Source organism: Mus musculus, chromosome X, assembly GCF_000001635.26.
Source record: "Mus musculus strain C57BL/6J chromosome X, GRCm38.p6 C57BL/6J".
NCBI lineage: Eukaryota > Metazoa > Chordata > Mammalia > Rodentia > Muridae > Mus > Mus musculus.
Window position 1 is genome coordinate 74,633,265 of NC_000086.7, and position 144,179 is coordinate 74,777,443.

Genomic DNA, 144,179 nt, shown 5'->3' on the forward strand with positions numbered 1-144,179 from the left:
GGCAGCACCCTTGGCGGGCCGCAGACAGCCGGCCACCGTCCGGACCAGAGGACAGGTGTCTGCCTGGCTCGGGAGGCGGCCTCAGCCTCAGGAGCAGCGGTCACCATCTTGGTTCCAGGACTCCCTGGAACTTAGGATTTTAGTCTGCACAGGTGAGAGTCTGCACCACAGAAGCTGACAGCTTCTGGGAACTGCCAAAGCAACACAGCTTCTGAGAGAGGCCCTGTTTTGGGCCTTCTTCTTCGACCAGGAGGAGGTCCAAAAACAAGATATCTGCGCACCTTCCCAGTAAGAGAGCTTGCCAGCAGAGAGTGCTCTGAGCACTGAAACTCAGAGGAGAGAATCTGTCTCCCAGGTCTGCTGAGAGACGGTAACAGAATCACCAGAAGAACAATCTCTAAACAGAGTCAACTATAACTACTAACTCCAGAGATTACCAGATGGCGAAAGGTAAACGTAGGAATCCTACTAACAGGAACCAAGACCACTCACCATCATCAGAACCCAGCACTCCCACTTCGCCCAGTCCAGGGCACCCAAACACACCCGAAAACCTAGACCTAGATTTAAAAGCATATCTCATGATGATGGTAGAGGACATCAAGAAGGACTTTAATAAATCACTTAAAGAAATACAGGAGAACACTGCTAAAGAGTTACAAGTCCTTAAAGAAAAACAGGAAAACACAATCAAACAGGTAGAAGTCCTTACAGAAAAAGAGGAAAAAACATACAAACAGGTGATGGAAATGAACAAAACCATACTAGACCTAAAAAGGGAAGTAGAAACAATAAAGAAAACTCAAAGTGAGGCAACACTGGAGATAGAAACCCTAGGAAAGAAATCTGGAACCATAGATTTGAGCATCAGCAACAGAATACAAGAGATGGAAGAGAGAATCTCAGGTGCAGAAGATTCCATAGAGAACATCGGCACAACAATCAAAGAAAATGGAAAATGCAAAAAGATCCTAACTCAAAATATCCAGGAAATCCAGGACACAATGAGAAGACCAAACCTACGGATAATAGGAGTGGATGAGAATGAAGATTTTCAACTCAAAGGACCAGCAAACATCTTCAACAAAATTATTGAAGAAAACTTCCCAAATATAAAGAAAGAGATACCTATGAACATACAAGAAGCCTACAGAACTCCAAATAGACTGGACCAGAAAAGAAATTCCTCCCGACACATAATAATCAGAACAACAAATGCACTAAATAAAGATAGAATACTAAAAGCGGTAAGGGAAAAAGGTCAAGTAACATACAAAGGCAAGCCTATCAGAATTACACCAGATTTTTCACCAGAGACTATGAAAGCCAGAAGAGCCTGGACAGATGTTATACAGACACTAAGAGAACACAAATTCCAGCCCAGGCTACTATACCCAGCCAAACTCTCAATTACCATAGATGGAGAAACCAAAGTATTCCACGACAAAACCAAATTCACACAGTATCTCTCCACGAATCCAGCCCTTCAAAGGTTAATAACAGAAAAAAACCAATACAAGAACGGGAACAATGCCCTAGAAAAAACAAGAAGGTAATCCCTCAACAAACCTAAAAGAAGACAGCCACAAGAACAGAATGCCAACTTTAACAACAAAAATAACAGGAAGCAACAATTACTTTTCCTTAATATCTCTTAACATCAATGGTCTCACCTCCCCAATAAAAAGACATAGACTAACAAACTGGCTACACAAACAAGACCCAACATTTTGCTGTTTACAGGAGACACATCTCAGAGAAAAAGATAGACACTACCTCAGAATAAAAGGCTGGAAAACAATTTTCCAAGCAAATGGTATGAAGAAACAAGCTGGAGTAGCCATCCTAATATCTGATAAGATTGACTTCCAACCCAAAGTCATCAAAAAAGACAAGGAGGGGCACTTTGTTCTCATCAAAGGTAAAATCCTCCAAGAGGAACTCTCAATTCTGAATATCTATGCTCCAAATACAAGGGCAGCCACATTCATTAAAGAAACTTTAGTAAAGCTCAAAGCACACATTGCACGTCACACAATAATAGTGGGAGACTTCAACACACCACTTTCACCAATGGACAGATCATGGAAACAGAAACTAAACAGGGACACACTGAAACTAACAGAAGTGATGAAACAAATGGATCTGACAGATATCTACAAGGCATTTTATCCTAAAACAAAAGGATATACCTTCTTCTCAGCACCTCATGGTACCTTCTCCAAAATTGACCACATAATAGGTCACAAAACAGGCCTCAACAGATTCAAAAATATTGAAATTGTCCCATGTATCCTATCAGATCACCATGCACGTAGGAAGTAGAGACAGAATCAGGATCTTGAAGTTGGCCTCAGTTACTAGCAAGTTTGAGACCAGCTTAGACTACAAGAGACCCTATCTTAAAAAAAAAAAAAGACAACCGATGCAGATGCATAGTTATTCGTGCTGTCCTGTAGGTGGTGTGTCTGGGATGAACCAACTCTTCTTCCTCTGTATATTTGACTTAAATGATGCCTTTTCCCTTCTACACAGGTGATGATGGTACAGGACTTCTTATGGAAAAGAAGAAGCAGTTTGAAGAGGATGTAAATGCCTCTTTCAGAAGTCTGAATGAAAACCTCCAGAGCATTTTGAGAGAGAGAGAAGAGAGAGAGAGAGAGAAAGAGAGAGAGAGAGAAGAGAGAGAGAAGAGAGAGAAGAGAGAGAGGAGAAAGAAAGAGAGAGAGAGAAAGAGAGAGGAGAGAGAGAGAGAAGAGAGAGGAGAGAGACAGAGGGGAGAGAGAGAGAGAGAGAGAGAGAGAGAGAGAGAGAGAGAGAGAGAGAGAGAGAGAGAAGAGATTCCTGGAGAGTTTGTTTCCCATGGGGTTGTCATGGATGCAGACTCCTCAGACACGTCCAGATACCACAATGAAATACTTGATGGCCCTTTGGTGCTCGTTAGTCCTTTCAATGTATAAAAGAAAAACAGGCAGAAGACTGTTTAATCTTTCACTCCTGTCTCAGGCATAATGAAGAAACAAAATGTTCTGTTCTGGTGGTTTTATGTCAACTTTCAAATTAAGAAATGTAGCTCAGTCTGCAAATAACAAAGGGTTTTAGTAATTCCCATCGCCAAGGTACAGTGTCAGAGCAGCATGTAAAGTCCTTGGCCTGAAAGCCCCAGGACTTGAGTTTAATCCCCAGCACCCATTTGGAAAGCTGGACAGGGTGGCTCTCACTTTGATCTCAGCTTTGAGAAGGCAGAGACAGCTGGGTCCCTGGAGCTCCCTGGTCAACTAGCCTTGTGTTCTCATGGAATCTTAGGGCCATGAGAGATGTTATAGGAGAAAACAATGTAGACAGTTCTTGAGGAATGTTACCTGAACTTGACCTCTGGCCACTACACAACTCTTCACAAGCATGTATTCCCAATGACACATAAGGACAAACCTGGACACATCAGAGCACACATGCATGCGCATGCAAACACACACACAAACACACACATAGAAAACAGAAACACAGACACACACACACACACACAACAAAACACAAAGCCACATAGAAACCTTCTAGTATAAGCTGGTGTATCTGTAAGAAATTCTAGGATTCACGAATGAGACAGGGTCTCTAGGAGATCTTTTCCTGGATGGCAGGTGTTACTTAGGTACCTGCATGGAATTTTTTGTGGGTCTGGTAGCAGAAGCAATTCTGCCTCTGTGCAGTATTTCAGGAATAGGGTTGGACATGATTCAAGGGGGTTCTTTGTAAGGCCTGGACTGATTTGGGTCACACCTCTGGGAACGCTTCGTGGCAGGGCTGTGAATTCTGCTCACACTACTAGTCAAACTTTCTTAAGGATTGAGGGCTCATGCTTGCAGCCTGTGTATGGATTTCACTTCATGCTACTACTCATGACATTTCTACTTCCATTAATACCATGTAATTCCAACACAAATACAGTTCCCACAACCCAATCAAGATGCACTCTGCAGTGTAGGTAACAACATTTAGTACTGTGATGACAGCTGTTGGTCCCTGGGGTGTGTGCTTCAGTATCTTTTTCCTCTGTGCCTCTAAGCCACCACCTAACCAAAAGAGCTATTTTTCAATTAGCTTCCTTGAGATGGAGAGATGGCCCAGGGATCAACAACAACAAACAAACAAACACACACACACACACACACTCACAAACATGGATTTGGCTTAGGGTCATGAGGTCATGAGGCACAGGCTACAGTCCTGGGGAATGCATACTGGTCTGCTTTACTGACATTCTTCTCTGCACCTAGATTTGATAGTATTGCTGTCACTGTGACAACGCAGCTAAACAGCCCACCCCCGTTTATAGCAAATACAGGCATACATAATTTCATGGAAAAATGAAAAGCCACAGTTAAAGACCAGTACGCAGATAGTGAGTGACTTCAATACCAGTCACCACCAATACAGAGGTCATCTGGGTTAAAAATAAGCAGAGGAACACTGAAAATTAATTTACTGGGGAGAGGACTTCAGAGACCCCTGGGACAAGAATGGAGTCCCATGTTCCCAAGGAAATTCAAGGATACAGACCATAAGAGGAGGAAACAGGACCTTCTGGGAGGCATGTCAGGGCTGCTTCTCATCAGTACACCCCAGGAACAGTGACTCCAAAGAAAGGCAGGCCTTTTCCCTTTCCTACAAACACCAGAAGTCTCTGATCTCAGAAATGTGAGAAAAGCTGAGATGCCAATGCCTGGTGCAGGGCTGCAGACAGCCCACAAGGTCAGCAAATCTCTCTCTCCCTCCCTCCCTCCCTCCCTCTGTCTCTGTCTCTGTCTCTGTCTCTGTCTCTGTCTCTGTCTCTCTCTCTCTCTCTCTCTCTCTCTCTAAGAGTATGAAGTCTCTGGCATGTGGAGGATGGCTGAGGATGTAAAGTGCTTCCTGCATGGGGTGAAAACCTGAGTTCATTACCCAGTACTCATACAAAAGGGGGAAAAAGGTATGCAGACAGGCATGTTCAATCTCAGCACTGGGGTAACAGAGACAGGGGGATCAAAAGAGCAGCCTGGCAAGCCACAATTCTAGAAAAATCAGCGAGCAGCAGGTTCAGTCAGAGATCCTGTCTCAAAAACTCAAGAGAATAACTTAAGAAGACATCAGATCTTGACATATGACTCCCGCACACTTGTGCATGCACACACTTGTACATTAATACGGAGAGATACACAGAGAGACAGGGAGAGAGAAAAACAGACACACACACACACACACACACAGTTGGGGAGAGAGAGAGACAGACAGATACACACACACAGGTGAGACACACACACACACACACACACACACACACACACACAGAGTTGGGGGGAGACAGACAGACAGATACACACACACGCAGGAGAGAGAAAGACATTGTAAAGCACAATAGACTGTTTTCTTGTGTGTTTGTTGCCTCTTGTTCTTTGCATTGTTGTTGTTCCAGGGTCACAACATTTCCAACCCCTTCTATGGCTTCAAAGCACAGCCTCAAAACACACATCTGTTCTCTCCCTTGGCATGAGTGAGTGAAGGAGGAAGTAATGGAGAAAAGAGTGGAGCCCAGCCCCATCCATACAGCACCCTAGAGAGAAAGAAGATTGGAGAGGGGAACACATGCCAGAGACACAGTGTCGTCAGGAACCTGCTGTGCTGTCTAGGTGCATGGGGTCCGTGCAGAGGCGGCAGCCTGTGCTCTAGCTCACCAACACTCCACACAGGGCTAATGACTTTCCAGAGAGGCACCCCCACGGGACTTGTACGTGTTGGGGCACCGGCGAAAGAGAGCCAAAAGGCCAGGCCTGGACTGAAGCTTACAGGATCAGTAGAGCGGTCTTAGACATCTACACTGTCAAGCAGGAACGTGAACATTTATTTCGAGGGGGTAAAGAAACACTTAGTGAGGAGCTTTGACAGCAGCCATTGTGTGCCCCCACGGTCTCCCAGATGTTCCAGTTTGGAGGCACTTCCTGTCTCCTGTCTTGGGAGCCTCAGGGGTGACAGCTGAAAGGAGGACGATCCCTTCTAAGGAGTGGGCACAGGAGGGTCCCTGGCAGCCCGAATCCTGGCTGCTGACCTCTTCCTGGCCGCCTTTAAGATGGTCTTGTCGAATAGCTCTTTCTCACGGTAGTGCACGGGTGGGCCACGCAGGTACTTCTCTTCTGCCTCCTTGTAGCTGAGCTCATCCAGGGCAGCGATGGAGTAGATGATGGCTTCTGGAAAAAGAACTTCCATGGTAAACCTCACTTTGTCTCCTCTTGCCAGCGAGAGCAGGGCCTCGTCTGCTTCCTTGGCCACTTCTTGCAAATGTCTGGCCACGAGATGCAGCTGGTCATCGTCCTCCAGGTAGGTCTCAATGCAGAAGACTTCCCTCTTTGATTTCCAAAGATCGTCCAGCCACCTGGAGGGTTTTCTGCCCTTCACGATGTCCAGCAGGTGCTGGTCGGCCCCCTTTCTCTTCACGATGAAGTCCACGAGCTTCTGGTTGGCTCTGTCCCAAGCGGCCCTCATGCGGTCGGGCAGGAGTTTCTTGTAGGGCCCCTTCCCACCCAGGGCGGTCTCCTCCTCCCAATCTTCCAATTCAGCATAGCTCACCTTGGGGAAATCGATGTGCAGGTCACCCTCCTGGACGGCTCTCCTTAGCGGGTAACTGGCTTGGGTGGTGTAGTAGTCCATAAAGGAGCCCAGTAAGGAGCCACGGGAGAGGCCCTCTCTGTAGTGGTCGATCACTGAGAAGCACCAGTTGATGCCCTGGGCGTACAGTCTGCTGGCTCTCCTCACAAGTGATACTTTCTCCCCACAGTCCAGGTGCTTCAACTTGCGGAGAGGGACACGGATACCCCTGCGCTCAAACTGCATGTTGCCCTCGATCAACAGCACCCTCGCCATCTTGTCGATTTTGCTGACACTCTTGACCACTGCTGGCCAGAAAGGAAGGTCCTGAAATTTGAACCAAACCAGCGTTCCTTGCTCAATGGTGCTGGGCTCCTGGGCAGAAACCACATTGGTGGCTTTGGCATCTTTCTGAACTCGGGCCCCTCTCCTCTTGAACCTGGTGTTGGTCACCTTTGAGTGCACTTGGGGTTCCCATTCTGGGAGCCCACACAGGGCACACAGCACATGGGTCTTCTTTTTTCGACTAGCTATGCGGAGTGACCTGCGTAGCCTCAGGACTGGGGGCATGCAGGCTGCAGATGCCCGCTTTGAGTCTGGCTTCGGGGTCCCCAAGCCAGGATGGTCCTTGTTCTCTGCGAGGGCGGTCTTTCTTTGGGCTCCAGCTGCCCGGATCTCTAAGCCAGCACACCGAACTCGTTGTTTGAGGGCTTTGGGTGAGATAGAGATGTGCCTCGGTGGCCCAGAGGCAGCCTGCTGCTCGGTTTTAGATCGGGTACCCTTCCTGGAGGCTGGGGCACTCAAAGACCTGAGCTTTCTCTTCCCTGTGCCTGGCTTTCTCTTCCCTGGATTACCGCCAGCTTTTCCCAAGGGTGTCTTCTTTGAGTAACTTGGCCACACTCTGGTGCCTCTTAACACATCCCCTTCCACTTCAGAGCGCGGGAGGCCTGCAGCAGTGTGGGCCTGGGCTTCCCCCACAGGCACTGCAGGCACATTCTGCGAGCCCATCATCACAGGACCTGGATCCGGGCGGACCCGCTTCCCAGGACTCCTCTGGGAGAGCCCTTGGCCTTTCTGGTTGCGCCCCTGGAGGCACAGGTGCATGTGCAGGTGCAGACGCAGGCGCAGGTGTAGGTGCAGGCGCTGGCACAGGCTCAGGGGCAGAAGCTGGCGCAGGCGCAGGCGCAGGCGCTGGCCTAGGCTGGAGCTGCTGGAGCTGGCCTGCTCTTTTGGAACCTTTGGAGCCAAGGTGCTGGTTCTTCGGCTACCTGCTCTTCCTCCTTGAAAGAAGCTGCTTCCCTCACCCAGACCATCCAGGGCCACCTTGAGGGCTCTCCTGGATGCCCTGGTCTGCCCTGGCGAGCCCCTGCCCCGTGACTCCTTTCCTGCCAAGGAGTTGATGCTTATGATTTCAGACTTGGCTAGGGGCCTCACCTTGGAGCTCCTCACTCTCCTCTTCTCACCCACAGGCAGTATTTGGACCTCCAGGAAGGGCACCCCTCTCCTCTTACTATGGGCTGGGGTCCTGGGTCTGGACAACACCCTTGCAGGACACAGCTGGCTCTTCCAGCCACAGAGTACATATTCTGACGAGTCCATGGTGACTGAACTCTGGGGCTGTGCTGATCAGGACAGGGTGACTCCTTTGGTTGTTCTGGGCACTGTTGTGACTGCCCGCCGGTCCTCTCTGGCTCTGCTCTCCTGCCTGTGGCGCTGCTCTCCCTCCAGAATCTGGTAGAGAAGTTTGAACTGACCGAAGTCGCTCAGGGTGGTACGCGCTTATCCTGTAGGGTGGGAGAGGGAAGCAGAGCTGCATTAGGAAGGAGATCGCCTTTAGTGGACAAGGAAGCAGCACCTCAGTGAGGCAAGGCATGAGAAATCAAGGGAGCTGACAGAGTCTGTTCTACAGAATGGAGGATGTGGGAGAAGGTATGGAAGGTTCCAGAGCATCTGTGGGAGACAGTCACAACAATTTTGTTCCTCGACCTGAGGCTGGGGTGGCGAACATCCTCCCAGAGAGATGGGTGTCTTTACAAGGCTTGTGTGTTTTCTTGCCCACCCAGTCAGTGTCTTGGGGCTCACTGGGATTCCCTGGGGGTGGGGGAGCCATCCTCACTGTTTTCTTTCCTAGGGAGGTAGCCCTGTGCTGCTGACACCAGGAGCCCTTGGACTCCTAGGGAACTTGCCTTCCAGGCCAGTGTGTTAGCAGGTTAAAGAGCAATGGGGCTGGGGAAATGTTCATGGTGATTTGCAAGTAAGGGTGGCTGCTGTCATAGCTGCTGGCCTCCTTCTGTCCCAGTCCCCGACCCTAATCCCCACCCCTGTGACGCCAATCTGTTGGTCAGAGCTCTTGTTCCCTACTCCAGCATGGACCTCACTATGGGATCAAGTGTTCGCAGGGCACACCCGGGGAGAGCCCCAAATGTGGGAAGCCGCCCTCACATTCGCCGTTGCAAGATGGCGCTGACAACCTGTGTTCTAAGTGGTAAACAAATAATCTGCGCATGTGCCAAGGGTAGTTCTCCACCCCATGTGCTCTGCCTTCCCTGTGATGACAACTCGGCCGATGGGCTGCAGCCAATCAGGGAGTGACACGTCCTAGGCGGAGGATAATTCTCCTTAAAAGGGACTGGGTTTCACCATTCTCTCTCTTGCTCTCTTGCTCTCTTGCTCTCTTGCTCTCTGGCTCCTAAAGATGTAAGAATAAAGCTTTTGCTGCAGAAGATTCCGGTTTGTTGCGTCTTTCCTGGCCGGTTGAGAACGCGTGTAAGACCCAAAGAGAAAGCACTTCATTGTGGAGAAATGCTTACTAATTGGCATTCTCAGCAGTATCAGGTGGAGCTCAACAGAATAAGCCAGTGCCTCTGTTGGAATCGTGCACCCGCATGCTGCAACCTCAAGTCTGCAGGAGACCCTGCACATCCCTATCTGCCTGTGATGGGCACTGTTCTAACAATAGACCCCAGACCACAGAGCTCTCTTGCACACGAGCTCTGTGGCCTAATTTTGATCCACATGGTCTTAAACACATAGAAAATTAATGGCCTGGATGGTACCTTGCCCATCCCTAACTCCAGGGGTGTTCACACTCATCTGTAAAATAGCTCTTCTGTTCATGTTCCCCCATACTCTGCCTCTCAACAGAGTTCCTCCTTCACAGCCATCTTAGTGGAATCTCTTTACGTTCTTCTCTCCCTCTCTCTCTCTCTCTCTCCCTCTCTCTCTCTCTCTCCCTCTCCCTCTCTCTCCCTCTCCCTCTCTCTCTCTCTCTCTCTCTCTCTCTCTCTCTCTCTCTCTCTCTCTCTCTCTCTCGTGTGTGTGTGTGTGTGTGTGTGTGTGTGTGTGTGTGTGTGTTGTGTCTGGTTTGTATGGGGGTGTGAAGGGCAGGTTGGCTACTGTGTTACTGACTGCCTCTGCCTTGAACCAGTCTGGTTCCTATCAGCAGTGTGTATGTCATGCATGCCTGTGTGAAACAAATTCCTCACCTGTCTGATCCTCAAAAGAGGCCCACTGTGCTTGCTGATAGGTATGGACTACAACACGGAGGAAGGATCAGGATGGGCTCACATGCCACCGCTGCTCACTGTTTATGCCAGGAAGCAAGCGATCCAGGTCATGACCTGGGCCCCAGCAAGCACAGTGAGGCAGAGCACTGGTGGACTCTGGCCTCCTGAAACAGCTTCCTAAGGACGCTGCTCTTCTTGTGAACTCCTGTTACCCCTTGTCCCTTCTGTGAGCATGGGCCAATGGAGCTCATCATGGCACTCCAGACCTTATCTGTAGGAATTTCCAACCATGCAGAAACATGGGGGGCGGGGAGGACAGATGATATTCTCCTGATCCCCTCGGTCCTTCCCTTCCCTCCCTCTGTATCCACAAACACCTGCTGGTACACTCTAGCTCCCAATTCACTCCACAAACGTGCAGTGTCCCTTCTGTTGTATTCCCACCCATGTCTTACTGACTTCAAATCTAAGTTCATGATGCCTAAAGTGGTTTTCTACATAAAGCAGTCTAGGAATGTCTCAGGGCACACCTTCTGGATGATGCAATAGCACACGTGTACTGTGGAGGTATGGAGTTCAACTTAGGGATCACAGAGACAGTGGCTCTTCATCCTAGGAGGCTGTGTCATCTCCTGGTGTTGGTTTCCTCTGATCCAACCCCCTTGGAGTCCTGGGCCTTGTCACACGGATATCTCCTGAGGAAACGGAGGAAAACATGAACGCTTCAGTTACTTTTATGCTGCCTTCTGCTGGACCTTCCTTGTGCATGCTTTCCAGCAAGGCTAAATGAACCCCCATCAAGTTCAACCATGCCTCTCCACCATCCAGGCATCATGCCTCGAACACGTGAGAGCCCACCCACCCCTCAAAGGATACCCTTGGAAACCACAGATGCCTGAGGCACACCTATCGAGTACACGACGCCTTCTACCCTTCTCAGGCTTGCACATGCTTCTGCTTCCCTCACGTGGGGCATTCTCAGCCCCACATAATTCATTCTCAGCCCCAAATAATTCTAATTTCAGTTAGAAAGCATACCTGAGAATACCAAGTATGTGTTCAAGCCCACAAACCAGAGTATCCGTGTAGCATCTATAACTCAGTCATAAAGAAATGTGTCTGCACTCATATCAGGCCACGCTCCCCCCAGTGTGTATTCCATCTGTGCATGCCTACTGCTCCTGGGTACATAAAAGTCCTTATGCTTCCTACATCCTGGTTAGATGTTAGCAGTATGGCCACCTGCCTCCACTGTTTCCAGGTGCCGCCTCTAGTGCACTACTTTCAAAAGGTTCCCCGAAATTTCTGTGAGTTGCCTTTCTGATGAAAAGGGCACACTATCTTCCCCAGGGGCACACAGAGAAGTTTGGGAGGTGGAATCCTGAAATCTCTGTCTCAACACACACTTTGGCCCTGGGACCAAAGGCCTTCTATCAAGAACTTGCACACATTCCCTCTGTGATGTGTCTTTTCACATTTTCTCCAGATGGGAACAATGGCTTCCCTCCCTGCAGTAAGACAGACAGGCGGGGGACAGTCTGATGAGGGGGTGCAAGAAGAGTACAACGCCTATTGCTCTCACACGGGGGTTGGGGGGGGGCAGAGATACACGGTGATCCAGATGTGCTGGTGGGTCAGAGAGCAGCCCCTGCCGCACACCAGGTAAAACCCAGCTGATGCTCCACCCAACTGTGTGAAGTGAGCAAGGTAAAGACTCAGTCAGACACAGAAGCAAACTAATTACCTGCCTAGGGAACAGACTCTGCCCCTTTCTTGGGTTCATGCCACGCTGATCTTTATCTCCTTCTGTCTAACTGAGACTAGTGGTCAGATAGAGACAGCTGTCTTTGGGAGGCATTTTTTACTTCCTGTGTCAGGCAGGCCTCCGGGCCAAGAGAGTATTGTCACCACTGGGCTTCAACCATTCTCCAAGGGAATTGCAGGTTTCCCCCACCCACACCTTACCCCCAGCCCCATTTACCTCCTCCTCAAATGCCTCCCAGCTTCTCTCTCAGACAACACGAGCGAGCAAGCGGCAACTATCCAGGGTAAGGTGCTGTCACACAAACAGGGTCATCCTGTCAAGAAGAGCACATGTGACAATCATTGCCAAACAGAGAGGAGGTGTCCATTTACAATGGTGAACTATGCTCTCAGGGCCTGAAAAAGATAAAGCTAGCAGCAAAGAAGTGTCACCTGAGGACAAAGAGACAGGGCTGAGTGAGCAGCCAGTCCTTGGGGCTTCTCTTCAATCAGTAGTAGTGAGAGAACCTCCCCTGTCCGGGGTGGGGGTGGGGTAGAGCAAACAAGCTCCCAAGGCACACTTGCAGACTCAGCTCTCACAAGCAGGTTGACTGCAGGCACCTACCTACATGCCTTGCGTGTCTGTCTAGTCATTCTACCTCTCCAGCCTGTGAGTGTCCTTCACAAATGTATCTGTAACCAGGAAAGAATGACTTGTCCCCGTTGTCATGGCAACCACAGTGTCATCAGAAAACATTCTCTCCTACTAGCCAGTTCGCTGAGGAAATCAGGAAGTACTAATCCACCCACCCAGGAGGCTGACTGTTCACTTACATCCCTGTCACCCCAAAGCCCGCTGCCCCCTCCCAGTGAAACATTTTCTCTAGCACTGCAACACCTCCCTAGTCCACCCAAAATAGCACCATCTACTAGGAAACAAGAATTCAAACACCCCAGGCTGCAGAAGATACTTAATTCAAACCACTACCACTACCAACCATGTGCATACACACACATACACACACACACACACACACACACACACAGAGAGAGAGAGGGGGGGGGAAGGGGGAGAATAGGAGAGGGGGACAGAGAGGGGGAGAAGGGAATGGAGGGGGGAGGGAGAGGGGGAGGGAGAGGGGGATGGGGGAGGGAGAGAGGGAGGGAGAGGGGGAGGGGGAGGGAGAGAGGGGGGAAAGGGGGAGGGAGAGGGAGAGAGGGAGAGGGGGAGAGAGGGAGAGGAGAGGGAGAGGGAGGGAAAGGGAGGGGGAGAGGGAGACAGGGGTAGGGGTGGAGAGGGGGAGGGAGGAGACAGGGAGAGGAGAGAGAGAGGGAGGGAGAGGGCTAGAGAGAGGGGAGAAAGAGAGAGAAGGAAAGGGAGAGGGGGAGGGAGAGGGAGGGGAGGAGAGGGGAATACATGCATACACCCACCCTCATTCACAGGCATAGAGGAAACTGTGTTCCACTAAGCTGTCCCAAGGCATGCCTGCCACTCTAGGCAGCCATGCCCTCACCCAGTGAGATGTTTTCTCACCAGATTAGATGACATCAGTTTGGACACACAGTTCTTAGGGATTTTTCTACTCTGCTCATGGCTCATGCATGGATCCTTACACAAAGTGACTTTTGTTGAAGCGATTTCACTGAAAATGCTTCTCATGTCCATAAAGAGACAATGCATTTCCTTCTGAGAGCTTGTATAATATCCTGCTGTGTGGTTGTAGAATGCTTGGCCCATCTCTTCGTCATAGGATTAAATCGGGACTTTCCCACTGTGATTTCAGCTGTCTTGAGCTTTGACACGCCTATATTCACTTGGATGCCTCTATATGGGGAAGCTGCACTTACCTAGAGGTGGCGGGACCCTGTGATGGGCTGATGCAGCATTTCCCATTTTGATGGACACAAAGGTCCTCCCCACAGTAGATAAAACATTGAAAATTCCCACAGCAACAGGGCCTTCACAGTTATTCTTAATTCCCTTCCTAAATAGTCAAGTGGCGGCTGGCTGGATTTAACTCCTGTCCTTCTTTGTTTCCTGCATCCTCAAAGGTCTGACTTCATGGAATGTGCTTTCTGAGCCCCCACACACAGATGCGCATGCACAGATGATGTGGCGGTGAAGTGTGGTCGACATAGATGCACATCCCTTGGAAGAAGACAGTAGGACCATGAAGTGTCAGAGCCGGAGCTGAACAATACTGTGATAGCCAGGTGTCTCACTTGTACAGTAGATAACACAAAGCTCTGGAAGGCGATCAGAGAGGGGGCCCTGAGTACTGCAGTCCTAAAGAGGCTGGTCAGGAGTCTGTACCGTGGGCATGGGACGAGGGGCCTCCTGTTTCTGCCCCTTGTGTACTTTTGCAGTCATCACTGGCCGCCCGAGTCCTCCAGAGAAGCAGCCACAAGGGACACTTAGACAGGAGGGGCTTACTGCGGCCCAGTGTGCAGGCATAGCTATAGACACCAGTCCAGCATGCACATCATCTTCAAGTGTCAAGTTACAGTCGTGTGATTGTTTGGTGGGCATCAGTTCATCCAGTCTTATGCATGACGTGGAGCTTTCAGTTGTGCATGCGTGAACTGGAAAGTAGCCTAGGAAAGGCCGGAAGTACCTTTCTGCCTTTCTGGGGAGGCTAGCATTCCTTAATTTCTGTGTGTGAGGACAGGGTTTCGGATGACTGAGCGAATAATGTTTGTGTGAGCAACTAGTTATTAGGGCCAATGAGGTGGCACCGCGGGCCTCAAGCCCACACTGGAGTGGAAAAAGCCCAGAGGGCCACCCTTGGAAAGCTTTGTCAAGGTGATAGGGACTCTAAGGAATGTGTCTATGTAGGACAATATGTCTGCCTCTACAGAGACAAGGAACCTTCCGCATGACCCTTTCAGTACCCTTTCTGTAACCTCGAAATTCTGCACAGGTCCATGCTTCCTGCTGTCTTGCAGGAACACTTCATGGTCCTACTGTCCCGGTCCTCACCCAAGGGCTGCGGACCCATATTGACCATGCTTCATCATCACATCATGGGATGCGCACACACGAAGCTTGGGGGATCAGAACACAAGTTCCATGAAGTCAGACTTTAAGGGTGACTGAAAACAGGGAGCGGAGATGTTCCTGACACACTAGGCTCTTCCTAGGTGAGTTCCAGGTTTATGCATGCACAACTGAAAGCTCCAAGTCACTCGTGCGCTATTACAGGCCGTGCCGGCTATGGCAGAGGTGCACACTGGCCAGGCTCACACAGGGCAGACATGGTTTTCCACAGGGCAAGAGGAAGTGAGGAATACTTGGGACCACCCTGGAGGAGAAAGAGGGTCTTAGAGATTGTGGTGAGCTATATGTGTCCCTGTAGGTGAAGTAGGTGAAATGATCACATATGGAGAGCCAGGAGAGTCCTGACTGAGGTCAAGTTCTGGAGCCCGAATTCCACAGTGGAGTGGAGGAGTGGAGGAGTGGAGGAGGCGGGAAAGGGTGGTGTGGGAAAGCTTTGATACAAGGAAGCAGGGACTGAGAAGGGTGGGCAGGACAGCCCGTGTGTTTGCAGAAGGACTAGGGATCTGCCACATGGCCCTGTCTGAAGTCCTTGGGCACAGGAGACATTCATCCAGGTCCACACTACCACAGTTGGGCCTACTCAAAACAGGTAGGTGTGTGGGTGTTTCAGGTCCTCCCAGGCCTCAAGGGCACCGTTTGTCCACACAAGCATGCACGGTTGCCGGTGGGCCAATTATTGTCTGATCACCCATGCCCAGAATAGCTGTAGCCATTTTGTTCCATGCCTGGCAGCTATTTCATAGTGTGGCTTTAACATGCCTGCCAGTCATTGACAAGGAGAAGCGACTTGGCTCAGGGCAAGGACAGGCTGGCCACATAGCCAGATTTGTTCTGGATGAGATCCGCTAATCTGAAGAAATTCCACAAAGCTTTACGTAGGCCCCATCAAATCAAAAGTCAATATGAACTGTTATGTGAAAAGTCTTGAGTCAGAGCTGACCACCAGGCAGCACTTCCTGCACCTGCATATGAACTCATTGTGGGTTTTGTGTGCTTTCTTTTCCTTTATGAGCTGACAGAAAAACATATCCGTTGTCATAGTTCAGATAACCCTGAGTTATGTCCCTGGTCTGACCAGCACTGTGGTGTGCTTTCCGTAAACTATTCTTACTTAACTGAGGTCAGTGGTTCACGTGGTTTGTGTGCGGATTCTTGAACTCCAACAAGCCTAACCAAGGACAAGGACTGGACAGGAGCACGCATGTGCCCACGCTTGTCTGCAGAGGGCGAATACTCTCTGAAAATGAGGGCCAACCAGCTGTGACCACCCTCCAGGGGAAGCAGGGCTCTGGGCAACGGTGGCGAGGTGTGTGTCTTCTAGATAATTGAGCAGATATTAAGACCCAGGATAGCCTCTGCGAGGTAATGTCTGGTGACCGAATTCCACAGCGAGGGGCCGAGGCCCCCGGAGGACTGTCTAACAATGTCCTCTGAGGGTCGCAGTGACTGAGAGGAGTGAACCGGGCAGCAGGGGTGCGTGGGGAAAGACTTGGGACCTTCTGCATGGGTCTCTCTGGGGTCTTAGGTTACAGCACAAGTTCTCTGGGTCCGCGTGTCTACAGCTGGGCTATTTGAAAACAGTGTGGGTTCTTCGGGTCCCTTGAAAACCTTAAGACAGCGGATTTTTTGGTGGACATAGGCTTAACCCCAAGCCCCAAGTCACACATGCATGATTGCTGGACAGGCCTCTGCCTGGAACCAAGTTGGCAAGTCTCATGCATGTGCACACATTTTCCATCCTGGCACAGCACTTCTGGAAGTGACTTTGCACTGGGTGTGACCTCCCTCGAGGGTAAGAGAACTTCGGTGGGACTGTGGGGGTGCATTTCCCTAGGTGGGCGACAAGGTATCTCGAGACTTAAGATAAAGCCCTTCCGGAAGCATCATCTCCCCTCCCCGGCATGCCATGGCCGGCCCACCCTGGAGAGTAAGAGGGGTTCGGTGGGACTGTGGGGGGTGCAATTCCCTAGCTGAGGAACAAGGTATTGAGAAACCCAAGGTAAAACCCTTCCGGAAGTGATATCCAATGACCGTGCCCACCCGCGAGGGTGAGTGGGCTTTGTGGGATCTTCAGAGGTTTAGTTCCCTCACTGAGCGGCCAGGTATCTCCAGGAGAGGCCCAAGGGTAGGAGGGTAGGAAAGGAGGAGGGGAGGAGGGGAGGAGGGGAGGATTGTGGGTGGATTGTGGGTGGATTGTAGGAGGTGTAATTACATATCTAAGTGACAAGGTATCACAGCAGTGAAGAGAAACCCCTTCCGGAATTGACTTGGAATGTGTCAGCCTTCTCTCAAGGGTCCAAGGGGCGTGGGGGGAGGGGGTTGGAAGAGATGTATGTCCTTAGCAGAGCGACAAGGTATCTATCATAGGCCCCATGGGAGGTAACCATTCCTTAAGTGGTGGAGGAGCACTGCAAGCAGTTTCCAGGGAAACAGGTTGGCGGCGGGGTGGGGTGGGGGGCGTGGGGGGAGAAGTGTAGGAGGTTTAATTCCCCAGCTGAGTGAGGAGATATCTTGAGACCCAAGGTAGACCCTCCGGGAAGTAACATGCAATGTCCGTACCCACTCTGGAGGGTAACGGGTTTGTTTTGGGGGATTTTAGGAGGTGTACTTCCCTAGGGTGTCGAGATATCTGGGACGCTCTGCAGTCACTTCTGCAAGTGACTTCTCCCTGGCTGGTATCAAGGTTGACACAGACCGCCTTGGGGAGGTTCTTCCCAGCTGAGACACAAGGTATCTTAGAACCCTTCCAGGAAGGATGTCTCCTTAGCTTTTACTACCCTCCAGGGAAGAGGGTCTTCCCGGGCACTGCTTTGAGCCTATTTCCCTTCCTTAGTGCCTCTGCATCCCAAGACACATGGTGATACACTTCCGAAAGTGGCATCTCACCAGCTGTGAGGACCCTCGAGGTCATGAGGGAGTTGGAGGGGGTAGGAGTTGCTGTGAGGATGAGGACAGTGAGAAGGGGTCCCCCAAATCCCAGTCATCAAGTCACCGCTGAGAACATCTTAGAGTCTGGAAAGAGGGAACTGCACAAGCCAGTGATGAGCCCAGGGCCAGGGCCACGGAGTATCCTTGTCCAAAGGTCAGAGGGTCCTTCTGCAGGAGACTTAGAAGGCAAGGACTCTGTATGAAGAAGGCTTCCCCCCACCCACAGCCCTTCCTGATGAGACAATCTCTGCTTGTCCACACTGTTTATTCACTGTTCATTGTGGAAGATGGGTGCATGCAACTCACTCATGGTTGACCAGAGATTAAATACATCTCGCAGGAAGGAATGTTGGTGAAGGGCAGCTTATTGGCTAAACACTCCGGGGCCCGTCCATCTGGATACCTCGTTAGCATGGAGCACTAGGTGTTCTGGGCTATGTGACTAGTGCTCACAATATCCACGTGGGGGTGTTGTGGTCACGTGTTCCAGTACAGGAACATGGTGGATGCCTCCCACTCTCCTACATGAGAATTTACAGGGACTTCTGTATGCGCTCAGCCTTCCCAGTTTTTGTCTGGTGACACAGCTCCACATGTCCCACAGGGCTCTACTGACTGACAAACAAAACTGAGGATGAGGGCCTGGTGGGGGTGAGGGAGTGAGGGGAGAGGCTGAGAGAAATGTAAAAGTCAGGGGGATTTGGGTGTGACCTGACCACACAGGTGGCACAGACCACCAGGTTATTAACAAAATCCATTCCCAGCCTTCTGGGTGGAAAAGAGGCATATACATTCCTTCTGTTGAAGAGACAAGCCTGCCTGCATGTTTCACATCCCTTCACATTCCTTGTCTGTGAGCAGAGAGACTTCATGCCCTCCACAGGCTGTGTGTCATCTTGGGTGACTGCATCGGGGAATCTCTGCATTTTCCTCTGGTGTATTCTTTTGGGTCTCTCCTGGAGGCTTGGGTCCCTGAGTTTCTTCCAAAGCATCTAGACTGAGAGTGGTTCGAAATTCCCCTGACTGCGCAGCAGGGCTCAACCATTGCTTGCCAGGGCACGGCTCCAGTGACCTCTTTGGCCACCAGTGGATTGGTGTTTGTGACTAGACACCAACATTGGATCTAGGGGTCTAGTCCAGCTTGTCCTAACCTGGTGACAAGGAATCAGGGGAAAGAGCTGAGACTGAGGGCTACTCGCTTGTGGCAGATCTGCGTTCAGCCAGAAAAATGGGGCAGGATGTGATTGGACCTGGCGGGATATTGATGTCACACTCCCACCTCCTCTTTGCTCCAGCACACGTGGCCACATCCTGTAGAGTCTTGATCCCTGTTTTCATTTAGGGTCATGAAATTTTCAGGCATATACATGTATCTGTTGTCCCTAGACTGGGGCAAGCCGAGTTTCACCTGTGGGGGTGGGGGGAGGGGTGTGAGTTCCTGGAAGACTGCTTCTAAACCTTTGTGTTGGATCTGGGCTCAACCAACACTTGAGTGGAGCCATTTCCCATGCAGGTCAGTATCTTTACTTTCAGGAGTCCTGTCTGACCCAGGAAGGTTCCAGCCATGTCAAACAAGGAATACTGGGCCATGAAGAAAAGTGGCAAGCACCAGAGGGTACATAAGACCCTCCCATCAAATGACTTCAAGAACTCAGATGAAGTTAACCCCGGTAACAACTGATATGGGGCTTTTGGGGCTGTGCCCCACCGTGGGGACACTCTACTACTTGGCACAGGGAACATGGGGGCAGTCTGATACTCATCAGGCCATTCCATGGTATTGAAGCTGGGCTGGTATGGAGGACAGGGTGGGGCGTGGGGCGATTCAGACTCTGACCTCTGATTCTCATGCATTCTCTGGGTTTTGGTCCCCACATGACATTCTCAGCCCGTGGCAGAGATAGATACAAGGCTCACAGACACCAACATGCCTCTGAAGAAGCCCAGGGGTCACAGGGAATTATCTTGTAAGGCTCGTGCATGTACATGTATCTGCTGTCCCTATACTGGGGCCAAACCTAGTGTCACCTGTGGGGGTGGGGGGTGAAGTGTGAGTTCCTGGAAGACTGCTTCTAAATCATTGTGTTGGATCTGGGCTCAAACAACTCTTGAGTGGAGCTGTTTCCCATGCAGGATGATGAGAGCAGCATGCTTCATTTGCAACTGTTTTTCCTTCCCCCTCCACTCAGTGGACAAACCAGCAGTTGGTACCAGTGGGATGGGCAAACATTCTTCAGGATCAGACATGCAAGAGGCCAGGTGAGGTCTTCAAGGGTTAGCCTTCCCCACGTGAGGTAGTTTCAGTGTGGTTGTATGCAGATACAGAAAGCAAAAAGTTCCCTCTCCCAGGAAGTGGATCTAAGTGGCGGGGGCTGGGGCACGGCGGGGTCTGCTATTAAGTGAAATAGGCCAGCATCAGAGAGAATACTGCCTCCTGTTGTCTCTCCTCTGAGGATCCTGGATTACAAGTAGGTCCCTAAAATGATACAACCTGAACTCAGAGGGGAGAGTGGCAAGAGGCAGGCAATACCCAGTTGAGGGGAAGGTTTGCAGGAGTTGAGGGGAGGTGGTTCGAGGCAGACTCTGGGGGTGGCACACGGTCACCTGGGATAAAAGTTAAGGAGACACTGTCTGGGTGATGTAGGAGGAATAGCTGCAGGAGGGGCTTGAGGAAGAAGGAGAGTGAATGTGGCTGGAGTGCAGGACACATGGGTGAGGATGCCTTTATGAAACCCTGTGCTGCACCGTGAAAGGATCCTGGTGAATGTTTACTATAAAATCCCCTACTTCTGTGCAGCTGCCTGCAGTTGGGAAGGGAACACCTGGGGTGTGATTTCCCATGAGTCACCCAAACCCAGCTGGGGTGGGATTCCTGGGACTACAGTAGGCTCTCAGTCAATTGTGCTACAAGAAGTAACCCTTAGCCATGCACCCATATGTATCTATCTGCAAAGGACGCTTTGGCTCAGTACGAAAAAAGTACAAAGGAATAAAATTATTGACCCAGAGAGGAAAACCCACTTTCCCCCACATGAGCTCTAGCCTCTGCAAAACGGCACGCCTCTCCTTTTCCTTCAAAGCAAAGTTAGGATGCTTGTCCTCAATTAAGAATTCTGAGCTAAAGGGATCTGCAACCCTATAGGTGGAACAACAATATGCACTACCCAGTACCCCCCAGAGCTCATGTCTCTAGCTGCATATGTATCAGAAGATGGCCTAGTCAGCCATCAGTGGAAAGAAAGGCCCATTGGTCATGAAAACTTTATATGCCTCAGTACAGGGGAATGCCAGGGCCAAGATGTGGGAGTGGGTGGGTGGGGCAGCATGGGGGAGTGGGTGGGCAACTTTTGGGATAGCATTGGAAATGTAAATGAAATAAATACCTAATTAAAAAACAGAATTCTGTGTTGTTTTACCCACAGGGAGCCTGTTCAGAAGAAGATGCAGGATTTCAAAGGTAGGTTTGAGCAGACCTTGGTAGTCCCAGAACTTTCTTTCCAACCCTCTGACTTACGCACAGTGAGAACGTGGTCACTGAGAGACAACAGAACTCTGGAACAGTTCTGTGGCTCAGAGGATATTTCTGAAGACTAAGTTGTCCTTTGGCCTTCGGGGGTTTCCTTTACCTTAACTTTTAACATGCTGATGTGAGCAGGGGAAATGTTGGAGCTGTAGCCCAGGCTGCTTCCTGCTTCCTGCAAGGCTGGAGACTGTCACTAGAGATGATGGGTGAGCAGATATATCTCTGCTCTTTAACTTACTGCAGGAGTGGTATGTCAGATTTCAACAGCTATCTTTCAAGTTCTGAAGCAAGTCATTTGTTATGCCTTTCCAAAGTTGCTCTCCTCCAGGAACCCCTGCCAAAGGAGAGCTGGTAAAATAGCCTTTAGTCTGTAGACATTTAGGAACCTGTAAGGGAACTCTGAAGTCAGCACTGGAAAGAAAAGCGAGATAGATTGTATTGTGCCCATTGTGCATGCCACACTAGCATGTTTTCTGTCGTCCACCGTAACAACCCAAGTGTACCACATGCCCCTCCAGCTGAGGCAGGTTTTATTCACTTGTATAGTCGAACCCAGACAGCATTACTAGAGAGCCATCATCAATGCTTAGCCAGAGTGTAGAGCCAGCTCATACAAGCAAGGAAGTCTAACAGTATTGCTCTTTCTGGTTGCAGAGGAGCTGCTTGGGTTTGACATGTCCATATAATTGTTTTTCAGTGGCATTCTTTAGTAACAGGATGCCCCCTCCTGTATTCCTAGCACTTAGGGAGTAGAGACAGAATCAGGATCTTGAGGTTGGCCTCAGTTACATAGCAAGTTTGAGACCAGCTGAGGCTACAGGAGTCCCTGTCTTAAAAAAAAAAAAAAGACAACCTATGCAGATGCATAGTTATTCGTGCTGTCCTGTAGGTGGTGTGTCTTGGATGAACCAACTCTTCTTCTTCCTCTGTATATTTGACTTAAATGATGCCTTTTCCCTTCTCACACAGGTGATGATGGTACAGGACTTCTTATGGAAAAGAAGAAGCAGTTTGAAGAGGATGTAAATGCCTCTTTCAGAAGTCTGAATGAAAACCTCCAGAGCATTTTGAAAGCTCAGCAGAATTCAAGGTAACATTCTGAGCACCCGTAGAGCCTTTCCTCTTCTTCCTGAGTCACTCCTGTCTGCCATCTTGATCGTGCACAGAATGGAATAGCTGATGGGATCTCTGGAGCACTGCCTTTTTCCCTATGACCCGGTCCTATTCATAACCAATGGGAACCCCCGCCCCTTTTATGGAACTCAGATGTGTCAGGTGCAAGACAGGCAAGACAGCTGTTTCTCCCCTCTCAGAAAACAGAAGGCCAGTCCTTTATGGTCTACAAAACTGTACATTTTAGGAGATATCACCAGAGCTCTCTCATGTAAGTCCCACCGTGGAAAGTGTTCTGTGCACACTTTCTGTCTGTAAAACACTGTAGGATATGTTGCCTTCAGGACAAGGACTTGGGCTCTCAGAATTTATAGGTTATTCCATAAGGGGAATGGAGGATGAGTCTAATTTTAAGGCAGAAGTGCGATCTTGGGAGAGGTATGCACAAATGCATCCTCAGTGTTTGAGAGGGAAGACATGTGAAACGATGTCTCTGGTAGCAGCTTAAGACAAACTTCTTCTGGACTGAGTCACATGTAATTCATGCCCCCTTTCTCTTTTGGTCCTAGCTCCTGTTTCAAAATTATGAGTGTTTGTCATTGGCTTACCCTCACCCAGTGTGACCATGCTGTGTAATCGGTACTGTGTTTTACAGGCAGGAGCTTAAGTCTCTGTACTGTGAAAGGTTTGGGTCCGTGTAGCAGAATTGGCTGGGTGAGATGGACAGAACAAGGGACCAAGAAGAATACTTCAGTGTGAGTAGCAGACTCAGCTAGCAACAGATCCTCTGCTGTGTCAGTTTCCCTAGTGGCAGGACTTCCTGCAGCAGGTCTGGAGGGAAGGGGCAGGACATGAGCTCTGGAAGACAAGGAGGGTGGTTGATGTGGAGGGGAGAAACTGGCCATCCTCCATGAGTTGGTATTTTTTTCCACTTCTGTGGGAAGATGACAAGGGTAATGATGGGTTAGGAGTCTGCATGGTACAGGCGTGGGGGGATGAGCAGGTTCTGTCTGCAGAGTTCAGAAGGAGGTATGGGATTGTATTTTGAGAGGGGACCCTGCAGGATCGACCCAGTACAGAGGACAAAGAGTAGGAGGGCCCCACCTAGCCTTCTGACACAGTGATCAGGGATGAGGAGTGAGAGCAGTTCATGGGGCTGTGGAGAAGCAGGTGGAGACTTAGCTGCCAGTGTGGTTGGAATTCAGACAGGCCCTGTCCCAGAGGAGAAGAGGGAAAGGTTCCCATGCAGTGATGGATGGACCTGTGATGGTGACAGGGTCACCTTTAGCCTGGAGATGAGAATGGGCTTTGGGGGACTGGTAACTGGACTCAGTGCTGTCTCTGGTGGCTCTTTCTTCCTGGTGGAGGATGGAGCAGTCTCCTGAGGATTCTGACTGACGGAGATGGAGACAGATTCCAGTCTGGCGGTGAGGAACATGTTCTCCAGAACCCACTGATTAGGATGCAGCCATAGTCCTGAGGCTTGCTCATTTTGAAAACTCAGGAAAATCATTAACTTGTCTGCCTCAGTTTCCTAGAAGTAAAGTCAGACTGGTGGAGAAACCCTGCCTTCTAGACCTGTGTATTGAATGATTTCACCTTTTGAAATTTTTGTTGCTGTGGAATGCTCAACAGCAGGAGCTGATATATGGTTGCTATTGGTCTGCTCTGTCCTCATTTGGTTGATACTGTAGTCATGGGGTGTCACAATGTAGGGAGTCACTGACTGATGAGGGAGGTTTAGGTGAAAAACTCCTTTGGGAAGAGGTGTTGTTCCCTTGGAAGCTAATCTACCTGCCCATTGAGTTGGACAAGAAAACTGAGCCACAAGAGACCTTAATTTTTTACTTTATTTTGTTGAGGTGGGAATCCACCGATTAGATGGATCTTAGATTAATTTCAAAATGAGTAGTTCTTTCATGGGAATTTTGCCCAGATGGCACAGAATGTCTCCCTCTGTGACCGGTCAGACATTGTCATGTTGTTTTTGGTATTGAAGGCCATGTCTTCAACCTTGATCTTGAATGATAGAACCCACAAAACAGCATGGGAAGCAACTGGTGTAAGCAGCTGGGTTGGATGTCCAGTTTTGCTGACATCTTATCATTGATTTCCTCTATTTCAGTTTATAACCCAGCAGCAAATGAAGATTTTACAGACGGCTATAGAGGACCATGAAACCAAGCTCAAAAACGCTAAAGATATGTGTGACACATTTTTGAAGGTCTGGTAGATTGAACTTGAGAACAGAGCACATATTTATGTCACACTATGTGTCTCTAAAAGCAGGAGACAGAATAAATGGCCCTTTCTCAGTTTGTGGGAAAAGTAATTTCACATTCTCATGGGAATATTTTCCCCACACGTAGGAAAAAAGCTAGGTTTTGTTTAGCCTGGGAAAGTGATGATGTTTAGTGCAGAGTGTTGTAGCATGGGAGCTGCTGACTGGGAATTTGCTCTCTCGATCTCCCTCTGCCTCTTCTCTCAAGCTTCTGTACTTCCCTAGACCTCAGTGCTGAGGAGTTGTTGTCCTCAAACAGGGCCTTTCCCTCTCCCATAGTTCCCAGTGGCCTTCCTTCTTAATTCTCCCTCTTTGCTCTGTCCTCTGCAAACACCCCTCCTCCAAAAGCTCCTCTGCCTGCTTCTGTCTTGTCTTCCCTCCTCGCCATGCACCAGCTTCCCCTGAAGCGACTCCTGTCCCCTGTCCATGCTGTGCCTCTGCTCTTGGCCCAGATATAGATCCCCGTGCCTTGTCTTCCCTATGGAAATCCTCTGTTTTCATCGCTGGAAGTTGCCATGGGTGTCGTCTTCAGTCACATAGCCAGCAGGCTCCCCTTGCACACCCATTTTCAGCCAGCATACATGTCGTATGCTCTTAAACTCCTCTGGGCTCTGGCAAAAGGGCAGAGAATGGACAGGCATTTTGTGGTGTATGGACAGGTGACACAGTCTGTTCTCCTCTGTATCCACCACTGCAGCATTCCTTGAGAGATGTGATCAGAGGCGATGTGATCACATTCCTCACTTCAGCTTGTCTTAGCTTAAAAGGGCATGTGATTGCATGCTCTGTCTTCTCTGTGAAAATTGCATTCCATGGACACAGCAAATGAATGGCTCCTTCCCCTGGGAAACCTTGGGGGTCTCCAGCACATGCCTGTGCCTCTTTCTTTCCATGCCTGGTCTATATGGCCTTTACCTGCCCATCTGTCCATATTCTGAGATAAGTGCCTTAGGTGGTGTTCTCTTCTCATAATGATAGTGAGCTCAAATGTGGAACTGCATCTTTTGGTGGAGAGTTCATATAGATGCACAAGAAGTAGCCACTGTTACTTACTTTGATTCCAAACAAGGATCCTTTGGGATACGCAAAGTCCGTAGTTTAAGTTAAATGAGGTGAGGTGTCAAGTTGGGGCTTGGGGCTTCCTGCTCAAGTACCTTCTTTTGTTGTGGTTTGTTCCAGAAAGCCAACGACTTGAGTAAACATCGAAAAACCTTTATTGGTGGTCAGCAGACTATTGTGGAGAAGGAAATCTCCAAGGTGCAGGACAGAGTGATCATGGAAACCGTAAGTCGTGTGTCTGTAACACTACGCCCTGGGCTGCCTTCCTATTAGCAGAGATGTAATGAAGATCCTCTAAATCTCCTTTTTTTTTCCAAACAGCAAGATCAAGACATATCCATGGTTGAAACATACCTTCAGTCCCTGATCCATGAAAGCTCTGAAGAAACCATCTGAAGATCACACATAGGATACACAGGGAAGGAAGCGTTAGCCATGCTAAGAAGATGTTGGTAGTAGCCAGTGCAGCTCCTTTCTCTTTACTTTGTTACAATTGAGACTGAGACACTGTTAATCATTAAGTGAACTCCCAGCAGCTCTGTGAGTAGCGAGGACAGTTAAGTGTGGATCATCCAGGCCCATGACAGCAAGGGAGATTCATTCTGCCCAGTAGTGGCAATTATATTTTGGAAGCAAATGTCATTTGACTTTGTGGTTGATTCTCTGTCACTGTTCCAAAGTGAACATTACCTTACTTATTTTAGGAAGAAGTGAATAAAGATGGGACCCATTTTTCTGTGCATGCTTTCATTTCTCATGAGGTCACAGAGACCGTTCCATTGCAATGGGAAAATCAACCCAACATGCCACCGAGACTTGCTGAACAAACTCATGTTTGTGTGCTCAGAAATGTTAAAAAAATCTTTTTAACATGATTCCCACGACAGAGCCATTCCTAATGTGTTGACTCTGTGCTAGTTGTGGGGCTGTGGCATTTCCCAAAGACACCCAGACTCATTTTCAAAGCTGTCTTCAACACTGGTTACCTTTGGATTGAAAGCATTTTATCAGCCTGTATCTGTGTAAGCGTTTGTGGCTCCAATGTTTTGGAGGGGTCTTTACATGAGTGTTTTCTAGGGTTCTCCTTAGAGAGTCTACTATTCATCAAGTCCTTCTGCCTGTATGTGTGTGTTTGTCTAACGCCTTAGTCATTCATTCTCTTATCCTTGCCCTATGCTGTATTTATTAAAATGAATGCTTAGAGTCTGTGTTCAGCACAATTGAGGTTTTTGGGGTTTTGTTGTAATGTGTGTACTTGTTGAGTCTCTGTGAGCACTTTCCCATGTGTGTGTCAGTACCCATGAAGGCCAGAAGAGGGGCTGAGTTCCCCTGGGCCTTGGGTTAAAAGTGGTCTTGAGCTACCCAAAGTGGGTGATGCTACCTGATCTTGGGTCTTCTGGAACAGCAGCAAGTGAGTTCATTTCTCAGAATGACAACATTATTGTATCCCTAGCAGCAGACATGTGATTGAATATGCAAGAGGATTCCTCCCGTTCTATGAGTTTGAATTGGAAATGTTTGGGGAACTCAAGAACCTTTCACTAGCCTAAGAGCCAACACTTCTTTCATAATGCTCTGTGACTTGTGAGCCAGATGATAGCTGTTGTCGTATAGGTCACTACAGAGAGTGTTGGAATGTAAGGAACTTTCAGCAAGAGGGAAGTGGGGCTGGCAGGGTGGTAGATGATACTTGGTGCCCTTCATGTTGGTGCCTGGACTAGGGAGTTGAAACTGGTGATGGCACCCTTTGAGAGTGGCCATGCCCCACCTGGGATTGAAGGAGCCTTTGACAATTCTTGGGGTTACCCAAGACCACTGGAAAACAGAGATTTACATTACTATTATTACCAGTAGCAAAATTACAGTTATTAAGTGGCAATGGAAATAATTTTATGGATGCTGGGGACACCACAACCTGAGGAACTGTATTTGGAAGGTGGAGAACTGCTGCTTTAAACTCTCATAGCCAAGCCTCAGAATGCCTGCACAAGGCCTAATTCATGGAGCCTGCTGGTCCCTGCTTCATGCATGTAAGCACATGCTAGACAGCCTTCCTTGTGAGCACCTGATGGAGAACCCTCACACATTCATCTGGTCTGCCTCATGTGTCCACACCTGGTAGGCCTCTCTCAGGAATGGCTCACACAAAAGCCTCTGTCATACATGCCTGCGCTCGCAGCCACTCACATGGCCATGTGCTAGGCCCATAACAAGGATAGCCCCACCTGCTAGAGCATCCTCAGATATACCCTGTTCCAGCCAGTCAGAGGAATACACTCTTGGGGTAGAGAGGGATTGGTTACATATCTTCCCTTTCAGAGGACGAAGGTTCTGTGTGAGGCAGTAGAGTGAGAATGGCAAGTGGGAAACTGAATATCAGGGTACCCTGTGCTGAGGTTTCAGAGATGGGTCCAAGTGGCCAAGATGGATCCAAACTTTTCAGGGGTGAGAGTGGGGTCAGAAGTAAGCAGGGCCCACACTGGCCTCCTAGATAATATCTAAGAGCTTCACTTTCACCTGACCTGGAGCTTGCACCATGTTTATTGTGGGTCCTACTTGCTCATTTACACCTGACAGGCCACCTCATGCTAAGGGTTATGCTAGGACCATGTCAGGAATGCAGGCCTGCCACCGGGCCCACCTCACTGGTAAGCTCCTCAGGAGTGCTCATTCAACTCTTTCCAGGCAATCAAAAATGTACACCCAGGGAGGTAGAGTATAACTAGGTATGGATGCTCACCCCAAGGGAGAGAAGGAGGCTCAAAGGGGAATATGGCTATGTAGGATCGCCCAGAAGGGTGACTGGATGCAGGTAGCTCTGTGCATCTGAAGCTTGTTGGGGCCAAGAAAAAGGGACTGTAGAAGAGTCCAGGGACCGAGACTGAGGATGGCATATGATAAGAGTCCAGAGGTGGTTTGTCCTGCTGTTCACCTCAGCTCTCGTGCCAGGTGTGGGGGCTGGGGCCAGTCACATTCTCCTGATCCCAGGGTTAACTACCCAGAGGAGAATTGTGAAAGCCTACCAAGTACCTGCCCAGGCCTCAGGAGGCTGAAACATAGGCCTCAGAAAGATGCCTCAGTAACATAACAGGGGATGTTAGAGATCTCTGGAGAGATCTACCTAATGCAAGAACGAATGCAAGCTCATTGCCACACAGGCACCTTGCAGGTCCAGGTGGGCCAGAACCACACAGTCACAGAAACAGGGGCCCGCTGTTTGTAATAGAATAATCCTGGTATCTCATAAAGGAACAAAGGAGGGAAATGAATGTACCTTAGCAGGCAATTTCTTTCTGTAAAATAAATAAAATAAAATAAAATAGTGATGCCAAGGACTCAAAGTAGGCAGTGACGTGCGGGATGGGCTTGTGAGGTGTGGGGAGACAGTAAGACATGACATGGTCTAGGTGGCTTCTTCTCTTCCTTCACAAGAGGTTCTTGGCTGCTCATTATTAGCTGAGGCACAACTTTCCAGTCTTTTCTTAAGTGAGAATGTGAAACATTTTGAAATGGAGAAACATGGGTGAATGTAGAATTAGAGATGACTGGGTGTGCAAGCATTTCATGAATCCCAGAAAGCTTACCTGCAAGAATGCTTATGGAAAAACAAAAGGAAAAACAAAAGGAACTCCGTGGAAAGGAGGGAACAGGAAAAAGCAGACACAGCAGTCTTAAATTAAATCTGTTTGTTGGAGGAGAAATGACTGAAGCTCTCACACCACTTATGCAGGCCTGTGGACCAGACAGACTTGCACTTGTGCCTTCATGGCCCATCATACACCTACACAAATGACCAGTATGTTGCAGGTGTTGTGCACTGGGCAGAACTGGAAGGAATGTAGCCTACCTAGGTGGGCCAGTTGGATTTCAGCAGAAAAGTACTGGTCGGTCAGCAGCTGTGAGTGTGGGATGGACACACAAACAGCATTCTCTGAGAAGGTTTTCAGTGAAGCAGTTCTCCTTTACTGGGGGCTAACAAGGATTATATAAACCTTGGGGAGTGGGTAGGGGTCTGGGGGTTGAGTGAACAACAAGGATTATATAAACCTTGGGGAGTGGGTAGGGGTCTGGGGTTGAGTGCACAACCTTGTCTGAGGTGCTGGGAATGCTTCATTTGCATGAAGGGTAATTCCGGGTGCATGCTGGACATGGACTTATAAGGAGAGAGGAAGTTAGACCTGTAACTTTGGCCTGCTGGCTGTGTGACTACCTCCAGGGTGGGGGAGGTAGGGGGTCACACAGTCTCCATCGCCTGGGACATGCAGGCCCAGAGCAAGGAGGAAGACAGTCCTGCTCCACGTGGTCTCAGGACCAGGTTTTCGGGGTTTGGACATGTCTCCACCTCACCCTTGCTATGGACTGGCTCCCCTAGTCAAAAGGCTCTCCAGCCCCGCACCTCCCCACTTTGGTTTTATAGAGGAGAAAGTAGCATCTTACACACCAGCCTCTATGCTGGGAATGGCTTGGTACTGAACCAGAAACTGATTGGCAGGATTCTTTTTCAATGCTACTTATCTGCCCTTTTAGAAGTTATAGAATTCAACTGAAGTGAAAACATACCATACCAAATATCATGGAGCACAATTAAAACAGCATTAAGTGAAGAATCCAAAGCACTGAATGCCTTCCTAAAGAAATTTCAAGAGATCCTATACAAGCGAGTTAAAAGCACACCTAAATGCTCTAGAACAGAAAGAAGCAAAGTGCACCAAAGAAGAGTAGATGTCAGGATGTTGGAGGCTCAGGGCTGAAATCAACCAGGGAGAAACCAAGAGAATGATACAAAGAATCAACAAAACCAAGAGCTAGTTTTTAAAGAAAATCAACAAGATATATATGATATACCCTTAGCCAAACTAACTAAAGGGCACAGAGACAGTATGCAAATTAACAAAATCAGAAATGAAAAGGAGACATAACAACAGAATCTGAGGAAATTTTAAAAAATCAGCTGAAGCTACTACAAAAGCCTTTAGCTCTACAAAACTGAAAAATCTAGATGGCTTTCTGTACTAAAGTGAAATCAAGGTCAGGTAAATTATCTAAACAGTCCTATATTTCCTAAGGAAATACATAGAGGTATCAAAAATCTCCCAATCAAAAAGCCTGACAGTTTTAGTGCAGAATTCTACCAGTCCACAAAATAGAAACAAAAGGAACACTACCTATCTTATTCTATGAAGCCACAATTACTCTGATACCTAAAATCACACAAAGACCCAACAAAGAACAAGAACTTCAGACCAATCTTGCCTATGGATATTTTTTGGAGACCATACTGTGAGAAAGGAAGCCTTTCGCAGCTTCCCACCCTAATAAGCCAAATGGCCTTGTGTTAAGGAGCTGGTCGCCTCCTCCTCCCTATCTCATGCTGGCACCAAAGACCCTAAAAAGACTGAAGTATCCTTATCTCTTCCTGACTCCCAAGACTTCTAAGGACATGAGTTATGTGCTGAGCCCAGCCTGAAACCCAGGACAGTTAAGGAGGAATCTACATTCCGGAGATAAGACTCAGAGTGCCTCCCGCCTGCAATCTGAATTCGGCCTTCATGTCCTCAGATGCCCACTTCTTTGTTCTTTGTTAATTACCCCTCAGCCCCTCCCTATTTCCCCTCGATGTGTGCTTATAACCTGGCATTTCAGCCTGATAAACTGAGACCTTGACAGGAATCCTCCTTGGTCTCTGTTCTTCTTTCTTGCTCATTTCTCTTCCAGGTTTGTGGTCCCCCTTGCACCCACGAATAACTGGGTCTGCTGGACAGGACAGATATTGATGCAAAAGTACTCAACAAAATTCTTGCAAACTGAATCTAAGAATACATCAAAACCTTTATTCACCATGATCAAGTGGGTTTCATCCCATACAGGGATTGTTCAGTATATGCAACTCCTTCAACATAATATACTGTATAAACAAACCCAAGGAAAGAAACCACATGATCATCTCATTAGATGCTGAAACAGCCTTCAATAAAGTGTAACACCCATTCATGTTAAAAGTCTTGGAAAGATCAGGAGTTCACGGCTCATTTCTAAACATAATAAAAGCAATATACTGATAATAAACAGGCAACATGAAATTAAATGGAGAGAAACTGAAGCAATTCCACTAAAGCCACGGACAAGACAAGGTTGCCCACTCTTTCCTTATCTATTCAATACAGTACTCAAAATTCTAGCTAGAACAAGTAGACAATATAAGGAAATCAAGGGAATACAAATTGGAAAGGACTAAGGCAAAGTATCACTATTTTCAGATGATATGACAGTATATATAAGTAACCCCCAAAATTCCACCAGAGAACTACTACAGCTGAAAAACAACTTTAGGGAGCTGGAGAGATGGCTCAGCAGTTAAGAGCACCAACTGCTCTTCCAGATGTCCTGAGTTAAATTCCTAGCAACAACATGGTGGATTATAACCATCTGTAATGAGATTTGATGCCCTCTTCTGGTGTGTCTGAATATACATAAAATAAATAAATAAATCTTTACAAAACCAAAACAAAACAACAGCAACATAAAACAAAGTGGTAAAAAATGGTCCTGTTCTACCTGTAGAATGAAAATTGATCCATATTTACTTATTTATTTATTTATTTATTTATTTTTTGGGGGGGGTTTTTGAGACAGGGTTTCTCTGTGTAGCCTTGGATGTCCTGGAACTCACTTTGTATATCAGGCAAACTTGGAACTCAGAAATCTGCCTACCCCTGCCTCCCAAGTGCTGTGATTAAAGATATGTGTCACCACGCCCCAGCTCTGATTGATATTTATAACTCTGCACAAAATTTAAATTCAAGTGGATCAAGGACCTGAACATAAAACAGGATGCACTAAATCTTATAGAACAGAATGTAGAAAGGCCTTTGAATGCCTTTTTTGCAGGAGACAATAGCCTGAACAGCATACCAATGGCTCAGGATCTAAGATCAAATATTGATAAATGGGACCTCATGAAACTGAAAAGCTTTTGTAAGGCAAAAGACAGTGTCAAATGGCAAATCGGCAGCCTATAGATGGGAAAAGGGCCTACACCAACCCTATATCTGACAGACGACTAATATCCATATTCACAAATAACCAAATAATTCAATTAAAATATGGAGTGCAGAACTAAACAGAAAATTCTCAAAAGAGAAATCTCAAATGGCCAAGAAGCACTTAAAGAAATGTTCAAAGTCCTTAGTCATCAGGGAAATGCAAATCACAACAACTCTGAGGTTCCATCTTGTATCCATCAGAAATGGTAAGATCAAAAAGTCAAGAGATAGCACATACTGGCAAGGATATTGAGCAAGGGGAACATTCCTTGATTGCTAGTAGGAGTGCAAACTTGAACAATCTCTAGAAATCAATTTGGCAGCTTCTCAGAAAACTTGCAATAGTTCTATTTCAAGACCAAGCTATACCTCTCCTAGGCATATACCTGAAAGATGCTCCAACATCCCATAAAGACACTTGGTCTGCAATGATTAAAGCAGGTTTATTTGTAGTAGCCAGAATGGATGGAACTTGAGTATATCATCCTGAATGAGGTAAAAAAAAATCCTAAAAGGATATACATACATGACAGGTACATGTTGTCCTCTGAGAGGCTCCACCAGCTGCTTACTAAGACAGATACAGACACCCACAGCCAAACAATGAATGGAGCTTGACGACTCATGGATTTATATGGGAAAGGATTGTGGGCCAAAGGGTATAGACACTCCCCAAGAAGACAAACAAAATCAACTAACTTGCAACCTTGAGGATCTTGGAGTCTGAACCACCAACCAAAGAACATATACCGGCTGAACCTAGGCCTTCCCACATATATCTAGTGGATGTGCTGTTTGACCTTCATGTGGGTCACACACAACTGGATCTGGACCTACCCACAAAGCTGTTGCCTGTCCATGGGTTATCTTTTTTCTACTTGGACTGCCTTGTTTGGCCTTAGTAGGAGAGGATGCACATAGCCTCCCAGAGACTTGAAGTGCCAGGATAGAGGGATATGCAATGGGTCCCCAGTCACTCAGAGGAGAAAGGGAAGTGGGAGAATTGTGGTGGAAGGGAAGGAGGGACAAAGACGGTGAGTAGGGAGAAGGAAGTAAAGTGAATACTTGAAAAATAAATAAAATTAAAATTAAAAACAGTCAAATTGGATGCTAAATACAACAAAACACTAATGACAAAAATACCCAATCTAAGCTAGCAGAAATGGGTCTGTGAAAGAGGAACTGCTGGTGTTGGTTTAGCAAAAACACATGATATAGAAAAGAAGACTACAGCTGCCCTGGTGAGGTGTGCTGGTCTTTTGTCATTTTTGATGCAATGAACTTATTGAGTCAATGCTTGGTAGGCAGTGAACACCAACAAGATTTGACACCTTCTTTCAATGTCTGGAAGACCCTTTCTTCTTCCATGTGTGGCTTTGGGAAGAACTCAGCAGCAGGAACAAGAAACATTCTTCTTTTGTGAGGCAATAACAAAGCTTGCTAAAGGAGGGAAGAGGACACACTCACAGTCCTCAGAGAGGCTTTAGAAGCATGGGAAAGGAAAACAAAGAAAGCATGAGGACAGAGACTCATGCCCTGGACTCTACATGAATATATATATGGCAGAGCACTGAAGCACTTGGCTGGCATTGACAAGTCTTCTTCCCAGGAAGCAAACGTTTCCAATCAGCAGTATACAGTCAAAGAAATTAGTTGGACAAAGCCACGGTTCACAGCCATAGTCCTTTTGTATTTATAGAACCCTTCCCCAAAATAGAGGTATAACTTTAATTTTTTTAAGAGGCTGCTTTTAATGATGGTTAATAAATACTTTAACCTCCCTTTTAGCCCACCACCCAACAGAAGTAGCAGAAAAGAAAGGATACAGGGGAAGTGCACCTGTTTAGGAATAGTTCTTTGGAGCAACTTCCATCAATATTTTCTGGAAATCAGTAGTTCAGTTCACAGGTCAGCAACTGCACCTCAGTCTACTCCCAAACACTTCATGGATAAACCAGCAGTCCAGTTCTATAGAGTTGGGCTAGCAAACCTGAATCAGTATCAGTGACACTAACTAGCAGAGAGAGCCAGGCCTCAGCCTTGGCATGAGTCAGCAAGAGGGACCAGGACCAAGAGAACCCCAAGGAAAGTTCCCCACTGTGTCTCTCTCAAGAAAATACCATCAGCAAAGGCACAAGATCAAGAAGTGTTTAGCTATGTAAGTAAGCCAAGCTCAGCCACCTTTCCTGTCCATCTAGCCCTTCTTATAATTCCTCCAAACATCACATGTCTATGGGCCTTGCCACAGCATGTTTCTTGTCTCAGCATGAGTCTCCCTCAGCTGACATAACTGTGCCATCAGTTGGAGTCCTCAGAAGTGGTAAGAAGCCAAAGGATACCACCAGAAGTTCTCCAGTGAGTTTCTCCCCATAGAGTCCCAACAAACAAAGTCTAACTATCTTGCGCGCGCTCCACTGGCCAGGAAGAAGGACGCTGCAACAGGATCCTTCTGCACACGTTTATTGGGAGAGCTTGATTATAGAGGCGTAAAGACCCCGAGCCCAGAACTGGTGTTGCTTTTATAGGCCTAGGAGAGGCATGTCTCACACCCGGATTGGTTATGCACTACGCCTCATTTGCATGTTCCTCATCTGATTGGCTACTCTCTCTGTACCTCACAGAGCCTCATTATCATACCTCATTTGCATGTCTCACATCTGATTGGTTATACTCTCAAAGCCTCATTATCATGCCCGGCCCAGGCAGTGTCTTTGCAAAAAACTTTACTGCATATGTACACATTGGTTGTTTGTCCAAACTTATGCGTGGTGACCAGCAGTAGTCAGTGCCACTCTGCAACAGCACATGTGGCTTCCCACATCTCCCCCTGTTTCTTTTAATAAAATGAGGCTGGACTAGGCCTGTGCAATTATGCCCATCCGCTGTGGCTCCTGTTTTAGGTCGTTCCTCTAATGTCACAGCCTTACCCATCATAGGGTAACCCTATCACCACCGGGCCCCATGCCTTAGGTTGGACTGTGCAAGAGGAAAGTTGCCTGTCTCTGGATACCGCAGTGCTGTGTGACAATAACTGCTAAATGACCTAGGGCAAACTCTGCAAAAGAGGCCAGCCAAAAAATGAATTAGTGGTGAAATCATGATCACTCTATCGCTTGCAATGAGGAAACCTCAGTGATGTGCAAGGGCTGATCAATGATCGTTGAGTCTCTCTCATCTCAGTGCTGTGGAGTGCAAGAGTAGAGAACTCAGATGCCAACTAATTCTTGAGCATGGATAACCAAATTTCAGGGGAGGAGCCGTTTTCAATAGCTAAAAGTGCCTGAGTTATAATCACCTTGTCACGTTTTTGTTGGGTTCTGAATTTGCATACCAACCAGAGCATGAACACCAGTCCACAGCATATGGCAGCACCAAACAAAATCATTCCCACCCATTCCTTAAAGTAAGAAAAAGCAGAGGTAAGCCAAGAGGTAAAGTCTCCGAGGGTCACTGGTTCCACTCTGGTCCCATTAAGGTTCAGGACCTGTATCTGCAGCCTCGTCTGCAACCTTTCCAGCTCCTGCGACCAGCTCCCCTTCAGGAAATTCGATAGGTCTGTACTTTTAATAAGAGAATTATTAATATACCTATTGGGAGTAATGCACACATGCGATGTAGATGCCACTCAACTCATTTGTATGACATCCATCATCTGTTCCATGTCATATTGTAAAATATCCACTCTGATTCACTAACATTAACCCTGAGGTAATATGAGAATCCACCCTTTGCAGGGTAAGCAATGCCTCAGACATTTTTTCTGCTATCTGACTTATAGTGTCAGCAGTATTAATTTGATCTGCCCAATTAGAGATAATCTTTTTCTTAAAAAATATACAGGGTGTAAAAGGTTTATCTACATTATGCACAAAGCATAGTGTATAATTTAAATGAAAACTAGCCCTCTTATACACCAGTGGCTCTTGAGGAGTTTGTCGTGCATAAGGCACATCCAAAAAACATTCCTTTGCAAAAAACAAAGGCTAGATAGAAGAATTGGAATGTACCGGTAAAGGTACTGGCCATGATCTTACTATGGCCCATAAAGGTATACTTATCCTGGTTTCAATCATCAGGAGCAGGAGAATCATCTTGGGGTTCATCTTGCTCTTTCACGGTCCTTGTCAGTCGCGTCGGGACCCAAAGTGGATTTTCTTCACCCTGTGGAAAAACACAAATAGCTCCCCGGGATCTGATTAAGATAGGATCCGGGCCATAACATTTATTATCAAGGACATTTTCCCATTTGACCATTTCATTGGGCGATTGAGGCCATTGTCCGTGCCTTTCAGCTGGTGATCTTCCAGCATCATCCAATTTTTAAAAATTAAGAGTAAATATTGTAAGGGATAGAGCCATCTTTGGCGTCATAGCCTCTATTCCCCCTTTCTGTTTTTGCAAATATTGTTTCAGAGTGCGGTGGGCTCTCTCAATGATGCCTTGTCCCTGTGGATTATAGGGCAATCCAGTAATATGTTTTACTTGCATTTGTTTGCAAAATTGGATAAATTTAGAAGAAGTATATGCAGGACCATTATCTGTCTTTAACACTAGGGGCTTGCCCCATGCAGCCCAAGCCTCTAAGCAGTGAGATATGACATGAACTGCTTTTTCCCCTGTCAAGGGAGAGGCATGTAGGACACCAGAACTGGTATCGATAGATACATATACATATTGTAATTTCCCAAAAGATGGGATATGCATGACGTCCATTTGCCAAACATCTAGGGGTCGCAATCCGCGAGGATTAACACCCACGGAAGGTGCATTAATAAATTCTACACATTTACCACACTGTAGGACAATATTTCGGGCTTCTGTTCGTGTGAGCTTAAATTTTTGTCGTAATGTAGAAGCAGGGACATGATAAAGCTGATGAAAATTCTTAGCACTGTCTATAGAGCTTTGTGATAGGAAAACCATATCTCTGGTGGCTGAATCGGCAATTGCATTTCCCATAACCATAGGTCCAGGTAATGATGTATGTGCTCTAATATGTTGAATATAAAAGGGATGCTCACGCATCAAAATACAATTTTGTATTTTCCTCAAAATTTCAGATACTGGACTAGACTGCTTAAAATTTCCGGCAGTCTCTAATGCTAGCACCGCATTAACTACATAAACAGAATCAGAGATAATATTTATGGGCATAGGAAATCTTTTAAAAACTTCGAAAACCACCAAACATTCTACCAATTGAGGGGCTCTTGGTATACATTACAACCTTACAGCCTCTTCATTGATTACATAACTTCCAATTCCTGTTTTTGATCCATCTGTATAAATATCAATGGCTCCTTTTATAGGGGTATTAGCCGTTACCTGTGGAAATATTACTGGATGTAATAACATAAAATGTAATAACAGATGTTTAGGATAATGATTATCAATTAAACCAGAATAACTGCATCTAAGAATGGCCCATTCATCTATAGTAGCACACAATATTTGCATTTGTGCGACAGTATATGGGACAATTATGCTATCAGGCATTTTTCCAAAGTGAGTAATTGAAGTTTTTATCCCTTTGTGTGCCATGTTTGCTACCATGGTGGGATAATGCTCTATAGTCTTATTAGGGGATATATGTGGATGTATCCATACTAAAGGATCATCTTGCCATAACACAGCAGTTGGCAAATTTATGGTTCTTAATATGCATAGGTACAAAGGTTCTTGCTCATTTATACGATTTAACGGTGCTTTTTGGATAGCTCTTTCCACCTTCCTAAGAACATCAGAAGCCTCAGGTGTTAATTGTCTCAATGAGGTAATATGTGATTCTCCTTCTAAAATTTGAAATAAAGGTTTTAATTCTGAAGTAGGGATCCTTAAATAAGGTCTAATCCAATTTATATCTCCTAATAATTTTTGAAAATCATTTAATGTCTTTAGATGATCTTTTCTTATACTAATCTTTTGTGGGGTGACACATCTTAAAGTAATAGTGGCTCCTAAAAAATGACTAACATTAGACTGCTGTACTTTTTCTGGTGCAATAATCAAGCCATTATTTTTTAAAGTTTCATTAAGCAAGCCATAAGCTTGCTGTATACTTTCTTCTTCAGGTCCACAAATCACTATATCGTCCATATAATGACAAATTTTTAAGGAGGGGAAACCATCCCTAACCGGTTGCAAAGCTTTTCCTACATATAACTGACATATTGTAGGGCTATTTGCCATTCCTTGGGGTAATACCCGCCATTGGTACCTTTTATCAGGCTCCATATGATTAATAGAAGGCAAGGTAAATGCAAATCTAGGTTTATCTTTCTTATTTAATGGAATGGAAAAGAAACAATCCTTAATATCTACTACTATAATTCTCCAATCCTTAGTAGAGCTGAGAGTAGGGGGAGTCCTCTTTTTACAGGACCCATAACTTGTATTTGTGCATTAATGGCTCTTAGGTCATGTAACAATCTCCATTTACCTGACTTCTTCTTTACAACGAAAATAGGGTTGTTCCAGGGTGATTGAGTGGGTTCCACATGTCCCAGGTCTAATTGTTTTTGTACTAATTCTTTAGCTGCTTTTAACTTCTCAGAGGGTAAAGGCCACTGAGGCACCCACACCATGTCCTCCGTACGCCACGGAATGGGCAAAGGCTCCTCAGTGGCCCCTAGAAAAAACTCAGCCCTTTCTTATCTACTTTTTCTGTGGCTTTAACTGGTGAAATTCTACCTTGTAAGTTTTTTCCAAGACCTAGTCCAGGTATATATCCCATTCCTTTCATCATTTCCTTGCTTTTCTGAGAGTAATCATTAGTCAATGTAAAGTTCATGGCTGACAACACATCTCTTCCCCATAAGTTTACAGGTAAAGGGAGTACATAAGGTTGAAAAAGCCCTGTCCTTCCTTCTTTATCTTTCCATTGTAAGGATTTTGCACTTATAGTTGGGGTAGCCTCATATCCTAATCCTTGTAAGCTATGTGACGATTGATTAACAGGCCAAGAAGCAGGCCACCAATTACTGGATATAATGCTTTTATCTGCTCCTGTATCCATTATACCTTGAAAGGTTTTTCCTTCTATTTGTAATTGTAAAGTGGGACGATTATCCAAATCTAAAGATATGTAGGCCACATTAGTTCCTGTAGAACCGAGTCCCTTATCTCCTCGGGAATCCTGGCTACTAGGGAACATGTTATGCAAACTGGGAAGAATCAGTAATTGAGCAATGCGATCTCCAGGAGAAATGGCTACAATACCTCGGGGTGCAGAACACATAATCTTAACTTGTCCCTCATAATCTGAGTCTATAACTCCGGGATGTATCATCAATCCTTTCAAAGCAGAAGAGGACCTACCCAACAGTAGGCCCACTGTATCCTTTGGTAAGGGACCTCTAAAGTCTGATGAAATACGTTGGCACCCCATTTGAGGTGTAAGAATTACTCTGGAGGTGGCACAGATGTCCAATCCTGCTGAACCTGGAGTGGCTCTCCTCGGTCTCTGGGTGGCCTCATGGACACTGTGGTCTGAAATGCCCCATACATTTGGGGGCCCTGGGGACGGGGGCCCCTCACTCCGTTTTTTGGCTGTTGCACTTTAAACTGAGGTATTGGCCTTCCTTTTATGTCTCTGACTGATCTACATTCATTTGCCCAATGTCTTCCTTTCCCACATTTTGGGCAAGTACCTGGTTCTGTCTTTTCAAACCTACTCTTTCTACCCTTTGTACACTGCTTTTGCATATGACCTGTTTGTCCACAATTATAGCAGGTTATCTCTTTTGTTTGCGCCATCAAAACTGCGGCAGCCAGCCCTGCATTTGAAAGAGGTCCTCCTATTTCTCTACAGGCTTTCATCCATGCTTGTAGCCCTTTCCCTTTCCATGGTGTGATAGCATTTCTGCATTCTTTGGTACATTGCTCATAAACTAATTGTTCAATTAATGGCATTGCGGCATCAGAATCACCAAATATATGTCCTGCCGCTTCCATCATGCGAGCCACAAATTCAGAGAATGGCTCATTAATTCCCTGAATAATTTTTGTCAAGTTACCAGATACCTCTCCTCGATTAGGCAATGCTTTCCAAGCTTTCACTGCTGCCTGATTAATTTGATCATAGACCTGCACTGGGTATCCTAATTGATTGTTTGTCCATATACCCTGACCTGTAAGCATTTCAAAGCTCCATGCTTGTTGCCCTGCAGTAGCATTAACACGGGCCTGACTCAAACACAGATCATGCCATATAGACTTCCAATCTAGATACTGTCCCATCATAAGACATGCCTTTACCACACTCATCCAGTCAAAAGGAGTCATGGCATTGTGAGCCAATCTATCAATTTGGGACTGAGTAAATGAGGCATTAACTCCATAGGTCCTTACTGACTCTGCTAGCTCTTTTACTTGTTTATGCGATATTGGCTCATAATATCGCTGTTGAGCATGATCCTGAAAAACAGGAAAAGCCTGACATATTTTTTGCAACCCTTTAGGAGTGCAAAAAGAGTGAACATTGCCAATTGCTTTCTTATCTGCATAAGGCGGAGTATGTGGGGGAGCAATGAAACTCCTCCCTATTGGAACAGATCTTTCTGCTTCATACTCCGCAGCAGCCTCCTTCAAATCTTCCTCCTCTCCTGTTGATAATTCGGAATCCTCTGAGCTAGACAATTCTAACGACTCAGAGTCCTTGAGAGGAGGGTAAATTGACTTAATTTTCTGCTTTTTATTATTTTTTATACTATTTTTTGTAAGTTTACATTTTGGGAGTTGACAATTAAAGCCATGATATAAGATCAAGGCAAGAAAGATAGCAACCCCAGCAACAATTATCGGATCTATTTCGTAGGAGAGCATGCCTCTCACATTAATTTCTTTCTACTTACCGGTACCACCGTTCCTCAGCTGAAGAGTTCTGAATCCACTCCAGATCCTTCTCAGCAGTCTGTTTTGCAGGAAACTTCATTACCACCGTTCCCCAGCTGAAGAGTTCTGAATCCACGCCGGATCCTTCTCAGCAGTCTGTTTTGTGGGAAACTTTATTAACTGCTCCTTCCCCGAGATGCAGTTCTGAATCCTCCCTGTAGCAGGGGGTCTTCGCTCGTGCCTGAAGATGTTTCTTGTCCCGGGTTTTCGGCACCACTTCTTGCGCGCGCTCAACTGGCCAGGAAGAACAACACTGCAACAGGATCCTTCTGCACACGTTTATTGGGAGAGCTTGATTGTAGAGGCGAAAAGACCCCGAGCCCAGAACTGGTACTGCTTTGATAGGCCTACGAGAGGCGTGTCTCACACCCGGATTGGTTATGCACTACGCCTCATTTGCATGTTCCTCATCTGATTGGCTACTCTCTCTGTACCTCACAGAGCCTCATTATCATACCTCATTTGCATGTCTCACATCTGATTGGCTACTCTCTCTCTCTGTACCTCACAGAGCCTCATTATCATACCTCATTTGCATGTCTCACATCTGATTGGTTATACTCTCAAAGCCTCATTATCATGCCCGGCCCAGGCAGTGTCTTTGCAAAAAACTTTACTGCATATGTACACATTGGTTGTTTGTCCAAACTTATGCGTGGTGACCAGCAGTAGTCAGTGCCACTCTGCAACGGCACATGTGGCTTCCCACATAATTACAAAATGTAAGCCAGACCAACACACATATTTCATTAGTGAAGAGTCCCTCATCATACATCATCCTTTCATGTGCTTGTTTAGCAGAACATCCTTTCACCTGTGTCTGCTTCAGTAAAATGTTCTTTCATTTGTTTGCCTTAGACAAACACCATGCAACACAACTGACTGTCCAAAGAACCCATAAGTTTCCATTTCAGAGAGGTACACACATTTCCTTCAGGGTTAGCTCTCAGTTTTAGCAGAAAGGAAAAACTTGTTTGAATAAAAGGTACCTAGAAGGTGTCAGGAGCTATAGGTTTTGTAGGGAGTTTAATCAGAAAGGGCAGCTTCCCTTTGCCTGGGCAAGGAATGGAGCCACCTGTGGCTTCAGGCAGCTGTGACAGAACATGAACAGGCAAGTTCTCTCTATATCATGGAGACTTCAGGCACAATCAGCAGACGCCCTCCCACCCAGGAAGGCAAGGACAATTCCAGCAGCAAAAGGACAGTGACAAGACTGCTATTCCTGGATCCACTAAGGGACCATTTCCCAGAAAAAATACTTGTCCTTTGCCCAGAGCAAGCTAGGAACTCTTACTAGCTTTTTCAGGCTGCTGGCTATCACAGACTCTGAAAAAAGAAAGGCCTGAGATATATGCAATGTTGATTTGTGGTTGAAACTGTCCAAGTAGTCCCTGTTGAAATGGCCTTCAGTATCCCTTCAGTGCACCTGCATGCCCTCACAAGGCCATTTTTTCCCTGGGCCTTCGTGCTCCCCCACCCCCCAAACCTACCCACCATGCTACCTTATCTCTCACCACCCAGAGACAGCCTTTCTTCTTGGAATTGCTTCTCCCAGGGTTACCTCTTTAATGTCTCCATCACTAGGTATGCATCGGTCCTTCTGGACTCCCAGGTCCTTGAGCCTCTCCTCAGGGTCCTCTCTGATTGGCTCACCCTGCCCACACTTGCTGCATACCTCTTTACACTGCTGTGTGTATCCTTCTTCCTGAATTCCTTAGTTTTCCTGAAAGCCAGAAGGTGCCACCATGCCTCACCCTGCTTCCATACCTCTTTCCAATCTATATTTCTTTCTTCACTCTGTTCCTCTTCCAGGGAGCCTCTCTCTGCCACCCCTCTCTCTTTGGCTTCCTTCCACCTCTCTTTGGGCAGTCATATCCTTCTGCCCCCTCCTTAACCACCCATCTCCAGTTCCTTCTCCTCTCCCCCACCAAGACCAGACCAGATAAGTCCGATTCCATTTTTAGATGACTGCTTATGATACTAGCTCACTTTTCTCACAGGCTGAATTGACAGCTGCTCCATCCGTCCATTTTCCACTCACCAAACACACCCAGCAGAGTGCTTCAGACAGTATGCCATACCCACAGAAGCCTGCATTCGTCAAGGCAACTGGTATGCCTGCATTGAGCCCAGGAAACACTCAAGAACAGCAACCTGAGCCCATCTATAAATTACAACTTCAACTTTATTTTCAAAGAAATTAACTTTATTTCTACAGTTGTGACAATGCTGTGATAAATAATTAGAGCTCTTTCTCCAAGTGAGTGACATGTATATGGACATCATCTTCATACTTGACGAGGTACACTCTAGGTTTGGTTTCAATCTGGTAAATGATCAGGCCATCCCTCTTGGAGCCGTCATCATTTGTGTATTCCACGTGTTTTCCTATCAGGTCATCCACAAGCTCCAGGTCCATGTCTAAAGAAGGGGGGTCACTGAACCCCTCCATGATTTGTAGGTCACCCTCTTTAAAGTCATCCAGAAGCTGGTACGTGTATAATATGGGATCTCTCTCATAAGTAATATAAAAGCTGTTATCCAAGATAGGCGCTTGGCTCAGGACCATCCCCCTCCACTCTTCCTTAGAGCCATGCTCACCCTCAAATAGATGATTAACTTCTTTGCCCACTATGGCATCAGCAAAGCTGGAATCAGTGACTCCGGATGATACCACCCTCTTGGCGATAACTTTTAGGGACAATACCCTCTTATCTTTGTAAAGTTCCAGAGCATGCACAGAGTCAATCCCATCGTATTTAACCAGGTACAGGGAAGGGTTTACTGGCACCTGATCCAGCACAGTTCCATTCCACTGTGTGATATGCTCATCTCCTTCTTTCCACTTATGAGAAATTCTGCAGCCCACGATGTTCCTTTTGGGCAGGGCTGGAGATCTGCTCCTCTGCCTCTTCCGACCAGCTCTTTTCTTGGTCAGTTTTGAACTTTCCATGTCCTGAGCTTTGCTGCCCTTCTGCTTCCTGGGTCCTGGAGGGCTCCAAGGCTGCAGTGTGAAAGGGGAGAGACAGTTGACTATGGGGGTAAATGATGAACTCTTCCCAGTGATTGCTTCCATGCTTTTTGCTGGTCCCTAACTGCTGGTGCCAGGAACCTGAGGATGAAGCTTGAAACCTGCCCTGGCACCTGGTTGTGTGGTGCTGTCTCTGGGGTTCCCTAACGCCCCTGTGAAGGAAGTACTAGAGAGTGCACTGGGGAAGGGGTGGCTGGTGTCCAATAGAATCAGGAATCCCCCAACAGGGGAACAAGAGACTCTCCTCAGTGACTGGCTGTTCTGTTCCCAGAGACTAGGTGCTCTGCTGAGTCTAGAGCCCTGCCCCCATAGGATAGCTGCAAATCTGTTTGGAAGTCCAGAAGAGCTGTAAAGTGCCTCTCCTCCCTCCACTTTAGTGTCCTGAGCTCCCCTGCCTGATGCCCCCAGTCCTCTCTGCTTTCCCTGGCTGCTTCCAGGTACCTACCTCCAGGCTCCACCTTGCTCTTTCCAGAACCTCAGTCTGCCTCTGAAGGACATCCCAGTTCCTGCTGCTCACTGCAGACCACCCCCCCTCCCTTTGTCTTCCCCTGGGCGCCTGTTCCCACTGCTACTTAGTTTCTCCTGTGGGGCTCCGTCCCATCCTCCCCCCTACCCCCCACCGCTCCAGGAAGCCCACCTTTTAGCCTACCCTTTCTGGTGTCCTGCTGCTAGAGATAGTGGCTGCCAGAGGGGTCTCCAGACACTTTGTGGCCACTTTTGCTAAAAGCCCTAGGTGAGGTGAAGGAGTCCAGCCCAGGGAGAGCTCACCAGCAAGAGTTGTGTGAGCCGGTGGCAGAGCAGTTGAAGTGACCGTTGCTGGTTTCCTGGTGCTGCTGGTGGGCTCGCGCTTGTCCTGATGCTGCTGGTGGGCTCGCGCTTGTCCTGATGCTGCTGGTGGGCTCGCGCTTGTCCTGGTGCTGCTGGTGGGCTCGCGCTTGTCCTGGTGCTGCTGGTGGGCTCGTGCTTGTCCTGGTGCTGCTGGTGGGCTCGTGCTTCCTTCTGTCTAGCTCACACAACTCCCCTGCCACCTGCAGATTCTGTGGAAGCCTGCTGCTCATTTTTCTTTCTGTGTATTTATTAGTGTGCCCTCTGTTTTATGTTATTCTAGCTTTATTGTTTCCTGGTTTCTTCACTGCCCGGTGTCGTTTTAGGTTTTTTGGTTGGTTGGTTGGTTGGTTGGTTGGTTTAGTTTGATTTTGTTGGTAGGTTTGTTTTATGCCTGGAGTCTTTCTCACACTTTTACTTTCAGTATTCTTTTTTGGTAAGTCTTCTCCTGGCTTCTTCATCCTGTTTAGTTCTTCAGTTCTTTTTTCTTGCTTCAGGCACATTGCTTCTGAAATTCTATGAATTCTTTCTCAAATAGTTAGAGGGCACCCCATTTTCCCCTCAAAGCACAGGGCCACTTGGTCCAAATTTGAATCTAAGGTAGTCTTAAACTGAACTATATTGTATGATTGCTGGTAGTTAGGTTAAGTCAGAGTTCCTCAGGAATTAGAGAAACTGGTTTGGCAGCCAAAAGGAGTTCCTTCCTTTTCCAAATGGCAGATACCTGTGATCCCATATCAAAGCCCATGCTGTCCTCCAGGTTATTTAAGTTCCTATTTACACTTGTTAAAGGTCTCAAAGCTAGGGCTAGGATCCTGTTCTGTCTCACTCCCTCCTCTACTCTAAAATCCCAGGCTGGTCCAGGTCATGGCTTTTACTCCTCAGCTTCTCTTCTACCTTATAACTAATATAACTGCTCCATATCCTGCTTTTCCTGCCTTATGTCCATTTATTTTTCTCACTGTTCTGGATGCTTCCAGATGTCTCTGGGTGTTCTCTTACCTACAATAAAAATCTTCACCACTAACCATAGAGTGCCCATTCTATACTGTGTTCCTAGCTTACATGCTCAAATTTACATATAAACACAAAGATCACAAATTTTTGCCATAAGTACATTTTGCTAATAGGTCATTTTACATACACAGCATGTTCACCTTCATAAAAATAAAGGTATTAATATACACTAGTAATGATTTTTGTCTGATTATACATATATTTTATAATTTACATATAATATATAAATGATATTCATATATATATATATATGAATATATATATATATACACACACATACATTTGGGATATATATATATATATACCAAATGTACAGCTAATTTTACTTACATTAGGCACAGGAATAATTCTTTGTATAACATAATGATAAATATACCTGTTACATGTTTCTTTAAAACAGCATGCATGCATATTTTGTACTTGTATACTTGGTTTTGAAGAAATTCTGCCTTGTTTTACTTTTAATTCACTGTCATTGTTATTTCAATTTGTAACCAATTTCTGTTAGTTTCTCACACATTCATGTGTTTGAGGTTCATATTTCTGTACTTACTGTTTATGTATATTTTGCAGTATGTAGTCTGTAATTCTGGAAATAATATTAGATGTTGTATGAGGATGATTTCTATGAAATTTAAGTAAAACCGTTTAAGGAGGGGTCCCTCCCCCAAATGGAATATTTATTGTTCGATATATTTGGCAAAAAACAAGCAGGCATTATTTAGGTAATGTGCATGAGAATGTATGTTTCTGTAGAGAGCAGGACCACGGTGGATATTTTAATGTGTTTCTCTAGAGTGCGGTACCAATTGGGCTTGTGATTGTGTTTTCTTTGTAGAGTGCAGTGATGCAAGTGATGATGTAAATGTGTGTTTCTGTTGAGTATGGTATGCATTGTGCCTGTGAATGTGTCTTTCTTTTGTAATTTTTTATTAGACATTTTTAATTTACATTTTAAATGTTATTTCCCTTTCCTAGTTTCCGCACTGAAAATCCCCTATCCCCTCCCCAGTCCCTCGGCTCCCCAACCCAACCACTCCCATTCCTGGTCCTAGAATTCCCCTCTATTGGGGCATAAAGCCTTAACAAGACCAAGGGCCTCTTCTCCCATTGATGACCAAGTAGGCCATCCTCTGCTACATATATAGCTAGAGCCACAAGTTCTACCATGTGATTTCTTTGATTGGTAGTATAGCTCCAAGGAGCTCTGGGGTTACTGGTTAATTCATATTGATATTCCTCTATGGGGCGTTAGTCCCCTTCAGCTCACTGGGTATTTATCTGGCACCTTCATTGGGGACCTTGTGCTTTGTTTAATTTATGATCATCCACGTCTGTATTTGCCATGCACTGGCAGAGCTTTGCAGGAGAGAGCTGTATCAGGGTCCTGTCAGCAGGCTCTTGTTGGCATCTGCCTAGTGACTGGGTTCGGTGGTTGTTTATGGGGTGGATCCCCAAGTGGGCAGTCTCTGGATGGAAATTCCTTCAGGCTCTGCTCTGAATTTTGTCTCTGCAATTCCTTCCATGGGTATTTTGTTCTCTATTCTAAGAAGGAATGAAGTATTCTCACTTCGATCTTCCGTTTTGATTTTCATGTGTTTTACAAATTGTATTTTGGGTATTCTAAGTTTCTGGGCTAATATCCACCCATCAGTGAGTGCATATCATGTGTGTTATTTTGTGATTGGGTTACATCACTCAGGATGATAGCCTCCAGATCCATCCATTTGCCTAGGAATTTCATAAATTCATTCTTTTTAATAGCTGAGTAGTACTCCATTGTGTAAATGTACCAAATTTTCTGTATCCATTCCTCTGTTGAGGGACATCTGGGTGCTTTCCAGCTTCTGGCTAGTATTAAAAAGGCTGCTATGAACATATTTGGAGCATGTGTTCTTATTACCAGTTGGAACATCTTCTGTGTATATGCCCGGGAGAGGTATTGCTGGATCTTCCAGTAGTACTATGTCCAATTTTCTGAGGAAACACCAGACTGATTACAAGAGTGGTTGTACCAGCTTGCAATCCTGGGAAGGAAGTTGGGTTAAATTGCCCTTTCAAGCTCTTTGAAGAATGAAGTTAGAATTTTGATGGGGATTGCAATGAATCTGTAGATTGCTTTCGGCAAGATCGCCATTTGGAGTATATTAATCCTCCAATCCATGAGCATGGTAGATCTTTCCATCTTCAGAGACCTTCTCCGATTTCTTTCTTTAGAGACTTGAAGTTCTATCATACAGATCTATCACTTGCTTAGATTCACACCAAGATATTTTATATTATTTTTAATGATTGTGAAAAGTGTTGTTTCCCTAATTTCTTTCTCAGCCTGTTTATCGTTTGTGTAGAGGAAGGTCACTGATTTGTTTAAATTAATCTTATGTACAGCCACTTTGCTGAACTTGTTTATCAGGTTTAGGAGTTTTAGGGTGAAATGTTTAAAGTCTCTTAAGTGCACTACAATATCATCTGCAAATTGTGTTACTTTGACGTCTTCCTTTCCAATTTGTATCCCCTTGATCTCCTTTTGTTGTCTAATTGCTCTGGCTAGGACTTCAAGCACTATACTGAATAGGTAGGGAGAGAGTGGGCAGCCTTGCCAAGTTCCTGATTTTAGTGGGATTGCTTCAAGTTTCTCTCCATTTAGTTTGGTGTTGGCAACTGGTTTGCTGTATATTGCTTTTACAATGTTTAGGTATGGGCCTTGAATTCCTAATCTTTCCAAGACAATTATCATGAATGGGTGTTGGATTTTGTCAAATGCTTTCTCAGTATCTAATGAGATGATCATGTAGTTTTTGTCTTTGAGTTTGTTTATATATTGGATTACGTTCATGGATTTCGGTATATTGAACCATCCCTGCTTCCCTGGGAGGAAGCCTACTTGATCATGATGGATGATAATTTTGATGTGTTCTTTGATTTGGATAGTGAGAATTTTATTGAGTATTTTTCATTAATATTCATAAGGGAAATTGGTCTGAAGTTCCCGTTCTTTTGGGGGGTCTTTGTGTGGTTTAGGTATTAGAGTAATTGTGGCTTCATAGAACGAATTGGGTAGAGTACCTTCTGTTTCTATTTTGTGGAACAGTTTGAGGAATAATGGTATTAGGTCTTCTTTGAATTTTTGATAGAACTCTCTCTCCATTAATCCAATCAGGTCCTGGGCTTTTTTTGGTTGGGAGACTATTAATGACAGTTTCTATTTCTTTAGGGGATATGGGATTGTATAAATCATTAATCTGATCCTGATTTACCTTTGGTACCTGGTATCTGTCTGGAAAAGTGTCCATTTCATGCAGGTTTTCCAGTCTTGTTGAGTATAGGCTTTTATAGTAGGGTCTAATGATTTTTTAGATTTCCTCAGGTTCTTTTGTTATGTCTCCCCTTTCATTTCTGATTTTGTTAATTAAGATGCTATCTCCGTGCCTTCTAGTTAGTCTGGCTAAAAGTTTGTCTATTTTGTTAATTTTCTCAAAAAAACAGCTCTTGGTGTGGGTGATTCTTTCTATAGTTCTTTTTGTTTACACTTGGTTGATTTCAGCCCTGAATTTGTTTATTTCCTGCTGTCTACTCCTCTTGGGTGAATTTGCTTCTTTTTGTTCTAGAGCTTCCAGGTGTGATGTCAAGCCACTATTGTATGCTCTCTCTAGTTTCTTTTTGGAGGTACTCAGAGCTATGAGCTTTCTTCTTAGGACAGCTTTCAAGGTATCCCATAAGTTTGGGTATGTTCATCTTCATAAATTTTACCTTTGTTTTGTCTTCATTTTCATTAAACTCTAGAAAGGCTTTAATTTCTTTATTTCTTCTTTGGCCAAGTTATCATTGATTACAGTGTTGTTCAGTTTCCACGTGTATGTGGGCTTTCTATTATTTATGTTGTTATTGAAGATCAGCCTTAGTCCATGGTGATCTGATAGGATGCATGGAATTATTTCAATCTTCTTATATCTGTTGAGGCCCTTTTTGTGACCTATTATATGGTCAATTTTGTAGAGAATGTACCATGAAGTGCTGAGAAGAAAGTATATCCTTTTGTTTTAGGAAAAAATGTTCTATAGATATCTGTTAAATCCATTTGTTTCGTAACTTCTGTTAGTTTCACTCTATCTCTGTTCAGTTTCTGTTTCCAGGATCTGTCCATTGATGAGAGTGAGGTGTTGAAATCTCCCATTATTATTGTGTTTGGTGCTATGTGTGTTTTGAGCTTTATGGAGCATAGATGTTCACAATTGAGAGTTCATCTTCATAAATTTTACCTTTGATGAGTATGAAGTTTCCCTCCTTATCATTTTGGATAACTTTAGGTTGATTTTATTCGATATTAGAATGGCTACTCCAGCTTGTTTCTTTCGACTATGTGATGGTTTGAATGTTCTTGGACCAGGGAGTGGCACCATGTGGACGTGTGGCCTTGTTGGAATAGGTGTGACCTTGTTGGAGTAGGTGTGTCACTTTGGGTGTGGGTATAAGATCCTCACGCTAGTTACCTGGAAGTCAGTCTTACAATAGCAGCTTTTGGATGAAGACATAGAACTCTCAGCTTTGCCTGTGCCATGCCTGCCTGGATACTGCCATGGTCCCACCATGATGATAATTGACTGAACTTATGAACCTGTAATACAGCCCCAAGTAAATGCTGTTTTTTTTTATAAGACTTGTCTTGGTCATGGTGTCCGTTCACAGCAGTAAAACCCTAACTGACAGACCATTTGCTTGGAAACTTGTTTTCTAGCCTTTTAGTCTGAGGTGGTGTCTGTCATTGTCACTGAGGCAGGTTTCCTGTATGCAGCTAAATATTGGGTCCTTTTTACCTAACCAGTCTCTTAGTCTATGTCTTTTTACTGGGGAATTGAGATATTAAGGAAGAAGCATTGATTTTTCCTGTTTTTTTTTTTTTTTTTTTTTTTTTTTTTGTTAGAGTTGGAATTCTATTCATGTGGTTATCCTCTTTTAGGTTTGTTGAAAGATTACTTTCTTGCTTTTTCTAAGGTGTAGTTTCCCTCCTTGTGTTGGAGTTTTCCCTTTATTATCCTTTGCAGGGCTGGATTTGTGGAAAGATATTGTATAATTTTGTTTTGTCATGGAATATCTTGGTCCAACTATGTTAATTGAGAGTTTTGCTGGGTTTAGTAGCCTGGGCTGGCATTTGTGTTCTCGTAGGTTCTGTATGACATCTGTCCAGGATCTTCTCGCTTTCATAGTCTCTGGGGGCGGGGTGGTGGAATCAGATGCAATTCTGATAGGTCTTTCTTTATATATTACTTGACCTTTTCCCCTTACTGCTTTTAATATTCTTTCTTTGTTTTGTGTACTTTGTGTTTTGATTTTTATGTGAGAAGAGGAATTTCATTTCTCGTCCAACCTATTTGGAGTTCTGTAGGCTTCTTGTATGTTCATGGACATTTCTTTCTTTAGGTTGGGGAAATTTTCTTCTATAATTTTGTTGAAGATATTTACTGACCCTTTATGTTGCAAATCTTCCTTCTAGTCTATACCTATTATCTTTAGGTTTGGTTTTCTCATTGTGTCCTGGATTTCCTGGATGTTTTGGGTTAGGATATTTTTGCATTTCGCATTTTCTTTGATTGTTGTGTTAATGTTTTCTATAGTATCTTCTGGACCGAAGATTTACTCTTCTATCTCTTGCATTCTGTTTCTGATGCTTGCATCTATGGATCCTGACTTCTTTCCTAGATTTTCCATCTCCAGAGTTGTCTCCCTTTGTGATTTCTTTATTGTTTCTACTTCCACTTTTAGATGCTGGATGGTTTTGTTCAATTCTTTCACCTTTTTGTATGTGTTTTCCTGTAATTAATCTTTAACGCATTTTTGTGTTTCCTCCTTAAGGGTTTCTACCTGTTTATCTGTTTACCTGTGTTCTCCTGTATTTCTTTAAGAGAGTTATGTCCTTTTTATAGTCCTCCATAATCATCATGAGAAGTGACTTTAGATCCATATCTTGCTTTTCTGGTGTGATGTCGTATCCATCACTTGCTATGGTGGGAGAGTTGGATTGTGATAATGCCAAGTAACCTTGTTTTCTGTTGCTTCTTTTAGTACACTTGTCTCCAGCCATCTGATTTCCTCATGTGCTTCCTGCCCTTGGTATATCTGATTGGAGCCTGTCCTTCCTGTAATCCTGGTTGAGTCAGAACTCCTCAGATGCCAGCTTTCTTTGTGATCCTGTCATTCCGGGATCCTTTGATCCTGAGATTCTGGGTGTGTCAAATTTCTTGGCAGTCAAGATTCCTCTGAGATCCTGGTGTGACCAAGCCCCTGGGATCCTGGGGTCTTACAATCCTGGGTTTGTTAGAGTGCCTGGAAGTGGTACCTCCTCTGGGGACCATGGAGCTGACTGCTGAGTTCCAAACCAATGTAGTCCAGAGCTTTCCAGAAGGAACTCGAACCACTGGTTGGGGGAGAGGGGGCTCCTGTGTCCCTGCTCCTGTTGGCTCCAGGCACTCCCAATTGTGTTGGAACAGATGTTGCATTCCACTCACCAGTGATCCTAAGATCCTGGGCATGCTAGGGTGCCTGGGGAATGGAGAGTCCTCTTGGGACCTTGGGACTTTTCGCCAAGCTTGAATCCAAGGTGGCCCTGCATTGGCTCCGACTGGAAGGATCCCCAAATGTATCATTTTCAAACTGCCATTCTACATATAACATTTCTAGTGCTGTGTGTCCTTTTGGAAAGTTACGAAAATCTTCAGAGAATTGGATCAGCTTAATGTGTGACTATTCCTTCACATTCACAATTTTAATATGGTATAACACACATGTGTAGATGACCTTGATTTCTGTTGCGATTTCTGGCCTGGATATGGGTTTTGACCTAGCTGCATCCAGGCCAGAAATTGCATTGGAAATCATTGTTGATACAGATCACTAGAAACCAAGCATAGTGATGACCTGTCCAATTTTTTTAGTACAGCAAACTGATTAGTGTGTCATAGGGCAAGGTCAGGGATATTTACAGTAACATTTCCTTTCCCCCGTTCTTAAAATAACTTTAAATGTGTCAGCTTCTAACTGCTTTAGAATGGAAAGGCTAGACCAGTAACCAAAATCTACGAATGTGTTTCATAACAATCACATTGTGCCTAATGGCTGCTGCCTGGAGAACTTTATAAAGGAAAAATGGATGGGCTGCACATGGTTGTTCTCTCTCTCCATGTGCAAGGCGACCCCAACATGTTGGAAAAATAAATTTCTCTTGCTTTTTGCATCGATTTCCAGCTTTGCATTGTTCATTCAGTGAGTCCCCAGTAAGCTAAGGCTCAACAGAGTCTTACACTGGAACATGGCCTCCTCTTTATATCACATCTACATCAGATTTTACTACTTAAGAATTCCTCTTCACAAGTTGGAAGCTTAGCTGGGTGGAGTCTTGCCCTGAGGTCACTAGTCCTTTGATCCATCCAGGATCAGCTTTTTCTTTAAACTTCTTATCTCCTTGAGGATTTAGCTCTATTTCCTGAAAGTTCTTTTTCTTCTCAAACTGCACATTTTGTATTTTTTCTTGTTCAGCACATTCCTTTTCATTACTAATCAGTGAAAGGGTGACTATTACTAGCTATACAACAGAGTCAATTCTAGGCTGTTTTAAAATCTCCTCTGACACTGCTATTGTAAGAACTCGACCCTCAGTCAGTCAGGGAACTTACTTTGAGATGTCCCCAAGTGAGACACCAAGAGCAGAGCAACAGATCGATGCAAAAGCAAGAGGTTTATTTTCTGGTGGTCGGAATCGACCTTCAATTAGTTCCCCAAGACAAGTGACTAGAAAGCGACCCCAAATGGCTAGTACAAGCAGTTTTTATACTTTTTAGGGGCACAGGTTACATCAGCAAGGTTTGGACTTATTGGCTAAGTATATTGACCTTTAAATCTATTGGCAAGCAAGCATGGGCAAAACATGACATGCATTTGAACTCTACCTGGGACTTGCCAGAGGGTCAGGTGACTATCAGTCAGTACATTCTGCAGTTTTTCTCAAGAATATTCCAGCTCCTCCCAAGAACTGGGTGAAGAATGGAACTTGGCCTACCCTTGATCCCAGGAGGGAAGAGAAGCTGTAGAGGTAGGGGAGTGTTAAGACTGGCAAATCCCTTAGGGCCCTTCATTCCCCTGTTTTTCTTTTCATACGAGAGATGACAAGATGCCAATATATACTATTTTTGGAATAGTCAGTAATGTCTTCTCTGTGTAAAATAAACTGTCTCAAATACACGGCCTTTTCACCTCTCTCTTTTTTTTTTTTTTTTTTTACATCAATTGAAGATTAAATAATAAAAACCAAATTAAAAGGAGCAAAACATATCTCCCTGAAGTGGAAACTTCCAGTTTCTTTAGACAGTTAGTTATGTCCAATGATGTTTTGCTGGGGCACACAGGTGAAATGATGTCTTGCTAAAAGCACAGGGTCCTGTGTCTGCTCCACCAGCAAGCTCAGCCACCTGGGGAGGCAGGATGCACATGGGAGTTTTGACTGTGCTTACCCCACACTGTCTGGGGGTGACAGAGTGCAGTCTGAGGCACAGGACAGACAGAGCTGGCACGGGTGCCCCTCTGGCCTGCAAGGAGGCTGGGGCCATCTGGTTCTCAGGCTCTGGGAGACCCAGGCACTGGTAGATGCAGTAGAAGAGCTGAGGATGGAGTGACATCCCTCTCTCCTCTCCCCTCCCCCACTTGGGCTGGATCTAGAGAATCAAAAGAGGGGAGAGCTCAGGATGGTAGTTGGCAGCTGGCTGGATCCCTCCAGGAGAGTCTTTGGCTCATTGGCAGGCTGCTGGCTTGGCTTGGGCTTGGTGGCTGGCTGCTGTGGCTGGGAGTGCAGAGAGGCGTTCTACTGAAGATTAGACAGCAGCTCTTGAAGCAAAGGCCTTCTCCATGGCTCACCATGGCAGATTTTGATGGAAACAGACAGACAGTCCATGGTTTTAAGGCATTAATTGTCATGGAGGAAAGTGGATGAGTAAGACTGTACCCCATTTCAGGGCAAGCCTGAGGTTAAATATCTTTTGCAGGGAGGAATGTCTGGAAGGAGAGTTTATTGGCTAAGCCTCCAGGCCTTTAGGTACCTCATGAAAATGGAGATCTATCTTGACGCTATGGAGGGGCTCAGGTTGTTGCCCTTATGAAAGAAAGCCTTGTGCCAGGAGCCTGGTTCCCCGGGAGCTGGATGAAAATGCCTCCCGTCCCTTTTATGGTCACTGGGGTTTCTAGCCTTGGCTCAGACAGGCACCAGGCTGCCATTCGTGGTCCTACAGTCACAGGGAAGAATGTTTTCCTGAAGCAGACACAGGTGAAAGGATGTTTTCATATGGCAAACACGTGATAGGACCTGGGACGAAGGAGTATAAATATGACCGCACAGATGGCGGGAGACAAACAATGAGCATTGGTTTGGTTTTCTTCACCTGGCTATTCTCTACTAATAACAAGCATGTGTCCATTCGCCTTACATAGAGTTGTTGATCCCCACTTGTGGTGACGCCAGAGAGGAATCTCGCCCAGAAACTGCTTGTGAGGTTCCTGCAGCAGCTTCCAGTTTCTGTGGCCTTGCCTCAGTGTGGTTGGTGCTCCTGCCAGGTGTCTGCCTGCCAACAGTACTGGACTGTAGCTGCTGGTTCAGGCCTGGTGTCTGTTTGCAGAAAGGACTGGTCTGCAGCTGCTGGGTCATATTTATTGTTTGCTATAAGATTGAACTGCTGCCAAAGAAGATGGAGCTTGCCCCAAAGAAGTATTGCTAAACACATCCACTTCCCCCATATCCTAATGACTTTTCTCTTCTACTACTGCTGATGGAGGAGAGCTTAGACCCTTATGAAAAATAGGTTGCAAAAAACTTATGCCTACACCTGCCTATTAATTTTTGTACCAATTTCATATTGAAATGACACATCAGATATATTGATTGGTGAATCAAATAGAAATGTATGAGTGGTGGTGCACGCATTTAATCCTAACACTTGAGAGGAATAAACAGGAGGATCTCTGAGTTTGATGCCAGCTGGTCTATAGAGTTCATTCCAGGACAGCCAGGGATACACAGAGAAACCCTATCTCAAAAAACAAAACAAAACAGAGCAAAACAAAAGAAAACAATAATAATAAGTAGGAGGAGGAGGAGGAGGAGGAGGAGGTGGAGGAGGAGGAGGAGGAGGAGGAGGAGGAGGAGGAGGAGGAGGAGGAGGAGGAGGAGAAGAAGAAGAAGAAGAAGAAGAAGAAGAAGAAGAAGAAGAAGAAGAAGAAGAAGAAGAAGAGTACGAAAATGTCTTTCACCTTTTTTGTTAGCTTTCAATGTGCTTACTGGAAAATATACCATTATACGTAGTTTACATTTTCCTTGAATTAAATGGCACTTTTTAAGAACAGAGACCTTTAATTAGGTTGACTGTTTCCAGAAGCAAACCTATTTATAACAGCATGCTTACAGAGAGTTTCCCAAGAGCATTATGGAGTGGAATAGAAACTTGGCACCCTTTATCAATCATAATTCTGTGCTTTGTTAATTCAGAAATTATACATTGCACTTGGAAAAGGGGACATGTACCAGCTAGTTGGTTAATTTTACATGGACGTTAGTAAGTTTAGTTCCAAATGGCAAAATGTCAGTTTCATATTAACCAAGGTGTACTGATCAGATTAATGTGAGTGCTACTCAGTCCTTTCTTAAAGACAGACCTAAATCCTAGCTGCTGATGTATAGAATTTCTACAGGTACATAATCTGTATGCCATTAGACCCAGTGAGATGTGGATCCAAGATGATTTTCTGAAGCTTACAATTTTTTTTTAAGTTTATTGAAACCCACAGCTTAGAGAAGGCAATAGATTCAAACCTTTGTTTCATAGTAGCAGTTTGGGAAACACTTTGGGGTTAACAGCAGGAACATTCATTAGTTTGACTGCAAGCCATGAAAGAAGGGCTTTTCTCTTCTCTATCCAAAGACTGGGTGTATATACATTTAGAATAAAGAGAAGCATCATGGGTCTATACTTAAAAGGCAACCAAGGGAGCCTGTGAATAAGATATTATCAGAAATCCACTGATGGTGGATAAAGTCTCTGAACTTTATATAGTATGTTGTAGCAAATAATTCTGGATTTCTATCATTGTCAGGTAACGTATTGAGACTTATTGCTTTCTTAGTCTACAGGGATGTGTAATAAGAATTTTAAGCCATTGATTTTTAACTTTTCTAATGATATAAACTTTTTTAAATTTAAAGATGTTTAAAATCTCCTAAATGTGATATTGTAACATTAAGTACCCTTGTAAGAGTAAAGACAGAGAGCATAACCATAATTTTTTGAAGGGAAAAAAATCAAAATACAATTGATTTCTGGATCCACGTGACCCATCTGCTTCCCCTGTAATGTCTATTCCTCCAAAGACAATTCTCTTTTAGTCTCAGGTGATAATTTTCTTGGTGTTTTTGAGTGTGAATCCCCTAGTGAGTTTTGACATAAATTACTTGGCTTTCCAATGGTTAATCTGATTGTGGGCCGCAACCAGTTAGTCAATATGTGTCATAAGGAGACCATTGACAGTTGCTTGTTTCTGCTATTAGGGACAAACCAAAAAACCATTTAAACACATCCATACAAAGGAACAAGAAAACTCTAAGTTTTTGGCCAGCTGCATTGTTCTAAGCTATGTCATCTCGAGCTGCATCTCCATCAGCAAAACTCTGCCCATTATTCTTGTAATTCCGGTTTTGCAGTTGTGTGGCCCTTAGCTGAAAAGCTGCTAAGCAGCAAGTAGGCACACTCTGGCCAGCTCGGCCCTGGAGCTTTAACTTGATGACCAACTGCCACCCATGCCTGGCCTGGGGGATTGGCCCACCCTGTGGTTTCCAGCCACTCACTTCAGCTGTCAAATTTGGTGCCCCTGCCCCAGGCCAAGTCACATTTTTGGGGGGGAGACTCAGGGCACATCCCTGTTGGTCCCAGGACTGTGTGTGCACTTGAGCTTTCTTGACAGGACCTTTCTCCTCCCTGTCCATGCCTTTTGGCCGTGTTCTGGCATTGCCTGTTTGGCAGAAGGGGACTTAGCAGCCTCTAGTGGAGGAGGGGGCCACATACCACTTCACCCCCACACCCTGGAAAGTAGACCAAGAGAGGATGGGTGACACATGTAGGGTGGTGGAAGTGTGCCACCAGGGCCCTGAGCAGAGTCTTGTGAGCCAGAGAGCAGGGAGACTCTGTCTCAAGCCTGTAGCCTGTGGAGGTGGGAGGTGTGTTCCTCTGCAACAACCTGCTGGCTGAGATGTCAGGGTGTGTGCGTTGGGGGGGGGGGTGGGTGGGAGGAGAATAACTTTTAAAATGGCAATCTGATTTTGGGGCTATCTAGCCCCGGTGGGGTGGACATTAGTTGGAAATGTGTGGAATTCCTGACTCCTTGGCTGAGTCATGAATTAGGCTGGTTGGCTGATTTAGCCATAAGATTAATTGGCATTTTCTCCACTTTGGACTGGGAGAGAAGTAGTAAAGAGGTTAAAAGGCATTTCTTGTGAATTTTTTTCCTGGGGTCCTGGAGAGTATAGGACTGCTGGGGGTAGGGAGTGGTATAAAAGAGGCATGGGGAACCATGACCTGGCATGGAGGTTTGTCTAGCCTTGTATTGGAGTGGTGCAGAGAATGCTGTTGTGCCACTGGGGACTGGGGTGAGGAATCAGATGGGGCTGAAGGCCCACTTGGCTTCTGGTGAGTTGCATTATAGGGGATTTATAGAGGGCCCATATTTTTCCAATATGAGGTTTTTGGTTTTTTTGCCCCCCTCAAACCCAATAAGATATTTCCCATGATAGAAAAGTAAAGAGAATGCAGGTCCTTTGAAGAGCATTCCTGCATCCTCAAGGCTGTCACAGTATCCTGCAATGGACTAGAGGGCAGCATGAGTGCAGGTTTTAAGCTCATTCAGCCAGCATAGGTGGTATTTACTGGTTACTGTGTCAACCAGTTTTTATGTTTGAAGGAGAAATAGATAGCAGGTTTCTGCCAATGAGGGGGTGGGCCGTCAGGGTTGAGGCAGAGGTTTAGGGACCTTTGTGGAATTTCCTCTACAGCTTCAACTGTGTGCTGGTTTGTGTGAGATGTGTCCCATTGACTCGGACATTTGAATACTGTATCCCCTGTTGTGTAGATGTTAGAATGTCCTGGCTGTAGAAAACCAGAAGTCTCCCAATACTGTCTTGTTCTCATCACCCCAACTTGTAGGGGTCAGCCACATCCTCGGAAAGGATGCACCTCTTTGGAAAGGCTGGGACTAAGTAGCTGTGACTGCTCTCTCAAGGGAAGGATGCAGTCAGTGGCTCAGTGGTGTGGTGGGTTTGGTTTGCCGAGGTGAAGTACTGGGTGAAAGGGCATCCTCAGCTAAGCTGAGTTAAGAAGAGTAATGCTGGGACCACAGTCTTTGGGGGAGGATGGTGTGGATCACTAGGAGACTTGCCTAAGAGGGCCTGTAATGTAATGTGCCTGAGTCTGGCTTTAGCCTCTGACTGGACTAGTAACCCCTGGAGAGTCAGTGCAGAAGTTGCAGAGATAGAGAGCCTGGGATGTCTGAGCCGGACACTGCGGTCAAGGTACGGGCTCATAGTATCCAACATCTGCCCGTTTTATACTGTTTAGGGCCAGACTGAACACCCGAGGCCTCTGAGATACAGCCCAGGGCATCCAGTAATGGGAGCACCAACCAGAGAGAAAAAGACACAGGACACTTCAGGCATGCACCCTAGTGTGCACTTGGGCCTGGTAGGTTTTCCTATCCCTGGAGCATTGGCTCAGCTCTGTTTGTGCAAGCTTGCAGGAGCATCTCACCTTTGCGCATGTGTATTCTTTTGCTTCACAGGACCCAATGGACCTCTCTCTGACACACTTTTAGGCTTCTCTCTGTTGCAGCCAATCAGAGATACTTACATAAGGAGATGGGCAAAATGGAGATGGGCTGCAGCTGTGGCCCAATGAAATGAAGCCACGGGCCATCCATTACAAGGAAAGCAAGTGTGAGTGGATGAAGCATGCTGGGCCTCTTGATTTATGCGCAGTGTGATGGTACCCAGTGTGCATGTGCAAGCTGGTACACCAGCCAATCAGAGAACATTATATCAGCCAAGACCCGACCAAGTGGGATGAACCTCTGAGTGGAAGGAGGCTGCCTTGTGGAGACGAGGGGACTAGGTGGGTGACTAGTTTTGCGGGGCTACTTCCCACGATGGGACTCCGGGTGTGGTTAGGAGGCACCCTTGTTGTTCTTGTCGTCGTTGTAGTGGGACAGTGGGGTCACAGAACATGAGGGTTCCGGGAAGCCTGTGAGGTGACTTCCGGAGCTTTCTTTTACTGTAAGAGGCGCCAGAGCCCATAATGAAAAACCGAGAATGAGAAAAACTCCCAGTTTGGGGTTGTTTTTCGTTGTTTTTGGTTTTGTTTGGTTTTTGTGGTGGTGGTGGTGGTTTTTTTTGTTGTTTTTTTTTTTTGTTTTTTGTTTGTTTGTTTTTTTTTTTGGTTGTTGTTGCTGGGTCTTGTTGTTGTTTGTTTGTTTTGGTTGTTTTTTTTTTTCTTTGTTTGTTTGGTTCCTGACTGCACACCTGGATCCTCCTGTGACACTTCCATAAGCAGTATCTGAGCAGGATAGTTAGTCTGAACCGGAAGGGGGAAACCCTGGGCACTTTGCACAAACACATGGGCAACGACAGGGCCCAAGCTGGGAATGGGTACCTGATTGGCAGGCCTCACACTTTTGGGAGTACTTGTAGGCAGCCTCAGGCATGCCTGCACAGTAGTGTTTCCGCTAATCAGAGACCTACTCCAGAATGTGGGGCCTCTATCTGAGGGGCGGGGGAAGGAGCCTCTCAGAGGAATGTATTGAAGTGTGGTCACCTGGGTGAGTGACAGGGACTTAGCAGAGTCAGTCTTGAGCCTCTGATGGTGAGAAAGCTCAGTCAGCCTGGTGTATCGGGCCTTTTGGGGAGCAAAGTGGGGTCTTGAGGCAGAAGAGACCAGGTTTAGCTGTGATGAGATGTTTGGAAGACTTTGCACCTGGTAGTAAAATAGACCAGTGAGACCAGTTGATGAAAATAGTTCCAGGAGGGTTGCAGGTTTGAAGAGAGTTGGCTGGGACAGTAACGTGGAGAAAAGGAAGTAGTGACTCTCCCCTGTCCTCTGGGGGTCCTCAGTGGACACATCTGGGTCCTGCTTCTTTGCAGCCATGGGCCTTGCCTCCCTCAACACAAATGCCTGTGTTTTTGTATGTTTTTCTCAAAGTGTCAAGATTTGGTCAAGATCTAGAATATTGGTGGGCCATAGGAGGTACTCCTAAAATCTGTGTTGAATGTTGAAGGGGATGGGCCAGGACTGGTCCCCTTCACCAAAGGGCAGCATCTCCATCCAAATCCCACAAGTACTATACTAGCTGAAACCACTTAACCCTGGGTATACACACCTTCCCAGCCAGTCAGAGAGATGTGCACTGGGAGGTGGTTGCTACATAGATATGAACAACCACCCTCTGAAAAGGAGGAGGCTCCAGGGGTAGACAAGTACCCTGGGTGGATGATTGGCTATTGGGGAACTCTTTTTAGGGGCTCTTCAGTTGACACAAGGTTCAGAAAGGAGACTTAGCTTGTCTGGTAGGGCAGTGGGATCACAAAGAGGCAGGTCCAAACCAAACTGGTGGGACCATCCTAGGACCTTCACTTTCCAAAGGAGGCCTGGCAAGGCCACAGAGGGCGAGGCTAGGGAGCAGTCATGGGGCTGCATGGATTGGGAGGGCTAAATGGGACAGCAAGTGGGCTGTGAGACATGGCCTCACTGACTGATGTGTAGGACCTTACTGAGTTGGAATTCCCAACCAGACATCAGCATTAGGTCTTGTATTATTCGGGGTGAGGGTATAGGGGTAGGAGAGCAGCAGAGGGTACTGATCTTGAGAGGTAGTGTGTCTGAGAGCTCCAAGTCCAGATAGAGAAATGGGGCAGGTCAGGACATTGGTAGCATGCTCTTGTCCTCATTTTGCTCCAGCACAAGTGCCAGGACACCCAGATACACCCATGGTGTCCTGTTCCCTGTTCCTATTTCCTTCTTCCAATTTTTCCCGGTATCTCTACTTCCAGGACTCTTTTCTAACACAAGAAGATTCTAGCTATGTCAAGCAGCGAAAGGAAGGCCACTGACACTGCTGGCAGGCATTCAAGGATGGATCCAAATCTCTCCTCAGATGACAGCCAGAACCCAGGTGCAGTCGCTGCAGGTAAAAAACAGAAGACAACAACAACACCAAAACAACATCATGAAAAAACCCACAAACCAGAGGGGCTGGCAGAGGGCTGTGTCCACCCCCAGCAGACATCCTAAAATCCCTTGGCATGTGGCACACTGAGTGGATGTGGTGGTGTGTGGACATTTCCTTCTTGGACTAGTGGGGGGAGGTTCAGATGCAATTAACTGCTACTCAAGCTTGTTTGTGGCTTTAGCTTTCCACACCTGAAATTCCCACCACACAAGAATCCTGCAAGGCTCATAAGACAGTTCTCTGCAGGCAATATGCAGTGTGCCTCTCTGGGAACACATGGGTCACATGTGGAAGGACAGTGCAGATGCCTCCAACATCTGGTCCAAGGATCACTCAAGCCTAATGAATTTTGTGTGTGTCTGTGCTTGTGTCTGTACTTCTGTGTGATATTCTCAATCTCTCTCTCTCTCTCTCTCTCTCTCTCTCTCTCTCTCTCTCTCTCTCCCTCTCCCTCTCCCTCCCTCCCTCTCCCTCCCTCTCCCTCCCTCTCCCTCCCCCTCCCTCTCCCTCTCCCTCTCCTTCTCCCTCTCCCTCTCCCTCTCCCTCTCCCTCCCTCCCTCCCTCCCTCTCTGTCTGTGCATGCTTTTTGTGACTCTCTGTCTCATGCATGGATAAGAATGGGAGTGCATGTGCATGACTTCTTTTAAAAGTGTAAGTTACTGTAGGTGGCTATTGGCTCTAGAAACCCCACAGTGACTCAGTTTTCAGTGGGAGATGATGGGAGCAGCTCACTTTGTCCAAAACATTTTTCCTCTTTTTCTTTAAATACAGCTAACAGAGAAGTCCTTGATGCTGGTAGGGAGGACATTATTTCCTCAGGAACAGAGAGGCAACAGGCCAGGTGATCACGTTTGTTTGGTTCTTTCTTTCTTTCTTTCTTTCTTTCTTTCTTTCTTTCTTTCTTTCGTTTGTTCTTTCTTTCTTTCTTTCTTTCTCTTTCACTCTCTATTTCTCTTTCTCTCTTTCTCTCTATTTCTCTTTCTCTCTTTCTTTTCTTCCTTCTCTTTCTTTCTTTCTTTCTCTTTCTTTCTTTCTTTCTTTCTTTCTTTCTTTCTTTCTTTCTTTCTTTCTTTCTTTCTTTCTTTCTTTCTGCCCAGTCATAAAATATGTTTAGAAAAGTCAGGCTGGAAAGATGGCTCAGTGAAAGAGTGCTCTATGTATAAACATGAGAATCTGAGGTCATATTCAGCCCCAAAGGAAAAGGCCACACGTGGCAACTTAACACTTTTGAAGCCTAGAACTGAGGGCTGAGGTGTGGCAGAGAACATTCTGCATGCCAACCTACCAAAAATAAACTGAGATACAAACAAACAAACAAACAAACAAACAAATGCAGTGGTGGGTAAGGTGTGTGAATCACAGGAATGTCCTGGATGCATTGAGTATAAAGGCCACAACACATTTGTCCTGCAGTCCATCAGATGTTCAGTGTGTTACAAAATGAAAATCTCATGCTACCAGCAAACTACAAGTTCTGTCACAGAACTTGTCTGACAGGAATAAGGTGGAAATTGGTAGAGGAGGACCCCCTCCACACATACACACATACACACATATACATTACTACCTCTGATGGCTGCACACTTATACACATGCATTTCTGTTGCATACAGAGAAATCTAGAAGAATCAGTGTCTGCTCTTGAACTGTGAACTGTATTGAGGCTGTGTGGGGCACACTCTACTTCCCTGCTCATGCAACAAAGTTGGCCTTTTGTATACATTGAATTAAAGAGTTTATGTGATTTCTTTGCAGGAAGGAAAAACAGGACTTGGTCCAAGAATTCGAAGGTATGTTCTAGGATACAATTCAAATTTGAGAAAATTGTTTGAGCCAAAGAAGTGCAAGGCAAGGGAGTTGTCACTTGGCAGAGAAGAGAATTGTGTTACTGCCTTGTTCTCAAACACACAGTGTGGAAATAGTGTTTATTACTCACCAAGTCTCTACTTCACCTTAATTGTCCATGTGAAGATCATGGCACCTGCAGTGGGACAATCCATGCCTACTCTCTGTGAGATATTTACAAATTGGATGAAAGTATCCGTCTCCCAGTTTTTGATTCACACAAGTGATGCATCTGTTTTTGATACCACATTTTACTTCTCTCATTTGTATTCTAGTCCTGTTCTTCTATATTTGGTGGGGTGGGGGTGGGGCGATACTTGAAGAGGGCCAATCCTGGTTAAATAGCTGCCCACAATTTACAATGCAAAGAGATAGCACATGAAGTGGAAGCTGAAGCAAGTGCTGTTAGCCTGTGGCTCTAGTATGATCAGTTGAGTCCTGCATTAAATTGCTGTCAGAGGTTAGTCACATGAACTGTTAAACAAACTTATCAACCCGAGAAACAGCTGGGAGGTCTGCAGGCTTTTCTGATGTTGAGTTACATCTAGAAACTATCCTGAACCTCAGGATAGGGCTGTAGTCATGTGGAGGCCATTGCCTCATATTGTTCAGGCCTCTGGGTTCCATCCCCAATACCACAGAGTTTTCCATGAGTCAAGTTTTCCCTTTAAATTATTCAGAATGTAGCCGGGCGTGGTGGCCCAAGCCTTTAATCATAGCATTCAGGAGGGAGAGACAGGTGGATTTCTGAGTTCAAGGCCAGCCTGGTCTACAGAGTGAGTTCCAGGACAGCCAGGGCTACACAGAGAAACCCTGGCCCAAAAACCCCAAAAAAAAATTCAGGATGTCTACCTTATCAAATTTGTCAAATAGCCTCAAGCGCTACAAAGGTTACTGTATTTTTCATCTCACTGTCCAGTGATCTCTGAGCCATTGGAGATGGTTGTAAATGGACATTTGTGTTTTGCATCAAGCAGCCCAACAGTTCCTCCTAGCATGTTCTAGGACTGGAACACTCTTAGTACATTGATTACATTCATACTTTATAAATGACATCTAATAAAGAAATCACACAGTGACTTGATACCCTTTTTGTAAGTCTTGTTAAGGCCCCTCTGTTATATTTTGTATGTAATATCTAGACACTGAAGTCCAACTGTCCAATTTCATGGTCAGGTCAGAGCCACTGAAATTCTTAACGGAAAGAAAGGAGGCAAATAACCATTGCATTGTCAGATCATCTCCACCTATTGATAGCAAGTGTCTTTCCAGTACCCTTGAGGGACCTTCACAGTAATGCCTACAAGATTATGTCCCCTTACAGAGCCACCTAACAAAGTTCTTCAGGAAAACAGAGAAAGATTCTCAAGGATCATGACCTCATCTTTCAGTGCCATGGAGGTCAAAATTAAGGATGTTCTGAAAACCCAGTGTGAACAGAGGTAGGGTTGTTGCTTCTTGTCACTTTGATCCCAGAGCTGTTGACAGTTGGTTTGTGAGCACAATGAAGGGGGAATAGCCAGTGGCCCCACTGGCTAGAAGCTTTGTTGGCAAGTGAACATGCCTTGTTTTTTCTGTAGGACAGACTTTGTTTTGTCTTATACCCTCCCGTTGTACTGAAGTCAGTCATCTGCATTTCCTAAGGATGAACTAAGATGTTTTGACACAGGGCAGTTGAATCAGTGTAACAGTAAGTAAGGTGTGGGCATTGTGTGAAAGTGCTGGGTGCATTGAGCTTGAAATCCTCAAATCATCCATCCTGGAGTCCTTCATCTCTTCAGTGTGAAATGAAATGAAAATCTCTAGCCTCCAATGTTGTACAGGTTTCCGGAGGAGCCCTGTTCACCATGCAGGTATGCTGAAATCCTCACAGGTACAGTGATGAAGAGTGGGTAGGTGTCCACAGAATTCTCTGATGGTCGTGGGTGTGCATCCTCATTGGACCTATCTTTATAATGGGAAAATAAAGCAGGGATTGTGCTCGTCAGAGAGACTAATACTTGTGGAATGCTAGTAAGACAATCCTGAGTTTTCTAGCACTAAAAGCTGTGAAGTGACTCCTGTCTCGGCCAAGGAGGGACACGTGCTATTAGGGTGGTAGGAACTAATCCACCTCATTTTCCATTTCCCTGTCAGAATATTTTAGATCTCCTTTCCCAGCCTTGCATTTAGTGAAGGAAAGTCAGTCGTGCTGTGTTTGAATGGGCTTTCTTCATGTCGAGAAGGAATATCACAGTGTTCACCTTTGTCTTTTACAGGCAGAAACTTTGTCAGGACTATTCTCTTCAGTTTACAAATTTGAGTAGGAAGTTAACTTCGGATGCATACAAACTCAAGAAACAGGCTTAGCTTTAAAGGAGTCCATTTCCTCAGCATCAGAGGTAGCAACAGAGGCTTCCTGCAGCAGGTCTGTAGGGAAGGGGCAGGACATGAGCTCTGGGAGTTAAGGAGGGTGGTTGATGTGGAGGGGAGAGACTGGCCATCCTTCCTGACTTGGTTTTTTTCCCTTCTGTGGGAAGATGACAAGGGTAATGATGGGTTAGGAGCTACTGTCTGCAGAGTGCAGGAGGAGGTACGGGATTGTATCCTGAGAGGGGACACTTCAGGATCGACCCAGTACAGAGGCCAAAGAGTAGGAGGGCCCCACGTAGCCTTCTGGCACAGTGACCAATGATGCAGAGTGAGAGCAGTTCATGGGGCTGTGGAGAAGCAGGTGGAGACTTAGCTGCCAGTGTGGTTGGAGTTCAGACCGGCCCTGTCCCAGAGGAGAAGAGGGAAAGGTTCCCATGCAGTGATTGATGGACCGGTGATGGTGACTGAGTCACCTTTAGCCTGGAGATGAGAATGGGCTTTGGGGGACTGGTAACTGGACTCAGTGCTGTCTCTGGGGGCTCTTTCTTCCTGGTGGAGAATGGAGCTGTCTCCTAGGAATTCTGACTTCCAAAGGTAGGGAAGCAGAAGGGGAACTACTGATAGGTATGGAGATGCTGTCCAGCCCAGCTCAGGTCAGGAGCGTGGACTCTGGAATCCCACCAAGTGGATCGCAGACACCGTCCAGTTTCTTGCTAGTTATGCTAACTCAGAAAAATAATTTACATCTGTGCCTTAGTTTCTTGGGAGTGGAAGGAGAGAAGAAGTCCATATATATCTGAAAGAATTTTTTCAAAGATTTGTTTTAGATGTGTATCTTTATATTGGTACAGGGCAGTATCTGAAGTCAGTCTTAAAGAATATAACCCTGTTAGTGTGGCACTGTGTGCTCTACTCTTACTGGAAAGGCCAAAGTGGAGTGGGTCCCTATGTGGAGGAGTGACAAATGATGGGGATAACTCAAGGTAGGTTCTAAAAATACAGAGAGTCCAGCAGATTTGAAGGCCTCTAGTAGGTAGGTTTTCAAGACTACAGGAACTACTAGCAGTGTTTTGAGTACTGTTAAATAGGAACCCTTCCCATTAAATGAGTGAGCTTCACAAAATGAAGGTTATTTTTCTACTATTAGGTTACTCCTGTAAATGTGGTCACTGTTTTAATTGAAACCAATTGTAAATGTTTTTCACTCCATCTGTTTTGCATAAATAAAATAAAAAATTGCCTTTTATGAGCTTCCTGTCCGGTCTTCCCCCCCACCCCCGCTTGTTCTTACATCTTACACTGCCTTTGTTTGTAGAATATGTTTATGGAGCAACAGAAGTTTATTCATGAAACTCTCACTCTTCAGAAGAACAGAATGGAAGAATTTAAATCACTGTGTGAAGAATACTTGGAGGTGTGTTGAACAACCTCTACAGGGGCCACTGAATATCCTGGTATTCTTTCTGTGCTTTGGATAACAGCTTATGAAAGTTACCTGCAAACACCACCCACCATTTCCTCATGCTCCATGTAATCCTAAGTACAAAGTCAGTTTAATTTTAGCATTCACTCATGGTTAGGAGAATCATTCAAAGCAGGACTTGCTGTCTTGGTAATTTCATCTGGAGCTGTTCATATTGTACAGGGCACTAATGCTCTTCAGCTCATCCCATCTTGACTCACAGTACATTTTTTCATTGGGTTTGTATGTGCACACATGCATACTTGTCTGTGCATAGGTGTGTAGATGTCGGAAGACAACTCTTACAGACACACTTCATCATATCTTTTTTTTTCTTACCTCTAGCTTTTTGTTTGTTTGGTTTTAATTTTGACACAGGGTCTCACTGTGTAGCTCTGGCTGTCCTGAACTCACTATGTCGACCACTCTGGACTCAAACTCACAGAGATCTACCTGCCTACCTCTGCTTCCTGAGTGCTGGGATTACAGGTGTGCACACTGTGCGGGACTCCCATGATACCCTTTTGAAACAGGATGACTCCCTGGACCTGGAACTATGACTAGGCTGGCTGGCTGCTCAGCAGTTCCTTTGCTGCCACAGGTCGATGTGTCACCATGCCTGACTTTTAGTATTTATGCTGAAGGGCTTATGTTGGCCTTTTATGCTTATGGAGCAAGCTCCTCCACTACTGCTGCATTCTTACCCCCCAAGAATTACTTTTACACACTGCAGCTGTCGTCCCAGACCCTCTCGTTCCATCTTTAAGCAGACTAGTGACAAGAATATTTGCACTTACTTCCCTTGCTCAGTCCATTTACATTTCCTATCATTGTAGGACTGAAACATGGCTTCATATGGCCAATTAGAACCATAAGACAGCTGCCACGTATAGCCCTCAGTAAGAAAGTAAGTGGAAGACAGAGAGATTGTGAATTGAGAGTTGTCCTCCATAATAGTCTCTCTAAGTTCTTGCTAGGCATGTTGATTGTCCTATGCCATCTTCAGGTTTGTAGCTCTCTACAAGACAATTAAATACTAGACGCTCTACTTTTGTTTCAGACTCAATGTGAATTGGCTTGTTCAAGTTGCAGTTAAAATTTTGTTCATCCAGAGTAATTCAGATGACCCAAAACAACCAAGTTGACAGAATTCATCCTTGCTTTCTTAATGCCTGTCTCCTACAAAAAAACCCTACCCCAACACACACACACACACACACACACACACAAACACACACACACACACACACACACGGCGGGGATTAGGGGCTAGTGTGTGTTCCTGCTGAAATATCATTCTTTAAGTACTCAGTGGCCCAGAAACTTGCTCAGCCATTCCAATGTTAAGATCTCTGTGTTGTTCCAGTTTCTGTGGTCACTGAACAAGATTATGGAAGAGGTCCTGCCAAGTTTTATAATGCCTCCACAGTATTTAGCAAGACTGTAGATGTAGTGTGTGCTGTTTCACTCAGTGCTAAAGAGAATGTGGAGGTGGAAACCTTGAGTTTTAAATTCCTGGTGCACAGTGGTCATAGTTCGGGACAAGCTATTCCATCCTGCTAAGAAGTGGGCGAGTGGCAATGAACGGGCTCATGCTTCATGCTCTGTTTGCATTTGGCTTCATGGGCTTTCATTTGTGCTGTGCATGGAGAGTTATCCCAGACTCTCAGACATGGTAGGCAAGCACCCTTCCCCTGGGCCACCCCTATAGCTAATCCCTCACAATTTGACCATTCAGCAGTGGGTTGAGAAGTGGCAACGTCAGTGTCACTTTGGTGGATATTTTGATCTTCTTGTTGTACAGGGTGCGTGCTCGCTGCTTTTGGAGTAATTTTTGGAGTAATTAAACCATGTTTTTTTTTTTGTTTTTGTTTTTTGTTTTTTTTTTTACCACACTTGCTCCCTTTGAAATGTTGATGTTCCCATTTGAAAGACAAGATGACCAGGGCTGATTTCCTCACATGTTTTTTGCTTCAGAAACTGGAGGTACTGAGGGATTCTCGGGGAAATTCCATCGCTGAAGAGCTGAGACGTCTCATAGCCACCTTGGAAATCAAACTTCTGATGCTGCATGTAAGTACCTAGCCTTTCCATAGAAAATGGGGATAAGGCCAACCTTGAGTGCTATTTATTTTACGTCCATTTAATATTTTCATTACTTAACAGAACCAGCAAAAGACTGCTGCTCCTCCACAATCTCTCCTGGATGTGTTATTCTCATAAAACTTTGGAGCACAAAAGCCGATATGAGGGGAGCAGTATAATCATCTGGGTGAAGCTGCTAGTGCTGATGATTGCAGCTTTGGTGCCTGGATCTTCTCCTGTCTTCCTCCTGTTCCTGAAGATGCCCAGTTCTGTTAAATCCAAATAAACCCTGGGATTTGTGTGACAGCAGTGCAAATATGTCTGTAGGGAACTCCAGCCCTCGGGTAGAGATGGCAGGCTTTCCTTGGTAGCATCGCAATTACTGGTTAGCACACATTGGTGTTGGTACAGTAGATTATCATACCTGAACATCATCTCCCCAAATTAGAAGGCACACAAGTGGGCTATTGTTGTCGTGTCCAGATAAATAATTAGAGAAGATACAGGCTTTCTTTGACATTCTGCTCTGAAATGTGTTCAGTGATGGAGCCTATGAAACTGACCTTCAGCCTCCAAAGGCAGTGTGCTCTTAAAAGTTAAAGTAGTAGAATTCATCAAACCTCCCGAGTAAGAAAGATGTGAGTAATGTGGCTTGAATCAGTGGAAATGCCATTTGCAGACAACATTTACAAGGTCTTTCGATTAAATGGGTCTGTCACACTAAGAGGTGATTCTGAACATGAATACAGCTTAATTCGCCATCATTTATTAATCCCTCACTTGTATGGATAGGAGTAACTGAGAATGTTTTGTTTGTGGAATTTATCGCACATGTAGTATGGGATCATCAGGGATATTATATATGAGGTCTCGTGTACAGTTAAAGCTCGCATCCTGTGATTTCCTGTATGTATACCCTGGGAAATCCTTACTTGGGAACGTTTGATTTAATAAACATGAAATAGTTTCAGACTTGTTGGGATGAGTCATTTAATTGCATTCTCTTTCTGACATCCCTGACGTTTCACCCCTTCTCAGACAGACATGGCCCCATGCCATGTGGAGGTGTGCTGTCACCTGTGTTCCTGCATGGGGCCAGTGTAGTCCAGGCCACTTGTCTCATTGTGTCCCGTTGTGTAGAAGCATTGAAAACAGGCTGTGTTCAGCCTCCCCCATTTTCTCCGAGTAGAATTGCATTCCTCCAGACTGAATGAGGGCTTCCCTGCTGGGATCATTTTACTGTCTAAAGTTTGCATTATCTAGAAGAACTTCCCCGTTTGTGTAAACTACCTGTGGCCCTGTGGGCCTTTAGTATTATTTCTTTAATAATAATTAATAATCATAATATAATGTTGTATTATTACCAGCTTTGAATGTCTCCTACTTGAAATATTCTGCCTATCTTTACCATATATGGATACTGTCCATAGTGTTTCTCCAGTGTTGAATTCTATTTTATTTCTCTGTCTCTCTCTGTCACTCTGTCGCTCTCTGTCTCTCTCTGTCTCTGTGTGAGTATAAATATTCCTTTTTGTGTGTGGTACTTGTGTGTATGCCTTCATGTGTATAGGCACAGCTGTGTGTGTATGTGTGTGTGTGTGATTACACATACTTACCTTTGCATGTAGGGGCCAGAGATACTTCTGATATCTGGTTTATTTTATGAAACAGTCTCTCTCTCCCTCTCCCTCCCTGTCTCCCTCCCTCTCTCTCTCTGTGAACATGATGCTCATCAATTGGGCTAGGGTCTTAGATCACTGGGTTCTAGGGATCCACCTGTCTCTGCCTCCTAGTGCTGCTGGTACACACACTCACTGCTGTGCTGAGATTTTTCTTTAAAGTTTTATTTTGGTTATTTTATTTATGTGGATCTGCTTGTGTCTGTCTGTGTGTCTGTCTGTGCCCATGCATTCTGATGCCCACAGAGGGTGTCAGACCCTTAGAGGTAGAGTTCCTGTGGGCCACCTGTTGGGTACAGTGATTTGAACTCAGGTCTTCTGCAAGAGCACCAAGTGCTCTTAACTACTGACCCTTGTCTAAAGCCCCTATGCTGAGGGTTTTAAAAGGTTTCTGGGCATCTGTACTCAGAGTCTCAGGGCTGTTCAGCAAGCTTTACACCTGCTGAGCCATATCTCCCTGGTGCATATTTGTTTCTTACCAGTTTGAGCTCAGATATTTGTTGTTCTATTTGTTGTTGTGGTTGTTCACTATCCACCCTGAGGATGCATAGGAACATACCCTGTGACCCTTACTATTACATTGTGCAGCATCTAAATGTGTACATAGATGTGTGTCTGCCTCCCTGGGCGCACCACCACTCCTATCACAGTGTCCCACTCTGCTGGCAGCACCAAGGTACTTCACACACAGGTCTCCAGGGAAACCAGGAATATTAAGCAAGCAGGGTTATGGTTTCAATGGAAAAGATGTAAAAACCTGTCCTTGGGTCCGAAAATCTGGAAACCGGAAGTGATAAAAAAGCCTGGTCGTCTGAGTTATGTGTTGGGCCTCCACATCTCCCACAACCAGGACTGGAGATAACTGGTATTCTAAATGACCCTTTTGCTATCTGTACAACCAGGGGCTCCCCCCCCTCAGCTCCCACATCCAGGACTGGAGATACCTAATTGTCTAAATGACTGTTATACTACCGGCAATGGCACAGGCTCACCCATGCTGCCACAACCAGGACTGTATATAAATAATAGCATAAATGACCTCTAAGCTATCTGTGTGGCTCAGACCATGAGGGATCCTTCCTGAAGCCCTAAAGCTAGCACAGACAGCCTAGCCTCAGAACCCATCTTCTTGGAAGAAATGACATGTGCCCTGGGTGGCATTTTGGTATAATTATGCTTCCTTGTGGACTGGAGATTGTGGTACACCAGGAAACACTTTTCCTACTTATACCGTGTTGAATGTGCTGGCAACAAAGCGCCTGGCCTCTGGTCCCCTGAAGTTTGATCCCAGCTGACAAAGTGGATCTCAAAAAGGTGAGTTTTTATTCTCACCTCTTTTCTGAGCATTTCCCTGCTTGCTGTGTGTCTTAGTCAGGGTCTTTATTCCTGCACAAGCATCATGACCAAGAAGCAAGCTGGGGAGGGAAGGGTTTATTCGGCTTACACTTCCATGCTGCTGTTCATCACCAAAGGAAGTCAGGACTGGAACTCAAGCAGGTCAGGGAACAGGAGCTGATGCAGAGGTCATGGAGGGATGTTCTTTACTGGCTTGCCTCTCCTGGCTTGCTCAGCCTGCTCTCTTATAAAACCCAAGACTACCAGCCCAGAGATGGTCCCACCCACAAGGGGCCTTTCCCCCTTGATCACTAATTGAGAAAATGTCTTACAGCTGGATCTCATGGAGGCATTTCCTCAACTGAAGCTCCTTTCTCTGTGGTAACCTCAGCTGTGTCAAGTTGACACAAAACTAGCCAGTACAATTGACCCCTTGTCAACTTGACACACAAACACATCACTAGTAAGCCTAAACCCTTACATTCTTATTCATCCCCAAGGTCTTAATAACTTTAAACATCCCACAGTCTTTACATATTCTTAAAATTTCAATCTCTTTAAAATATCCATCTCTTTTGAAATCCAAAGTCTTTTTACAATTAAAAGTCTCTTAACTGTGGGCTCCACTAAAATAGTTTCTTCCTTCAAGAGGGAAAATACCAGGGCACAGTCACAATCAAAAGCAAAAGTCAATCTCCAACCATCCAATGTCTGGGATCCAACTCACAATCTTCTGGGTTCCTCCAAGGGCTTGGGTCACTTCTCCAGCCATGCCCTTTGTAGCACACATGTCATCCCCTAGGCTCCAGATGCCTGTACTCCACTGCTGCTGCTGCTCTTGGTGGTCATCTCATGGTACTGGCATCTCCAAAACACTGCATGTTCTTCAGTCCTGGGCCTTCAATTGCAACTGAGGCTGCACCTTCACCAATGGCCTTCCATGACCTGTCACAGTGCCGAGCCTCAGCTACTTTGCGTGACCCTTTCATGCCTTCAAAACCAGTACCACCTGGGTGACCCTTACATATTACCAAGTCCCGCTGCAGCAGGAGTACAACCTTGGCCATCTCTGGAACACAGCCTCTTTGTGCTTTCATAAAACACTTCCCAGAAGATGTCACCTCAATGATGCTGGTCTCTTCTTAATCACCGCTAATTTCTTAGCTCCAGCTAACTAGCATCAAAGTTCCAGTAATGCAAATTTTTTGCTTTGGTAGTTCTGGTATCTTGTTAATCACAGCTGATTCTTCAGCCCCAGCTAACCAGAACTACAGAATCTTCACAATCAAAACAGCAATGGCCCTGAAAAAAGTCTTTAATTTTCCCTCTGAAATTTCACAAGCCAGGCCTCCATCTTCTGCAGTGTTCTCAACATTATCTTCCAAGCTCCTACACAACATCTGACAGACCTCTTAACAATGGATAGATCTTCAAGCCCAAAGGTCCAAAGTCCCTCCACAGTCCTCCCCAAAACATGGTCAGGTTGTCACAGGAATACCCCACCCCCAGTACCAATTTGTCTTAGTCAGGTTTCCTATTCCTGCACAAACATCATGACCAAGAAGCAAGCTGGGGAGGGAAGGGTTTATTCGGCTTACACTTCCATGCTGCTGTTCATCACCAAAGGAAGTCAGGACTGGAACTCAAGCAGGTCAGGGAGCAGGAGCTGATGCAGAGGTCATGGAGGCATGTTCTTTACTGGCTTGCCTCTCCTGGCTTGCTCAGCCTGCTCTCTTATAAAACCCAAGACTACCAGCCCAGAGATGGTTCTACCCACAAGGGGCCTTTCCCCCTTGATCACTAATTGAGAAGATGCCTTACAGCTGGATCTCATGGAGACATTTCTTCAACTGAAGCTCCTTTCTCTGTGGTAACTCCAGCTGTGTCAAGTTGACACAAAACTAGCCAGTACATGGTGACACCTACAGAGACCAAACACACACACACACACACACACACACACACACACACACACACTCACACACACACACACTGCTGTACAAACCAGTCATGCTGCATATCCAGAGGTGAAGTCACAGGCAGTAGGTGACAGGTGTGTGATTTGGTGAGTTTTACAGCTCACAAATGACAGAAAAATAATTACTCGGTCAGGGTAATTCCAGGTAATGCCAGGGTGCTGGGCTGGTTGGGCACTCAGCTGAAAGTCATCCCCGTGTAGTGACACCACATCTGTCATAGTGCACAGCATGGACCACAAGAAGTAGGCCTACAGCACTTGCCCTTGCAGGGGATGCAGACCAGATATGTCCTCCACAGAAGGAGGTTTTCAGCGAAATTGTCCCAGAGTGTTGATGTTTGCACACAGCCTGATATCCGTTTGTGTAAACTACCTGTGACCCTGTGGGCCTTTAGTATTATTTCTTTAGTAATAATTAATAATCATAATATAATGTTGTATTATTACCAGCTTTGAATGTCTCCTACTTGAAAGGTTCTGCCTATCTTTACCATATATGGATACTCTGCATAGTGTTTCTCCAGTGTTGAATTCTAATTTATTTCTATATCTCTCTCTCTGTCTCTCTGTCTCTCTGTCTGTCTGTGTGTGTGTGTGTGTGTATATATTGCTTTTCGTGTGTTGTACTTATGTATATGCCTTCATGTGTATAGGCACAGCTGTGTGTGTGTGTGTGATTGCACACATGTACCTTTGCATGTAGGGGCCAGAGATACTTCTGATATCTGGTTTATTTTATGAAACAGTCTCTCCTTCTCCCTCTCCCTCTCCCTCTCCCTCTCCCTCTCCCTCTCCCTCTCCCTCTCCCTCTCCCTCTCCCTCTCCCTCTCCCTCTCCCTCTCCCTCTCCCTCTCCCTCTCCCTCTCCCTCTCCCTCTCTCTCTCTCTGAACATGGTGCTCATCAACTGGGCTAGAGTGTTAGATCACTGGGTTCTAGGGATCCAACTGTCTCTGCCTCCTAGTGCTGCTGGTACACACACTCACTGCTGTGCTGAGATTTTTCTTTAAAGTTTTATTTTGGTTATTTTACTTATGTGGATCTGCTTGTGTCTGTCTGTGTGCCTGTCTGTGCCCATGCATTCTGATGCCCACAGAGGGTGTCAGACCCTTAGAGGTAGAGTTCCTGTGGGCCACCTGATGGGTACAGCGATTTGAACTCAGGTCTTCTGGAAGAGCACCAAGTACTCTTAACTACTGACCCGTGTCTAAAGGCCCTATGCTGAGGGTTTTAAAAGGTTTCTGGGCATCTGTACTCAGAGTCTCAGGGCTGTTCAGCAAGCTTTTCACCTGCTGAGCCATATCTCCCTGGTGCATATTTGTTTCTTACCAGTTTAAGCTCAGATATTTGTTGTTGTATTTGTTGTTGTTGTTGTTCACTATCCACCCTGATGATGCATAGGAACATACCCTGTGACCCTTACTATTACATTGTGCAGCGTCTAAATGTGTACATAGATGTGTGTCTTCCTCCCTGGGTGCACCACCACTCCTATCACAGTGTCCCACTCTGCTGGCAGCACCAAGGTACTTCACACACAGGTCTCCAGGGAAACCAGGAATATTAAGCAAGCAGGGCTATGGTTTCAATGGAAAAGATGTAAAAAACCTGTCCTTGGGCCTGAAAAGCTGGAAACTGGAAGTGATAAAAAAGCCTGCTCATCTGAGTTATGTGTTGGGCCTCCACATCTCCCACAACTAGGACTGGAAATACCTAGTATTCTAAAGGACCCTTTTGCTATTTGTACAACCAGGGGCTCCCCCCTCCCTAGCTCCCACAACCAGGACCTGAGATACCTAATTGTCTAAATGACTGTTATACTACCTGCAGAGGCACAGGCTCACCCATGCTACCACAACCAGGACTGTATATAAGTAATAGCATAAATGACCTCTAAGCTATCTGTGTGGCTCAGACCATGAGGGATCCTTCCTGAAGCCCTAAAGCTAGCACAGACAGCCTAGCCTCAGAACCCATCTTCTTGGAAGAAATGACATGTGCCCTGGGTGGCATTTTGGTGTAATTATGCTTCATTGTGGACTGGAGATTGTGGTACACCAGGAAACTCTTTTCCTACTTATAATGTGTTAAATGTGCTGGCAACAATCTACTTTACTCTGGTCCCCTGAAGTTTGATCCCAGCTGACAAAGTGGATCTAAAAAAGGTGAGTTTTTATTCTCACCTCTTTGCTGAACATTTCCCTGCTTGTGGTGACACCTACAGAGACCACACACACACACACACACACACACACACACACTGCTGTACAAAGCAGTCATGCTGCGTATCCAGAGGTGAAGTCACGGGCAGTAGGTGACAGGTGTCTGATTTGGTGAGTTTTACAGCTCACAAATGACAGAAAAATAATTACTCGGTCAGGGTAATTCCAGGTAATGCCAGGGTGCTGGGCTGGTTGGGCACTCAGCTGAAAGTCATCCCCGTGTAGTGACACCACATCTGTCATAGTGCACAGCATGGACCACAAGAAGTAGGCCTACAGCACTTGCCCTTGCAGGGGATGCAGACCAGATATGTCCTCCACAGAAGGAGGTTTTCAGCGAAATTGTCCCAGAGTGTTGATGTTTGCACACAGCCTGATATCTGTGTCAGTGGGGGAACTATTACTTCTCACTGAGCTCTCGTCTGCACCTGTTGGACCTGCCCACCAACCGAGGCTCGGCCCTATTAGTGCAGAAATGTAAGTGAAGCTTCCTGGGAAACATGAAAGTGCTGGAGCCAGCAGGAAGAAAGTAGTGCACTCTGGTGTGTGTGGGGGTCAGGCCTTTTGCTGTACTCACACTGCAAATGACCTGCGATGGGAAATCTGACCAGGGTATCAACGCGCTTTTAGGTTAGGTTTTTAGAAGGCTCTGCCTAGGCCCACTTGTTTATTTTTATTGTACCTGATTTTTTAGTGTGGGTGGCTTGTCTGCATGTATGCCTGTGTCTCATGCTCATGGCTGTTGGCTCTCAAATCCTCAAGAGTGTGCCAGATCCCCCTGTAACTGGACTCATCTATGGCTGTAAACTGCTATGTATATACTAGGAATCTAACCTGGGTTCTCTGCAATGGGACCCAGTTTTTGTAACCATTGGGGAGTGGGGGGCCCACCAGTAGAAAGAGTATAAGATCCAGAGATAGTAGATGACTAGAAGGAAACTCTTTCCTAAACATAAGAGGCATGTTGCACCAGTAAACTCACAACAATTGTGACAGCATGAACTACACCCATTAATCTCAAGCCAGACCAAATCACAGCCTGTAGGGGCCTGGTGGGCATGAAGATCCATGCCTAACTAAGGAGCTATTGGTAAGTGATGGCTGTTGGGAGAAGGAGAGTTAGCTTTCTTCATGTGTTGTCCCATGATAGGTCTGATATGCTCTAGTGAGTGGCTGGCCACAAACCTGATTGTATAGAGTCGGCACTACTGTGTCTGGATGGGTTAAAAACAGGACACAGAGTTGGCTGGGTTTGAAGGTTGGGTTGGATTGGAGAGGCGATGGGAGGGAGACAAAATGTTCAAAATACACTATAATGTATGAAATACTTGAAGAATTAATAGTGTTTCTGGGAAAACAGGGGACTGAAGTGATGTCTCAGAATAAGACATTAAGAGATTAAGAGCACGTGATGACCTTTTAGAGGAGCCAGCTTCACTCCCCAGCAGCACCCACAGCAGCTGGCTCATAATCACTTGTATTTTCAGTCCCAGGGGATCAGTGCCCTCTTTTGACATCCATGGGCACTGCATGCAAATGGTATTCATATTGATAAACAGGCACATGCACATACACATCAGTAACAATACATTTAGATAATCCAATTATCCTCAGAAACTTTTCTTGGCAGTGTAATAGTGTCATTATCAAAATCATGTTTGTAGGATCATGAAAAGCTGACCTCACAGCTAAGCCTGATTTCACAGTCATACCATCTTCCTGCTAAGTCGTCACACTTCAGAGGTACCTACACATACATTCCTGTTTATTGTAACCTTATTCACAGTAGACAAAATAGGGAATCAGCTTACATGATTATCAACAGATCAATGAATGAATAAAGACAATGTGGCTTATTTACACAACTTATTTATTTTTTTTTTCTTAAGTAAACGAGAAACGGTCTCTGTAAGGTTTTAATGCTCAGTTTTCACAAACACAAATTTCTACCCAATTTTACAACATACAATAAAATGTTCTAGTCTTTAGAATGTATGTTATTCAACTCTTCCTCAGATTCTTTTCCAATCTTAAAATCACCACCTAAGTTTCTACCTAAGTAATACTCTACTGTATTTACATTTGAATTGCATGTCTTAAGAACAAACGGAAATCCATGATATTTGGTTAACTCAGTGTATTTATAAAATGAAAAGCTCTATCAAAATACTTTTCACTGGAAAAATAAATAGAACAGACAATGGATCTACCAAAGTTCATATTCGCTTTGGCAGACGTCAGTGTGGGACAGTTCATGACAGCATAATTTGCCCTTAATCCCCCAGAGCTGACCAGCTTCCAAGCTAACTGTTAAATTATTTTACTGAGATTTTATCTTGTTGGTATCTGGCTCATTCCACATCATCTTCAGCCAAGCTCTGAGCACTTACAATTCTCTGACTAATGGTTGGAAGCTTGGTCGGGAGCATCTGGAACACTGGTGGTGGAAGAGTCTGCTGGAACATTTGCAGCAGCTGCTGAGGCTGTCCACACACAGCAGTGGCATTTGTCAGGTGGTCCACACCCTTCTCGTAGTCACCTTGTGCTAGTAACTCTTCACCAAGCTGTATCTCTTCAAGGAAGAATTTCTGAACTGCTTCAACATCTTTTAAATCAGGTAACTTGGAAAGCCCAGCTCTCTCCTTAGCAAGCTTCGCGCAGGGGCCATGCTAATCTTCTCTGTATCGTTCCAATTTTAGTATATGTGCTGCCGAAGCGAGCACCACAACTTATTTTTATTCAACAATGAAGAAGAATGAAAGTAATAACATTGAGTGACACTCTAGATAATCATGTTAAGTAAAATAAGCCAACTAACAAATATCATATATATGGATTCTAGATTGTATGTCATTTATACAATGCACATGCACAAATGTGTGTAAGAGAGAGAGACAGACAGACAGACAGACTGAGAGAAGTGGGCCTATTTAGATGGACAATGGAGGTACCTCTGAACACAGACCCACATGTTGCTGTGCTGTCCATGTCTGCATGTCTAACCTGACTGGCTCTGTTTTGTCATCTTATACGAGAAGTACTTTTTTCTAAATCACCTAGCTAGGCTGGCCAAGACCAGTTCAGAGACAAGAGGGCATCTCTCCTGTGTACCCTCACACCCAGGTCCTCCAAGCCATTCAGTGTTCCTCTCCCAAACCAGCCTGTCTTCCATGCCTACAACCCAACACTACTGTGTTCCTGCAAGTAGGCCAGCCTTCCCTCTGCCCCTGCTCCCACCTGATGCCCAATGGAAAAAACTAGGGGACACAGCATGTGAGCCACCCGCACCCCAACACCTACCCCACTTCTCCTCCATGTTTCTCTAAACTACATACACTAACCTTTGGACCCACCTTCCACTCTCACCTCATTCCCAAGGTAAAAGCTAGAAGAAACCAACCTCTGGACCACCCGAACCTCAGCACCTAACACCGTCCTCCCCTCCATGTTCCTTCAACTAGGCCCAGCTCAGCCTCGGACCCCACTAACACCTCCATCCCCTTCCCATGACCACAAGGAAAAGCCAGAGAAGCAAGCCTATGGGTTTCTCAAACTAAAGCTTTAATAAGAACACAAGTGGGAGAAGCAAGGGGTGATGCTGGCCAGCTAGGCAGGGCCCATCTGTGGGAAAGGTTGGGTGGGAAGGACTCACTGATGATGTGCAATGCATAGATGGGGCTGGCAGATGGGCCAGTCAGCAAGCCAGAGCTGGGCAGTGGTGGTGGAGGCAGCAGCAGTGGCTGCGGGGGCAGCAGGAGCAGCAGCAGCAGCAGCAGCAGCAAGTAGCTAGTAGCTAGAGATGAGGATGATGATGAAAACTAAGAAGGCCACTGTGAGCTGGGCCACCTGGGAGATGGTGATGAACTGGAACAGACTTACATTTGCATAAGCTTTAGAGTTGTTGGTTTCCTTTTAGAAGTTGCAGGATTAGCTGGAAGGGACCTTACCCTGAGGATGCGCTTCCTTTATACCATTTAGCATTAGGGTTAAAAGAAGAAAAAGGAAGAAAGAACAATGTGGATTGCTGTCTAAATATAGGTGATGGCAGGCACAAGATAAGGCTATAACTTATGATTGGGCAGTGGATAAAGAAGGCAGGCTGAAAGTTTTAGAGATGGGAGAGATAGGGAGACACAGGGAGAAGGAAGGAAGATGGAGGAAGAGAAAGATTATCCAGATTCTGAGTGGCTTTAAATAACCACAGGTAGCTATAAATATCTGATAAGGAATGGATAATTACAAGACTATTTGTCTTATCTAGGTGGGCAGTTGTTATCAATATCAATTGGTTCTGCATTCATTGTGGCTTGAGAATTTACTGATATAAACCTGACTGATAAATTACAAGCCTCTAGAGTTTTGATTTTACCTGATTACTGGGATTTGTGTCAGCTAACCAGGGGGTGATGGCTGGGAATAGGAGCAGAATCCACAGCAAGAGATGTTGGGTGGTCGATGCAGGGGGACCATGGAGACCTTGGGGGCAGGGAAACAGTGTTACTAGAACACAACCAGCGCTAGTGTGGGTTGCTTTCACGCAACAGAACAACAACAACAACAACAACAACAACAACAACAACAACAACAACAAGACTTCTCACCTCCCTGAGCACAGACAGGACTTGGCTCTAACATTAAATTTCTTGGTGATCTTTTTCTCCTCAAACTGTACATTTTATGTCTCTTTTAGTCCCGCTTGTTCCCTTTCCTTGTAGATCTGTATACCAGTGATTATTAATGACATATCACAGTCAATACTAGGTTACCTTGAAATCTCCTCTGGCAAGAATGTTAGTCTAAAACCCCTCAATTTATCCTCTGGTACTTTTTTTTTGACAAGGGCAGAAAGCTGTGACACTCTTTGCCAACATATCAAGAATGGTCTCCACAGCATATGCTATTGTTCCTCTCTGAACCTCTTAAACTGGTCCTGCATAGTCTATATTGCACTAAGCACTGCTGTATTCTGTGCTGCTACTAGGATAGCCTATTATGCCTCACAAACTCATCCCCAAGCTATACCTGACTAAGACTATTCCTTTTACTTCCCTTGCTTCCAATGCTTCAGTATCAAAACACAGAGAGAACTAGCAGAGTTGAACATCCCTGTAAACTACTATTCTTTATTCTAAGCCACAATAAAAGCTCTCAGACTCTGATAAAAAAAATCCAAGAATCAGGTCAGTCATAGGTGTTGCAGGAGAGAGAGATGAGAGAGAGAGAGAGGGACAGAGAGAGAGGGAGGGAGAGAGAGAGAGAGAGAGAGAGAGAGAGAGAGAGAGAGAGGAGTTCACTAAGAGGACAAGCCTTCATTTTCTAAAGGAACAGAGGGGTTCAGTCTTCTTGAAAAGACTGACACCCAGCTAGCTCACTCTAGTCACTTTTTTCAAATATCATACAATGTTAATTGGGGCTAGGAATAGTTCTAGCTGCCAAAGTTTTCTTGCCCTTGCTGCCCATGAGAGCAGACAACAACACAATCTCAATACCCCTTGGCCATGGCAAGCCATAATCAAAAGTAAGAACTCCAGGTTTGCCAGGAGTGTTTTAGGAACAAGGTTAGTGCATTGCAAGATCTCAAGTAGCACCAAGTGCATATTCTCTATAAGGCAACACTTCATCGAGGTTCAAAAAGTCTCAAAATGATTTCTCAGCCTCTACTAAGGGATCCAAATGTTTACTGAAACATTGTACTCAAGGCCAGGCACAAAGGCTTTAGGAACCATTTTCATTCAAAGCCAGACATAAAAGCTTTACTATACATTATCAGTACAAGACTCCTTAGTGATAAGTTATTTCTTTGCCAGTAAATTGAGTCCATTTAAGCCAGATTAGTGTACACATAAAGGCAGGTTTATTGGCAACCTGCTTGTGCTCACTGGTCTGAAGGAAAGAAGCCAGGAAAGTCACCATGAGGAGGGAGACAGATGAGAGGGGGAAGAGAAAGAGAGATAGCATGCACACAAAGAGAGGGAGAGAAGAGAGAAGGGAAGAGAGACCAAAATGTCTGGCTTATATAGGAAAGTGCCTCTGGGGGAGGGGAATCACAGCCCCTGGTCTAAAACATTCAGGGTAGAGAGCAGGGTATACCAGGTACGGACTGAGGGATGCTGGGAGAACTTGGAGGCCAGGTCCACTTTAGTATGCTAAATATGCACCTCGGCTGTTTGTCCAGGGTCTGAAACCCAACACTTAGCAACAGGCAAACTCCAAAATAGGAGAAAGCTAGATCTCTAGACATCAGAAAAAGGGGATTTCAACTTTATTTGGGAAGGTAAATGTTGTTTCTGTGACAATCAGTACATTCTGGTCAAACACACAGCAAAGAAACTATTTGACTATGCCTCAAGAATTAGACAGCAGACATTATTAGAGTCAAGACAGATGGGTTTGAAGGTCCTTATAAGATCTCCTTGATCATATCTATTGTCACACCATTAACTATTTTGAGTCTAGCATCTTAGACCCTTTTCTAATCTGCCTCTAATTCAATTCAACCAGAACAATGTCCAGCATGCTCCACAGACTCATGTGGATCACCTCATTTTATGAATACAAAATACCAGCTCATGACTCAAGAATCAGCAACTGACCAATTTTCAGGAGATGAAGTGGGAAGAAGGCTTGAAAATGCTCCAATTGGGAAGGAAGCAGCAAAAAAAGAAAAGCCAGGTCACAGATGCTGCTGTTGCAGGGTGTGTTAGCTAAACCCCTCTGCAGCTTTTTTCTCCTACCAGGTATTGAAGATAAGCTCTCAGATAAGGTACGGCAACAAGATCAGCTTCCTGCCACCCAGGTTCAAGGTAATCAGATTAATGGCCATATATCCTATGTAATACCTTTGCTAAGCTCCTAGCATGTAACAGCCCCAAAACACATGCTCCTTCTAGTAAGGCCTTGTGCCTAGTCAGACACCATCCCTTTTAAAGTCTATAAAGGTAAGGACTTTCCTTTGTTCTAAAGGTTTTGTTGGATGGATATCCTATCCCAGCTTCTTCTGCTGTTGGTGGCCTATGTTGTTAATGGATATATCACCTAAACAAACAAGAAAAAAATAATAAATGACAGCATATGATGATGAAAATGTAGGAAAGGAGGACCATATATACACTACTGTTCACCATTTAACCACTATGAAAGTTGGTATGGAGGTTTTTAAAAAATGTACAAGTATCTCTGTCACAGGACCTAGCAATATGATACTTTATATTCTGAATGATGTGGGTTGATTGAAGAAAGAGGGTCACTTTAGGATGTAATTAAGCACCAGCGAGGAACAGTCTCAATGAACTGAACCTCAAACAGCTACACAAAAGCATATTTATTGATTGTTGCCACGGACCACCCCAGTTGGGTGTTGGGGGAGTGTCTCTGGAATGAGGATCCTCAAAGCTAGGTGGGTAAGGATTTGGCAGTGACAAACAGAAACAAACACAGAGGCAGTTTGAATCTGAGTGTATTTTGCAGCTCTCAAGCAGGGGTTTTTTTATACATAAAGAAAACAAATATTACAACTCTTAGAAGATGTGTTCAGTGAAACAATCACAAATACCATCATTATCATTTGGCACAGAAGCACACAAAAATCAAGCAAACATTACAACTCTGAAAAGATGTATTCAGTGAATCACAAACAGAACAGGTAACATCATTCATTATTAATAGGAATCATCCAAGCATTACAACTCTAAAAGGATGTATTCAGTGGGGCAGTGTCTTAGTCAGAATTTCTATTCCTGCACAAACATCATGACCAAGAAGCAGTTTGGGGAGGAAAGGGTTTATTCGGCTTACACTTCCATACTGCTGTTCATCACCAGGGAAGTCAGGACTGGAACTCAAGCAGGGCAGGGAGCAGGAGCTGATGCAGAGGCCATGGAGGGATGTTACTTACTGGCTTGCTTCCCCTGGCTTGCTCAGCCTGCTCTCTTATAGAACAAAGACTACCAGCCCAGAGATGGCACCACCTACAAGGAGCCTTTCCCCCTTGATCACTAATTGAGAAAATAAATGTCTTACAGTTGGATCTCATGGAGGCATTTCCTCAACTGAAGCTCCTTTCTCTGTGATAACTCCAGCTGTGTCAAATTGACACAAAACTAGCCAGTACAGGCAGTCATCCAAGGCTAGTGGCATATTTCTGAGAGCAGGTTAGTAAATCTTTATGGTCAATTGTTTTTTAACATCTAATGCCTGACTTTTTAAAATAAATCTTCAACGCATAAATGTAAACTATTTTAATTCCTTCTAAATAAGGCTTTCTTCACCATATACCAAAGCCCACTTCCGATGACACACGTGTAGCCATATGAAACTTTATTGTTGGGAGATTTTTTATCTAGCATAATACTATTATATAATTTTGTAAATGATTTATAAAGTAAAGCGTTGGTTTCCCCAGAGACAAGGTCATGTTAGTGACCCCATCTCAAGGGATGGTTTCTTACCCATTATTCTTGCTAAAGATCGTGGCCTAGGCTACCAGGAACATGTTCTAAAGAAGAAAAGGAATAAGAGAAAACAAAACAGATAGATTGCCATGAAAACTACAGCTCAATATTTTGCTCTGGCCAAGAGTTCCACAACCGGCTCCAGGAGGCCTCCTTCTTTTATAATTCTCTCCTCAGTCTGTGGAACTTGTCATGCAGATTCTACTGGGGTTGGTGTGGCAGATTGTTTGTTTGGGGGCTGAGATAGAACAAGTTCTTCATACCAAAACCCCTAATCTAAGCTACATGTTTCCCGAGGGAAAACATTACAGCCCAGCAACATTAGTCCTTATTGTGCACTGTTTGCAGTACCCAATAACGCAAGACATTCCAAATGTGCTAGGGCAGTCTTGTGACCAAAGTCATGCAAACTCTGTAAAGCCCCTTCAGAAAAACACCTCTATAGATAACAGAATATAATCACTGTTTTCTACAATGATTTCTTCACGGTCAAAGTACTTCTAGAAAGTAACTATCCATTCCAATGTTTATCCTAGACACAGTGAAAAACTATTTCATTCTAATGTTTACCCTAGATGTAATGATTCTACTAGAGTTCCACTATGACACCTGAATATACATCTAAGGACTCTAAGTCCTACCACCACAGAAATACTTGCACATAAATCTTTATTGCTACATTAATGACATTAGCCACAAGCTGGAACCAGCATAGATATCAACCAACAGTTTAACGGATAGAAATGTGTTAAAACACAATGAGATTTTAGTTATCCAGAAGGAAAAATAAAGTAACATATCCAGAAAAGTCGATAGAACTGGAAGTCATTCCTTACACAAAGTAAACCAGATTCAAAAGCCCCATTTGTAGAACTTATTTGCATTTGCATATATATGTTTCTGTGCCTGTGTGTATGCACACATGTACATGTGTGTAGGGCATCAAACTAGAAGGGGTGCATTTGAGGTAAAAGGAAAGTGTTAGGGGGAAAATAGGGGAAAGTAAGAGGTAATGGAATACACGGGTAAGACAATAAGAGACTCTTAGGGAAAAGGGAGGGAACAGCTTGAAGGAGATCAGGGTTTGATGACGAGCAGCAAGGAAGGAGAGACGAATAAGAGCAAAGAATTTTGAAAATGCCTCAATGAAACTAATTACTTAATATACTTAATATAGTACGTCTTAGTCAATGTTCTGTTGTTGTAAAGAGACAGACACCAAGACCATAGCAAGTCTTATAAAACATTTAATGGGGGAGGTGTTGCTTATGGTTTGAAAGGTTTAGTCCATTATCAGCATGATGGGAAGCATGGCAGCATGCAGGCAGACACTGAGCTGGGGAGGTAAGCTGAGAGTTCTGCATCTGGATCTGCAGGCATCAGAAGTAAATGCTACACAAGGCCTGTGTTGAGCTTCTGTGACCCTCAAAGCACACCCCAAGTGACACACTTTCTGTTCAAAGTAAACCTGAATGAATCTGGTTTGCTTGATGTAACAACAAAGCCATGTCTACTCCACCAAGGCCACACCTCCTTATCCTTTCAAATAGTGCCACTACCTAGGGACCAAATATTCAAATCTATGAGCATATGGAGGCCACTCTCATTCAAACCACTAGAGTATCTTGTTTTCTTTCTCAAGAAGCCATCACACTATGCCCATAAACCTTCAGAATTTAATCTCTGTCTTTCATGAAATGCACAAAGACAAACACAGGATAGCACGTGGGAAAAAAAATCTAGAAGTTGACTAAATGATACCAGTGACTCTAGGGTATCATAAGTTACATACTATTTCATATTATCAGGGAATTGTAAAAAACAGGAGGACTTTTAAAAAATAAACTAAACATGGGATGGGGACTTGGGCAAAGTGCTTGCTTCACAAACATGAAGATGAGCCCAGATACAAAAACTCATGCAAAGCGGAGTATGGTTACATGCACCTGCAATGGTATCACTCCTGTTGTAAGATGTAAGAAGGAGAAAAGAGCTTCCCCAGAAGCTCATGGGCCATCTATTCTAACATATGCAGAAGTGAACAAGAAAGAGATGCTCTTAAATAAGATGGAAGGCAAAGTTGTGTTCTGACCACTTGTGGTCCACCGTTCATATATGTTCTCCCACATGGCACACACACAGTATATACACAGAGACATGCATACATATATATCATACACCCAAAATTGTCTCTGCAAACTAAATGTACTATTGATGTGGAAGTGATGAGGTTGGAAAACTGAATTTCCACATGGGAAGGAAAAAACAGGAATTGGGTCTCTACAAGACATCAGGCACACAGTCAGGTGTAGATTAGCAAAGAATTGAAAAAAAAACAAGAGCTAAAAACATTAATTACAAAACATACTTTAATGGCTTTATTACACATTGAGAGACATACAACTTCATTTTGTAAATATTGTTTAATTTTAAGAATTTTCCAAGTATTCTGTTGATATGAAGGATCCACACATACTCAGAACCAGATTATAAATCTTATCAATTTGGAGAGAGAGAGAGAGAGAGAGAGAGAGAGAGAGAGAGAGAGAGAGAGAGAGAGAGAGAGAGAGAGGAGATAAAATATGGAGTATGTAAAATAACAAATCAAAAAGTGCTGTTAAAAATAGTGGGAGTGGGTAATTAGAAGCTATTTTTAGGGGTGCTGACTTTTAAGCAATCTGTAGGCTGTCATTTTGTCCTAATTACAGTGTCCTTTGAGTTACAGAAGCTTTTCAGAGTTAGTATAGGAAAGTACCATCTCTGTTAGATAATTGTAAAAGATATGTATCCTTTCAAAAACCCTGAGAATTAAATCCTATTTTCTTAATGTTGCAGAAAAAGGAACAGACTTATAAGAGTTTTGCATGTGCAATCATACAGACTAGAATGTAGGCAAACTTGGATTGGGACTCAAATATAAAAGACCCCTTCAGACACAATGATGTTGAAATACATACTCTTAGTGGCTTTGGCTTCCTCTAATTCTATATTCCTGTAACTTAAATTGATCAATATGACCTGAAAAGAGCTAATAATTGTGGCCAGAAAAAAAATCTCTTCTTATAGAATAATGAATTAATTGCTAATTTCAAGATTGCTAACTATGACGGAGGGCATTTAATAATATGAATTAGAAATGTATCAAGTAGATTATTATTTTCATTTGGACATGCTTTCACATGGTGAAGAATATTAATTTTTCCACTTCAGAAATGCTGGTGATTAAATAGCATAGTATAGTCAGAGCTACTTTGGTACCTAGGGAAAAATATATATAATATATAGAGAGAAAACAAAAAATATTATATGAGAATAGAAAACAAACAAACAGAAGAAAAAGAGCCCAAGAGAGGCATAAGAATCAGAGACCTACATGTTCCCACATTCAGGAATCCTATAAATACACTAAACTGGAAGCCATAATACACACACAGAAGACCTGGTGCAGCCCCTTGTGGCCCCTGTGCATGCTGCCTCCATCTTTGCAAGTTCATATGAGCTTTGATCACATTGATTTGGAGGGCCTTCTTTTCTTGGTGTCGTTCATCCTGAGCCTCTGGATTTTAAAGTCTTTCTGCCCCCTCTTCCACAAAATTCCCTAAGCCCTGAGGGGAGGGAGTTGATGGAGACATTCCATTTAGGACTGAGAGTTCCAGGGGCTCTCAATCTCTGCATATTGTCTGGCTGGGGACTAGGGTGGGGTGGGGTGGTTCTCTGTATTTGTCCCCATCTGCTACAGGAGGAAGCTTCTCTGATGATGGCTGAGCAAGGCACTAATCTATGAGTAAGGCCTTTATTGATGTGTTTTTGGTTTGTGTGTGTGTGTGTGTGTGTGTGTGTGTGTGTGTGTGTGTGCGTGTTATTTTTGTTTGTTTATTTTTAGAACAGTAGCATTGAGTTTTACCCTAGGTCTCTGGGCTATCTAGTCTCAAGTCTTTGGTCACTCAAGCAGTGTCAGGTATGGGTTCCATCTTGTGGAGTGGGCCTTAAGTCAAATCATATATTAGTTGGTCAGTCCCACAGGCTTTGTGCCACCATTGCCCTAGTGTATCTTGTAGGCAGGACCCACTGTAGATCAAAGGGTTTGTGGCTGGGTTGATATTTATATTTCTTTTAGTAGTGTGCAGGGGTGGCGTTTACATTTCTCCTTTGGTAGTGTGCAAGTACCTTTCTGTACTTAAGACACTAGAACGTAGGAATGATGAAGACACCAGGTAGGCACCAACTCTGCTTCTCCATGTTCAGTGAGTTGTGTAGGTATTGCCTCCAGCAGAGGAGTCTTGCCATCAGTTTGTGGAAAGCAAACTATATAGTTTTGGCAGTATCTTGGGAGTCTTTTTAGGGATTTCCGTAGGAACCCTTTGTCCAACAACTCACTTAGATGTGACATAATCTTGGGACTGGAAGCTTCATTTGGTGACAAGAGATGTCCAGTTGGGGCTCTGTCTCCCATATTATTTCATTTAGATCTCCTCCATAGATGTATATATTTTAGGAAGCTTCAACTCTATTATTTCTCCATACTACCCCTCAAATGGCCCTTAATTAGAGTTCTCTCTTCCCACATCCCCTTCTACATCCCCTCTCCTACTCCTCCCCACTTGATCCCCTAATTCCAGCCCCTGCATCTATGTATAACTATTAATTTATTTTCCTTTCCTATTGAGATCTATCCGTACTCCCCAAGTCCCTTACTCTATATGTAAACTCTGTTGGTTCTATGAATTGTGGCTTGGTTGTCATTCATTTAGCAGCTGATATCCACATGTAACTAAATATGTATCATATTTGTCTTTCTGGGTCTGGGATACCTCCCACAGGATGACTTTTTTTTTCTAGATCCATCAATTTACCTGTGAATTTCATGATTTCATTATTTAAAGACTGAGTAATAATCAATTGTATAAATGTATCATATATTATTTATCCATTCTTATACTGAGAAACATCACTAGGCTCTTTCCAAGTTTTCACTATTATATAGAGAGCAGCAATAAACATGGATGGGCAATTATCTCTGTGGTAGAATGGAGCATCCTGTGGGTATATGCCAAGAAGTGGTATAGTTGGATCTTGAGGTAGATTTATTCCCAATTCTCTGAGAAACCCTCATATTGGGTTCCAAGGTGGTTGAACAAGTTTGCACTCCCACCATCAATGGAGGAGTGTTCCCTGTGTTCCAGTCTCACCAGCATGAGCGGTCACTTATGTTTTTGGTCTTAGCCATTCTGATGAGTATAAAATGGAATCTCCGGGTTGTTTTGACTTGCATTTCCCTGATGGTTAAGGATATTGAACATTTAAGCATTTCTCGGCCATTTGAATTTCCTTTAGTGAGAATTCTCTGATTAGATCTATACCATTGAGTTGTCTGTTTTCTTGATATCTACTTTTTTTATTCTTTATATATTTTGAAAATTAGCCATTGGGTGGGCACATAGCTTCTTAAATTGAAGACGAGTCAATTCATCCACATTGACCTTTTACTATAAAGGAAGAACAAGTGGGTAACAATCATAACAGAAGATATCAACTCAATATTATTAGAGGTTACAGAAAGGATGCAATCTGATATACTGACTCAGGCAATTCTATTTGAAACTTCCCACAAGTAACCAGTGTTAGCATTCTGTGCAAGCTCTGCCCCCAGTTACCTGGCAACATCCAGGTGTGCTCTGCCCCACAGTTACCTGGCAACAGCCAGGTAGGCCTGACTCATTATAGAAGGGACTGCTTGCCTCCTTTTACTTCTCTTGCTCTTGCTACTCTCTCTCTCTTGCTCTTCCCTTCCTGCTCCCCCGTCCCCATTTCCTTACCTGCTCTCTCTCCATGTGCTCATGGCCAGGTTCCACTCCCCCACCTCCTTCTTCCTCTCCCTCTCTCTCTCTCTCTCTCTCTCTCTCTCTCTCACCCTCTCTCTTACCCTCTCCCTTCCCCATGTCCTGAATAAACTGTATTCTATACTATACCATCATGTGGCTGGTCCCTCCAGGGGTAAGGGATGCCTCAGCATGGACCCACTGAAGCACCCCTTTCCCCCGATACCTTGCCATGCCTCCATAGAACATTCCCCCCCCCCTTTACCTTTTTATAAACACACCAACCAGTGCTTTGTCTTTCTTCCTTTTTAAAAAGTATTTATTTTATGTAAACCTGAGCAAATGTGTGTGCACCACATGTATGCAGAAGCCTGAATAGGCTAGAAGGGGCGTGGATCTCCTGCAACGGGAGTTACAGATGGTTGTGAGCTGCTATGTGGATTCTGGGAACTGAATTCACAACCTATATAAGAACTACAAGTGCTCTTAACTACTGGGTCATCTCTCCAGCTCAGGAAAGGGACTTTTAAGACAGGAGGGCTAAGCGGTAAAGCTATTCCTCTGGCAGGAAGTGTGGTTTAAAGGAGAATGCAGGAGACAGGTACTGTCCCATTTATCAATAGAGAAGGAAGCGTGGGCCGTGGGCTAGTCTTGTTGTGTTCCTTGTCCTTGGATCATGTGCCAAACTGAGAGTCTATGAAGACTTGTTACAGAAAATCTGGTGGGCAATGGGCGTGTAAGACTACAGCAATAGCGCCTATTACCTCAACTGGGGGCTGGGGTTGAGCAGGCAAAGTCAAGTCAGCCTCAAGGGCATGCGCACTGTCCCAGCCAATCAGAGAGGCATATGCGCTGGAAGGCAGGGCCTAACCAAGTAGGGACTTTTTCCTGGGAGGTAAAGGGTTCTGAGGAGATTGTGGTGAGGCAGTGTCAGAGGAAGGTGACGCGGAAGGGAAGTACTAACCCGAACGAAGGAACGAAGGGACGCTGTGGTAAAGGACCCTGTGTTCATCAAAGTGAGGAGGCTAAGGGTTGATTCAAGGCCGTTGTAAAGGTTCTAAAGGAGCCCCCGGGTAATCCAAGTGAGGCTAGAGTTGATTCAAGGCTGTTGAGGGAGGAGGTGAGAACCAGGCTAACCTGTGAAGTGATGATCTGGACTCTCACTTCAACCTAGGACTGGACGAGCCCCCGAGGGTGGTTGGGAAAGGGACCCGAGGGCCAATGGTCAAGGGAGGACTGAGCAGGACAGTGTGGAGGGTGGTAGGTGAAGTGTGTACCTACAATTCGTAACCCTTTGCCTGTCACTAGCTTTCATGGATCGCTGGGTGCCCTGAGGTGCACCTGGAATCTACTTGGTGAGTACAGCTCTCAAATGGAAGTGCCGCCTACAGGTAAGAACAGTTCATTTTCATACAGTGACCCTGTTTCTGACCAGGTACTAGCACCAAATATCTGGAGAGAGGGGGTGGGGCCCTGGCCTGTGTCACCTGAGCAGTGAGGAGCAGAGGCAACTAGGGTTTGGTGGGGGGGGGGGATAGAGTAAGCCCCAATTTTAAGCTTGGCACGGGAAGGATGGAACATAGGGGGTGGGACTGGAGGCACTTGGGGGGGGGGGCATTGTTTGTTTGTTTTTATTTTTCGATCCCTTCCAGTTCATTCCTCCAAGACAAGTAGAAAGGGACACTCAGGCACAACCCTGTGAAAACCTGATGCCTGTTCCTGTGGCTTTCATTAGCTTCCTTGTATCTTTAATGTGTCTTTGCACATACAATGTTCAGGATTCCTGTCTAGCGCAGGGAGACTATAGTCATGGCTTCCAAAATCAAGGGCAGACCTCCCAAGCAACCAAAGGTGACTCCTGCTCTGCCATCTGATGATTCACAGCAGCTTCATGAAAATAACCCAGGTAAAACACCACAGGGTGAGGGAGGGGGTGAGGGAGTAGGCCCCAAGAGTGGAGATCAGTTCCCTAATATGCAAGAAGCTCCCAGCACTGTATAAGACCACATGTGGTAGTCTAAGCCTCTAATCCTCAGGAGGTGGAATCAAGAAGATCAGAATCCCAGGGTCATTTTCACCTACATGGCAATTTCAAGACCAACCTAGACTATGTGAGACCTTGTCACAAAACACAAAACGTCAAGATGCTTGCAAGATCATTTCTGCCCTGTCCCCAAAGTATAGTCTGATGCATTTAGGTGGAGCACAGGTAATTTCTTGAGAATCACATGACATTTCAAACATGAAAACTATTTTCAGAATGTGTTTGTGGGACTTATGGTTCCCAAGTGGTGTTCTTACCCTTAGTGGAGCTGCAAGGATCATAGAGCCTCTCCTGGCCTGTGCCAACATGTCTCATAGTAAGGGCATGGTTTATAATGACTAGAAACTGGAGGTCTTTTCCATAGTTATCCCCAGTGTCTCATTGTTTCTCACATACACAAACATGATTCAGTTTATATGTGTTCTAAAAGCTTTGATGTATATATACATTTAGGACAAACCCCTAGTGCCCATAATTTCTTCATGTACGATGATCAAAATGGCATAACTTGAAAGTTATTTGTTTTTTTCTATTCAATGCAGGAAACAATCTGGCCCTTGAAACTTGTGGGGAAAGCAGTTCTTCCCATGGAACAGGTGGACCAAAGCCAGGTGATGTGGAGGGAATTTTCATTGTTGGTAACGTACTTCAGAAAAGCACACTTCTGCTCCTGTAACACATATTCCGTGTAAATTCTGAGACAGAGGACACTCCTTTCCACAAGAAACATGGTGTTTTATCTACATTGAATTCAAAGCCAGTAGGAATGCTTTCAGGCTAAAAATACAGAAAATGATGGCAAAAAAAAAAAATATCCTGGTGTATCTCTAGGAGTCATTAGTAGTTTTAGAAAGTTGTTTAAAACTAAAGTGCTTCGATGCCAGGAAGCATTATTCATCAGTAGGTAATAGGAATGAGTTTCATAACTTGTTCTTATATACGCCCTGTTTCAGTGCTCTTTACTAATTCACTTGAGAGATTTTGATTGTGCATGCAAGGTGAGGAGTATTGTGCTTACAAATGGTGGCAGTTGCTTTGTTTTGCTTTGCTTTGCTTTGCTTTGCTTTGCTTTGCTTTGCTTTGGAGACAGGGTCTCACCATGTAGCCCTGGCTAACTCAGTATCAGACCAGGCTGGCCTATTGATTCACAGGGATCCATCTGCCTCTGCCCTGTAAGTGCTGGGTTAAAGTCATGTATCATCATGGCCAAAAGTGTGGGGTTTGTTTTGTTTGTTTGTTTTGTTTTGTTTATTTATATACTGTGAAATCTTAGAAAACTGGGTGAAATTATCTATATTCCAGATTTTGTCACAAGTAAGTGACAAAATCTGTTTGTTTGTTTGTTTGTTTGTTTCTTACTTTTTAAATGTCAGTTATTGTAAGTGCTTATCTCATTTCTTTGTTGTGTGGTGGGGTAGTGAAGACCAAGGACTCTGAAACAGCTCGCTACTGTTTGCTTACATTGTATAAATAGCACACACAGTGCATGCAGAGTTAAAGTCAAATGTTAATATGTGAGCACTGTATAATCAGAATGAGTCTGGCTCTGACCTGCTATGTCAGATGATCTGTGTTAAAGGTCAAACTCGGAACTAATTTAGAGTTTTTGATATGATAGACCTCAATTTAGAAATTGTCCAGGATTTATACAGGGTTTTAGCTAAGTAGGAAAGCACTTGCCTACTATGCTCAAGGTTCTGGTTTCCGACCTCAGGTTGGCAATAGAGCTATCCATGAGTCAGTTCATTTAGTTCCTTAAACAGTTCAACTGTCTAGATTTCTGTTATGTTTTTCTAAAAGCCTCAATGACTACGTTAAATACAGCATTTCTTTTCACCCTGCAATAATCTGTGAACATTTGAAGACTATGTAAATGGAATGCTCTCACATTTTTCATAAATCAGCCCAACAGTTCTGCTTAATGTGTCCTTGAACTGGAGGATACTTTGTGCATCGATTAAATTGAGGCTTTAAATGATTTCTTGTAGAGAAATTAAGCAATACTTTTGAAAATATTTTTGTACATTTTGGAAAATCTCTCTAACTGTGTTATACATTTAAAGTACAAGTATCAGTTTTTCAAATTACAGTGGTAGCTGCTATAAATTTCCACTAACAAGAAGGAGTGGAATACCCTTGGTTTTTTAAAGGGTGGCTATATGTTGGTACCAAAGATTTTTCTAACAGGAGTGCAGTAGTATTTACCTTATTAACTGAACAATAAATATTTATAAGGATTTTCAATACAGTGCCCAGTAAGAAAACTCTATGAAAGGAAGAGAAAGTATGGGGTGAGTGTAAGTAAAACTGTCCAAAACATTGAGTGGAATGTTGACCACTTCTTGAAAGTCCAGCATGAGCGAAGGTAAGACTCTGGGCTTTCCTAATTTATACATTTCTTAGTACTTGGGAATAAACCAGTTGCTAAGGACTAGCTGATATTTTCTGTTTGTTGGAGCCTCTGGTCAAAACTTTGTACGGCTTGGGTACTCCTTTTAGCTTATACTGCCACATTATAGCCAGAGTAAGGTGTATTGCTTAGCTGTCAGTAAAGATGACCTTTTTTTTTGTCTTGTCAATTGAATATATTTGAATTTATTCACCATAAAGAATTTGTGTGCCACCCTTGAATGTGATGCCCGGGTTAACACTGAGTATTTGAAAAACACATTCCATATAGCATATACTCAATCATATGGAAAAAAGAGATGAATCTTGTAGAAGAATAATCTATACATTTATGGAACAGAGTTGACCCTTTAGTAAATTACAAATATGCAAAAGTATGCCCTGCCTTAAAGTGAGGAAGAGTGGGTAAACCTCTGCAGAATTCTCTGATGGTCATGGGTATGCATCCTCACAGAACCAATTCTTCAGCAGGAGAAAATAAAGGAGAAGCTGTGCTTCTCAGGAAGATGAATACTTGTGGAATGTTACTCAGATACTAATTAATTACACTTCTCCCTAAGATTTATAAACCTAAGGTATTTGAAGTGACTTCCTTCTAATCCAACAGGAAACAGAAACTGTTAGTGTAAAACCACAAAATCCACCTATTTTCCAGTTCCCTGTCAGAATATTTTAGGTGCCCTTTCCCAGTCTTCCCTCTGAAGCTTTAGTGAGGGCAAGTCAGTCATGCTTGGTTTGGATGGGCTTTCTTCATGTCGAGAAGGAATATCACAGTGTTCACCGTTGTCTTCTACAGGCAGAAACTTTATAAGGACTATTCTCATCAGTTTTTTACTTTGGTTATGATGTGGAATATAGATGTAGACCAAATCAAGAAACAGGCTGGAAAACTCTCTGTGAGTATCAGGCTTAGCTTTAAAGGAGTCCATTTCCTCAGCATCAGAGGTAGCAGCAGAGGCTTCCTGCAGCAGGTCTGTAGGGAAGGGACAGCACATGAGCTCTGGGAGACAAGAAGGGTGGTTCATGTGGAGGGGAGAGACTGGCCATCCTTCCTGACTTGGTTTTTTATCCCCCTACTGTGGGAAGATGCCAAGGGTAATTATGGGTTAGGAGCCCGCATGGTACAGGCGTGGGGGGATGAGCAGGTTCTGTCTGCAGAGTGCAGGAGGACTTATGGGTTTGTATTTTGAGAGGGGACCCTTCAGGATCGACACAGTGAAGATGCCAAAGAGTAGGAGGGCCCCACGTAGCCTTCTGACACAGTGATCAGGGATGCGGAGTGAGAGCAGTTCATGGGGCTGTGGAGAAACAGGTGGAGACTTAGCTGCCAGTGTGGTTGGAGTTCAGACCGGCCCTGTCCCAGAGGAGAAGAGGGAAAGGTTCCCATGCAGTGATGGATGGACCTGGGATGGTGACAGGGTCACCTTTTGCCTGGAGATGAGAATGGGCTTTGGGGGACTGGTAACTGGACTCAGTGATGTCTCTGGGAGCTCTTTCTTCCTGGTGGAGGATGTAGCTGCTACCTGGGGATTCTGACTTCCAAAGGTAGGGAAGCAGAAGGGGAACTACTGATAGGTATGGAGATGCTGTCCAGCCCAGCTCAGGTCAGGAGCCTGGACTCTGGAATCCCACCAAGTGGATCGCAGTCACCTTCCAGTTTCTTGCTAGTTATGCTAACTCAGAAAAAATAATTTACATCTGTGCCTTAGGTTCTTGGGAGTGGAAGGAGAGAAGAAGTCCATATGTATCTGAAAGAATTTTGTCAAAGATTTGTTTTAGATGTGTATCCTTATATTGGTACACAGCAGTATCTGAAGTCAGTCTTAAAGAATATAACCCTGTTAGTGTGGCACTGTGTGCCCTATTCTTCCTGGAGAGGCCAAAATGCCCCCCCTGCTTCTATGTGAGTGCTCACCCACACACCCACTCCTGCCTCACTGCCCTAGCATTCCCCTCATATGAAGCGAATCAAATGTCAAAATGTCAAAAATACTTGTTTCAAACTATCGTGTCTAGATGAAATATTGAATTTTTTTGCTAAGCTGCCATTTTAATGAAATGTCCCGTATTGCTTTATGTTTGTAGGATATACTTGATGAGCAACAGAAGCTTTTTCAACAATTTCAAAGTATTCATATGCAGAAAATAGAAGAATTTAAGGAGTTATGTGATCGACACTTGAAGGTGTGTTGGTCATCTTCTTGTGAGGGCAAATAAAAACACTGGCTCTCTTTCCTTCCATACTGGGGTTCATTGATAGTGTTCATACCTTTAAACTTCTTCTTTCTTTGATAGTGTTACCATGTCAGGTAAACCTAACTACTAAATGAGCGTCTCCTTTAAGGATTCATTCATGGTTGTGGGTTCCTTTCAAAGCAGGAGTTGGTACATTGGTAACATTGCCCAAAGTTATACTTACTGTTTTGGGGGAAGTTCTGATTTTTATAGCATGGCTTTCTCCCATAATCAGATTTCTTTTGGACAGTGACAAATCAATGTAGGAAGTCTATACGCCCTTTGTTTCTTGACTCCTTGTGCTTTCTGCATTATTGAACTGTAATTATTCTTTTCCCCTGTGGACAATTACAATGGTAAGACAAGGCCCATCAGCATGATGAGGCAAAACTGTAAGTGAAGATAACAGTATATTGAGAATTAGCTACTGTTTTCAATGCATCCTATCCAATTCTTCTCAGCCTCTTTGAACTTGGCCAAGTACATTTCTATAGTTATTCTGGAATTAATTAACTGTTGTACGCTCAGATTCATTTTCTGGGTTGTTGTTTAATGCCTTGTGTTCCTGTTGAATTTCCTTCATCCAGGCTAATTGATATAGGTCCAAACAGCCGCGTGGAAAGAATTTATTCCATGTTCTGTAATAGTTGATGTACACTGGGATACATGTATGCAGAGCAGCCAATTTGAAGTGCTTCTGAGTCGGGGGTATCAGGCTGTAGTCCTTGTGGGGGGAAGCTTTTCAAAATCACACTGCAGGTTTGAGGTAGCTGTTAGTCTAATCCTCAGTCAGGGCTGCACTTCCTGAGTACTCTCCATTCTCTGTGTATGGTAATACTGCAGACTGCTCAGACATCTCCCCTGCCCCTGTCTTCCTCCAACTTTCTGTTCCTCCCTCCTCTTCCTTTTCTCTTCCTTCTCCTCTGTCATCATCTTTAACTTCTTCATATTTTCTTCCTTTTCCCCTTCCTCCCCACACCCACTCCAATGTGTACGCATTTCCTATTCTGCCTATAAGATTTTGTTATTATATCCAGATTGCACAGTATAGCATCACCATACAGTCATGCTTCTCCAGTCTCTTCTTTTGTTTTCCTACCAAAATATTAGTCTTTCTACTGAGCCATAGGCATTAAGCTTCATTTCACTTGCATAGCTCAGCAAGTTGGTCATCAGTTCTAATGCTAAAGTTTTGGGCTGTTTCTGGTTCTGCGTTCACTTAAAGTTACTGAAATATGAAAGAAATAATTAAATAGTTTTATCATTTTTCTATACCACATGTCACAAGAGTTTGTTTATAGCAAGTATCTCTCTCTGTGGCCCTGGCTAGCCTGGAGCTCACTATGCAGTGGCTTTACTTGAACTTGCACTGATCCTCCTGCCACTATTTTGGAGTGATGGAATTACAGGTACATTTCACCAAGGTACTCTGCTTAGTGCAACAGGTTTGATGTAGTGTGTCCTAATCCTTTCATTGTTGAACCTTCCGTCATGGTCATAAACATTTCTCATCATGATCACACAAATTTCTGTATCTCCATTTGTAGCAATATTGTACTCAGCAATGCAGTTCCATACTTCTGTGGTGGATGCTCTGATTTTCATATAGTATACAGTGTACTTTTACTTTGGATTAATTACTGACCATTCCATTTATTGTAATACATACGGATTTTGAACTGTAGCTGTTCATAATTGTGAACCAAGATGACCAGGGATGGCTTCTAATTAAACATGGCTTTTGGTTTTAGAATCTACAGGCTATTAAGTGTTGTCGCCGAAAAGCTATTATTGAGGAAGCCAGAAAGCTAATGGACTACTTGGAAAAGAGAGTTACTGAAGAAACTGTAAGTAGAATATTTTTTAAATGGAGTATTAGGATTAATTTGAGCATTAAATTTCTTTCCTAAAATATAAGTCATATATATACACACAAATATTAATTAGATGTTTAATACCACCAAGGTTCACATAAACAAGCAGGAAGCAAAGGATGGTGTTCAATCATCACTTCTATCCCTGCTATTCTCGTAACACCTTGAAGAAAGTATCTCAACCACCATGAACTGACTTCATGATATTTCTAAATCTATGGTGACATGACACTGCTATTGTAGTGATTATCAATTGTTGTTCACATCTCTGAGGGGTCAGAAAAAACTTTATGGAGAATGTTTTGTTTGTGGAATTTATTGCGCATGTAGTATGGGATCATCAGGGATATTATATATGAGGTCTTGTGTACAGTTAAAGCTCGCATCCTGTGATTTCCTGTATGTATACCCTGGGTAATCCTTACTTGGGAACGTTTGATTTAATAAACATGAAATAGTTTCAGACTTGTTGGGATGAGTCATTTAATTGCATTCTCTTTCTGACATCCCTGACGTTTTACTCCTTCTCAGACAGACATGGCCCTATGCCATGTGGAGGTGTGCTGTCACCTGTGTTCCTGCATGGGGCCAGTGTAGTCCAGGCCACTTGTCTCATTGTGTCCCTTTGTGTAGAAGCATTGAAAACAGGCTGTGTTCAGCCTCCCCCATTTTCTCCGAGTAGAATTGCATTCCTCCAGACTGAATGAGGGCTTCCCTGCTGGGATCATTTTACTGTCTAAAGTTTGCATTATCTAGAAGAACTTCCCCCTTTGTGCAAACTACCTGTGACCCTGTGGGCCGTTAGTATTATTTCTTTAATAATCATTAATAATCATAATATAATGTATTATTACCAGCTTTGAATGTCTCCTACTTGAAATATTCTGCCTATCTTTACCATATATGGATACTGTCCATAGTGTTTCTCCAGTGTTGAATTCTATTTTATTTCTCTGTCTCTCTCTGTCACTCTGTCTCTCTGTCTCTCTCTGTCTCTCTCTGTCTCTCTCTCTATCTCTCTCTCTCTCTCTCTGTGAGTATAAATATTCCTTTTTGTGTTTGGTACTTGTGTGTATGCCTTCATGTGTATAGGCACAGCTGTGTGTGTATGTGTGTGTGTGTGATTGCACACATGTACCTTTGCATGTAGGGGCCAGAGATACTTCTGATATCTGGTTTGTTTTATGAAACAGTCTCTCTCTGTCTGTCTCCCCCTTCCCCCTCCCCCTCCCCCTCTCCCTCCCTCTCTCTCTCTCTCTCTCTCTCTCTGAACGTGGTGCTCATCAACTGGGCTAGGGTGTTAGATCATTGGGTTCTAGGGATCCACCTATCTCTACCTCCTAGTGCTGCTGGTACACACACTCACTGCTATGCTGAGATTTTTCTTTAAAGTTTTATTTTGGTTATTTTATTTATGTGGATCTGCATGTGTCTGTCTGTGTGTCTGTCTGTGCCCATGCATTCAGATGCCCACAGAGGGTGTCAGACCCTTAGAGGTAGAGTTCCTGTGGGCCACCTGATGGGTACAGTGATTTGAACTCAGGTCTTCTGCAAGAGCACCAAGTGCTCTTAACTACTGACCCTTGTCTAAAGCCCCTATGCTGAGGGTTTTAAAAGGTTTCTGGGCATCTGTACTCAGAGTCTCATGGCTATTCAGCAAGCTTTTCACCTGCTGAGCCATATCTCCCTGGTACATATTTGTTTCTTACGAATGTGTGTGTGTATATAAATATTCCTTTTTTTGCATTCTCTTTCTGACATCCCTGACGTTTCACCCCTCAGATATTTGTTTTTGTAGTACTTGTTCTTTACTATCCACCCTGATAATGCATAGGAACATACCCTGTGACTATTACATTGTGCAGCGTCTAAATGTGTAGATAGATGTGTGTCTGCCTCCCTGGGCACACCACCACTCCTATCACAGTGTCCCACTCTGCTGGCAGCACCAAGGTACTTCACCCACAGGTCTCCAGGGAAACCAGGAATATTAAGCAAGCAGGGTTATGGTTTCAATGGAAAAGATGTAAAAACCTGTCCTGGGGTCTGAAAATCTGGAAACAGGAAGTGATAAAAAAGCCTGCTCATCTGAGTTATGTGTTGGGCCTCCACATCTCCCACAACCAGGACTGGAAATACCTAGTATTCTAAATGACCCTTTTGCTATTTGTACAACCAGGGGCTCCCCCCCCCCCCCAGCTCCCACAACCAGGACTGGAGATACGTAATTGTCTAAATGACTGTTATACTACCTGCAGAGGCACAGGCTCACCCATACTGCCACAACCAGGACTGTATATAAATAATAGCATAAATGACCTCTAAGCTATCTGTGTGGCTCAGACCATGAGGGATCCTTCCTGAAGCCCTAAAGCTAGCACAGACAGCCTAGCCTCAGAACCCATCTTCTTGGAAGAAATGACATGTGCCCTGGGTGGCATTTTGGTGTAATTATGCTTCCTTGTTTACTGGAGATTGTGGTACACCAGGTTCCTACTTATACCGTGTTGAATGTGCTGGCAACAAAGCACCTGGCCTCTGGTCCCCTGAAGTTTGATCCCAGCTGACAAAGTGGATCTAAAAAAGGTGAGTTTTTATTCTCACCTCTTTGCTGAACATTTCCCTGCTTGTGGTGACACCTACAGAGACCACACACACACACACTCTGCTGTACAAACCAGTCATGCTGCATATCCAGAGGTGAAGTCATGGGCAGTAGGTGAAGGGTGTGTGAGTTGGTGAGTTTTACAGCTCACAAATGACAGAAAAATTATTACTTGGTCATGAAGTTTGTGTCGCCAGGGTGCTTCCTGGGAAACATGAAAGTTGTGGAGTTGGCAAGAAGGAAGTGTCAGTTCTGCATTAATAAATCTTTTCTAAAAAGTAAATAAATAATAACATATGCAGGTGAGGATGTGAACAAAAGTGAACCATAATAACCTTCTAGTGGGAATGCAAATTAATTCAACTTCTATGGAAGTTTCTCAAAACACTCAAATCTCTCATATGCCCCATGTATCCCTCCTGAAAGCCTCTATGTTACGTACCGCAGAGATAGCTGCTTATCAATTTATTGCCACACTATTCACATTAACCAAGTTATGAAACCAGTGTAAGTGTCCAACAACAGAAGAATGGATACTGAAAATGTGGTGTGTGTGTGTGTGTGTATACACATGTATGTATGTATGTGTGTATACACATGTATGTATGTGTGTGTGTGTGTGTGTATACACACAATAGAAATTTAATAGCCATAAAGAAAAGGGAAATTATGTCAATTGCAGGCAACTGTATCTAAAGGGAGATTGTCAGGTTAAAGGAGTTAAGTCACTCTCAGACAATTATAATTATCACAAGTTTTCTCTCGGTTGTGGATTCTAGACTATATAGAGGTGTATAAATTCATATATGTATATATGATATATAAGTAGAAGCAAAATTGTAAAGAGGAATGAAGGGGACAAACAAGGGAATAAAGGAGGAGGAAAAGATAAAATCATGGAGAGAATACACTCAAAAAAGTACACTGTATACTATGAAAATGTCCTTAACGTAACAAAGTACCATGTGCAATGAATACACATCAATTAAAAAAAAAATTCGAGAAAGGAGGAAAAATTCAAGATAGAAAGTGAGAAGAGATCTCAAAATATAAACAGTAATTTGTGCTAAAGGACATGTGATGGTTTGTATATTCTTGGATCAGGGAGTGGCACCATTTGGAGGTGTGGCCCTGTTGGAATAGGTGTGACCTGGTTGGAGTAGTTGTGTCACTGTGGGTGTGGGCATAAGATCCTCACTCTAGTTGCCTGGAAGTCCATCTTCCACTAGCAGCCTTTGGATGAAGACTTAGAACTCTCAGCTCTGCCTGTGCCATGCCTGCCTGGATGCTGCTGTGCTCTCACCTTGATGATAATGGACTGAACCTCTGACCCTGTAAGCCAGCCCCAATTAAATGTTGTTTTTTATAAGACTTGCCTTGGTCATGGTGTCTGTTCACAGCAGCAAAACCCAGACTAAGACAGGACAACACAGAACTGATTTCTTCTACTTCCTAACATTGCCTTCTTGGAGACTACCTGATCATCTGGATTCTGGCACGTCCCTTCAAATCAAGGAAAACTCCAAGAAAATATGGAGGGGCAAAGGTTAAAAAGAAACTCAGATAGCGATAAGTAGCCCAGGTGTTGTTTTGTTTTATTTTGTTTGGTTTTAAGTTAAGCACCTCCCTCCAACAATAGGGTAAGGGAGTCCCAAAGGACCAATGCAATCCAGCAATTAGGCCTCCAAGATGAGGTAACAGCCAGTGCTTAGACACAATCTCCTGAGGGAGGGGAGGATGCTTAGTCTAAGTGATGTTAGGTTAGGCTCAGCTGCCTCTGCCTAGATGAGGCCTATTCAAAAAAAAAAAAAAAAGTGAGAACAAAAAACTGCTGCATGGTCCAGGCAGAAAGTAATAGAAATTTCCAAGTATGGGTCTTAAGCAGTCAATCAGTTCAAAATGAGGTTGAGGAGAAGAAAGTTTATGAATTTGCATTTACTTTTGGTGATACTTTTGGTGGGAACAGGCTCTTTCCATCAGGGTATGTTCTTAGATCCTATCCCTTCTTGAGTGATCTCACTGACATCTCATAAGGACCTTACTGATGCAGTTAAGCCGGCCACAGGCTACCATGGCCTACCCCGACTCCTTTGAGTCCTAACATCACTAGTATGCCAGCAGACACTGTGAGTTCTCTCTTCACTGCACTTGGAAAGGGCCGGTCCTGTAGGAACAGATAGTGAAAGGCTGTCTCTGATGAGAAAGGTACCAGGAGGAGGATGGTAATAAAGGTCTGGTTAGGGCACAGTGTGATACAAGATGCTGCCTAATCCCAGGCCTCCCTATCACCATGATACCTGTATAATAATTTCCTCTGATATAAAGCCTCTATCTTGTAGGGAAGCTTATTAAGACATGGGATGTTAAAAAGATGGGTGAAAATTCCATCCTGCAAGGAAGCTTTTTAAAATCAGGTAAATAACTCAAAAGACTTTAGGATGTCCCTGAAACTGCCTAGCCCCCCTTCTCCCTCAAGCATACATGAGCTGTAGAGACTGATCAGAGAGTATCTCAAACAAGCTGAGCCACAATGAAGAGTCTCAGACTAGCTGAGCCACATAAATGAAGAAGAGATCAGCCAAGTTCCTTGAAAGAAGCTCAGACCACCTTAATGTGAAAGAGACTTTCCTAGCTTATTAAGCTGGCTGCAAGCTGAGAAGTTCTCTTCAGGTTGCCAGACCTGCTACCAATGCTTTGGTGATGCAGCTTTCTTTGAGTCATTTCTGCTCCTGTAACTAACCCCCAATAAATTAACTTGTTGTCTCAGCAAGTTGGATTTTTGTAGTGACCTTACTCGGATCTTTGTTCATTCCCTATATGTGATAGAAGATGTTGATACACATGTCCCCAGTAAGAGTGTCACACAGCACCTAAATACTCCAGAGCTGCACTCAGGTTTCTGCCCAACACTTGGCACCACCAAAGTCTGAGCTTTTGCCAACCCCCAATTTGCTGTTTTTCCAGTTTCCCTGGCTGTATTCTTCCAAGACAGCCCTACGTAGTTGATAACAACAAAAAACATCCCCCCACTTACATGACTATACTGAATAGGGTATACATAAAGAAATCTTCCTCCTAGCCCTCTGCTGTGGGCCTGAGGCATCCATCCAGCTCTGACTCGCCCAATGGAACAGAACATCTTTGAGGATGTTCACACACACCCAGCAAAGGATGTCTTACAGGTACGAGTTCACCCTGCCCGCTGGACTCTGATAGGGTATCGACACTCATGGCAAGAATATAAGGCACTTCTGAGTATGGTAGGGGGGCGTAAATTGAGGCTCCTACCACTTAGGTACCAAAAGGTCAGTGGTTAATTAACTCTGGCTTCAAGACCTAGCAGAGTATCCTTGTCTCATATTTCCAACTGCTGTAGTAGCAGCTGTAGCAGCTGTAGCAGCCGCCTCTGCCACAGCAGCATCTTGGTCATCAGCTTGCAATGTTACTCACACTTCTTCCACACCCTAAGAGGAACCCAGAGCCCCTCATCACCGGACTGCCTCCAAGCTGGACACACAATTCCCCAACGCGGGAAACACAGAGATGTTGTACCCCTCAAAGCACTTGTGGCTTTGCTGAGCATGCAGATACACCTCTTCCATATGACAAGGGCAAGCTTGTGTCCTAGACTCCAAGCAGAGGCTGCTGCTGTAACAGATAGTTTCGATATGCCCACCCTGCTTATGGAACAGTGTAATTGAGGGCCATGATAAGCTTACCCTTTCAATCACACTAATCAGTGTCACTAGGCAATGCCAGATGAAGAGAACTGAGTTGTAATTGTTTGTGAGGATGTCATGAGTCAATGCAGAAACGTTTGGGTGGAGCAGTAGGGCAGAACCAATATAGTCTTAACAGGTCAGGGTGTTAGGCACAATGGTCAGTCAACGTGCACAGGTTCTCTGAATACCCGCCTGACTGAGCTTCCCAAAGCCTCAAGTTTGTTAGGATCAGTGCCATTCGTGGGTGGAGCAGCCTGGAAGAAGCCTATATTGAAGGCTCCCATATAAGTCCCTATACAACCTATACAAGTCCCCTGAGAAGGAGCTGTGTGAAACAGCTGTACTTTTCTGGCTCTCAGAGATACTGAGCTCCCCTCCCCCCACCTTCCCCTCACCCCCCGCCCTCCCCACAGAGTCCAGACAGAACACTAGGTTAAAGGGAACCAACCCTCGCGAGATCTTGTTTGCTCATGCGCAGTGAATCTCACGTGCTGTTCGGTCCATAAACCACACTGCCTGTGCTTGGCACAGGAACATCCATTTCTTGGTCGAATTGAGAGAGAGGTATGGTTATGTTAGTGACTGGATTGGGGCGCTGAGGGAAAAGCCAGAGTAGTCATGCAGGACCCTGTTGAGGGCTTAGATGGGAGAGCAGGGCTGGCAGAAGGTGAGGATAGCCAACTGAGGCCTCAAGCTCCGGATGCCCAGGCTAGCTCTCAAAATTCGGCAACTGAAGGTGACCATGGCAACGTCCCTCGGAGTTGCCCACAAGATTCTGGGAGACCAGCTGCTCCTGGGACCCTGGCTACTCCTGGAAGTCAGGCTGCTCCAGGCAGCCCCAGCCCAGGGAACACTGTAGGGTCTGGAGCAGCAGCTGAAGAGGCAGCTGTCATTCCTCACAGTGAGCAGGCGACACTTGTCCCTGGGCGCAACGGTGATACTGCATCAACTAGAAATCGACACCTGGAGTTGTATCTTTTCCTAGGAGACCGTGGCAGGGCCTACCGGAAGATAAGGAGGCTAAAACTTCCATGAAAGGCTTTCGGGGCACAGCTGACTAGGGATAGGACAGACAGGTGCAGTGTGGGCAGTCGTGACAGGACAGGGAGACTCCTTGCCTGAGAGGGCTGAAGAGTGTAGAACAAGAGGAGAACCACTGGGGAGGTAGGAGATGACTGGGCTTTGGTTGCAGGAGGGTTCTTTGCCAGGCAGGCCTAGTAGGTCTATCCACGTAAAGGTATCCTATGCAGTGGATGGTGCCTTAACATTATCTCCTCCCAGCTCTGTAACAGTGCCTTTCAGGACTGCAATGGAGGCAGGCATGGCCCGCAGATCCCTGGTCGCCAATGCCCGTCCCCAGCAAGTGATGGTTCAGCAGGAGTTCACAGCGAATGACAGTATCCTGGCTGTGTCAGTATTCCAAAAATCTGAAGGGGTGGCATCAAGGTTGGGAGGCAGTGTGCACTCTAGTGGTGCCCTAAGGAGACACTGGAGGGATTTTAAGTAAGCAGGAAGACATTGGGGTGGAGGACCTGAACAGATCCCTCATCATTTCCCCGACGGTGTCTCTTCTCTCTCAATTTTAGTAGATGGACTACTGATGACCCTGTCCTCTTCCGAATTTCCATCAACACTTTCCTTGACCAGCTCTCCCTGGTGATGAGAAACATTCAGCGCCTGGAGTTTGTGGCTGTTGTCAAACGAGGACGAGGAAGAAGTCGTGAATCCTAACATGTTACCAGATACAAGAAAAGTCAGAGCGTTTCCTGTTTTGAGTAGTTGTTATTTTGAATTTAAACTTCAGCACTTCAATGCTGTATGCTCCATATCAGTCAGTATCTTTCAGTTACTGAAGGAACAGGTGTTTAAATGTTACTGAACAAAATAAAAAATAGCAAATATTTTTCATCTGATTTTACTTTAAAGTGGCAGAAACCTCCAGATTTTCTCATCTGTGTGCTCCGGTGGAGAAAAACTTCTGGAATTTAAATGTTTGAGTAGTTCAAAGTAATTTAAGGCAGTTTGGGATATGGAAGGAAAATTAAATTATGTAATTTCAGTCAAGCCACACAAATTATTGACAATATTTTACAAATTCAGATGCTTGTATATGTACTGGTTCATGTTGTGAGGATCACATATTTGCACATGCATGTGTTTGTGTGTATACAAACATGTATGCTTTGTATGTGGAAGCCAGATGTAGACTGGGGATGTCTACTCTAGGGGCCTGGATTACTTTGTTGTTTTGTTTTGTTTTATTTTGTTTTGTTTTGTTTGTTAGAGAATCCAGTGATTAAAGCTTACCAATTTCAGTGGGTAGAGCACCTGTGTCACTTGAGGAAGTCTCTGGCAGTAAAAGGAACCCCTGATGAATGACCTGACCAGGTCAGCAGAATTCAGAAAGGGACACTTTCCTTCCAGGGAGGTGATGGGACATCTAGCTTGCAACCAGCACCACCTTTTCTTTTCTTTTCCTTTCTTTTCTTTTCTTTTCTTTTCTTTTCTTTTCTTTTCTTTTCTTTTCCTTTTCCTTTTCTTTTCCTTTCCTTTTACTTTTCTTCCCTTTTCCTTTTCTTTTCTTTTCTTTTCTTTTCCTTTTCTTTCCTTTTCCTTTTCTTTCCTTTTCCTTTTCCTTTTCCTTTTCTTTTCTTTTCCTTTCCCTTCCCTTTCTCTTTTCTTTTCTTTTCTCTTCTTTTCGTTTCTTAAATAAATGAGCCCTATAAGGAAGCTTCCTCATAAGATGGCTACTAATTATTGCAGGTATTTTACAGTGATGGTTTAGCTCCACTGGTCAGGACAAACTTGATGTTTTCCTTGTGTAAATGTTGGAAATCATCAGCCTGCAGCTTCCTATTATATTTGAGGTCTGCCTCCCTGCCTGCCTGCCTGCCTTCCTTCCTTCCTTCCTTCCTTCCTTCCTTCCTTCCTTCCTTCCTTCCTTCCCCCCTCTCTCCCTTCCTTTCTTTCCTTCTTTCTTTCTTTCTCCCTCCCTCCCTCCATCCCTCCTTCCCTCCCTTTCTTCCTTCCTTCCTCCCTTCCTTCATTTCTTTCTTCCTTCCTTCCTTACCTCCCCTTCCGTCCTTCCTTCCTTCCTTCCTTCCTTCCTTCCTTCCTTCTTTCCTGCCTTCATTAATTTCTTCCTTCTTTCCTCCCACTTTCCCTCCCTCCCTCCCTTACTTCCTTCTTTCCTTCCTTCTTTTTGAAACCAGATACTCTTAACTTAGGGGTATCCAAACAATGGAATGTGATGCCAGATTAGTATCATTTAAACACGTGACAGGGAACAAATACCAAAATGGTACCTAATCAGTCACTTAGCTGGATATAGAACCTGCAACTCACCAGCAGCAGCTGCCTGATGCCATGTGAAGAAACAAACTGGTTTTGGATTTTTTTTTCTTTACAGCTTTATTGTGATATAATTTATTTGAAACTTAGTTTTAATAAAATAGTTTTTCTGAAATTGGTAAGTATATAAATTAATAGGCAGAGTCTTGCAAGTGATTCATTCCACTTAGCAGGATAGGGTGAAAATGTTTTCTAGTGATTCTGTTTCCTGCTAAAGGTTGGCACTCATGGAACAAGGAACTATCATTCTCTCTTAGGATGTAGAAGAGTAGTAAGCAGCCATGCCTACTGAGGGACAAGGGGCACAGGCTTGCTCATTCTCTTCCCCACCCCCACCCCCATTTTCCTAAAAATTAGCAATTGCAGAGGCACATTCCAATTACCAAGTAAAACTTGAGTTGAGCTCAGTGTCAGAACTCTTGTTGCCAACTTGTCATTCCTGATGATCAGGGTTTTTTTTCTTTTTGTCTGTTGTCTGTTTTGTCCTGAGAATGGGCTCCACACAGCACAGGCTGGCCTCAGAATCAGCATGTAGCCAAGTACCACTTTGAACTCCTGATCTTGCTGCATCTACTGATAGAGTACATAGACCCATAAACCCCGCCCACCACCACGTGGTACCACCACCCTGGATCAATCCACTATCCCACATTTCACAACACCAAGCTCTGTCCACACTGGACCATCTCCACCATCCTTCTGTGCTCTCCTATTGCCCGAGATGTACTTTACCCAGAAGTGTCTCCTTAGTGCCCTCCAGAAACACCCCCTAAGACCAACAGACATACACAGACACAATGACATGCCATAAACCTAGATCTGCTATTGACTGGACAGAACCTGACACAAATGTAGGCATCTTTCTCCTGGACCTTTCTGGCTGTGGGTCCAGATTATCCATCTCGTCCTTACATAGTAGCCTGCACTGTCCTAGCACATGGATCTTGCTTGTCTTCCCTCGCATGTCATCAACTACCCTGGGCCCAGAGCACACTGAGAGTGGCCATAGGGACAAATTCCCTTGTACCTATCCTGCTGAATGTCCTTTCTGATCCAGTTCTGACTGTGTGTGCTCTTTCAAGCTCACTTGCGCATGTACATATACCTGTGCGTGTATGTGTGCGTGTTATGGATTTATGGGAAACAGTTCGAGCAAGGCAACTTGGTCGAAGTACCATCAGGGTCTTGAACCCAGACCAGGCCTGGTTTCATAGGCAGTCTGAACATTGCTGTCACGCTAAGCTTTCTGAAGCCTTGGGGTTGCATGACCCAGACCAGGCCTGGTTTCATAGGCAGTCTGAACATTGCTGTCACGCTAAGCTTTCTGAAGCCTTGGGGTTGCATGACCCTTGTGAGTGAGCCAGTTTACGGAGAATGGGTGGTGTGGGGTCCATTTCAGCAATCCAGCTGCAGATCATCAGAGGTTCCTGAGGTCTATGGGAAGTACCAGTTTGGCCAGAGCCAATTCTCACTTGGTCCTGTTTTCACAAGCTCTGTTGGCCTCACCTCTTGTGGTGCACTGTGGAAAACAGAGTGGGATTTGGAGCAGGCACCTCAGGCTTTCCTAGAACCTGCAGGGGGCAGTGGAGTCGGTGGTGACTGCCGTGGAGACTGCCTGAGCAGCCATGAAGGACCCCAGCAGCAGCGCGGGTAACTCACCGAACAGCAGAGAAGACCAGAGTTGCTGTCCAAGCTCTGGTGCCCAGGATAGTGGAGATGGTGACGAGAGGGCCGAGGGTAATGTCAGTGTGCCGAATAGTTCTGGCTGCTCTGGAATTCCCCGAGGTGGTGATGGCACAGAAGAGGACGAGAAGCCACCACAGGATCCAGAGCAGGTGGCAGAAGGCGAGGAAAGCCAATTCCTAGAGTTGTGTCCTTTCTGACGTTTGTGCCAGCAGCCGAGGGGTAGCCTGGAGGTGTCCTGAGATGGCCAGGGAGAGGGGTTGTGGGGACATCCCCCCAGCATGGGGACGTCTTGAGGAAGTGGTGGTGGAGGAACGGTGGGAATCGAGGGCCCTGGAGGAGGCAGCCTGTGTGGAGAGGACAACAGGATGAAATCACCTTAACAGTCTCCCCACCAGTGACCTCACGGTGCCTTTCCTGTCCTTCATGGATGCAGTGATCGCGCATATGTACCTGACCCAGGATGAGGAGTCCCTGGAAGGAGCAGTTCACAGGGAGCTCACAGTGGCTGGCAGTGACCTGGTTATGTAAGTTTTAGAAGGGGAGGAGCCTGCTTGGGGGGAGTAGGCAGCTGTTTATTGCACCCCAGTGTACATTTGCAGACACCCAAAAGACTCACTGTGAGGAGGGGGTGTGGTGAGCCGAGCCTGTCGGAGCCTGACAGGGAGCCTGAGGGAGTCCTGGAAGGACTGGGTCCATGGGCTGCGCGGGAGGCATGGAGGAGGAGTGGGCTGAGTGAGCACTCAGTGGCTCCTAGTGTGACTTTTCCTCTCCCCTCGCTTTTAGTCGAGTAACTTCTGAAGACTCCGGCCTCTTCTATGGTTCCATCTCCTCCCTGCCCAGCCAGCTTTCTACAGTGGTGACTGCCCTGAGGTTCTTTGTGCCTGAGTTCTTCAGGCCTCATCTGGAGTAGAGGGCTTGGGCTCTCAGCATGCATCCTCCAGCCTGTACCCACTGTACTCTTCCTTAGGGCAAAGACTCCCACAGTAGTTGCTTTACTGGGGCAGGGAGGGTGGTGGTGGTAATCCATTCTCTGTGCTTGCCCTGGGATGGCTCAATGTTCGCCATCACTAAAAATAAAATGAAACTGGGAGACTAGTCTGTACCTGTGCCTGTGCCTGTGCCTGTGTTTGTGTTGTTACTGAGTTGATCTTTGTTCAGCTTTCATGTGTATGTGGGCTTCCTGTAGTTTTGTTGTTGTTGAAGACCAACCTTAGTCTGTGGTGATCTCATAGAATGCATGGGATAATTTCAATATTTTTGTATCTCTTGAGGCCTGTTTTGTTATATTGTCAATTTTTTAGGAGGTACCTTGAGGTACTGAGAAGAAGGTATATTCTTTTGTTTTAGGATGAAATATTCTTTAGATATCTGTTAAATCCATTTGGTTCATAACTTCTGTTAGTTTCACCACATCTCTGTATAGTTTCTGTTTCCACTATCTGTCCATTGATGAGCGTGGTGTGTTTAAGTCTCCTAGTATTATTGTGTGAGGTACAATGTGTGCTTGGGCTTTAGTAGTTTCTTTTATGTATGTGGTTACCCTTACTTTTGGAGCATAGTTATTCAGAATTGAGAGTTCACCGTGGTAGAATTTTCCTTTGATGAGGATGAAGTGTTCTTCCTTATCGTTTTTGGTAACTTTTGGTTCAAAGTCCATTTTATTGTATATTAGAATGGCTACTCCAGGTTGTTTCTTGGGACCATTTGCTTGGAAAATTGTTTTCCAGACTTTTATTCTGAGGTAGTGCCTGTCTTTGTCACTGAGGTGTATTTCCTGTATGCAGGAAAATGCTGCATCCTGTTTATGTATCTAGGCTCTTAGTCTATGTCTTTTTTATTAGGGAATTGAATCCATTGATGTTAAGAGATATTAAGGAAAAGGGATTGTTGCTTCGTGGGGTTTTTTGTTGTTGTTAGAGGTTGAATTATGTTTGTGGGACTATCTTCTTTTGGGTTTGTTGAAAGATTACTTTCTTGCTTTATCTAGGGTGTAGATTCCCTCCTTGTGTTGGAGATTTTTCCATCTATTATCCTTTGTAGGGATGGATTTGTGGAAAGATATTGTGTAAATTTGTTTTTGTCATGGAATATTTTGGTTTCTTCATCTGTGGTAATTGAGAGTTTTTCTGGATATAGTAATCTGGGCTGGCATTTGTGTTCTCTTAGGTTCTGTATGACATCTGCCCAGGATCTTCTAGATTTCATACTCTCCAGTGAGAAGTCTGGTATAATATTGATAGGTCTGTCTTCTTATGTTACTTGACCCTTTTCCCTTACTGCTTTTAATATTCTTGCTTTGTTTTGGGCAGTTGATGTTTTGATTATAATGTGGCGGGAGGAATTTCTTTTCTGGTCTTGTTTATTTGCAGTTTTGGAGGCTTCTTGTATGTTCATGGGCATCTCTTTCTTTAGGCTCAGGAAGCTTTCTTCTATAATTTTGTTGAAGATATTTACTGTCCCTTTAAGTTGGGAATCTTCACTCCCATCTATACCTGTTATCCAGAGGTTTGGTCTTCTCATTGTGTCCTGGATTTCCTGGATGTTTTGGGTTAGGACCTTTTTGCTTTTTTCATTTTATTTGATTGTTGTGTCAATGTTTTCCATGGTATCTTCTGCACCTGAGATTCTCTCTTCTATCTCTTGTATTCTGTTGCTGATGCTTGCATTTATGACTCCTGATATCCTTCTAGGTTTTCTATCTCCGAGTTGTCTCCCTCTGTGGTTTCTTTATTGTTTCCATTTACATTTGGAAACCATCTTGGATGTTTTTTTTTCCATTCCTTCACCAGTTTGGTTGTGTTTTCCTTTAATTCTTTAAGGGATTTTTGAGGGCTTCTACCTGTTTACCTGTGTTCTACTGTATTTCTATAAGGAAGTTATTTATGTTCTTCTTAAAGTCTTCTATTACCATCATGAAATGTGATTATTCCCATTAGGTATTTTCTTTATTTACATTTCAAATTTTATCCCCTTTCCTCATTTATCTCCCCCAGAAAACCCCATTGTCCCTTCCTCCCTCCCCGTGCTCTCTAACCAACCCATTCTTGCTTCTCTGTCCTGTCATTCCCCTATACTAGGGCATTGAGCCTTCACAAGACCAAGGGCCTCTCCTCTTTTTGATGTCCACAAGGCAATCCTCTGCTACATATGCGACTGGAACCTTAAGTGGCTCCATGTGTACTCTTTCATTGGTGGTTTATTCCCTGGGAGCTCTGGGGCTACTTGTAGTTTCATATTGTTGTTCCTCCCATGGGGCTGCAATCCCCTTCAGCTCCTTGGGTCCTTTCTCTAGCTCATCCATTGGGTATCCTGTACTCTGTTCAATGGATGGCTGTGAGCATACACTCCTGTAGAGGCACTGGCAGAGCCTCTCAAGGATATCAGGATCCTGTCAGCAAGCACTTCTTGGCATCCTCAATAGTTTCTGGGTTTGGTAACTGTATATGGGATGGATCCCCAGGTGGAACCGTCACTGGATGGCCTTTCCTTCAGTTTCTGCTCCAAACTTTGTCACTGTATCTGCTCCCATGGGTATTTTGATCCTTCTTCTAAGAAGAACCGAAGTATCCACACTCTGGTCTTCCTTATTCTTGAGCTTCACATGCTCTGTGAATTGAATCTTGAGTATTCGGAACATTTGGGCTAATATGCACTTATCATTGAGTGCATGCCATGTGTGTTCTTTTGTGATTGGGTTACCTCACTCAGGGCGATATTTTCTAGTTCCATCCATTTGCCTAAGAACTTCATGAATTCATCGTTTTTAATAGCTGAGTAGTACACCGTTGTGTAAATGTACCACATTTTCTGTATCCGTTCCTTTGTTGTAGGGCATCTGGGTTCTTTCCTGCTTCTGGCTATTATAAATAAGGCTGTTGTGAACATAATGGAGCATGTGTCCTTACTACATGTTGGAGCATCTTTTGGGTATATTCCCATGAGTGGTATAGCTGGTCCTCAGGTAGTACTATGTCCAATTTTCAGAGGAACCACCAAACTGATTTCCAGGGTGGTTGTACCAGCTTGCAATTCTACCAGCAATGGAGAAGTGTTCCTCTTTTTCCACATCCTCGCCAGCATCTGCTGTCACCTGAGTTTTTGATCTTAGCCATTCTGACTGGTGTGAGATGGACTCTCAGGGTTGTTTTGATTTGCATGTCCCTGATGACTCAGGAAGTTGAACATTTCTTTAGGTGCTTCACATCCATTCAGTAGTCCTCAGTTGAGAATTCTCTCTACTCTATTTTGTAATAGAGTTATTTGGTTCTATGGAGTCTAACTTCTTGAGTTCTTTGTATATATTGGATATAAGCCAATATATACTGATGTAGGGTTGGTAAAGATCTTTTCCCAATCTGTTGTTTGCTTTTTTGTCCTATTGAGAGTGTCCTTTGCCTTACAGAAGCTTTGCAATTTTATGAGGTCCCATTTGTCAATTATTGATCTTAGAGCATAAGCTATTGGTGTTCTGTTCAGCAAAATTTCCCCTCTGCCCATATGCTCCAGGCTCTTCCCCACTTTCCCTTCTACTAGTTTCAGTGTATCTGGTTTTATGTATAGGTCCTTGATCCACTTTGACCTGAGCTTTGTACATGGAGATAAGAATGGTTCGATTTGCATTCTTCTACATGCTACCCACAAGTTGAACCGGCACCGTTTGTTGAAAATGCTGTCTTTTTTCCACTGGATGGTTGTAGCTCCTTTGTCAAGGATCAAATGACTGTAGGTGTGTAGTTTCCTTTCTGAGTCTCCAATTCTATTCCATTGATCTATCTGCCTATTACTACCAATACCATGCAGTTTTTATCTCTATTGCTCTGTAGCACAGCTTGAGGTCAGGGATGGTTCTTTTATTATTGAGAATTGTTTTCACTATCCTGGGTTTTTTGTTATTCCAGATTGATTTCGAAGTTGCTCTTTCTAACTCTATGAAGAATTGACTTGGAATTTTGATGGGGGTTGCATTGGATCTCTAGATTGCATTAGGAAAGATGGCCATTTTTTACTATATTAATACTACCAATCTATGAGCATGGGAGATCTTTCCATCTCCTGAGATTTTCTTTGGTTTCTTTCTTCAGAAACTTTGAAGTTCTTGTCATACAGATCTTTCACTTCCTTAGTTAGAGTCACACCAAGATATTTCATATTATTTGTGACTATTGTGAAAGGTGTCAGTACCCTGATTTCTTAAGTTATCCTTTGAGTAGAGGAAGGTCACTGATTTGTTTGAATTAATTTTTTTTGAACCACTTTGCTGAAGTTGTTCATCAGCTTTAGGAGTTCTCTGGTGGAATTTTTGGGGTCACTTAAGTATACTATCATATCATCTGCAAATAGTGATATTTTCACTTCTTCCTGTCCAATTTGTATCCCTTTAACCTCCATTTGTTGTCTAATTGCTCTGGCTAGGACATCAAGTACTATATTGAGCAGGTAGGGAGAGAGTGGACAGCCTAGTCTAGTCCCTGATTTTTAGTGGGACTGCTTCAAATTTCTCTCCATTTAGTTTGATGTTTCTTGCACGCGCCGGACTCGACCAGCAAGAACGACTCTGCAACAGGATCCTTCTGCACACGTTTATTGGGAGAGCTTGAAAAACACAAATAGCTCCCCGGAATCTGATTAAGATAGGATCCGGGCCATACCATTTATTATCAAGGACATTTTTCCATTTGACCATTTCATTGGGCGATTGAGGCCATTGTCCGTGCCTTTCAGCTGGTGATCTTCCAGCATCATCCAATTTTTTAAAAAAAATTAAGAGTAAATATTGTAAGGGATAGAGCCTTCTTTGGCGTCATGGCCTCTATTCCCACTTTCTGTTTTTGCAAATATTGTTTCAGAGTGCGATGGGCTTTCTCAATGATGCCTTGGCCCTGTGGATTATAGGGCAATCCAGTAATATGTTGCACTTGCATTTGTTTGCAAAATTGGCTAAATTTAGAAGAAGTATGTGCAGGACCATTATCTGTCTTTAACACTAGGGGCTTGCCCCCATGCAGCCCAGGCCTCTAAGCAGTGAGATATGACATGAACTGCTTTTTCCCCTGTCAAGGGAGAGGCATTTAGGACACCAGAACTGGTATCGATGGATACACGTACATATTGTAATTTCCCAAAAGATGGGATATGCGTGATGTCCATTTTCCAAACATCTAGGGGTCGCAATCCGTGAGGATTAACACCCACAGAAGGTGCATTAATAAATTCTACACATTTACCACACTGTAGGACAATATTTCGGGTTTCTGTTCGTGTGAGCTTAAATTTTTGTCATAATGTAGAAGCAGGGACATGATAAAGCTGATGAAAATTCTTAGCACTTTCTATAGCACTTTCTGATAGGAAAACCATGTCTCTGGTGGCTGAATCAGCAATTGCATTTCCCTTAACCATAGGTCCAGGTAATGATGTATGTGCTCTAATATGTTGAATATAAAAGGGGTGCTCACGCATCAAAATACAATCTTGTATTTTCATCAAAATTTCAGATACTGGACTAGACTGCTTAAAATTTCTGGCAGTCTGTAATGCTAGCACCGAATTGACTACATAAAAAGAATCAGAGATAATATTTATTGGCATAGGAAATCTTTTAAAAACGTCTAAAACCACCAAACATTCTACCAATTGAGGGGCTCCTAGTGTAAATTGCAATCTTACAGCCTTTTCATTGATTACATAACTTCCAATTCCTGTTTTGGATCCATCTGTATAAATATCGATGGCGCCCTTTCGCTCCACTCGAGCCCCGAGGTACCTTGCCAGCGGAGTCTCACCCAACACTACCCGGGCCTGACCTGGGGCACAAGCCCCTTCTGCTCCACTCGAGCCCCGAGGTACCTTGCCAGCGGAGTCTCACCCAACACCCGCAAGGGCCCACACAGGATTCCACACGGGATCCTAAGACCTCTAGTGAGTGGAACACAACTCCTGCCAGGAGTCCGGTTCGAACACCAGATATCTGGGTACCTTCCCTGCAAGAAAAGAGCTTGCCTGCAGAGAATACTCTGCCCACTGAAACTAAGGAGAGACCTAGCCTCCCAGGTCTGCTTATAGAGGCTAACAGAGTCACCTGAAGAACAAGCTCTTACCAGAGACAACTATAACAGCTAGCTTCAGAGATTACCAGATGGCGAAAGGCAAACGTAAGAATCCTACTAACAGAAATCAAGACCACTCACCATCATCAGAATGCAGCACTCTCACCCCACCTAGTCCTGGGCACCCCAACACAACCGAAAATCTAGACCCAGATTTAAAAACATTTCTCATGATGATGTTAGAGTACATCAAGAAGGACTTTCATAAGTCACTTAAAGAATTACAGGAGAGCACTGCTAAAGAGGGTAGGGGAGTGGGGGTGGGTGGCTATGGGGGACTTTTGGTATAGCATTGGAAATGTAAATGAGCTAAATACCTAATAAAAAATGGAAAAGGAAAAAAAAAAGAGTTACAGGCCCTTAAAGAAAAGCAGGAAAACACAACCAAACAGGTAGAAGTCCTTAAAGAAAAACAGGAAAACACATCCAAACAGGTGATGGAAATGAACAAAACCATACTAGAACTAAAAAGGGAAGTAGACACAATAAAGAAAACCCAAAGCGAGGCAATGCTGGAGATAGAAACCCTAGGAAAGAGATCTGGAACCATAGATGGGAGCATCAGCAACAGAATACAAGAAATGGAAGAGAGAATCTCAGGTGCAGAAGATTCCATAGAGAACATCGACACAACAGTCAAAGAAAATACAAAATGCAAAAGGATCCTAACTCAAAACATCCAGGAAATCCAGGACACAATGAGAAGACCAACCCTACGGATAATAGGAATTGATGAGAATGAAGATTTTCAACATAAAGAGCCAGCTAATATCTTCAAAAAAATAATAGAAGAAAACTTCCCAAACATAAAGAAAGAGATGCCCATGATCATACAAGAAGCCTACAGAACTCCAAATAGACTGGACCAGAAAAGAAATTCCTCCCGACACATAATAATCAGAACATCAAATGCACTAAATAAAGATAGACTATTAAAAGCAGTAAGGGAGAAAGGTCAAGTAACATATAAAGGAAGGCCTATCAGAATTACACCAGAATCCAAGAACACATTAAAGCAATCATCCATCCTGACCAAGTAGGTTTTATTCCAGGGATGCAGGGATGGTTTAATATATGAAAATCCATCAATGTAATCCATTATATAAACAAACTCAAAGACAAAAACCACATGATCATCTCGTTAGATGCAGAAAAAGCATTTGACAAGATCCAACACCCATTCATGATAAAAGTTTTGGAAAGATCAGGAATTCAAGGCCCATACCTAAACATAATAAAAGCAATCTACAGCAAACCAGTAGCCAACATCAAAGTAAATGGAGAGAAGCTGGAAGCAATCCCACTAAAATCAGGGACTAGACAAGGCTGCCCACTTTCTCCCTACCTTTTCAACATAGTACTTGAAGTATTAGCCAGAGCAATTCGACAATAAAAGGAGATCAAGGGGATACAAATTGGAAAAGATGAAGTCAAAATATCACTTTTTGCAGATGATATGATAGTATATATAAGTGACCCTAAAAATTCCACCAGAGAACTCCTAAACCTGATAAACAGCTTCGGTGAAGTAGCTGGATAAAAAATTAACTCAAACAAGTCAATGTCCTTTCTCTACACAAAGAATAAACAGGCTGAGAAAGAAATTAGGGAAACAACACCCTTCTCAATAGCCACAAATAATATAAAATATCTCAGCGTGACTCTAACTAAGGAAGTGAAAGATCTGTATGATAAAAACTTCAAGTCTCTGAAGAAAGAAATTAAAGAAGATCTCAGAAGATGGAAAGATCTCCCATGCTCATGGATTGGCAGGATCAACATTGTAAAAATGGCTATCTTGCCAAAAGCAATCTACAGATTCAATGCAATCCCCATCAAAATTCCAACTCAATTCTTCAACGAATTAGAAGGAGCAATTTGCAAATTCATCTGGAATAACAAAAAACCTAGGATAGCAAAAACTCTTCTCAAGAATAAAAGAACCTCTGGTGGAATCACCATGCCTGACCTAAAGCTTTACTACAGAGCAATTGTGATAAAAACTGCATGGTACTGGTAGAGAGACAGACAAGTAGACCAATGGAATAGAATTGAAGACACATAAATTAACCCACACACCTATGGTCACTTGATCTTCCACAAGGGAGCTAAAACCATCCAGTGGAAGAAAGACAGCATTTTCAACAATTGGTGCTGGCACAACTGGTTGTTATCATGTAGAAGAATGCGAATCGATCCATACTTATCTCCTTGTACTAAGGTCAAATCTAAGTGGATCAAGGAACTTCACATAAAACCAGAGACACTGAAACTTATAGAGGAGAGAGTGGGGAAAAGCCTTGAAGATATGGGCACAGGGGAAAAATTCCTGAACAGAACAGCAATGGCTTGTGCTGTAAGATCGAGAATTGACAAATGGGACCTAATGAAACTCCAAAGTTTCTGCAAGGCAAAAGACACCGTCAATAAGACAAAAAGACCACCAACAGTTTGGGAAAGGATCTTTACCTATTCTAAATCAGATAGGGGACTAATATCCAACATATATAAAGAACTCAAGAAGGTGGACTTCAGAAAATCAAATAACCCCATTAAAAAATGGGGCTCAGAACTGAACAAAGAATTCTCACCTGAGGAATACCAAATGGCAGAGAAGCACCTGAACAAAATGTTCAACATCCTTAATCATCAGGGAAATGCAAATCAAAACAACCCTGAGATTCCACCTCACACCAGTCAGAATGGCTAAGATCAAAAATTCAGGTGACAGCAGATGCTGGCATGGATGTGGAGAAAGAGGGACACTCCTCCATTGTTGGTGGGATTGTAGGCTTGTACAACCACTCTGGAAATCAGTCTGGCGGTTCCTCAGAAAATTGGACATAGTACTACCGGAGGATCCAGCAATACCTCTCCTGGGCATATATCCAGAAGATGCCCCAACTGGTAAGAAGGACACATGCTCCACTATGTTCATAGCAGCCTTATTTATAATAGCCAGAAGCTGGAGAGAACCCAGATGCCCCTCAACAGATCAATGTATACAGAAAACGTGGTACATCTACACAATGGAGTACTAATCAGCTATTAAAAAGAATGAATTTATGAAATTCCTAGCCTAATGGATGGGCCTGGAGGGCATCATCCTGAGTGAGGTAACACATTCACAAAGGAACTCACACAATATGTACTCACTGATAAGTGGATATTAGCCCAAAACCTAGGATACACAAGATATAAGATACAATTTGCTAAACACATGAAACTCAAGAAAATGAAGACTGAAGTGTGGACACTATGCCCCTCCTTAGAAGTGGGAACAAAACACCCATGGAAGAAGTTACAGAGACAAGGTTTGGAGCTGAGATGAAAGGATGGACCATGTAGAGACTGCCATATCCAGGGATCCACCCCATAATCAGCATCCAAAGGCTGACACCATTGCATACACTAGCAAGATTTTATCGAAAGGTCCCAGATGTTGCTGTCTCTTGTGAGACTATGCCAGGGCCTAGCAAACACAGAAGTGGATGCTCACATTCAGCTAATGGATGTATCACAGGGCTCCCAATGGAGGAGCTAGAGAAAGTACCCAAGGAGCTAAAGGGATCTGCAGCCCTATAGGTGGAACAACATTATGAACTAACCAGTACCCCGGAGCTCTTGAATCTAGCTGCATATGTATCAAAAGATGGCCTAGTTAGCCGTCACAGGAAAGAGAGGCCCATTGGACACGCAAACTTTATATGCCCCAGTACAGGGGAAGGGCAGGGCCAAAAAGGGGGAGTGGGTGGGTAGGGGAGTGGGGGTGGGTGGCTATGGGGGACTTTTGGTATAGCATTGGAAATGTAAATGAGCTAAATACCTAATAAAAAATGAAAAAAAAATATCGATGGCTCCCTTTATAAGGGTATTAGCCATTACCTTTGGAAATATTACTGGATGTAATAACATAAAATGTAATAACAGATGTTTAGGATAATGATTATCAATTAAACCAGAATAACTGCATCTAAGAATGGCCCATTCATCTATAGTCACACACAATATTTGCATTTGTGCGGCAGTATATGGAATAATTATGCTATCAGGCAATTTTCCAAAGTGAGTAGTTGAAATTTTTATACCTTGTGGGCCATATTTGCTACCATGGTGGGATAATGCTCTATAGTCTTATTAGGGGATATATGTGGATGTATCCATACTAAAGGATCATCTTGCCATAACACAGCAGTTGGCAAATTTATGGTTCTTAATATGCATAGGTACAAAGGTTCTTGCTCATTTATACGATTTAACTGTGCTTTTTGGATAGCTCTTTCTACCTTCCTAAGAACATCAGAAGCCTCAGGTGTTAATTGTCTCAATGAGGTAATATGTGATTCTCCTTCTAAAATTTGAAATAAAGGTTTTAATTCTGAAGTAGGGATCCTTAAATAAGGTCTAATCCAATTTATATCTCCTAATAATTTTTGAAAATCATTTAGTGTCTTTAGATTATCTTTTCTTATACTAATCTTTTGTGGGGTGACACATCATAAAGTAATAGTGGCTCCTAAAAACTGACTAACATTAGACTGCTGTACGTTTTCTGGTGCAATAATCAAGCCATTATTTTTTAAAGTTTCATTAAGCAAGCCATAAGCTTGATGTATACTTTCTTCTTCTGGTCCACCTGATAACACTGTATCTCCTTTCTTTTTCCTTTTTCTTTTTAAGCCCTTCTCCTCTTTCGACATACTTTCTTGTTGCTCTGTAAGGATTTTCTGACCTGTCTTGACTGCCTCTACACACAGTTTCAAACAGTAACAGAGTCCATATATCAGAACAAACAAGACCAAAACTATCAGACCTACCCACAAAGGGTCAAGGGGAGAAAAAAGCATAACTCATGAACCATAACTTGTCCCAAAACCGGGAACCTTATCGTCTCAATCCTTTCTTTCCTTCTCTTCTCTCTTTCCCTTTTCTCTTTCCTCTTTTTCCTTTCCTTTACCTTTTCCTTTCCTTTACTATTTCCTTTTCTTTCTCACTGATTCCTTTTCTTTTTCCTCCCTTTTCTTTTTCTTAAAAAACATATCGCCCTTTAACCTGGGGATCAATTTGGGAGACTTACTGGTACCACCGTTCCCCAGCTGAAGAGTTCTGAATCCATGTCGGATCCTTCTCAGCAGTCTGTTTTACGGGAACCTTTATTAACCGCTCCTTCCCCATGATGCAGTTCTGAATCCTCCCTGTAGCAGGGGGTCTTCGCTAGTGGCTGAAGATGTTTCTTGTCCCGGGTTTTTGGCACCACTTCTTGCGCGCGCTGGACTCGACCAGCAAGAACGACTCTGCAACAGGATCCTTCTCCACACGTTTATTGGGAGAGCTTGATTGCAGAGGCGAAGAGACCCTGAGCCCAGAACTGGTGCTGCTTATATAGGCCTAGGAGAGGCATGTCTCACACCCGGATTGGTTATGCACTAAGCCTCATTTGCATGTTCCTCATCTGGTTGGCTACTCTCTCTCTGTACCTCACAGAGCCTCATTATCATATCTCATTTGCATGTCTCATATCTGATTGATTATACTCTCAAAGCCTCATTATCATGCCCAGGCCAGGCAGTGTCTTTGCAAAAAACTTTACTGCATATGTACAGGTTGTTTGTCCAAACTTATGCGTGGTGGCCAGCAGTAGTCAGTGCCACTCTGCAAGGGCACATGTGGCTTCCCACAGATGTTGGCTACTGGTTTGCTGTAGATTGCTTTTTCTATGTTTAGGTATGGTCCTTGGATTCCTGATATTTCCAAGACTTTTATCATGAAGGGGTGTTGGATTTTGTCAAATGCTTTCTCAGCATCTAATGAAATGATCATTTGGTCTTTTTCTTTGAGTTTGTTTATATAGTGGATTACACTGATGGATTTCCGTATATTGAACCCTCTGTGCATCACTGGGATGAAGCCTACTTGATCATGATGGATGATCGTTTTGATGTGTTCTTGGATTCGGTTTGTGAGATTTTTTTATTGCACATTTGCCTTTATTGGTGGATACAAGAGAAAGGGGACATAAATTGACTTTTTTTCCTCAATAACTTTCCAAAGCCAATTTGATCAAAGCTTTGACTAATAGGCTATATGTTAACATCTTGGATTCTTTGTGTCAGTAGTTGAAGCAGTAAAAAGTCTTTTCAAGAAATAGAGCTGGAGGGCCCCAGAAAGAACAATAGCAGGCCTCTGAGCTGTGGACCACCAGTTCACATAGGAGTAGTTAGACTGCAGGAGGAAGAAGTCAGCCACCTTCCTCATACTGGCAGAGTTGTAGAAGTGCTTGAGATACACTTGTATAGAACTGAAGCAATTCTGCTCATTTTTTAGACAAAGCTGATAGAAGCTTGTTTCTTGTGTAGCAAAGTTAATCCGGCCCCGTACATCCTGGGAAGTATCTATAAGGAAACCCTGTGGGGTATGTGCCATGGCAACAATGTGCCGGTCATGTGACATCCCTAGAATGTGCTGAACCTTCTATCACCATTAAAAGAGAGAGAGAAAAGTCCTTACTATATCACCCCCCAAAAACCAGCAAGGTGCTGGGCAGTGGTGGCATACGCCTTTAATTCCATAATTCCAGTCGGTTTGTGAGAATTTTTATTGAGTATTTTTTCATCAATATTCATAAGGGAAATTGGTCTGAAGTGTCGCGTCCAAATCGGCCAGCAAGAAAGACGCAACCACCAACCACCGGTTCTTCTTAAAGCAGTTTACTCAGGCAGCTTGGTTCTTCAAATCCCCCAGCCTCTCTGGTTACAAGTGTTTTTCTCCACTCCAGCCACAACCACGCCCCCACCAATCACCACAGGTCACATCACCTCACCAGGCAGGCTTGCTCAGCCAATCAGGGATTAAGGGCAGGCCATCCACCAAAAATGGGCTTGTTTACTGCCTGGAACAGATTTCCATCCGGCTGACCAGGGAGCCCAGAATGGCTTTCCACACTGAAGTTCTCTTTCTTTGTTGGGTCTTTGTGTGGTTTAGGTATCAGAGTAATTGTGGCTTCATAGTACAAATTGGGTAATGTTCCTTCTGTTTCTAATTTGTGGAATAGTTTGAAGAGTATTGGTATTAGGTCTTCCTTGAAGGTCTGATAGAATCTTCACTGTGCACTAAACCCATATGGTCCTGGGCTATTTTTGGTTGGGAGGCTTTGAATGACTTCTTCTATTTCTTGTATTGGCTGGTTTTGTGTGTCAATTTGACATGAGCTGGAGTTATCACAGAGAAAAGAGCCTCCCTTGAGGAAACGCTTCCATGAGACCCAGCTGTAAGGGATTTTCTCAATTAGTGATCAAGGGTTGGAGGGCACGTTGTGGGTGGTGCCATCCCTGGCCTAGTAGTCTTGGGTTTTATAAGAGAGCAAGATGAGCAAGCCAGGGGAAGCAAGCCAGTAAGTAACATCCCTTCATGGCCTCTGCATCAGGTTCTGATTCCCAACCTGCTTGAGTTCCAGTCCTGACTTCCTTTGGTGATGAGCAGCAATGTGGAAAGTGCAAGCTGAGCAAACTCTTTCCTCCCCAACTTGCTTCCTGGTCATGATGTTTGTGCAGGAGTAGAAACCTTGACTACGACAGACCTTTACTCATCAATAAAGCTTCTTTACATTATATATGATGAGCACACAATGTTCAGTAGCATGTCCCTGTGTCTACTATTTTGGATGAGGGGTTCATAAGCACTCCCATATGTTTTCCCAGGTAGAAGTGTTTGTGTCTTTTGGATTCCACCACACACATACTTTTTCATTGTCCTTTTAAAGATTTATTTTATTTGTAGGTTTGGGGAGGGAAGAGCAGATGCTTGTGAGTATACATGGCCCTGGAAGCCAGAGGCTTCAGGTCTCCTGGAACCAGAGGTACAGACATTCATGAGACACCCCTCCCCCAGAGTGGGTGCTGTGAATTATGGTCCTCTGGATGAACAGTAAGTGCTCTTCATTGCTGAGGTATCTCTCCAAACCCTGCTAGTTGTTTTTAATTATGCCAAAAGTAGTGGATTTTGGTATGGGGTTTTCCTACATATTTTGTCTTGATTTCTTCCCCCACCCCCTCCATCAACCCAATACCCTCCCCTGCTGAGTCCTTGCCTCTTCATTCTACTTCCTCTTTTGCTTTCTTGTCATTTGTGTTTTGTTAATCACTATTTTTCATTTTTAATTGTTTTGTATGTGTGTTTTGCATGCATGTATGTCTGTGCACCATGTATATATACACTTGGTGCCAACAGAGGCCAGAAGAGTGCATTAGCTAACCAACATGTGAGTGCTGGGAATTGAACCCATGTCCTCTTGAAGAACAGTCAGTGTTTTTAACTGCTGAGCCATCTCACCAGGCCCCTCTTCCTTTCTATTTTTCTCCTTTTCTTCCTCTCACTAACTTTTCTTATTGCTTGTTGCTTGTTGCTGTGTTATTTACAATAATGAAGTAACAGAACAAGCCTATATGCCCATCAATGGATGAATAGGTAAGAATAGTTGATACATATGAACACAGTGCCAGGATTGTTGATGGGCTGGTGATACTCTGGTTGCAAATTACTTCACCAACAACAGAAGGCAGATGTAGACTTTAGAAGATACACCACAAGGTAGATACTGTAATCATGACAGTAGAAAGTGTCAGCACAGTGGCAATCAAAATAGTTGCTAACACGTGGGGTGGAGGGGAGGAGCAGTCAGTCGGTGTTTTAGTGAAATGGTGTCCTGGAAAGGTTGTAGTTGGGGCTTATCCTATCTAGTATTATACATGCCTTGAGGCAATGGTGGTCTTGTCTCCTGTAAAAAATGGCTCACTATTGAATACACATATGCCATAGTTAGCTTTTGTCAACTTGACACAAACTAGAGTCAGCTAGGAAGAGGCAGCCTCATTTAAGTAATTGCTTCCATCTGCTTTGTCTGTGAACCCAAGTATGGGGCAGTTTCTGAATTGATGATGGATGTGGAAAGGTCCCATCCCACAGTGGGCAATGGCATCCATGGAGATATGGTCCTGGGTTATGTAAGAAAACAAGCTAAGTGGCTCTTGGGAAGCAAGACTAGGTGAGCAATGTTCCCCTATGATGGGATGTAAAATGTAAGCCAAACAAACCCTTTTCTTCTCAAATTGGTGTGTTTCCAGCGGAGAATACTATCTCTTCTCTCCAGCTATATTGCTCATCACAAGGGTATGATAGATACCTCTTTGCCACATTATGATGTGGACATTGAATGCATGTAAAACTCACAAAATAGGTAGGCTTTGGTGGGAGGTTGGGAAGGGCACATGAATGAAAAATTTAGTTCCCACACAAACAAGTTCTCCTCCCAGGACCTTATACATGAGACTCACCTAATGAGGTCAGCAGATGAGCAAATGGACACATAAAAATGAATACAGTAGAAATATAGTGGCAATCTGGATACCAGTCAGATGAGTCTTCTTGAGAGCCCTTCCCTGTGAAAGGGAAAAAGATAGAAGAATGAGGAGGAGGAAGAGGAGGAGGAGGAGGAGGAGGAGGAGGAGGGGGAAAGAAGGAAAGAAAGAAAAGATACCTTTGCTCAGAAGCAAAAATGACTGTCAACAAGACCAAAACTTGATCTCTCTAAAGAAGACCTAGCGTACTTCCTTTATGTTTTTGTAACTTATAATGAAGGGAATGAGCATGGGAGCTTACATTGTAGCCCACAGAATCCTTCAACAAATACACATTAAGTTTGGTTCCACCAACAGTTGAAAAACTGTAAGTGCAAAAGACTTTCATCTTGCTCAGAGAAGAATTCAGTCTCAAGGTGGCTAAGAAAAGGTGCTAGCAGCAGGGAGAAATGAAAAAGAAGGAATGAAGAAGAGTGTTTCTTAGGGTATAAGCCACCAGCTCATTGTGGTGTATATCTGAGCAGAAAAGCTTTAGTAATGCATCCAGGTCATAGAAAATATGGGGAATTCTGAGCATTGCACAGAAAGATAACGCACCCCTAGTAGGGGTGAGTGGGTAGGGGAATAAAGAGATGTTTACAAACTCATAGTCACATACAGAGAAGAGATATAGAATTTAGGTTTATATCAGAGGCACACTACTACAGATCCACCATATTCTATCGCTGTCCAGTAGACATTGTCCACTTCTAGAAATAAACATGAAAATGCATTTAAGAAGGCACCTGTCATAGGAAATGGCCTTGTTCTGGGTTTGGATGTGTAACAGCATCTTTAGTACAGCGACAGAGGTGAAGCATATATCAACATAGGATAGATGGGCTATGGAGAAGTGCATGGGCATGCACAGGTGGAAGTGAAGCTGATGGCCAAGATGATGATGCTCAGTTTCCTCGCTGTGACAATCATATATGTATACAGGAACAGGCTGAGGAGGAGGGGATGATACTCAGTCACCTCTGGCTGTTCCAGAAGGAGGAATTCTTAGATGTTGGTTACCATTGCCTGTCTCCATAGCATCTAATTTTCTTAATTGTGCCCTGGAAATCTGTCTGCCCAGAGGAACAGAGGTAGTCTGGGGAAACATGTATGATACCCCTTGTCATACTTTGAAGTAGTAAGGAAAGAGGGGATGGCACCTGTACAGCCCTCAAGTATGTGTGTAGCTGATGAACTCTCTGTGAGAAACTCAGTTGAGAGTCCATTTTGCTTTTGCAACAAGAAAGAATTAGGCAGTAATGAAGACATCGAGAATTCAAAGTAAAGCCAGAGGCGTGTGGAAAGAGTGGGCAGAGTCGGCAAGGACAACTGCTTTATCAATTTATCAAACCCTCAACAAAAGAAGACGGTATAATTAAACCGTCAAAAAGAAAAGACAGTGATAATAGTCAGAGGGGAGCAATTAATCACATGTAAGGGATCCACAATGGCACCAGTAATTTCCAATTTGAATCTGTGGAGGCTAGAAAGCAGAAGAATAACATATTTGAGGTACCACTATTGACTGCTAATTTGTCTCTGAGATTTACGGAACCCAGAAGACTTGGTTACTTTTGTATTATTTCATAACATTTAAAATAATGCTTTACTCTCAGAAAAGTAATGTTTTTGTAAAACAACAAAACCTTGCAGGAATGAGGCAGAACAGAATTGCTCTTGCTAGTACAAAAATGTACACCCTGATGGTAAAGTCCCGGGTCAACAGGTAGCCTTCCTACCCATTGTCCCATGGCAACACTTTTACCTCCTGATGGAAACCTGCCATTTAGTTCTCATTTCTAAATTACTTTTAAAAACGTGTGTGTGTGTGTGTGTGTTGTCTTCACATGTGTCTATGAACCATGTGTGTGCCTTGGTGCCCATAGAGTTCAGATGAAGGGATTGGATACCCTAGAACTGGAGTTACAAATGGTTGTGAGCCAACATGTGGGTTCTGTGAAACAAACCCAGGTTCTCTGTAAAAGCAGCCAGTGCTCTTAACTGCTGAGATCTCTCTCTAGCCCCCTTTCATGTAGTTTTGAATGATGGTCTTTACTTTGGAGATGATAGCCACCCACTTCTCACTATGATCTTGTGGTGTTGGCTCTTATATGTCCTCCTCCCAACCACTTCTTATCTCCAGAGTAGTGGGTTTTGAGCAGACACACTTGTTCACAGTCGCACTGACAGTGGTAATATAAAAACAGTATGATCAAAATACATTGTATTAAAACAATGTGATCAAGATATATTGTAGAAAATAATTTAAAAAGAAAAAGAAATAAAACTAGTGTGGTGGAGCTGCATAGAGAGAGATCTGTTGTGAACCAATGAATTATTTCTTTCACTCTAGACTGCTAGAAAACACATCCATTGTCATCTTGAGAGTAACCAGTATTAAACAGATATAGAGAAGGTAATGAAAACAGAATCAAAGAAGTAACCAGAAGCTACTTATCTAACACAAAATGAGGGAAGTGGTGGGAGGGGAACTGAGGAGCAAACAAAGATGTAACTGTTATGGAAAATAAATAGAAAATGATAAAAGTGAAAGTCCTTCATTACTGTTTTGGTTTCACTCTCTGACCAAAAGCAACATGGGAAGCAAAAGGTTTATTTGGCTTACACTTCCAAATCATAATCCATCGTTAAGGGAAGTTAGAGCAGGAGCTCAAGGCAGGGACTTAGAGACAGGGACCATGGGGGAACTCTGCTTACTGGCTCATTTACTTGCTTAGCTAGCATATATCCATACATACATTCAGTCCAGGACTACTTGCCTGAGGATGATGCTGTTCACAGTGGGCTGGGCTCTCCAACCACAATTAATAATCAAGATAACTTCCCACAAATATTCCCAGAGGCAAGTCTGATCTGGACAATTCCCAAATCAGTGTTTTCTTTTCAGATGTCTTTAGGGATGTCAAATTGATAATTAATGATAACTAGGACACTGACAAATAACTTCAATTGTAAATTGTTAAACCTTTCCAAAGAAGAAGTATCCCGTCCCGCGGGATTCAGTTATTCGTGGGTACAAGGGGGACTGAGAACCTGGAAGGAAATGGGAGGAAAAGAAAGAGAGTCGGAGGACCAAGTAGATTGAACCTATCGAGGTCTCGTTTATTAGGCTGAGGTGCCTTCTTTTTAAAGCATACATCGCAGGGAATATGGGAGGGGTCGAGGGAGAATTATACAAAGAACAAGGGAAAGGACGACTGCTGACATGGGGGCTGAAGTCAGGCGCCAAGCAGCAGGCACTTTGCATCTTATCTCCAGAGCCTTGCTTGATCCTCATCAACAGCCTTGGGAGTCAAGCTGGGCTCAGGCACAGCTCATGTCCTTAGATGTGGTGGGAACTCGGGAAGAGATAGGGAAGAGGGGACTGTTATTCAAATATCACAGCCTTAGGTGTTAGGAAGGGAATAAGGAGGAAGAGGGTGGCAACCAGCTCTTAGTACTTTGACTTGTTAAGGAGATTGTGAAGGGATCACTTTCTCACGGGATGGTCTCTGACAAAGAAGTAAGGATTGAGAAAAATCATTTTAAAAGAGCACTTAAGGGGGGAGGGTATAGGGGACTTTCGGGATAGCATTTGAAATGTAAATGAAGAAATTATCTAATAAAAAATTAAAGAGTACTTAAATCACGTTGGAGAGATGGTTCAATGGTTAAGAGTTCTTGTTGCTCTTGCAGAGAACCTAGATTCAAACAGGTGAGGATCTAGGGATGTTATGTGACACTATTCCCTAGAGACATGAACAAATATCTACTTACTGAAATGGGTAATTGATGACAACCAAACTCCAAACAACTAAGCATACCACTAAAGTTCAAGTTTGTGTATCAAGGAGCAGAAATGATGCAAAGACAGCTGTATCAACGAAAGTCCATCCCATCATGGTGACAATTCATAAAACCTGGAAACCCAGAGCACACTTTCCAACATTCAGTCACCTCAGTGGACTGAAATTGTTCTTTCCAGGTGTCTCAATTGATCCGAGCCTCTTGACAGGCATTTCATCATATCTGAGAGTGTCTTTCAGCAGTCTATCCTGCTTACAGACACTTGGAGAAGAAGGAACCTAGTGAATCTAGCCAGTTTTGGGAACTTCCTAAAGCCATTAAAATGCTTACTCCTGACATTAATGAGCTTCCTTGAAGGAGGAAAAGTTTCACTAACTTAGAACAACATGTTGTTTGACCTCCCTGTAAACATACTATCTTAAAATATCTGGCAGAGACTTAAGATAGAAGCACACACGACCTGGAAGAGAAAAGGTCAATGAGAGCATTCCTAATGAAACCCAGTTACACTTGTAGACTGGAGCCTAGAATAGTCATCATCAGAGAGGTTTCAACAAGAATCTGATGGAAGCAAATGCAGAGACCCACAGCCAAACACAGAAGAAGTTTGGGCAATCCTGCAGACAATGGGGAGGAAGTACTGTATGAGCCAAACAGGTCAAGGACACCACAAGAAAATCCATAGAATCAACTGCCCTAGGCTCATAGGGGCTCAAAGAGACTGAAATAACCATCAGAGAGCCTGTATGGGTGTGACCTAGGCTCCCTACATATATGTTACAGTCGTGTAGCTTGGTCTCCTTGTGGGGCTCCAAAGAGTGAGAGTTAGGGCTGTCTTGGACTCTTTTCCCAGCTATGGGGATCCTTTTACTCCTTCCAGGTTGCTTTGTCCAACCTTGATATGAGGATTTTTGCCCAGTGTTGTTGATTTTTGCCCAGTGTTGTTGTTGACATATTTGGTTCATATGCCCTGGAGCCTGCCCTTTTCTGAAGAGGACCTGGAAGATGCCTGCCTTGAATTCTCAGTCCCCCTGGCTATGGTTCCTAAGTACCAGGGTTACAGACTGTCAACACCCATGGTGGGCTGTATTGCATTTATTTGATACATGTTTGTGGACATGTTTTAGAAAGTTGGCAAGCTCTTATGTCACATCTAAATGTTTCCAGAACAAAACGATTTTATTTTATTTCTTTTTCTTTTTCTCTTCACACATTGCAGTTTGCCCTCCCTCTACTTCTCCCAGTCCCTCCCCACACCTCCCTTCTCCCTCAAATCTACTCTGCCTCCCTTTTCATTCACAAAAAAGCAGCCCTCCCAGGGATATCAACTGAACATGACTTAACAACTTACAAGACTAGACACAAGGTCCTGATTTTAAACCAGTGTAGGAAAAGTTTCTACCTATGACATTTTTATACAGATCAGGAGTGACTTCAACATTTTAAACACATTTTAAAGTACTGGCCGTAGCTAACACTAAATGACAGGACCCAACTGATTTTTACCTTTCCTAAAACACCTGCAATCACCTTACTGTACTTGAGCATTTGGACAAAATGCTCTCCTATTCTCCTACTCTCCTACTCTCCTGCCACACCGGGACAGAGGTGAGGAAATCTGGACTAGAGATAGCTGAATACCAGGTGGATAGCACGGGTACAGGCACAGGCACAGGTACAGACTAGTCTCCCAGTTTCATTTTATTTTTAGTGATGGCGAACATTGAGCCATCCCAGGGCAAGCACAGAGAATGGATTACCACCACCACCCTCCCTGCCCCAGTAAAGCAACTACTGTGGGAGTCTTTGCCCTAGGGAAGGGTACAGTGGGTACGGGCTGGAGGATGCATGCTGAGAGCCCAAGCCCTCTACTCCAGATGAGGCCTGAAGAACTCAGGCACAAAGAACCTCAGGGCAGTCACCACTGTAGAAAGCTGGCTGAGCAGGGAGGAGATGGAACCATAGAAGAGGCCGGAGTCTTCAGAAGTTACTCGACTAAAAGCGAGGGGAGAGGAAAAGTCACACTAGGAGCCACTGAGTGCTCACTCAGCCCACTCCTCCTCCATGCCTCCCGCGCAGCCCATGGACCCAGTCCTTCCAGGACTCCCTCAGGCTCCCTGTCAGGCTCCGACAGGCTCGGCTCACCACACCCCCTCCTCACAGTGAGTCTTTTGGGTGTCTGCAAATGTACACTGGGGTGCAATAAACAGCTGCCTACTCCCCCCAAGCAGGCTCCTCCCCTTCTAGAACTTACATCACCAGGTCACTGCCAGCCACTGTGAGCTCCCTGTGAACTGCTCCTTCCAGGGACTCCTCATCCTGGGTCAGGTACATATGCGCGATCACTGCATCCATGAAGGACAGGAAAGGCACCGTGAGGTCACTGGTGGGGAGACTGTTAAGGTGATTTCATCCTGTTGCCCTCTCCACACCGGCTGCCTCCTCCAGGGCTCTCGATTCCCACCGTTCCTCCACCACCACTTCCTCAAGACGTCCCCATGCTGGGGGGGTGTCCCCACAACCCCTCTCCCTGGCCATCTCAGGACACCTCCAGGCTACCCCTCGGCTGCTGGCACAAACGTCAGAAAGGACACAACTCTAGGAATTGGCTTTCCTCGCCTTCTGCCACCTGCTCTGGATCCTGTGGTGGCTTCTCGTCCTCTTCTGTGCCATCACCACCTCGGGGAATTCCAGAGCAGCCGGAACTATTCGGCACACTGACATTACCCTCGGCCCTCTCGTCACCATCTCCACTATCCTGGGCACCAGAGCTTGGACAGCAACTCTGGTCTTCTCTGCTGTTCGGTGAGTCACCTGCGCTGCTGCTGTGGTCCTTCATGGCTACTCAGGCAGTCTCGGGATCCACCACCGACTCCACCGCCCCCTGCAGGTTCTAGGAAAGCCTGAGGTGCCTGCTCCAAATCCCACTCTGTTCTCCACAGTGCACCACATGAAGTGAGGCCCACAGAGCTTGTGAAAACAGGACCAAGTGAGAATTGGCTCTGGCCAAACTGGTACTTCGCATACACCTCAGGAACCTCTGATGATCTGCAGCTGGATTGCTGAAATGGACCCCACACCACCCATTCTTGGTAAACTGGCCCACTCACAAGGGTCATGCAACCCCAAGGCTTCAGAAAGCTTAGCGTGACAGCAATGTTCAGACTGCCTATGAAACCAGGCATGGTCTGGGTTCTAGACACCTGGAGACCTCAAGACCCTGATATTAGTTCGACCAAGTTGCCTTGCTCGAACTGTTTCCTGTAAATCCATAACACTCACATGTATACGTACATGTGCACGTGAGTATACGAGAACACACACATTGAAAACTGGATTAGAAAGGACAGTCAGCAGGATAGGTACAAGGGAATTTGTCCCTATGGTCACTCTCAGTGTGCTCTGGGCCCAGGGTAGTTGATGACATGCGAGGGAAGACAAGCAAGATCCATGCTAGGACAGTGCAGGCTACTATGTAAGGACTAGATGGATACCCTGGACCCACAGCCAGAAAGGTCCAGGAGAAAGATGCCTACATTTGTGTCAGGTTCTGTCCAGTCAATAGCAGGTCTAGGTTTATGGCATGTCTGTGTGCCTGTGTATGTATGTTGGTCTTAGGGGATTTTTCTGGAGGGCACCAAGGAGTCACTTCTGGGTAAGGTACATCTCGGGCAACAGGAGAGCACAGAAGGATGGTGGAGATGGTCCAGTGTGGACAGAGCTTGGTGTTGTGAAATGTGGGATAGTGGATTGATCCAGGGTGGTGGTACCAGGTGGTGGCGGGAGGGGTTTATGGGTCCGTGGTTCATGCACTCTATCAGTAGATGCAGCAAGAGCAGGAGTTCAAAGTGGTACTTGGCTACATGCTGATTCTGAGGCCAGCCTGTGCTGTGTGGAGCCCTTTCTCAGGACAAAACAGGCAACAGGCAAAAAGAAAAAAACCTGATCATCAGGAATGACAAGTTGGCAACAAGAGTTCTGACACTAAGCTCAAATAAAGTTTTACTTGGTAACTGGATTGTGCCTCTGCAGTTGCTAATTTTTAGGAAAATGGGGGTGGGGTTGGGGAAGAGAATGAGAAAGCCTGTGTCCCTTGTCCCTCAGTTGGCATGGTTGCTTTCTACTCTTCTACGTCCTTGCTCCATGAGTTCCACCATTTAGCAGGAAACTGAATCACTAGAAAACATTCCCACCCTATCCTGCTAAGTGGAATCACTTGCAAGGCTCTGCCTATTTATTTATATACTTACTTATTTCAGAAAACCTGTTTTATTAAAACTAAGTTTCAAATAAATTATATCACATTAGAGCTGTAAAGAAAAAAAAAATCCAAAACCAGTTTGTTTCTTCACATGGCATCAGGCAGCTGCTGCTGGTGAGTTGCAGGTTCTATATCCAGCTAAGTGACTGATTAGGTACCATTTTGGTATTTGTTCCCTGTCACATGTTTAAATGATACTAATCTGGCATCGCATTTCATTGTTTGGACACCCCTAAGTTAAGAGTATCTGGTTTCAAAAAGAAGGAAGGAAAGTAGGAAATAAGGGAGGGAGGAAGGGTGGGAGGAAGGAAGGAAGAATGAAATGAATGAAGTGAGGAGTGAAGGGAGGGAGAGAGGAAGGGACGGAGGTAGGTAGAAAGCAAGAAAGCAAGCAAGGAAGGATGAAAGAAAGAAAGAACGAAGAATGAAAGAACGAAAGAAAGAGGATAGAAGGAAAGAAAGAGAGAAAGAGAGAAAGAGAGAAAGAGAGAAAGAAAGAAAGAAAGAAAGAAAGAAAGAAAGAAAGAAAGAAAGAAAGAAAGAAAGAAAGAAAGAAAGAAAGAAAGACAGATAGGCTACAAATATAATAGGAAGCTGTAGGCTGATGATTCCCAACATTTATACATCCAGTTCGTCCTGACCAGTGGAGCTAAACAGTCACTGTAAAATACCTGCAATAATTAGTAGCCATCTTAAGAGAAAGCTTCATTATAGGGCAGGCTCATCTATGTCAGCCTTATAAAGCTGAAAACAGAAAAGAGAAAAGAAAAGAAGAGAAGAGAAGAGAAGAGAAGAGAAGAGAAGAGAAAAGAAAAGAAAAGAAAAGAAAAGAAAAGAAAAGAAAAGAAAAGAAAAAATGATGGTGTTGGTTGTGAGCTAGATGTCCCATCACCTCCCTGGAAGGAAAGTGTCCCTTTCTGAATTTTGCTGACCTGGTTAGGTCATTCATCAGGGGCTCCTTTTAGTGCCAGAGACTCCCTCTAGTGGCACAGCTGCTGCCTTCCCCATCTGATTCTCCTGATTCATGCAGGCTCTTCAAGTGGTGACAGTCTCCTTGGGGAGGAGACTCTATAAAGGGAGATGTGATGAGCTCCTGCCCACACATAGCCTTCTGCAACCTCAGAGCTCTGGGCTTGTCACAAATATTCATGTTGTTTCAGGTGGGGCTCTACCGAGGCTTATTCTGACTGCTGTTTGAAAGAGGGACTTGTCAGAGGGTCTCTTTTCAGTTTATTTCAGGGGTTACACTAGTCCAAGTATTTTTTTAAAGGTACCCCAAATGGTTACATTATACAAGCTGTGAGTTTCTCAGTCTTGTGACAGGGGACAGAATGGAAATTTTACTCATTGCTCAGAAATCCTCACTTGATCTCCAGAGAGCTACTGAACCTTCAGCTGATCATCCTTAGCTCATCTAGTCTCTATCAGCACTGGCATGTTCTTTTGCACTGGTCACCCTGTAGCTGAATTGCATCCCATATTCTGGAGGCTCAATGATACTGCTGTTGCAGGAAAATTTCCCCCTCAATGCCTTCACTGGGTTCTTTTTTATAGTAATCATCAGCTATTTTGGACAGTAGCAATAAGAGACTCTCTATTAAATTCTTATATGGAAAGAGACCTCAGTGCCAGCAGTACATGCAGGTCATGACCCTTTCTTGGATCACCAAAGGAGTTAAAATGGGGCTTCTCACTAAGCCACATCAACCCCATTAGATTATGCCTGCCTGGTGAAGAATGTGGAGCTTCCTTGTATAAGATGGCATTCTCAGACCAAATGGTCAATTTTGGTGAAGGTGTGAATGGAACCATCTATCAGTGTCTTAACATCTTAGACTGTCCAAGACAGATAAGACCTGCTTGCACAGGCACTCTGAATAACCCCTGGGTTATACTGTATAACCCATGAATAATGCCATGCTGGGGGTTTCTATGGCCCTCCGAATCAGTGGCACATGTGGGTGAGACAGCTTAGAGGAAATCCATAGTGAAGGGTTCCATTTGTATCAGTTTGAAAAATGAGATTGGATCAGCACTGGAAACATACATAAGTGTCCCAGCAGCCTTCAGCATTTGCTGCAGGGTGCATATGTTCTTCACTGCATTAAAAATATCACACACACACACACACACACACACACACACCCCAAACACATGCACATGCACAAGCACGCGCGCACACACACACATACCAAAGGCCAAATTTTCAGTGTTATTATTCTCTCACATGACTCCCTGACAGGCACTGTCACATATGTCTGCTTTAGCTTCCCTATGTTCCTGTAGCTCCTGAAAAGTGTGTCCTATGAAAGGTAAAAACCCCAGGAGTTGACTTCCAGTTGTTGAAGCATCTCTACTAGGTCCAGAGACATTTGGTATCTGGGGAAGGACGGCTGCCTCTGCAGCTGCCACTCCTGACTCCAGAGTGGTCTGGGGACTGAGACTGTCTGGAAAAACCTGGCTACCAGTACCTTCTGGGTCACTCACTGGAATAAAACTGCCATGGCCACCCTCAGATGCAGAAGGCTGCGAGCTAGACGGGGCATGAAGAGCTTGAGGCCTAGGTCTACCCTTGTCTTCCTCACTGTCTGCTCTCCCCTCTGGCTTCATACAGCAGAGTGGGAATTCTGTGACTCCCAGGCCTTTCAGATTAGTGTAGAATAGCAGTGTGTGTGGGTGTGGGAGGTGTGTGGGTGTGGTAATTGTTTGTGTTTGTGAAGTGGTGCCTACCTGTGTCCAAACAGCCTGCATGCAAGAATCTTGCTAAACCTACTCATTGGTTCCTGTGACTGTTTTGTAGGCCCCATCAGATTTTATTTTTTACATATGGGTGAAAGAAGTACTGCATGGTGGTGTCAATAATGTTCCTCTCAGCACCGGCCTCCAACAGAACTGTACCACTCACTGTCTCTTGAATGAGTGAAGTGAAAGGCTCCAGCCTTTATATACAGTGCTTATGTGAAGCCCATTGCCATCTGTGCAGACAGGATCTCGAGAGGCTTGGTTCTGGCTGAGTCTTAACTCCACCTAGGCCTTGGGTATCAAGGGGTCTCTCTGAGAGCCAAACCACCACTCCTCCCTCACACAGCCCTTCTCCTGGGAACTTGTACAGATGGGACCTATCATAGGTAACTGCTCAACCCAACCTAGGCAGGATCCTGAGTCTGTGCTGGTCCATCTGCACACAAAGCCTCATCATTCAGGAGGCAGCAGCCAGGGCTCTCAGAGAGGCCTGACACCCATCCAAAACAAGCCATGGACAGATAGAAGGATTGGGAACACCCAAGACAAATCAAAGAAAGAAACAAATCAAGAAATGGTATCAGATGTAAAAGAAATAAAATTGCCTTTACTGACTTTCTTTCACCCTATATATAAATTAAATCTGATGGAGCCTACAAAACAGTCAGAAGAACCAATGAATGAGTGAGTTTAGCAAGATTTTTGCATGCAGGCTGTTTGGACACAGTAGGAACCACTTCACAAATACAAACAATTACACACCCACCCACCCCCTACATACACACACACACACACACTCTCTCTCTCTCTCACACACACACACACACACACACACACTCACACACATTGCTATCCTACATTAATCTGAAAGGCCTGAGAGCCACAGAATTTCCACTCTGTTGTTTCTACTTTCTTGTGCTCTCACACCAAATCAGTGTTTCACTCTTGTTGGATAACAACCAATGCAGTGGTCATGAGGTTAGGCATGGCAGACCAAGATTTGTGGAGCCATATTAGAAATTGGCTGAATAGTACACATGGAGAAAATTTTGTAGTCTATCTCTAAATGTTTAACTCAGAGATTCTGCTTCTTCTAATATAACTTAAGGAAGTTAAGTTTTCATGAACAAAATTATTTATTATATGGGGAAAAGTGGGTAAGCCTAAACACTTGATGGTTACATTAGGGTGTTTTATGTAATGGAGTTTGCTTTAAATTTCAGAAAATGGTAATGGAATTCTGCTACACTCATATGTCAGTGCCTAGCCCAATTGTCATTGGAGACGCATCATCCAGCAACTAATGGGAGCAGATGTAGAGGCCCACAGCCAAACATTACACAGAGCCAGAGGAGCCCTGAAGGCTCTATGCTCCAGTGTGGGGGAATGCCAGGGCCAGGAAGTGGGAGTGGGTGGGTTGGTGAGCAGGGGGAGAGGGGAGGTGCTAAGGAGAGGGGGTTTTCAGAGGGAGACCAGGAAAAGGGACATCTGAAATGTAAATAAAGAAAATATGTAATGAAATGAAATAAAAAGAATGGGTGGGGGATTGTAGGAGACAGAGGGGTCAAAGACACCAGAATACAGCCCACAGAATCAACTAAACAGGGCTCATAGGGGATCACAGAGACTGAAGGGACAATCACAGACCCTGTATGGGTTGAAGGTAGGCCCTCTCCATATACCTCATGGCTGTATAGCTGGGTCTTCTTGTGGGACGCCCAACTATAGGAGTCTGGAGTATCGCTAACTCCTTTGCCTGCTCTCAGGATCCTTTCCCTCCTACTGGGTTACTTTGTCCAACCTTAATATGAGGGTTTCTACTTAGTCTTATTGCAACTAGTTATGACATGTTCAGTTGAGATCCCTGGGAAGTCGACTCTTTTTTGAAGGAAAATGGAGGAGGAGTGGATCTGAGAGAGAGAAGTGTGGTAGGGTGGGTGGGGTCTGGGAAGAATGAAGGGAAGGGAAACTGAGAGAGGATGAAAAGAAAAAAAAAACTAAGAAAAGCCTTTGGAAAATAAACCCCAATGATTTAATTTACAAAATATATGAAAGAACAACAACAAAAGATTTTCAGAAAATGAAGGACTCTTTATACATTCTGAAAAAATTGATATAATATTAAAACCTCATAAGCCAATTTTATATAATTAGAATATTAATATAACTGTAGGGCTAATACATTTCTAAATTAAATTTTTAGATTTTGCTTGTGGGTCTTTGTATGAGCATTTGTGCACCACTTGTGTGCAGAGGATATCACTGGATTCCCCTGGAATGGAGTTACAAAGTGTTGTTAGTCACCATGTGCACGCTAGGAACTGGACCTATATCCTTCTGAAGTGTAGCCTGTGCTCTTAACCGATGAGTCCTCTATCTCTCCAAACAAGAAGAGGTTTCTAAAACAAACACCACCACCACCAAAACCAAGACAGCAACAACAACAACAGCAGCAGCAACAACAACAACAAACAGGACAAAGATATGTCAAAGAAAACAATGAAGTCACACAATTTTTTTTTCTTTGTTGAATGGTACTCTGCATTATCTCCTGATCGCAAGGTAAGCACTGTTTTTCACATTAAACTCTTCTTATTTCAAACATTACTGTATTTAGTGCTTAATAAATGGCCTTAACTAAATTCCTTTTTCTTCCATTTCCTAAACTGTCTTAAATTACTTTAGATCTCAAGAAATCTAGGAACTTAAATTAGTTTGGACTGCAAGAAGTTCTGAATGCCAGAACTTCTTCACAGAAGCATACACGTGGGGAAAAAAAAGAGTAGAGATTTCTGCCATAGACAAACAAAAGTTAAGTCATACAAACAAACAAAAAAAGCGTAGTAGGTCAGTTGTATTTTGCTCAGCAATGAATGTTTAAGTACCTGTTCCTTTAGCAATAGTGAAACAAGCCTATCAAGAGACTTATAGAGGGCATATGAGCGACAAAAACATTGAACTTTGAAAGCAAGGTGACAATTACCAAAAGCATGAAATGCTTCTGTCTTGTCCTGTAACAGGTAACAGATCAGTTATTACGACTTCTTTCTCTTCTTCGTTTAAAAGCCACAAACTGAAGGTGTTGAATGTTTCTCATGACCAGGGAGAGTTGATCAAGGAAGTTATTGATGGAAATTCGGAAGAGAACGGGGTCTTCTGTAGTCCACCTACTAAATGTGAGAGAGAGATACCATGAGGGAAACGATGAAGGAGTCTGCTCAGGCCCATCACACCATGCCTTCCCACTTACACCTAACTCACCCACATCTCCACTAGCAAGCCCCTACAGTGTACACTGCCTCCCAACCCTGAGGCCACCCCCACTCCAGAGTTTTGGAAAACTGACACAGCTAAGATACTGTCATTCACAGTGTACTCCTGTGGAACCATTAAGAGCTGACGCTGGGTGTTGGCGACCAGGGACCTGCGGGCCATGTCTGCCTCCACAGCAGAAGAGAAAGGCACTCTCACAGAGCTGGAAGGAGGTTATGGTTAAGGTACCATCCACCTTTAGGTTTCCTATTGCTATGTGGCCTGGTACACTTCTAAGATCTGTCTGGCACTACCATCTTCTGTCACCCAAGACCAGGACTACCCCTAAACCATGTTTCTGACTACGTGAAACAAGCCTCACCCACCTCCCACCTCCCACCTCCCCAGTAGTTCAGATTTTCACCTATACCCTGAAATCTTCCCCGCCTTAGACGTCTCCCTGTCCTGCCAGCACGACATTACTTCTTGGATGGAGAGCCCAGAGTGTACCATTCTGTCTCTTCCCCACCCTGCTGTCAGTCTTCCCGCTCACTCACTCAAAAGCCCCCGCCCCCCACCCCGTTTCTCGTTTTATCCTTCCTATCTTCCCATAGGCCCTGCCAAGGGTCTTCTGAAGGGAAAGGATACAACTCCAGGAGTCGACTTGCAGTTGTCACAGCATCTCTGCTGGGCCCAGGGAGAAGTGGCACCTGCCTGTCCTGAGGAAGGACAGCTCCTCTTCAGCTGACATTCCTGACACTCCAGGGCTCCCTGAGGGGGAGTTGCCTGGAGCAGCCTCACTGCCTGCATCCTGTAGGCCACTCTCACCAGGGGAGTTGTCCTGGTCATCCTCAGTCGCCAAACTCTGAGAGCTAGCCTGGGCATCTGCAGCTTGAGGCCTATGCTGCCCATCCTCGCTGCCTTCGTCAACCCCTGTACTGCAACCTGCGTCGTCCTCACCGGGATCCTGCATGGCAATTATGACTTTCCACTCAGCGACCCCAGCTCATGCAGCTGTATCGCTGAGGCTCAGCTATGGAGGTGAGGTGGCTGTTACAACCCGCTAACACCCATCACACCACATGTGTGCGCACTGCGCTTGCGCAAGTAAGTTCTCGCGAGGGTTGGTTCCCAGCTGAGCCTGACTCTTGGTGGGTTTCTCTGGGGGCCCTACAACTCCTGCTCCCTCACTCGGCTCCTCTCCTAGGTGGCTTGTACTGATGGAACCTTTCAATGTACAATTCCCTCAATTTTCTCCACTATTGAGGGTGGGACACAGAAAGCCTGAAGCTTCAGGAGCTCACTGTGGCAGCAGTAGTGCATGGTGCTGCAAGAGCACCTGCGCAAGCATGGCCAGCCTGTGCCCAGGATAAACATAGCTGTTGGGACCCTGAGAGATGGTTCCGCTGAGATAGTCTGCCCAAAATTTGCCCCCTGAACTCAGACCCTTGCACACAATGATGCCCTGTACCTGTCACCAGGCAGGCATCCCTTAATGACACAGGTTAGTGTGGCTGAAAGAGAAAGCCCAACACAGC

General features: G+C 44.5%; 2 protein-coding genes, 2 long non-coding RNA genes, 1 other non-coding gene and 5 pseudogenes across 9 annotated transcripts; 5 read left to right on the forward strand and 5 right to left on the reverse strand.

Moving 5' to 3' along the window:
* Positions 1–5,849: 5,849 nt before the first annotated feature.
* On the reverse strand, positions 5,850–12,724 carry Gm5640 (predicted gene 5640). 2 transcript variants are annotated; one of them, XM_006528122.3, is made up of 4 exons: positions 12,490–12,724; positions 12,103–12,199; positions 10,652–10,816; positions 5,850–8,399 (listed from the first exon to the last, which is right to left on the reverse strand). In XM_006528122.3, the coding sequence occupies exon 4, from the start codon at positions 8,212–8,214 to the stop codon at positions 6,028–6,030; it is 2,187 nt and encodes a 728-aa protein (XP_006528185.1). In that variant the 5' UTR covers positions 8,215–8,399; positions 10,652–10,816; positions 12,103–12,199; positions 12,490–12,724; the 3' UTR covers positions 5,850–6,027. The 2 variants fall into 2 exon arrangements, with proteins under 2 accessions (XP_006528185.1, NP_001092772.1); NM_001099302.1 differs by lacking the exon at positions 12,490–12,724 and adding an exon at positions 12,318–12,371 and having other exon boundaries at positions 5,855–8,399.
* Xlr5d-ps (X-linked lymphocyte-regulated 5D, pseudogene) lies at positions 16,947–27,029 on the forward strand (annotated as a pseudogene).
* On the reverse strand, positions 43,946–45,630 carry Spin2-ps2 (annotated as a pseudogene).
* Xlr3d-ps (X-linked lymphocyte-regulated 3D, pseudogene) lies at positions 62,759–71,644 on the forward strand (annotated as a pseudogene).
* LOC115489187 lies at positions 80,503–80,609 on the reverse strand. Its single transcript, XR_003953149.1, has one exon. It is a non-coding gene; the product is annotated as a U6 spliceosomal RNA (small nuclear RNA).
* A 12,433-nt stretch (positions 80,610–93,042) lies between these two features.
* Gm38474 lies at positions 93,043–94,811 on the forward strand. Of its 4 annotated transcripts, none has more exons than XR_386960.1 (4): positions 93,043–93,171; positions 93,464–93,546; positions 93,934–94,061; positions 94,742–94,811. It is a non-coding gene; the product is annotated as a predicted gene, 38474 (long non-coding RNA). The 4 variants fall into 4 exon arrangements; XR_386961.1 differs by having other exon boundaries at positions 93,464–93,510; positions 93,952–94,061; XR_386963.1 differs by having other exon boundaries at positions 93,043–93,147.
* Positions 94,812–97,422: 2,611 nt separating this feature from the next.
* Positions 97,423–100,686, forward strand: Xlr4d-ps. Its single transcript, XR_386964.2, has 3 exons — positions 97,423–97,504; positions 98,694–98,792; positions 100,595–100,686. It is a non-coding gene; the product is annotated as an X-linked lymphocyte-regulated 4D, pseudogene (long non-coding RNA).
* Positions 100,687–107,662: 6,976 nt separating this feature from the next.
* On the forward strand, positions 107,663–108,924 carry Ctag2l2 (CTAG2 like 2). The gene is made up of 3 exons (NM_001099306.1): positions 107,663–108,015; positions 108,326–108,454; positions 108,631–108,924. The coding sequence occupies exons 1-3, from the start codon at positions 107,663–107,665 to the stop codon at positions 108,773–108,775; spliced, it is 627 nt and encodes a 208-aa protein (NP_001092776.1). The 3' UTR covers positions 108,776–108,924.
* On the reverse strand, positions 128,770–129,615 carry Olfr1327-ps1 (olfactory receptor 1327, pseudogene 1; annotated as a pseudogene).
* Positions 142,283–143,688, reverse strand: Gm14758 (annotated as a pseudogene).
* Between the last annotated feature and the right edge of the window lie 491 nt (positions 143,689–144,179).

Coding starts and splice junctions, on each gene's coding strand:
- Ctag2l2 (NM_001099306.1), top strand. CDS start 107,663: ATGCAGGACCCTGTTGAGGGCTTAGATGGGAGAGCAGGGCTGGCAGAA. Junction 108,016..108,325: donor AGAAATCGACACCTGGAGTT/GTATCTTTTCCT, acceptor ATCTCCTCCCAG/CTCTGTAACAGTGCCTTTCA. Junction 108,455..108,630: donor AATGACAGTATCCTGGCTGT/GTCAGTATTCCA, acceptor TCTCAATTTTAG/TAGATGGACTACTGATGACC.
- Gm5640 (XM_006528122.3), bottom strand. CDS start 8,214: ATGGACTCGTCAGAATATGTACTCTGTGGCTGGAAGAGCCAGCTGTGT.